Source organism: Oncorhynchus kisutch, linkage group LG10 (genome assembly GCF_002021735.2).
Source record: "Oncorhynchus kisutch isolate 150728-3 linkage group LG10, Okis_V2, whole genome shotgun sequence".
NCBI lineage: Eukaryota > Metazoa > Chordata > Actinopteri > Salmoniformes > Salmonidae > Oncorhynchus > Oncorhynchus kisutch.
The window spans coordinates 62490254-62634432 of NC_034183.2; the positions used below are offsets into that span (position 1 = coordinate 62490254).

At 44.1% G+C, this 144179-nt stretch overlaps 2 protein-coding genes across 7 annotated transcripts; both read left to right on the forward strand.

Moving 5' to 3' along the window:
* Positions 1 to 396: 396 nt before the first annotated feature.
* On the forward strand, positions 397 to 76562 carry LOC109897382 (alpha-1,6-mannosylglycoprotein 6-beta-N-acetylglucosaminyltransferase B). Of its 6 annotated transcripts, XM_031834615.1 has the most exons (21): positions 399 to 602; positions 853 to 949; positions 1070 to 1148; positions 1284 to 1411; positions 3064 to 3176; positions 21323 to 21470; positions 23960 to 24069; positions 27863 to 27936; positions 28255 to 28422; positions 29482 to 29646; positions 36160 to 36329; positions 49076 to 49207; positions 58841 to 58974; positions 64638 to 64768; positions 65579 to 65584; positions 66862 to 67017; positions 67122 to 67268; positions 67448 to 67564; positions 71096 to 71170; positions 75012 to 75283; positions 75617 to 75815. In XM_031834615.1, the coding sequence occupies exons 4-21, from the start codon at positions 1344 to 1346 to the stop codon at positions 75813 to 75815; spliced, it is 2385 nt and encodes a 794-aa protein (XP_031690475.1). In that variant the 5' UTR covers positions 399 to 602; positions 853 to 949; positions 1070 to 1148; positions 1284 to 1343. The 6 variants fall into 6 exon arrangements, with proteins under 6 accessions (XP_031690474.1, XP_031690475.1, XP_031690473.1 ...); XM_031834613.1 differs by lacking the exons at positions 1070 to 1148; positions 1284 to 1411 and having other exon boundaries at positions 759 to 949; positions 75617 to 76562; XM_031834617.1 differs by lacking the exons at positions 1070 to 1148; positions 1284 to 1411 and having other exon boundaries at positions 400 to 602; positions 75617 to 76562.
* A 30175-nt stretch (positions 76563 to 106737) lies between these two features.
* On the forward strand, positions 106738 to 126924 carry LOC109893538 (SEC14-like protein 1). Its single transcript, XM_020486786.2, has 16 exons — positions 106738 to 106926; positions 107797 to 107888; positions 118556 to 118705; positions 118923 to 119054; positions 120455 to 120583; positions 120965 to 121097; positions 121297 to 121406; positions 121574 to 121763; positions 123299 to 123387; positions 123506 to 123576; positions 123667 to 123838; positions 124029 to 124163; positions 124368 to 124502; positions 124694 to 124948; positions 125854 to 126032; positions 126295 to 126924. The coding sequence occupies exons 2-16, from the start codon at positions 107826 to 107828 to the stop codon at positions 126398 to 126400; spliced, it is 2049 nt and encodes a 682-aa protein (XP_020342375.2). The 5' UTR covers positions 106738 to 106926; positions 107797 to 107825; the 3' UTR covers positions 126401 to 126924.
* The last annotated feature ends 17255 nt before the right edge of the window (positions 126925 to 144179 follow it).

The following is a 144179-nucleotide window of genomic DNA, read 5'->3' on the forward strand; positions in this document are numbered from 1 at the left end:
CTGGTCACAGACATGTTGATTTTCATGGGTGTCTGAATGAAATCTAGGGATTGTGACAATCGATTTAATCTATCTCTCCTCCAGTTTTCAGGTCTCATATCATTAGTTATCATATTATATATAAAACATTTTCCCTAGGTTACAAAAAGCCAGAGGGAGGATAGAGGATACATTGTGGAAAGGTGAGATCATTCAACTTTGTGAGTAACTTCTGCCCATAGTTACCTAGCAAATCTATTAGAATAGTAGAATAGATTCTTAGCAATTGGATTCAGGCTAGTCTAACAGGTGCAAACTCTTCACTGATGCAAACTCGTCAGGTCCTAGTCCTACCAGTCACACTGCAGCTGTCATAAGACACTTGGTTTGAGTGTCCTCCCATTCAGACCATTGAGTGCTGCTGTTGATAAACTCACCAAAAAAAGAAATGTCCTCTCACTGTCAGCCGCGTTAATTACAATGAAGATCTGTGAAGTTATTTGGATTTTTACGAATTATCTTTGAAAGACAGGGTCTGCTCAGCTGCTGACGTCAAAGGGAACTGGCCATGGTGCTAAAAGTAAAAAAGTAGGCCAAAGCGTCAACGGATGTGAAAAAATCTGGTATGTAAGTTTAAAGTAAATTATACTGTCCAAAAACTAAACATGTATTTTTTTATTGAATAGCCTGTGTGCTTTTAAATGAAAACTGTAGGAACTAGGCTATCTATGATGTTGGCTTTCTATTCTAGAGACTAATTCACTGCTATTTTGATTTAGGCTTCTGTGCAGGGCTGACTGGGACATTTTTATGAAAACAGGAGTCATTTGTCCTGCAATACTGCAACTTTTGATTGTATGTATCACTCGTTAGATGGCGCTGCACTGAAGACAGTTCTAGGCTACTTGCACAATCTGAAAATACACCGCCAGAAAGCGAATGGAGTCAAGCACACATTGTGTGCTCACTGGTGAGCAATGGACTTTTACGCTCGATAACTCTGCTACCCTTTTCCCAACTTGAAACACATTCACGTTTACCATGTTAACAAGGAGAGGAGTGAACAATATTACTTGTGTTTTTCCAACAGAACGACTAGGACTCTGGAGTCAGGGTTAATTTACGGACTAATTTAAACTCAGCGGAAGCAAACTATTGTATGCAGCTGGGTAAGCGGAGTGTATTCCGTCCGAACTTTACTAAACCAAGCACGTGCAGTATTGGTTATCCGATTCCGAAGTCGATGTATCGATAATTTTAAAGCTCTATTAATTCACAATGACTATATTTATGTTTGCGCTTAGGACACTTTGTGAAATATACACAATGTTGGGGGCTCTTTGCGTTTTCTCCTTCTCCGGAAAATGAGTGCTGTGAACACAGACTATTCAACTATGGTGAGAAGATGTCTTTTGACGTTCAAACCATTCAGGTAAGCATTTACATGTAGGCTACTGTTCTAGTGGTCTCGATGTACAGGCAGTGTTCTCTCTGTGTGTAGCCTAAGTCTGAAATTGAGTTGGGGAAAAAAATGTGTTACCCTTATGAAAATGGGAACGTTAGGAGTAGACAATAACAAACTCACAGTGGTCAGGTTGCCTTGACAGGAGTACACACCTGTGATGTCATAGAGGTGTGAAAATGGATCTGTCATGTCAGAAACATGTTAGTAGGCTAATGGCATAACAGGTCAAGGTGCATCGCAGAAAGTGCACAACAAGACTGAATATGAACTACATATTTCTACAGTAGTTTGCCTGTATTTTCCCCTGTACACAGAATGACATGCATGTACCTATACAGTAGGCCTATGCACTTGAGTCAATATAGATCTGTGCATTGTTTCAGAGCTCTTGTGCATACTCTGATCACTATGGTAAACCTGAACTCTGCCAGTACTGTAAAGGCAGTTAGGCTTGTGTCTACTGTGAATGAATTCATGTGTGTAGAATGTGTTTATTGACATGCAAGCACACAAAGGTACAGATCAGCTGACAGTAGGTGATATCAACTAGTTATGTGTATTTCTGAACACACTGGTTTTAGCTTTCATGAGCACAAAACTCAGCTCTTCACCATTAGCCCAAATATTGGACAGTGATGAAGTGTGACATCGCTCTTAGGCAGTAAGAGTATAATAGTTCCTCTGAATTAAATGAAGCTATCTTATAAAGGGCTACCCTTAGGATGAGAAGAAAGAAAGCAATATCATAACCCGTGTTAAATGAGCAGCAAGTGATGTGAGTTGTGGTGTGTGATATGTAAATCTAGCTCTCCATCCAGCAGCTCTCCTCTGGAGGAATGGACCGGAATGGTTTCAAATATTTCAATATTTGCACGAGCATTTCTCAGTGGAACACATTTCTCACGCAAGGATGTCATCTACAGTTTGAAAGGCATCTGTTATGAGCATTCCTTTCAACCCACCATTCTGAACATTTGAAAATGTCTATAGGGATTGTGGTTGCAGTCACACATATGCAACTGTAATCCTTAATGTTATACTTTTTCAGTTGACTTTACGCGCATAATGTAGTACACAAGACCCATGTACTGTATGTAATATGCCATTATCCTTTGTCCACAACCAGATCCCCAGCATTGACGTAGGTAGATTAGTTAAGTATGATGATTGATAATTAATCCATCTCTAGTCTGGACAATTGGATTCTCTGCACTCTGTTAAATGGCAAGAAATGCAGTGATGGGATCAAAACACTTAGTGAAACCGAAGTGGACTTAAAAAAACGAAGTAAAATAATTTGTTTTCATGATGCCGTCAGCTCCTGTTTGCTGAGCTCTACGAGGTGCACCTGACGACCCCCATGAAAAGAATTGCAACTCATTAGACCAATGGCCATCGAATTCAAACTTGTCATCTTTAAGTTTCTTTGTTATTTCGCATCATCTTCTTGTGCCCCATTCCTTTTGTACTGTACAGCTCTTTTGCTTTCATTCTGACAGTTCACCCTCTTCTCTTCTCCCCTGCCTTAACTCCCTCATTTTTCTCTTATTGTTCCCCCTGAGTTCTAACCCTGAGTCTTGCTCTCTGTCTCCTGGTTGCCCTGGTCCCTGTCCCTGCAGGATCTTTGTGGCGGGGATCGGCTTCTTCAGCCTGTGCTTCCTAATGACCTCCCTGGGGGGACAGTTCTCGGCCAAGCGACCCGGAGACACTCCCTTCACCATGCGGGCCGAAGGTAAGCTCCAGAAAACAGACATTACAGCGTCTCTCTCTCGGTAAAGCCTGGCAGCCTCTGACTACATACGTTCTCTGTACACAATAAACACGGATGAACATGCCGAGTGCAGCAGAAGCCCTTGATTTCAGGCAGCCGGCTGACAGACCTCATCAGTCTGCTGCTCACCAGGTGGGGGTTAGAGGGGCTGGGGAGATGGTGATGTGGGTCTTGTTACCCTCCCCTCACCTCCCTGTAGTCTTGCTAAGATGTCACCCCCTCCAGGTCTTTAGTATTCACCCTAGTCAGTGTTCCGTGCTCTGGGAAAGCAGGCTCTTAATTTTCGGAGCACGTTATCTGTGTTTGTTCTATGTGCCCCTGCATTTATATCACAGTGCACAGATCATTTAGAAGAGTCAATGTTCGCTTGGGTGCAGTTGCCTCTTAGCTTTATTACAGCCTGACACTCTGCCCTATGAGGATGAGACAGTGTCAATGTGGGCATTATCAGGTGACACAACCACCCAACAGAACAATAGAAAGTTAAGAGAACTCAGAATTATTCCTGTGCCTTGTTGTTTTACAGATGATTTGCTTTATGGTTTGTTCAGCATGCTTGTAGACTAAAATGCTGCTGCAATGCAGTGATAATACACAGTACAGTAGGAATCTCTAGTGACAGCTTATTTGTCTGTGTGAAAGCCTGATCTAAAGCAGAATCCCTCTCTGTCCTCCAAACTGGATAAAATCCATAAGTGATGGATAATCTTCATATAATGTAATCTGCCGTGCTGCACGCCAAACCCAGCAGAGAGAGAGAGAGAGAGAGGGAGAGGGACGTGGGCACGCAGGCAGGCAGAGGAAGGCTGGAACGCAGCCTGATAAATTAACCACTCACAGGCTGCATTCTGGGGAAGGCATTTGGCCCTCAGCTCATTAAACACTGCCTGCTACCCAACCAGGGAAAGCCTTGCTAAGTAAACTCTGAGCTTCTGTGTGTGTCTGTGTGTGTATTGAATGGGAAGGATGGAGGTCAGTGTTCATTGGAGCAGCACCAGGATAGTAGACACCAAGTCAGCTACTTTTGGCCCCAGGGGTGACACAGAGAGCCTGTTGACTATGCGATCTGCTTTAGTGATGAGGATCTTTTAGTGCACCCGCGCGCACACACAATTTGTTTTGCAAGAGTGAGGAAAAAGGCTAGGGGCCAAGTAAATGGGGGATATTTTTACGTATTAGACCAACTGAGCATAGAAATATATCCCAGATTAACTGTGACTGTAATAAGCCTTTTAGTAGAGCTCATGAACGGACCCATAGTTGATAGAGGAGGAGTTTAGATGTAGATGGACAGGAGAGGAAGTATAGAAATGAGGAAACCCAACAGACTGGTTTCTAACGTAGGGAAAAGAGGGTTGCTTGATGAAAGGCATCACTCTCCCTCAGCAGTTTGTTTTTATAATGGAACACACTTGCAATGCAACCACAAGATAAAGCCTCAACAAAACTGTGTTAGGACAGTCTACTGTTTTCTGTTCATTATAGACAATACAGTCATTAGAGGCAGCCTGAGCCTATCATAACATGTTGTCCATAATGTTCTTTCAGAGAAGTCTAAATTAAATTTGAGTAGATACAGTATACTACTATACAATAAATGATGATGCTGTAGGCTAGTGGGAGGACTACAAATCAATGAATCGTTTGTAGATCCTTCCCAGATCCTGTCTGTATAGTATCCAACTATGCAAGCTTTGATGCTATTTACATTGGATGATCTGTTTGTCTAGGGCTTTATGGGCTTGTTGTGTGTACAGGGAGAGAATTAGCAGGCATACAGGCTCTGTTGTAGGATTCTCCCTGGTTGGATTAGTGACCACACTGGGGATATACACAATGAAATAGAAAAGATTCATACTGACAGTTTGAATTTGCATTTCAGTTACCTCCACTTATTGATATGTCTCAATTCAGACCTGTCTGAGTCAACATCAATACCACTCAATATATTGTAGCCTATTCTCAGTGACTGCTGTTGCTCAATTCTTATTGATAGTACAATATTGTACTATTTACTTCTTCTGTCCCGTTGCTTTACCTGGCTACACCCAGTAGACCACTGAAATAATGTCTGTACAAACGTTTACCCCATTATTGGTGCAGGTTAACATTTTTGGGGGATGAGTCTTGTCCGTGACGCAGAACTGAGTGATATCCACTAGATGTGCCAGCTGCAAAGTCAAAATGAGCTATATTGTAAAAATGAATGAAAACAAAATTTAGGTTAGTGTTAGGCATTAGGGTTATCAGTGTGGTTAAGGTTGGGGTTGTATGACTTTGTGGCTGGGCCAGCTAGTGACCACTGAGCAGAGCTGCCTCCAGCACATGAGTCATCCCAATAAATGCTAACCTGCATTATGCAGGTGGTCTTTCATAGAATGTGAAACTAATGATGTGGTGGGGGACTATTTCCTGGAAAGGACGAAGGCACGAAATTGGGAAACGTTTGATCCTCTCTATCTTAAAGGCTGCAGAGGTGTTCCAGGGGCTTCTAATAATGTCTTTGAAGCCCTCCCTCACGGAGACCCCTTTTTCAATAGGGGCTATTAATGTGGCCCTGCCTGGCTGTTGGGTAGATGGAGAAAGGGTAAAGTTAATGAGCTCCAAGATTTGCCCTTGGCAGGCTGATGCTGTTTAAATGGTTGATATACAGTAGTTTGGATGTAAACATATTTTCTCTGTCCCCCCTGTACGGCTGAGAGATGAGAGGCAGAAGTTCCATTGTGCTGTTCTACAGACTCAATCTGAGTAGCTATTCTATCAGACTAGCAATACACACTCAATCAGAGCTAGGTTACAGTACTGTAGCATCCTTTAAGGAACCACCCATTATGAAGCTTCTGTGTGTCTATTCACTCAGTCACTGTAACAGTGTGTTTGTGTACTAGGCCTAAGGTATTCTCTCAGCAAAATGCCACTGATGGATGTTGGTACACATCTAATTAACAGGAGGAGTCTGGCGCTAATATGGGGCCAGGGAAGTAGACTGGCTCACACGCGTATTAGGCCCGGAGGCCAAGTGAGGGGTAATAACTCATGAACTCTCACCCCATATGTTGTTTTCCCCTACATCTTGTAACCCATAGTAGGTCACGTATTGCGTCAGAAAACATAGTGGTTGGGCAGGAGCCACTAAGGTGAGGATGAAACCGAGAGAGCTGATGAACTATTTTGCAAGATGTACACGAGTGAAAATGACATCTAATTTGTCCTCAATTCAATGTCACGGCTATCTTGTCACAATGTGTTCACATGTTCATTGAAATGCTAATAATGCAGTTAAATCTATCCTCGTTTTAAGACTTTTACTGCAGCTGTGTTCAGTGACGCCTTCATGACAACGATAGACCATGTATTGTGTCGCTCAGCAGTCGTCACTACCTAAAATAGAGCAATTAACTGAATTCTCAAAGTGAAGACATGGCTTTTTACTGTACAGGTCTCTAAAAAAAACATAGATTGCCTTGGTGAAAGAAAAATGGCACGCTTGAAACAGAGGGCGGTCTTCTCAGAAGTGGTTTTGAAAAATAGGGAAGAATTGGCCTTTGTTACAGCATGCATGTGTAGTCCCCTCGGACAGAGAGCCACTGCAGGAGGTCCAGCAGGCTGTACTGAGGTGAGCTGCTGTGACTAAGAAGACATGAGCTTCCATCAGGGTGGCCAGACAAAGAGACAGATGCTTTTCTGTTGGATTTTGATAAGTTCACGACAGCCATGTTGTACATATCGTTCTCACTCTATTTTCCACGATAGGCAGTGACATTTTGCTGAAGGAAAACACCATGTTTCTACGGGTAGGGAGGCTGTACAAATGTTTTTGATACTTAGCAGATCTGATGGCATCCACCAGGGTGAGAGAGAGAGAGAGAGAGAGAGAGAGAGAGAGAGAGAGAGAGAGAGAGAGAGAGAGAGAGAGAGAGAGAGAGAGAGAGAGAGAGAGAGAGAGAGAGAGAGAGAGAGAGAGAGAGAGAGAGAGAGAGAGAGAGAGAGAGAGAGAGAGAGAGAGAGAGAGAGAGAGAGAGAGAGAGAGAGAGAGAGAGAGAGAGAGAGAGAGAGAGAGAGAGAGAGAGAGAGAGAGAGAGAGAGAGAGAGAGAGAGAGAGAGAGAGAGAGAGAGAGAGAGAGAGAGAGAGAGAGAGAGAGAGAGAGAGAGAGAGAGAGAGAGAGAGAGAGAGAGAGAGAGAGAGAGAGAGAGAGAGAGAGAGAGAGAGAGAGAGAGAGAGAGAGAGAGAGAGAGAGAGAGAGAGAGAGAGAGAGAGAGAGAGAATGAATTTCTCATCTTAATTCTGTGTTGATTGATCAAACCTTCATCAGTCATTAAGGGATTGTCCTTGCGTTCTCACAAACATTATTTCTAGAAGAGAAACTAATATGTAAAATTATAGTGCAAACTTTTTTGAAGTTATATAAATAACTGGAAGTCAATCTGCATAAGAGCACCTGCTAAATGACTAAAATGTCAAATTTAAATGTTATGATTAGTTCTCTGGAGTGTTCAAGTGTACAAAATATTAGGAAAACCTTCCTAATATTGAGTTGCATCCCTTTTGCCCTCTGAACAGCTTCACTTTGTTAGGGCATGGACTCTACAAGGTGTTGAAATCATTTCACAGGGATGCTGGCCAATGTTGACTCCAATGCTTCCCACAGTTGTGTCAAGTTGGCTGGATGTCCTTTGGGTGGTGGACCATTGTTGCTACACACAGGGAAAAGTGTGAAAACCCAGCAGCGTTGCAGTTCTTGGCCCACTCAAACCAGTGTGCTTGGCACCTACTACCATATCCCGTTCAAAGGCACTTAAATCTTTTGTTTTGCCCATTCACCCTCTGAATGGCAAACATGAATTTATTTGGATTTATTTTACATTTATTTAACTAGGCAAGTCAGTTAAGAACAAATTCTTATTTTCAATGACGGCCTAGGAACAGTGGGTTAACTGCCTGTTCAGGGGCAGAACGACAGATTGGTACCTTGTCAGCTCGGGGATTTGAACTTGCAACCTTCCAGTTATTAGCCCAACGCTCTAACCACTAGGCTACCCTGCCGCCTAATGCTGAACATAGTAGTCAGTATGTATTGTTTGAAGGAGTGTGTGTGTGAGAGAACTGACTCAGCGGTTCCCCTCTGTGTTATTGGTGGGGTCCGATTTCTTATTTACCCTGAAAATACTGGGCCACACGTTCAATCAGAACATAAGAATGGAGGTGGGAGGTCATAAGTGAACTGAATGCTGAATGTAAACATTGTTAGTATCTACATAAAAGCTCCCCATCTACGGTGGTTCCACCTTATGTCTGCCATTCATACCAATGAAGAAGACTGGCCTCCAACTTGCTTGTGGTTCTCCTAAAATGTGTTTCGGGTTTGTTTGTGTCTGTGTATATTGTCTGTAGAGGGAGGGAGGGTTAATAGGAGGAAGAGGCAGGTTTTTAATTGAAGCCGTGGAGAAGCATAGACAGATACATTAGTGCAGATAGTTTCCTCTTTCTGGGCTGTCAGGTGCAATGAGGAGAGAGAGGATAAGTGACAGAGGTTGTCGGCTCTAATAGGTTCTGGTTCTGTCAGCTCCCCCATGGCTGCCGGGTACACTAGAGCAACTCATTCTCAATCAGTCCTCCTGTTAATGAATATTCGTATGAGGAGAGAGAGCAGAAGGGCTAGGGGGAGTGTGAATCTACCAATCTAGCAGGTGAGAGGGGGGAGGGACTGACACCCCAAGGGTCCTCAACCAGGAAAACCGCACACACACACACACACACACACACACACACACACACACACAGTACTCTCGAGTTTTATGTACCAACATTTCTCAGTTGTACACAACCCTTTGAAAAACTGAAGGCTAATTGTCAATAGGGATATGCATAAATGTAATGTTTTATGCGGAAACCACCAACCATTCAATACAGGGTCAGGTATGTGTGTCTGTCTGCATGTTATAGATTTTATTGATAATAGTCACTTTTTTGCTACTTTAGGTAGCATTAGTCGGCTGTACCTGTGCTAAAACCTGTATTTTTCATCTTATACCTTGTTCTCCATCTTCTTTTAAAATAGTGAGCCAACAAGTCTTCAGCACTTTTATTTCCCTGACTGATCAAAACTAATTTTCTCATGATCTCTCTCTCTCTCTCTGCAGTAGACCAGAGGAGGCTGGTGGGAGGAGCTATAGGAGGACAGGCTCATTGTAAAGACTAGGATGGAATTATTGGAATGGTATCAAACATAAAACATCTGGAAACAACGTTGGACTCTGTACCCTTTGTTCCATTCCAGCCATTACAATGAGCCCGTCCTCCTAAAGCTACTCCCACCAGCCTCCTCTGCAGCAGACATATAATAGTCTACACGACAAAAGATGTGTGGAATGGGTCACAAGGTTAGGATTCGTATAAAATAAATGAATAATTCACAGCAGACAGTATCTGCAGTAAAGACTGTTCTCATTGTGTGGAAACCAGGATCTTGCCCCCAAAACAAGGTTCACCTCATCATTATCTATACCGGAGCCATCTCTCTCTCTCTCCAGTCAGACCAGAGCATTCTCCCTCACATGAGTGGAATGTGGCTTGTTTATCACCTAAGGCATCGTAAATCTACTGTCAGCACTAAGCCCCAGAGGCCCACTTTCAGTTCAGACACAATAGAGTTCTAAGAACTCTATTCTGTTGCATAAAACAACCATTTGATGCAATAACAGTATTATAACAATCTTGTAATTTTGCTCTCACACAGTACATATACTGTAGAATCGTGAGATTTACAATACATATCATGTCGGGACCTAAGTATGGTGATAATGAAGTCCCTGGCAGTGCCCAACCCTAAACTATCACTTTCTTTTTCTCATCCTACTCTCTCTCTCCTCAACAGCAGTCCTTTTCCCTCTACTCCCCCCTCACCTGGATCTCATCACACACACCAAACAGACACACACACACACCAGACAGACACACACCAGACAGACACACACCAGACACACACACACCAGACACACACACACCAGACACACACACACACCAGACACACACACACACCAGACACACACACACACCAGACACACACACACACCAGACACACACACACACACCAGACACACACACACACACACCAGACACACACACACACACCAGACACACACTCACACCAGACACACACACACCAGACAGACAAACACACCAGACAGACACACCAGACAGACAGACAGACAGACACACACCAGACAGACAGACACACACACACCAGACAGACACACACCAGACTCAGACAGACAGACAGACACACACACCAGACAGACACACACACACCAGACAGACACACACCAGACAGACACACACACACACACACCAGACAGACAGACACACACACACACACCAGACAGACAGACACACACCAGACAGACAGACACACACCAGACAGACACACACACCAGACAGACAGACACACACACACACCAGACAGACAGACACACACCAGACAGACAGACAGACACACACACACCAGACAGACACACACACCAGACAGACACACACCAGACACACACACACCAGACAGAGACACACCGGACAGACACCAGACATGTATACACACACACACACGCGCACACACTTAGCCATCTAGTACACATACTTGGCAGGTATTGATTTCGTCTCACGATTAAGTCATGAATTTACTTAATCAGTCCAAACAAATACCCGCGGTTTAAATAACAAATGAGTGATTTTCACAAGGCTAATAAATACATCATCCGGATGTTGGAGCGAGTGTGTCTGCAGGATTAGCGCAGTGTGACGAGACACAATACAGAGCCTTCCCTCTGTGATGCTGCTGGAGTGTCAGCCCAAGTCCACACCCACCACAGGAGGCTGAGGAAAGGATGCCCACAGACAGCCACAGTAGCAAAGGCAACACAGAGGTTGACATTAGGCAAAGCATGGCATGGCAAACACAAGCATTAAACTGTATCATGTTTGTGTGTCTGAAGCCTTACTGGATTACAGTGTACTGTATGCACACACAGGGCATGGATGATGCTTTACTGTTGTGTTTTCTATCTTTTGCCAATTGTCCGTTGATAGATTTGTTTAAATTGACTAGATTTCATGATCCACGCCACAAACATTTTGATGTGTATTACTACCCAAAAACTAGGAGGATGACTGCTCACGATTATGTTAGCTCGCAATGACGCATAGCATGTCTCGTGCTCTTGTAGTTTCCTGCAGTCAAATGATCAAATCGCCCTCTAGTGGCTTCATAAGTGGAATGTTATTAATATTAGTTCTATAATTAATAAACCAAAACTGTTGCTCTATTTCAGTCTTCTGTGATATCAAGTGTAATATTGGGATGCAAACTCAAAATGTTTGTCACGGCCGTCGTTGGACGTGGACCAAAGTGCAGCGTGGTGAGCGTACCTTTTCTTTTTATTAGAATGACGCCAACAAGAAACAAAATGAACAACCGTGAAGCTTACAGGGCTATAGTGCCACTAACAAAAGTCAACCACCCACACTGAAAGGAGGGTAAGAAGGGCTACCTAAGTATGATTCCCAATCAGAGACAACGATAGACAGCTGTCACTGATTGAGAACCATACCCGGCCAAAACATAAAAATAAAGAAAGAATGCCCACCCCACATCACACCCTGACCTAACCAAATAGAGAAATAAAACGTCTCTCTAAGGTCAGGGCGTGACAATGTTATACATTTCAACTCTATATCTGACATGGTACATACAGGTGTCTTCTTTTTTTAAGCCCATCTGTGTGAGGTGTATACTTTTTGTTTCAAAGTAGATTTGTTTTAAGACTACCAAGAAACACTCTGCGTGACCCTGATTTAGCCCACTGCAGTAAAAGGTTTATATTATTTTCAGAAAGAAGAAGTACACAGGCTCTTACAGTGCTTTGCAGAGAGGGACATGTTCTTTTCTGAAAAGGTCTGGATGAAACGCAAAATAATAACCTATGTGAGAGTGCCCTTCGGCAAGGCTTTCATCTATCTGAACACTTGTATTTCAATCTAAATTACATGCGGCTCAGATTCAGAACTAACAGTGTCCAGGCAGTAAGAGCTCTCAGCTAAATGAATCTTAGCTGGAGTGATCAATAAACCAATTTGGAATTTGATTAGTACTATGGCATTATATTGCCAACCAGGGCAATATTCACTTCACACCATTGACTCATACATGCCTTATTAACCCACTGGGAGCCCTTCTGGTTCCTGAACTTATTATCTGTCCTCACCTCAGAGGCTCTGATGACGGGCTGCAGGAAACCGTTGTAGTTCAGACGCCAGACTCTCAGGACCTATAACGTTAATATGTGTCCCTACTAAAAGTCAATGAGAGAGCAGACAATTAGTAACTGTTCATGCAAAACTGCTCGGAAAAGTACTACACTGATCGAATTAATTCTTCCTATGAACAGATGTTTCTCATCCTAGCTGGCAGGAAACACAACACAGTGTTATGAAGAAAGTGGTGAATGTAAGCAAATTATTTTTCCCATAGTACAGCGAGCCATAAAAAAATTGAGTGAAAGTCTGTTTGCTGCCCATCTATGTGACCAGTCCCATTTGGGACGAGCTATTTCAAACCAGTGGTGGAGGCACAGTGACTGTGAAATGAGACAAGCCGACCAGTGCTCCGCTCTCAGCTTGCTACGGTATGGCGATCTAATTTGAATTTGTTCATAAAATCGATTGTGTTGTGGCACTTACAAAATAGAGTTGTTAAAGGAGATTAGTTCTTGTTAAATGGGCCCTTTATTAACCAGTAGATGAGGAATGACATGGCAACGGCCCACATTAGCACACAGATACTATCGGCAAACCGGCTGCTGAAACCACTAACAGCGCAGGACTTGGTGAAAACACATTAGCCCGTTCACCTCCAGGGGAGGCTAGTCGCTGGAGCAATACATAGAGGTAGCTGATGAACAATAGATTGCGAACATATATCAAATAATTTTTCAAATGTACTGCGTGGGATGGGTGTTAGTTTCCATAATGACGATTTATGGGTGAGACGTGTGAGAAACATCGTTATTGTGAAGCTACGTTCCAGTTCCACCTAGACTCATAGCCCAGGGGCAGTGTTTAGCCTCAATGCGGCAGGGAGAGCCTCCCTGGAACGTGGCACCTACTTTATAGCCTCGACTCAGGTTGAGAGACCGTCTCTGTAAGCCTCATGCTCCCCTGTTGAACAAATGCATCAATAGAATTGCTCTTGATGTTGAAAATTATGAATGACTTCTACATATTTTTTTGCTATTGTTGAATTATTGAAATCCCTAGCATTACTGTAGGGCGAGCATATGCTGTATTTCAGCATTCTATAACAGTTATTACCAGGAAATTACGGGAGATGTTCTTTTGAAGTGTTTCTGTACATTACAGATCTCCCTCTCTCTCCGTTGAGTCATGATTTTGCCAAACTGGTCCAGTCTGGGGATTTCATTTAAATGGATGTACAGTTGAAGTTTACATACATTTAGGTTGGAGTCATTATAACTCGTTTTTCAACCACTCCACAAATTTCTTGTTAACAAACTATAGTTGTGGCAAGTCTGTTAGGACATCTACTTTGTGCGTGACACAAGTCATTTTTCCAACAATTGTTTACAGACAGATTATTTCACTTATAATTCACTGTATCACAATTCCAGTGGGTCAGAAGTTTACATACACTAAGTTGACTGTGCCTTTTAAACAGCTTGGAAAAGTCCAGACAATTATGTCATGGCTTTAGAAGCTTCTGATAGGCTAATTGATATAATTTGAGTCAATTGGAGGTGCACCTGTGGATGTATTTCAAGGCCTACCTTCAAACTCAGTGCCTCTTTGCTTGACATCAAGGGACAATCAAAAGAAATCAGCCAAGACCTCCACAATTTTGGTTCATCCTTGGGAGCAAATTCCACATGCTTGAAGGTACCACGTTCATCTGTACAAACAATAGTATGCAAGTATAAACACCGTGGGACAACGCAGCCATCATACCGCTCAGGAAAGACACGCGTTCTGTCTCCTAGAGATGAACGTACTTTGGTGCGAAAAGTGCAAATCAATCCCAGAAGAACAGCGAAGAACCTTGTGAAGATGCTGGTGGAAACCGGTACAAAGTATCTATATCTACACTAAAACGAGTCCTATATTTACATAACCTGAAAGGCCACTCAGCAAGGAAGAAGCCACTGCTCCAAAACCGCCATTAAAAAGCCAGACTACGGTTTGCAACTGCACATGGGGACAAAAATCATACTTTATGGAGAAATGTCCTCTGGTCGGATGAAACAAAAATAGAACTGTTTGGCCATAATGACCATCGTTATGTTTGGAGGGAAAAGGGGGAGGCTTGCAAAATGAAGAATATCATCCTAACCATGAAGCACGCGGGTGGCAGCATCATGTTGTGGGGGTGCTTTGCTGCAGGAGGGGCTGGTGCACTTCACAAAATAGATGGCATCATGAGGTAGTAAAATTATGTGGCTATATTGAAGCAACATCTCAAGACATCAGTCAGGAAGTTTAAAGCTTGGTCGCAAGTGGGTCTTCCAAATGGACAATGACCCCAAGCATACTTTCAAAGTTGTGGCAAAATGGCTTAAGGACAACAAAGTCAAGGTATTGGAGTGGCCATCACAAAGCCCTGACCTCAATCCTATAGAAAATGTGTGGGCAGAACTGAAAAAGCGTGTGCGAGCAAGGAGGCCTACAAACCTGACTCAGTCACATCAGCTCCGTCAGGAGGAATGGGCCAAAATTCACCCAACTTATTGCGGGAAGCTTGTGGAAGGCTACCCTAAACGTTTGACCCAAGTTAAACAATTTAAAGGCAATGTTACCAAATACTAATTGAATGTATGTAAACTTCTGACCCACTGGGAATGTGATGAAATAAATAAAAGCTGAAATAAATCACTATTATTCTGACATTTCACATTGTTAAAATAAAGTGGTGATCCTAACTGACCTAAGACAGGGAATTTTTACTAGGATTAAACGTCAGGAATTGTGAAAATGTTTAAATGCATTTGGCTAAGGTGTATGTGAACTTCTGAATTCAACTGTATGAACAGCCCCTGCTGTCAGCCTTCGTGAATGAAGAGAAGCCTATCTAGCCTGTTTTATTTGTTCACTCTAGACAGGTATGGAAGATGTAACCATGACAGGATGAAAGGAAAACATTTTAGATAAAAGCGTGTCTGTATATTTACACACATGTCACAGGGGCACACTTGTACACACACACACCACACACACCACACACCACACACACACACCGTGAATCTCCAGTGCAGGAAGATCAATTCCATTCTAATCAGTTTCTCCCCTGATTAAGTACTTACTCCTGAGTTTGTTTTGTTGTGTGGTTTAATTTAAAACTGTTTATTTTTTTTCTGACAAAGGTGACTTTCTCTTAGACGGTGACAAATGAAGTCTGACAGTGAAAGCAAGTGAGTCTGCACACAATGCATTTTTAAGAGCCTAATACGCTTGATGAATGACCACATAAAGGTTAAGCTCTATTTCATTCACACCACAGTCACAGCATTTTGGGGCTGTTGTCGATCAGTGTCAGTGTTCTTAACCACTCAGACTGTCAGACATAGGTAAGGATAAGGCTATTATTTATTTTGGCATCTAGACTTTTGGTACAATGACCTAAAAGGAACACTCCTCTTTCAACAGCTTGTTAACCAGAAGCTGTACTATTCTCTTTAACTGCAGAGCTGGTTATATTGATTCAACATTCTGTTTGACTTGGGTGTGCTCTTTAGTTAATAAATTCTCCATTGTGGAGTTGGAGCAGAGTAATTAGGTAAACATAAGGGAGAGCATGGCTGTAACATGTGAGTGTGGTGTGGTGGAGAACTGAGTTGACCCTGGTCTAATAGCTACGGGCTCTTTCATTGACCAGGTGAGTGCTAACAGCATCATTCTGGTTCCCTTGCTCTCTCTGGGTCATGGGTAATTGGAGCCGCAAGAGAAGGGGAAAACAAAAACGTCAGCCTAATTTGTTCCCTTCCTGTTTGTCCCTGTGTTCTCTGCCTCAGTAATGAAGGTCAAATGAAGGTGTTTTTGAATTTTTCTAATCCCAGCCCCCGTCCCCGCAGGAGGCCTTTTGCCTTTTAGTAGGCCGTCATCGTAAATACAAATTTGTTCTTAGTGACTTGCCTAGTTAAATAAAGGTTAAATAAATAAAATAGAGAAACTCCTGGATGTTGTTTTGTCAAGGTGCACCGAAAATACCACAGGGCCTGGCTGAGATATTCATGCAACATCTGTCTGCAATGCATTGCATTTCAAATGCAATCTTGAGTGAATCTGTATTGTGACGCAGCCTTTGAAAAGGCATTAAGCTTAATTTTTTAACGTTTTTATTTCACCTTTAGTTAACCAGGTAGGCTAGTTGAGAACAAGTTCTCATTTACAACTGCGACCTGGCCAAGATAAAGCACAGCAGTTCGACACATACAACAACACAGAGTTACACATGGAATAAACACACATACAGTAGAAAAAGTCTATATAAAGTGTGTGCAAATGAGGAAAGATAAGGGAGGTAAGGCAATAAATAGGCCATACTAGCAAAGTAATTACATTATAGCAATTTAACACTGGAGTGCTAGATTTGCAGAAGATGAATGTACAAGTAGAGATACTGGGGTACAAAGGAGCAAAATAAATAAATAACTACAGTATGGGGATGAGGTAATTTGATGGGCTATTTACAGATGGGTTATGTACAGGTGCTGTGTTCTGTGAGGTGCTCTGACAGCTGGTGCTTAAAGTTAGTGAGGGAGATATGAGTCTTCAGCTTCAGTGATTTTTGCAGTTCGTTCCAGTCATTGGCAGCAGAGAACTGGAAGGAAAGGCGGCCAAAGTAGGAATTGGTTTTGGGGGTGACCAGTGAAATATACCTGCTGGAGCGCGTGCAACGGGTGGGTGCTGCTATGGTGACCAGTGAGCTGAGATAAGGCGGGGCTTCACCTAGCAAAGACTTGTAGATGACCTGGAGCCAGTGGGTTTGGCGACGAGTTTGAGGCGAGGGCCAGCCAACGAGAGTGTACAGGTCGCAGCGGTGGGTTGTATATGGGGCTTTGGTGACAAAAAGGATGGCACTGTGATAGACTGCATCCAATTTGTTGAGTAGAGTGTTGAAGGCTATCTTGTAAATGACATTGCCGAAGTCAAGGATCAGTAGGATATTCAGTTTTACGAGGGTATGTTTGGCAGCATGAGTGAAGGATGCTTTGTTGAGAAATAGGAAGCCGATGCTAGATTTAATTTATTCTTCATATTGTAGAATGGATAGGCCGTGGGAGTGGGGAAGCAGGAGGATTGTCCCCTAGGTTCTGTGTTGTACTTAGCTCAGGGATTGATTGTTTAGTTAGATTAACTCATTTTGGATGATGCTGATATGTTGACAGTATGGATCAGAGGCAATGGTGCTTGTACTTCCAACATGTCTGATTTAATTGGCAGTTCTCTTTGTCAATATATCAGTTAACCACACAACAGATCTCTATCGCCTGCCCACCTGCCCGCCTGCCTGGCTGTCTGCCTGCCTGCCCGCTCGCGCATATAATTCACATCACTATCTCACTCATCAGCATAGCCCAGGGCAACTCCAGTCCTCGGGGCCTGATTGGTGTCACACTTTTGCCCCAGCTAACACACCTGACTCCAATAATCATCTAATCATGATCTTCAGTTAAAAATGCAATTAGTTTAAATCAGGTGTGTTTGCTAGGAATGGGGGAAAACTGTGACACCAATCAGGCCCCGAGGACTGGAGAACCGGTATTTATAGGGTAGTGCCTGTAACATTACCTCATCAGTATAGCCAGTATTTATAGGGTAGTGCCTGTAACATTACCTCATCAGTATAGCCGGTATTTATAGGGTAGTGCCTATAACATTACCTCATCAGTATAGCCGGTATTTATAGGGTAGTGCCTGTAACATTCTCATCAGTATAGCCGGTATTTATAGGGTAGTGCCTATAACATTACCTCATCAGTATAGCCGGCATTTATAGGGTAGTGCCTATAACATTACCTCATCAGTATAGACAGTATTTATATGGTAGTGCCTATAACATTACCTCATCAGTATAGCCAGTATTTATAGAGTAGTGCCTATAACATTACCTCATCAGTATAGCCGGTATTTATAGGTTAGTGTCATAATTTGACCTCATCAGCATAGCATCAGGTCTCTCCTCCTCCTTTACTATTAGCAAGCGTGTGGAATGTCATTCACCTATTACAGTGGGGCAAAAAAGTATTTAGTCAGCCACCAATTGTGCAAGTTCTCCCACTTAAAAAGATGAGGCCTGTAATTTTCATCATAGGTACACTTCAACTATGACAGACGAAATGAGAAAAGAAAATCCAGAAAATCACATTTGTAGGATTTTTAATGAATTTATTTGCAAATTATGATGGAAAATAAGTATTTGGTTAAAAACAAAAGTTTATATACCCTTTGTTGGCAATGACAGAGGTCAAACGTTTTCTGTAAGTCTTCAAGGTTTTCACACACTGTTGCTGGTATTTTGACCCATTCCTCCATGCAGATCTCCTCTAGAGCAGTGATGTTTTGGGGCTGTTACTGGGCAACACGGACTTTCAACTCCCTCCAAAGATTTTCTATGGGGTTGAGATCTGGAGACTGGCTAGGCTACTCCAGGACCTTGGAATGCTTCTTACGAAGCCACTCCTTCGTTGCCCGGGCGGTGTGTTTGGGATCATTGTCATGCTGAAAGACCCAGCCAAGTTTCATCTTCAATGCCCTTGCTGATGGAAGGAGGTTTTCACTCAAAAGCTCATGATACATGGCCCCATTCATTCTTTCCTTTACACGGATCAGTCGTCCTGTTCCCTTTCCAGAAAAACAGCCCCAAAGCATGATGTTTCTACCCCCATGCTTCACAGTAGGTATTGTGTTCTTTGGATGCAACTCAGCATTCTTTGTCCTCCAAACACGACGAGTTGTGAGTTATATTTTGTTTTCATCTGACCATATGACATTCTCCCAATCTTCTGGATCATCCAAATGCTCTCTAGCAAACTTCAGACGGGCCTGGACATGTACTGGCTTAAGCAGGGGGACACGTCTGGCACTGCAGGATTTGAGTCACTGGCGGCGTAGAGTGTTACTGATGGTAGGCTTTGTTACTTTGGTCCCAGCTCTCATCAGGTCATTCACTAGGTCCCCCCGTGTGGTTCTGGGATTCTTTCTCACCGTTCTTGTGATCATTTTGACCCCACGGGGTGAGATCTTGCGTGGAGCCCCAGATCGAGGGAGATTATCAGTGGTCTTGTATGTCTTCCATTTCCTAATAATTGCTCCCACAGTTGATTTCTTCAAACCAAGCTGCTTAGCTATTGCAGATTCAGTCTTCCCAGCCTGGCGGAGGTCTACAATTTTGTTTCTGGTGTCCTTTGACAGCTCTTTGGTCTTGGCCATAGTGGAGTTTGGAGTGTGACTGTTTGAGATTGTGGACAGGTGTCTTTTATACTGATAACAAGTTCAAACAGGTGCCATTAATACAGGTAATGAGTGGAGGACAGAGGAGCCTCTTAAAGAAGAAGTTACAGGTCTTTGAGAGCCAGAAATGTTGCTTGTTTGTAGGTGACCAAATACTTATTTTACACCATAATTTGCAAATAAATTCATTAAAAATCCTACAATTGAAGTGTACCTATTATGAAAATTACAGGCCTCTCATCTTTTTAAGTGGGAGAACTTGCACAATTGGTGGCTGACTAAATACTTATTTGCCCCAATGTAATTCCACCATATGATCATGGCACACTAAGGCAATTCCACCACGGTTGCGGATTAACCTATGGACTCACTTGTGTAATAATTACTTTAATCTCTTTCAACCAGTAGACCCATTTCTGTGTTTGCAAACGTTGCCGCACAAGGGCGATGTGCGCAAGTTGGTTGCAGAACACGGATTTCTTAGAGAAAGCCAGCAAAAAAAAGCCTCTATTTACATGTTGCTTATGAGTGCATTTCACACTACTTTTGGATTATAATTGGATTTTAAGGCTTGTATGAATGTCCTGTTTAACATAATGTTTGTGTCATCAACGCAAATCAACTGTATTATACTTAGAAAACACTTCAACCGTAACCAGTACAATTGGTTAGCTTTTGCTACAAGTGCTGCATCCAAAATAGTTATTTTGCAAAGATCACAACCAAATATAATCTTAGCGGCTGTTCAAGCAAGAATCAAAACATGATTGAAGGCGTATGAGAACCCCAAAATGTTTTTTGTTGTTGTTCAGAAGTAATAAAAACAAATCTAGGTTATGTTGAATAGGCGCAGATGGCGATGGCTTTCTTACTGCAGCCAAGCGTCTCGTGCATCTGTGCGTGAAGTCAGTGTGTCGTGTACTGGAAAAGGGTCTATGGGCATGAATCTCAAACCTTGAGTCTCCCACTTGCTGTTTTGCAGCAACAGTCTTCCAACGAACGCCCCCACCACCACCACCAACTGAAGGCCCGTCATCGGATCCCCGTTCTCCCAGTGGGTGGGGGGGGTTTGATGCCAGCTGCCCAGCATAGGGCAACCTGTCATCAGCATCTGGTTCTGAGGAACATTCCTCTGAGACGAGGCCTACCCCACACTATCCTACCCAAAAATATTCAATAAAATTCCATATTGTATTTGGTCTCTGTTGTCATTCAGTTATGCCTGTATTCTATTTAACAGTATTTTGCTCTTCATGGATGAATTTCAGAAAGTGGTTTTAATTAATAAATAAATAAAAAACATTTAAACATTTAAAAAAAAGTAGCTTCTAGTCCTCAGTTTTTAACTAGTCCTCAGTTTTTAACTAGTCCTCAGTTTTTAACTAGTCCTCAGTTTTTAACTAGTCCTCAGTTTTTAACTAGTCCTCAGTTTTTAACTAGTCCTCAGTTTGAGAAGTCATTAAAAATAGATGCAGTTTTTCCACATTTTGAATTGTTATTTAAGTTTACTTCCTGAATTGACAGCCTTCAAATTGAATTGACCCCAGCCCTTGTGCTCTTATAATCTGACCGACTGTATGTGTCTGTGTGTTGGCAGTGCTGGGAGGTCCAGAGTCTCGCGGGGTGCTGAGGAAGATCAGTGATATGCTGGAGGTCATCATGAAGAGGATGGACACTTTGTCCAAACTGGGCAACACCACCACAGACTCCCACAGACTGGATGAGCTCAGCTCAGCACTGGACAGGTAGGGTTCTGGGGTTTGGTAGTAGGCCTGCCATTACATAATGTATGGTGTCTGCATATAAACAAATAATTGGAGAATATTTAAACTAGAAGTTGTCTCGTTAGTCTCAACATTTTCCTATCTATTTGCCCTGTTATTGGGTGGACATGGACAGTCAGACAAGGATGCTGCGCTACCAGACATGCAGAGGCTAACAACCTGGAGTTTGCTCTTCTGTCTCCATGGCAACGGACCTCTCTCATACAGGGGGTTGAGAGGCTCCCTCCTGCCGGGGTTTGCCCATGTCTGACACTCTGACCATCCCTTCTGGACATCCCTGCTCCTACACTCACTGTCTCACACCAGGAAAATAATCCCTGTTCAAACTATGTCTGAGAGTTGAGCTAACTGCCAGGATGCAGAGTTGTGGATGTTTGATATGAATTCTAACCACCAGAGTAGACAGTATTATTAGAACATAAATAACTCCCACTATTCACATTCTATCATGTACAGTACAGGCATCTAATTGGCTTCTTTGGGAGGTACTATAGAAATGATGAGGATTTTCTTCCTAAATGTTGCCGGAAAGAGGCCATTAATTGTTGATTATGAAAAAGGGGGAGCATCTCTAGGCTTCAGTAGTTTGCCTCTGGTAATGAAGTCTAGTCTGCTTGGTGACCTGCTCAGAATTCAGCCAAGGTGCAGTTTAACAGATACAAACAAAGAACCCAGAGCCATTCAGAGTCCACTGTTAGGTCTTTAAAAAGGAATCAGCCGTCTCTCTCTCTTTAATGCTGTGTATGGTTCTCCAGGGCCAGACACCCATTGTAAATGTATTAGTGGTGTTCTATAGAGGGAGGACAGGATTCTCTCTGTCCACAGGAATGTTTCCTATACTGATCAGTCTGTGCTGCAGTCTGGTGCTGTGCAGAGGACCGCTCTGTCTGTGTCTGGCTCTCATCTGTTCTGATATGCTGCCTCAGGAGGGAATAGGAAGGGATGTCTAACACTTGCCCGTAGGGCAGTACATGGTCAAGTGATATTAGAGGGGGATTTTACGCAAAGTAATGCAGCATTTTAGACACACATACCACACCCATGCTCATACACTTATACCAAAAGCCCTGGTCTAAACCATTGCCCATTTCTTAAAATAAATAAAAAACTCCCAACCATTCATTTAAATGGATATGTTCGATAAAGCTGTACAGTTTGAACAAAAGCAAAAGGCCAGTGTTGACCAATGTGTACAGTCAGTGTCTCATTGATATGACAGGGCTGTTAGACCCCAGCTATTTATTTGGCTCTGTTAAACAGTGTCTTCAGCTCTGCAGAGTCCATCTGTAGTACAGTAGTACTCCTTAAGACCAGCATCCTTCCTATTGGAGGGTCCTCAGCTTCCATGACCAGGTCACAGCAGCCTTGGGAAGACCCAGTATAGAAGTAACAGATAGAGGCTGAATGGACTGGTGATGATTCTGTCTCGGAGGCCTTGCTTAACCATGGCTATGCCCGTGAGAACGTTTAGTCCTCAGTCCTCTACAGCACACACAGGAGCACTGTTCTTTTATACTGTGGGGCCCAGGCGGCTGACTGACTGCATTGAGATATACACAATCATCATGGCTACATAAAGACAGCTGGAAATCTCTGTGCCTCTTTGGACCTTTTATGCTACATCAGCGAGGGCTGAGATTTCTGTCTTTATCGGAAGGGAGCCAAAGCAAGTTCACAATGTTCACACTGCCATAATACTTCAGCTTGCAGTTCCTGGGCACCTTCCAGTTTTCACTGCTAGTACCTGAGATAGCTGTGAGTTCAGGGCTAACTCCCTCTTTTTATTGCTGTCTCCTTTTCTCTTTCTTTTTTTTTCTCACTTGCTCTTTTTTTCTGCTTGTTTTGCCAACACTAACATGGCAACAACAAGCCATGGCAGTCAGCTGCCATGAAAGGCATTTTCTAACAACCTAATTGCGCTCTGTTCTCAGTCTCCCAGGGACTGGCTTTAATGTGCTGAGTCACTTTTTCACCTCAACAAATAAATTGTGTCAGAGTTTAAAAGCTTTTTTATTTCACGCTCCAACCAAGTTCCACACAATTATCATTTCCTCTACTTGTTGAAGCTCTTCTCTTTTGGGAGGAAACAGTAAGCGTATATTGTAGGAGGGTGGACTTAGATGAAAGAAGTAGCCTTCTATGTTTCTTTTTCTAGATGTTTCCAGGGAGTTTAAGGATTGAGATAAAGGATAAAGATTGAATGTGCATTCCCACTGGGCACAGACATCAATTCAACATCTATTCCACGTTGGTTCAACATAATTTCATTGAAATGACTAGGAAAAAACCAATCCATTCAACCAGTGTGTGCCCGGTGGGTTGTCACGGGGAAAGAGATGGCACAAATGATCAGGTCAGTAAGAAAGAGAAGACATGCCTAACACTTAATTCACCTGTGCCTGCATGTGCCCGATTGATAGTCATTCCCGTGTGTGTGTGTGTGTTGGCAGGATCCAGCCGATTGGTCTGGTGGAGAGGATCCAGGCTATCGCCCAGAACATGTCTGACATGGCTGTGAGGGTGGAGCAGATCCTACAGCGCAGCATGGCCACCAACAGAGGTACAAGAGACACACACACACATCTGACCACTCTTCACATTTGAAAGGTAGTTGTGTATGTCTGCCACACTGTAAGACCCTATTGAACATGACAGGCAGCATTTATGACAGTACTTCAGATGATGAGTCTCTATTCCTGTCTTTGTGAAGAGAGCTACGCTGCAGGAGGGCTCTATCTCCCTGTCTCAGCATAATTATAAATAACGCTACATGATGTTCAGTGTATGCTGATGAATTCCCCTCTAGTTAAGAAGATCTGAGACTGTCAGCTTTCTTCAATTAGCTGTCCTCTGCTCAGTTCATTGTGCTCCTGTTCTGTTTGAGCAAGAGATACAGTAGGCTACTTACATGCAAAGCGAGACTAACTCCACTAGCCGACACATTAGAAAGCCAATTATAGACTTTGCATATTGTCATTATTTGCCTTGTCATTGAGTAAAGCAGACATGTCCTATTCTGTAGAGACTGTTTTTGCTACCAGAACCTAATCCCCTGGCTAATTTAGTGACATCGCGAGTGTTAGCGCTCCACACTGTGACTGCTGTAGTTATAATGGTAATCAAACAGAATGGCTGCTAATCCTTTGTCTGTGATTGCGCTCACCCAGGCTTGGTGGCACGCTGGTAGAGGAACAGCTTCCGCTCTCTTTAATTAGGCTAATTGGAGCTGGCTGCCGACGAGGGAGGGAGGCCGGGTAGACTAGGGAGAGAGGGAATGAAGGAGTGAGACTGGGGAGAGAGGGAATGAAAGGAGTGAGACTGGGGAGAGAGGGAATGAAAGGAGTGAGACTGGGGAGAGAGGGAATGAAAGGAGTGAGACTGGGGAGAGAGGGAATGAAAGGAGTGAGACTGGGGAGAGAGGGAATGAAAGGAGTGAGACTGGGGAGAGAGGGAATGAAAGGAGTGAGACTGGGGAGAGAGGGAATGAAAGGAGTGAGACTGGGGAGAGAGGGAATGAAAGGAGTGAGACTGGGGAGAGAGGGAATGAAAGGAGTGAGACTGGGGAGAGAGGGAATGAAAGGAGTGAGACTGGGGAGAGAGGGAATGAAAGGAGTGAGACTGGGGAGAGAGGGAATGAAAGGAGTGAGACTGGGAGAGAGGGAATGAAAGGAGTGAGACTGGGGAGAGAGGGAATGAAAGGAGTGAGACTGGGGAGAGAGGGAATGAAAGGAGTGAGACTGGGGAGAGAGGGAATGAAAGGAGTGAGACTGGGGAGAGAGGGAATGAAAGGAGTGAGACTGGGGAGAGAGGGAATGAAAGGAGTGAGACTGGGGAGAGAGGGAATGAAAGGAGTGAGACTGGGGAGAGAGGGAATGAAAGGAGTGAGACTGGGGAGAGAGGGAATGAAAGGAGTGAGACTGGGGAGAGAGGGAATGAAAGGAGTGAGACTGGGGAGAGAGGGAATGAAAGGAGTGAGACTGGGGAGAGAGGGAATGAAAGGAGTGAGACTGGGGAGAGAGGGAATGAAAGGAGTGAGACTGGGGAGAGAGGGAATGAAAGGAGTGAGACTGGGGAGAGAGGGAATGAAAGGAGTGAGACTGGGGAGAGAGGGAATGAAAGGAGTGAGACTGGGGAGAGAGGGAATGAAAGGAGTGAGACTGGGGAGAGAGGGAATGAAAGGAGTGAGACTGGGGAGAGAGGGAATGAAAGGAGTGAGACTGGGGAGAGAGGGAATGAAAGGAGTGAGACTGGGGAGAGAGGGAATGAAAGGAGTGAGACTGGGGAGAGAGGGAATGAAAGGAGTGAGACTGGGGAGAGAGGGAATGAAAGGAGTGAGACTGGGGAGAGAGGGAATGAAAGGAGTGAGACTGGGGAGAGAGGGAATGAAAGGAGTGAGACTGGGGAGAGAGGGAATGAAAGGAGTGAGACTGGGGAGAGAGGGAATGAAAGGAGTGAGACTGGGGAGAGAGGGAATGAAAGGAGTGAGACTGGGGAGAGAGGGAATGAAAGGAGTGAGACTGGGGAGAGAGGGAATGAAAGGAGTGAGACTGGGGAGAGAGGGAATGAAAGGAGTGAGACTGGGGAGAGAGGGAATGAAAGGAGTGAGACTGGGGAGAGAGGGAATGAAAGGAGTGAGACTGGGGAGAGAGGGAATGAAAGGAGTGAGACTGGGGAGAGAGGGAATGAAAGGAGTGAGACTGGGGAGAGAGGGAATGAAAGGAGTGAGACTGGGGAGAGAGGGAATGAAAGGAGTGAGACTGGGGAGAGAGGGAATGAAAGGAGTGAGACTGGGGAGAGAGGGAATGAAAGGAGTGAGACTGGGGAGAGAGGGAATGAAAGGAGTGAGACTGGGGAGAGAGGGAACGAAGGAGAGACTGGGGAGAGAGGGAACGAAGGAGTGAGACTGGGGAGAGAGGGAACGAAGGAGTGAGACTGGGGAGAGAGGGAATGAAAGGAGTGAGACTGGGGAGAGAGGGAATGAAAGGAGTGAGACTGGGGAGAGAGGGAATGAAAGGAGTGAGACTGGGGAGAGAGGGAACGAAGGAGAGACTGGGGAGAGAGGGAACGAAGGAGTGAGACTAGGGAGAGAGGGAACGAAGGAGTGAGACTAGGGAGAGAGGGGATTTTATTAATCAAGCCCACGCTTGATCAGCAAGGGAAGCCAGGCTTTCAGAAGAGGCTGATAATTAACACAACAGCCTGTCTAACGCTCTGTTCCATGGCCTGTCTAACGCTCTGTTCTATCTCCATGGCCAGTAGAGTTAATTAACCCAACAGCCTGTCTAACACTCTGTTCTATCCCCCATGGCCAGTAGAGTTAATTAACCCAACAGCCTGTCTAACACTCTGTTCTATCCCCATGGCCAGTAGAGTTAATTAACCCAACAGCCTGTCTAACACTCTGTTCTATCCCCATGGCCTGTCTAACACTCTGTTCTATCCCCATGGCCAGTAGAGTTAATTAACCCAACAGCCTGTCTAACACTCTGTTCTATCCCCATGGCCTGTCTAACACTCTGTTCTATCCCCATGGCCAGTAGAGTTAATTAACCCAACAGCCTGTCTGACACTCTGTTCTATCCCCATGGCCACTAGAGTTAACTAACCCAACAGCCTGTCTGACACTCTGTTCTATCCCCATGGCCACTAGAGTTAACTAACCCAACAGCCTGTCTGACACTCTGTTCTATCCCCATGGCCACTAGAGTTAACTAACCCAACAGCCTGTCTGACACTCTGTTCTATCCCCATGGCCACTAGAGTTAACTAACCCAACAGCCTGTCTAACACTGTTCTATCCCCATGGCCAGTAGCGTTAACTAACCCAACAGCTTGTCTAACACTCTGTTCTATCCCCATGGCCTGTCTAACGCTCTGTTCTATCCCCATGGCCTGTCTAACGCTCTGTTCTATCCCCATGGCCACTAGAGTTAACTAACCCAACAGTCTGGCTAACACTCTGTTCTATGCCCAAGGCTAGTAGAGTTAACTAACCCAACAGTCTGGCTAACACTCTGTTCTATGCCCAAGGCTAGTAGAGTTAACTAACCCAACAGCCTGTCTAACACGCTGTTCTATCCCCATGGCCAGTAGTGTTAACTAACCCAACAGGCAGTCTAACACTCTGTTCTATCCCCATGGCCAGGAGAGTTCTGCTCTAATACAAGAGACTAGTGCTAAAGCCAAGATATACTCCCTTTTAGGTATGACCTGTTGAAAAGCTTGTCTAGGTTCTGCCCCAACTGCTCCACACTATCCTAATAGGGCTGAATAGCAAAGTTATGAGCAGGTATTTTAAAGATTCTGCCCATAGGGAGGTGTTTGTTGTTAATACATATGTTTTTGTCCCACAGTTAAGGATGGCGCAACAGGACAGTGTGAGGTGCCCAAAAACCCTCACTACCCAGACTGCCCCAGCAAGGTGGATGTAAGTCTGCATGTCATGCAATTTCACAGTTGTTTTCCTGATCCCACAGTCCCTATGTCCTTTTGCTCTTGGACTGTTTATTACCCTGCAACTCCAGCTTTACGATCAGCTTCAATCAACCCTGCCTTGTTTCACAAGGATCAATGTCTAGTGCTGTGTTCAGATCAATGAAAGGACCTTGACCAAGTCCAAGTCAGATTTCATGGGTTCCTTAGCTATAATACATTAATTTCTACACTGACATTTGACCCCCTTTGACCTCCTTTGATACTGTATATATTTATCATTACTTGAGTCTGCCTTGACCTTTTCCCTCAGTGGATGCGTGCCCGCTGGACCTCAGACCCTTGCTATGCCTTCTATGGGGTGGACGGCTCCGACTGCTCCTTCCTCATCTACCTGAGTGAGGTGGAGTGGTTCTGCCCCCCTCTGACCTGGAGGAACCAGACCACCACACCCACACACATACCTTTCCCCAAGAGACAGGTGGGATAGCTGAGTTGGCATGGGCTGTTTACAGGGCTGCTATAGTGTGTGTGTATGTGTGTGTGTGTGTGTGTACAGAGTTTGTGTCTATGATACTAGTCTTTGTATTTCATCTCCACTCTAATTTCCCTGTATCCGACTGGCACACAGTCTCCTGGGAGGGGAGTGTGGATATACAGTCACTCACAGAGTCTTCTCCCTCTGCCTTGAATCATGGCTGTTGCTGTTTTTCTTGTGAGAGCAGCATTCCAGTTATTTCTGGGTCCACCAGGGCCAGGTGTTCTAGTTAGTTGCTGCTCCCCGGAGCGCTGTACACTACACACCAATGGGTCGGCTGCTCATTTCAATGATCTGTGCAGCTTAATCATGGATTCTAATTACCTGCCTGGATCCAGCTGGACTAATCCTGTGACTTCTCTCAGGTGTTCCTCTGCGTTCACAGAGGCACCTACAAGTTGCTTTCCAAACAATAATTAACTTGTAGTGCGAAAGTAATGCATCTCATATTGATTTTGTATGTGTGCATAAGCAAGAGAATGTGTGTGGAAGGAAAGAGGGATTGTGTGTCCCCACTGTGTGTGTGTGTGTGTGTGAGAGAGAGACGGAGAGGTTTGTGTGACTGTCTATGTGCCATTTATAAGTCCTCTGTGCTCCCTTATGCAGTTACAACATTGATTAGCACTTGGCTGCTCAGATTGCACTGTGATCCAGCGATTAAAAAGGGCTGGGAAACATGCGGAGTGAAAGGAAGGCAGCCTGTTTATGAGCATGAGGCAGGAGTCCCTCAGGCAACACTATCTGAGAGCCTTGCCTCCAGGGGGAATGGGTATGACAGGGAGAGCTGTACTCATATAACACCCATCTCCACTCAACTCCAAGTAGGGCTGCTGGATTTTGGTGGTTACCATGTGGCTGTTTTGTACAGGTTTGGGGAGGTGTTAAATGTATTAATTAAGTGTTTAATGTATTGGACTTATATATAGCTTTTTCTAGGTGCTCAAAGTGATTAACATAGTAAGGGGAGGAAAAAAATGTGATGTTCCTTTTCCTGTCCTCCAGGCGGCATTCCGGTCAGACATCGGGGCCCTCCTGGAGCAGGTGGGTACAGGGAAGGAGTCTCTGAGTTTCATGAAGAGAAGGATGCGCAGGCTGGCTGCACAGTGGTCCTCGGCTGCACGCAGGCTAGATGACCGTCTGAGGAGTCAATGGAGGGAGCAGAAGAGGGTGAGTGTGCGGTGACTGTGGAGGGAGCAGAAGAGGGTGAGTGTGCGGTGACTGTGGAGGGAGCAGAAGAGGGTGAGTGTGCGGTGACTGGAGGGAGCAGAAGAGGGTGAGTGTGCGGTGACTGTGGAGGGAGCAGAAGAGGGTGAGTGTGCGGTGACTGTGGAGGGAGCAGAAGAGGGTGAGTGTGTGGTGACTGTGGAGGGAGAGAGAGTTTCTGTGTGTCTGCTATGAGTCAAAAGGTTGACAGTTCACTCATATCTCTTCCCATGACAGTGCAGGCCAGTAATATGCTGTGCAGGTAGGTGCCCATTTTGGTTTGCTATATTTGATTCCCGAAAGAATAGGCCGAGACACTGACAAAAAGATGGAAGGTTGACAAAAGACGGATCAAGACGAGGTGGCCTTCATGAACATTACAGTGGTGACGTTTTTCTCCACTAGCGATTACGGACCCATTTGCTGTGAGTGGTGTTACTGTGAATGGCTGAGAGAAGTAGATTTGTAAGGAGGAGACTGACCAGCCGTTATCAGGAGAGCAGGACTGGGATTTATTGTCTTTAGTGCTCTTTAACCAGCCTGACATTTACAGGGACATTCTCAGAGTGGTGGAGGAGCCTGAATACAGGAACACTGCTTTACCATCACTGATGAAATGACAATGACTGTAGAATCTCCCCAAGCCTGCCCTTTGTGTCGAAAACCTTTTCGTAATGTCATAAACGGTTATAAACCAACCTCAGAATAATATTGGCATGTGTGTGTGCACATGCCTGTGCCTGTCTGCAGTGCACTAGATGGATTAAACAGTACCTGTGCTGATTTTCCTTTCACAGTGAAGTGAATAACATTAGATTGATGAGCTAACCACCTCCGTCACCGGCTTCATAAGGAAATGCATCGGGGACGTTGTCCCCACAGTGAAGGGTCGCTGCTTCCCCAAACAAAAGCCCTGGATTAACACGGAGGTTGGCGCTAAGAGAAAGGATGGGGGACAAAGGATACCGCACACAGGGCTATCGCAGAGGCTACGGCTACAACCCTGAGGCTACGGCTGAGGAAAGGAACAAGTACAAGAAGTCCCCCTACGCAAAATATCAAAAGGACGATAAGGTGGAATAATACTATACAGGCTCCGACCTACAGTCCATTACGGATTACAAAGGAAGACGCTCTTTGTCCAACGATGCCTCTCTTCCAGACGAACTCAATGCATTTTATGCACGCTTCGACCATAACAACACCGTTTCATGCGCGAGGGCCCCCACCAACACAGAGAGCTGGGTTTTTCTCGCTCTCCGAGGCCAACGTGAGTAAGATCTTTAATCAGGTCAACACTCTCAAGGACGCGGGGCCAGACAGTATTCAAGAGCATGTTCTCAGAGCATACGCAGATCAGCTGGCAGCATATTCACTATCCTTGTTCCTGTTCCCAAGAACTCTAAGGCTTCAAGCCATAATGACTACCGCCCTGAAGTGGTTTGAACGGCTAATTATGGCACACATCAACTCCATCATCCCAGACACCATAGATCCACCCCAATTTGCATACTGCCCCAACAGATCCAAAGACAACTTAATCTCAATTGCACTCCACACTGCCCTCACCCACCGAGATAAGAGGAATGCCTACGTGAGAATGCTGTTCACTGACTACAGTTCAGCGTTCAACATTGTCCACTAAAAGTTTGTCACCAAGCTAAGGACGCTGGGACTGAACACTTCCCTCTGCAACTGGATCCTGGACTTCCTGACGGGCCGCCCCCAGATGGTGAGGGTAGGTAACATCACCTCTGCCATGCTGACCGTCAACACGGGGCCCCACAGGGGTGTGTGCTTAGTCCCCTCCTGTACTACCTGTTCACCCACGACTGCATGGCCATGCACTACTCCAACACAATCCTCACGTTTGCTGACGACACAACGCTGGTAGGCCTGATCACTGGCGACGATGAGACAGCCTACAGGGAGGAGGTCAGTGACCTGGCAGTGTGGTGCCAGGGACAACAATCTCTCCCTCAACGACAGTAAGACCAAGGAGCTGATCAACACATCGATGGGGCTGCAGTGGAGCGGGTCGAGAGCTTCAGGTTCCTCTGTGTCCAACTCACTAAGGACTTTAAAATGGTCCATTCACACATGCACAGCCGTGAAGAAGGCGCAACATTGCCTCCAACTTTTATTTACATATTTTTATTGAATCTTTATTTAACTAGGCAAGTCAATTATGAACAAATTCTTATTTACAATGATGGATTACCAAGAGGCAAAAGGCCTCCTGCAGGGACAAAACACACATCACGACAAGAGAGACACCACAACACTACATAAAGAGAGACCTAAGACAACACAACATGGCAGCAACAGAACATGACAACACAACATGGTGACAACACATGGTAGCAACACAACATGACAACACAACATGGTAACACAACATGGTGACAACACAACATGGTAGCAACACAACATGACAACACTTTTATTTATTTATTTATTTTATTTCACCTTTATTTAACCAGGTAGGCTAGTTGAGAACAAGTTCTCATTTGCAACTGCGACCTGGCCAAGATAAAGCATAGCAGTGTGAGCATACAACAAAGAGTTACACATGGAGTAAACAATTAACAAGTCAATAACACAGTAGAAAACAAAGGGGGGGTCTATATACAATGTGTGCAAAAGGCATGAGGAGGTAGGCAAATAATTACAATTTTGCAGATTAACACTGGAGTGATAAATGATCAGATGGTCATGTACAGGTAGAGATATTGGTGTGCAGAAGAGCAGAAAAGTAAATAAATAAAAACAGTATGGGGATGAGGTAGGTGAAAAGGGTGGGCTATTTACCAATAGACTATGTACAGCTGCAGCGATCGGTTAGCTGCTCAGATAGCTGATGTTTGAAGTTGGTGAGGGAGATAAAAGTCTCCAACTTCAGCGATTTTTGCAATTCGTTCCAGTCACAGGCAGCAGAGTACTGGAACGAAAGGCGGCCAAATGAGGTGTTGGCTTTAGGGATGATCAGTGAGATACACCTGCTGGAGCGCGTGCTACGGATGGGTGTTGCCATCGTGACCAGTGAGCTGAGATAAGGCGGAGCTTTACCTAGCATAGACTTGTAGATGACCTGGAGCCAGTGGGTCTGGCGACGAATATGTAGCGAGGGCCAGCCGACTAGAGCATACAAGTCGCAGTGGTGGGTGGTATAAGGTGCTTTAGTGACAAAACGGATGGCACTGTGATAGACTGCATCCAGTTTGCTGAGTAGAGTGTTGGAAGCCACATGGTAACATGGTAACAACACAACATGACATGGTAAAAATGCAACATGACAACATGGTAGCAACACGACATGACAACACAACATGGTGACAACATGACAACACAACAACAACACAGCAGGGGTGGCAGGTAGCCTAGTGGTTAGAGCGTTGGGCAAGTACCCAAAAGGTTGCTGGATCGAATCCCAGAGCTGACAATGTAAAAAATGTTGTTCTGCTCCTGAACAAGGTAGTTAACCTACTGTTCCCTGGTAGACTGTCAGTGTAAATAATATTTTTTCTTAACTGACTTGCCTAGTTAAATAAAGGTAAAAAAAACATGACAACACAACATAGCAACAACATTGCAGCAGCACAACATCGTAGCAGCACAAACTTTGTTAGGCAAAGAAGACGATGCAGCCACAAGTGTCAGTAAGAGTATCCATGATTTACTCTTTGAATGTAGAGATTGAGATAAAACCTTCCAGTTTGAGTGCTTGTTGCAGCTCTTTCCAGTCACTAGCTGCAGCGACCTGAAAAGAGGAGCGACCCAGGGATCTGTGTGCTTTGGGGACCTTTAACAGAATGTGACTGGCAGAACGGTGTTGAACGGTGTTGTATGTGAAGGATGAGGGCTGCAGTAGGTATCTCAGATAGGGGGGGGGGGGGTGAGGCCGAACAGGGTTTTATAAATAAGCTTCAACCAGTGGGTCTTGTGACCGGTATACAGAGATGACCAGTTTACAGAGGAGTATAGAGTGCAGTGATGTGTCCTATAAGGAGCATTGGTGGCAAATCTGATGGCCGAAGAACATCTAGCTGCTCGAGAACACCCTTACCTGCCAATCTATAAATTACATCTCCGTAATCTATCATGGGTAGCATGGTCATCTGAATCAGGGTTAGTTTGGCAGCTGGGGTGAAAGAGGAGCGATAACGATAGAGGAAACCAAGTCTAGATTTAACCTTAGCCTGCAGCTGAAAGATCCTCAAAACGTTCTACAGCTGCACCATTGAGAGCATCTTGACTAGCTGCATCAGAGGTAAGGTGGTATGGAAACAGCACCGCCCTCTATGCCATGGCGCTACAGAGGGTGATTCGGATAGCGCAGTACATCACTGGGGCCGAGCTCCCTGCCATCCAGAACCTCTATCAGGCAGTATGAAAAGAAGGCTCGGAATATCATTAAAGACTCCAGCCAACCAAGCCATAGACTGTTCTCTCTGCTTCTGCACGGCAAGCGGTACCGGGGCATCAAGACTGACACCTATGCACACTCACAGGACTCAACACACTCACGCACACTGACACTCCAACACACACACACACACACACACACACACACACACAACAAGCACACACACTCACATACAATCATAATTTGCGCTGCTGCTACTCTGTCTATCATCCTGATGTCTAGTCACCTTACCTCTATATCTACCAGTATCCCTGCACATCGGAAATATGGAACTGACCCGTGTAAACTGTGTTCTTCCTATTTTTATTTATGATGGGTTTCTGTTCTACCTTGTTATTTTTAGTGCTACATTGATATTGATTACTACATTGTTGTATTTGGAGCTTGCAAGAAAGGCATTTCACTGTACTTGTGCACAGCGTTAAAAACTTGAAGCTTGAATTATTCACAAAACCAAGGCTGGGAAAGGTATAGATTGACTGCAGTATTCTTTGAGTTTACCACTCCGAGCATTCTCTTTGTGCAAACCCCACTCCTTTTAATCCTTCTCTAGTTAAAAAGAGGCTCATAACTTCAAACACCTGAGTGAACATGAGACGCAGTGATTGATAGGTCTTTGCTTTGGGAAAGCAGGCCAGTCTGGTCTTTGGCCAAGAGATGCTTTCAGAACGTATATAAATAGGATTCTTCTTTTCATCAGTCTCTCTTTAGAGAACTATTAGCTTGGATAAGCCAGCACCAGCGCTGTCAACACACAGCATCCTTCCCAAGCCTGTTCCTTGATCAGCCTCCAAAAAGAAGAGTCTCTTTGTTCATTTTTAACAGTGTGTTCAACAGTAATAGTTTCTGTCCATTAACTGGCCCCTCTGGGCTGCAGCGTCTCTGACAGAACAGTGTTCAGAAAACAGACGAGGAGGAACTGCTGCGCTGCTGTGAAAACGCAGATGAGAGAACGATAATCTGCCGATGGAAATACTCGTTGAAGGGAGACTTCACGGAGGAGTGGAACTAGACAGCAGCCGTCTACCCCACCTGTCTCTCTCCTCTCTGTCTGCAACCTTGATTTTTCTCTGTCTTTTTCTCTCTACACTGAACTGTGCTTTCACAAAGGCAAAATTGCTGTAGACAACTTTTTAAACTTCCAATTCCTTTTGTAGTCATTTGAAAATGAATTATTCCATGTAGTTATGGTGATGTGACAAGTATTGTGTGGCTGGCATGAGTACCCTGGCACTACAGTGACATGAGGATTCACTGGCATCATAGATGCAGGGGGCCTGTTGAGGTACTTCTGTCTGGTCATGGCGAGACATTTGTGTTGCGTCCACTCTTAACAAAAGCAGAGCAATACATCGCAATTGATTGTCATCGATTTCCCTCTTTGTATTGAGTATGCACTGTGCAGTCATCTTGTCCTCTAGCAATTTCCCTGCATTGTGCAATATTCAATGGGTCTGTGTTTGTCTGCCTTCACTGTGTCCTTCGTTTTCTCCCATCTTTAGTGAGAATGGTTAAACTAGTTTGGAGCACGAACCCCAGAGTGGTTAGCTACTTTACTCTTTAGAAGTAAGATGAGAGTCAAAAGTAACTGGGGAAGAATTGAAGGCTGCCATCTGTTGAGAAACCACACAGTCTGATTTCATTACACAGTTAACAGGCTGGAAGTCCCAGCCTCTCCCATCAGCAATTAAAACAGTCTTGTACCATTAGGCATATTAATTATCTTCAGCAGGTCAATCACTATTCAGATTCAAAAATTGTGTTTTCCAAGATTTGCTTGGGGACGACTGTTTCATGGCTTGCATTACTACTCTTCCTGTCTTTTAGCATAAATATTCAGTTTGCTGCAATTCATCTCTCTTATCTCAATTCATCTCTATTCCAAGACCAGTGGTTTGAGGGGGATCTGAGATGTACAGACATGAATAAAGCTAATAGAGATAGCTATGGATAAGAACCATGGATCAGTCCTATTAGTTCAGAGCTCATCAGAATGAGTGGAAACTCTTCAATCCAATGGTTGCAACCCCTCAAACGTCTTTTTTTCTCAGATCCTGGTGCACGTAGGCTTCCTGACAGAGGAGTCAGGGGACGTGTTCAGCCCCAAGGTCCTGAAGGGAGGTCCTCTGGGGGAGATGGTCCAGTGGGCCGACATCCTCACAGCCCTGCACGTCCTGGGACACAACCTCAAGATCTCTGTCTCGCTCAAGGAGCTGCAGGGGTGAGTCAGATGAAGTCATGTTCTATTTATGTCTATATCTATATGTAAGGATGGGACCTATCACAGTATTCAGACTAGTGAACCACTAGTCTGAAGTTATGAACCATAACTTCTTCCTCTGGCTCAAAGTATATAAAGTCATGCATGAGAGAGGACTTTTTCAGCACCATGGATAGCTCCAGGGAGAACCGTACTGTGGCCATTCGAACTGTTCTGTCAATTCTTAATCCCCTCACGAATGCTCTAGTCCTGTGACATATATTTATTGAGTCATGTGACTTGTTGTGACATGATATTTTTTTGCACACACATTTGGATGAACAAACGAGCTTAAATCTCTGGCACTCATGTCATACATATCTTATAAACCCGTCTCTATTTATACCGTCTTACCTTTTTAGGTGATGTGTAACCATGTATAAGGCAGTCCATCTCAGGGTTCATTCCCACACAGTGTGTTTGGTCTCACCCTGATAAGCCTCCTGTCTCCCTGTGGACTGGAGTTCCAGCCAGACAGACGGTGTTTATACTTTCCTCTCCCAGCTCACTGACCCCAGACAGACCGCGTTTGTGTTCCTCTCCCAGCTCACTGACCCCAGACAGACAGCGTTTGTGTTCCTCTCCCAGCTCACTGACCCCAGACAGACAGCGTTTGTGTTCCTCTCCCAGCTCACTGACCCCAGACAGACAGCGTTTGTGTTCCTCTCCCAGCTCACTGACCCCAGACAGACAGCGTATGTGTTCTTCTCCCAGCTCACTGACCCCAGACAGACAGCGTTTGTGTTCCTCTCCTAGCTCACTGACCCCAGACAGACAGCGTTTGTGTTCCTCTCCCAGCTCACTGACCCCAGACAGACGGCATTTGTGTTCCTCTCCCAGCTCACTGACCCCAGACAGACAGCAGTGGCTGGCTGGGCCACAGAGCAACATCCGGTCTAACCAAGGCTTTATTTATCCATCTGAAAAGATAACGCTATTGATTTTCAAGTCGGCCAGGTGTGACTGCTGGAGTTAAGAGAGCAGATGGTTCTATCTGGGAGTAAATGCCATAAACGTCTTGGAGGACCCAGTCCCTGCCTCTCCTTTTATCATTTACCCTTTCCCAGTTTCACCTGGCCTGGTCTAAACCGCAGTGTTTAAGTCGGACTGGAGATATTGGTTATTGTCGATTCCTGCCAGTGCAGACGTGAGGCTGAGAGAAATTGGACAGGCAGCAGCATATGGTGTGGCTTCTGTTATTGAACACATATTCCTCACTGTGGGGAAGCGTCCGAGTTAGAGCTGCACTGAAGACTTAGATCTTCCCTGTGATCTCAAATTGGAGTTTTGAAGAAAGCGGCTTTGATAAGGGTAGACTGGAGATCAGTGAGAGAGGATGGGATTCTGCCTCTTCTGCCCACGCTATTATTTACCTCACTAATTGGTGTCATGGAGTATTGAATTACTGCATTCAGTCACCACAGGGAATGTGTCTTGTGAATGTTGATGAAACCGCATGAGACTGACAGTAATTGTCAATCAGAAACAAATTGGAGCTGTGCTAAAGCCAAGTTAGGCTCTGTTTCCAAAGGTTGAAATGCTGTGTGTGTTCTAGTGTGTGTGTTTATTGGTATATGTGAATGTGATGGTCTACTGTAAGGCCCATGCAGCTCTCTATTTGTCAGGAAATGGAATGTGCAGCCTTAGAGAAAATATAATAGAAGGTTGAAATTGGAGCCTATTGGATTTATCAGACAGACCATTTCCCCCTTTTTCTCACAGAGAAAAGAGACGCAGTACATTTCCCACTCTTTTTATGATCCTATCTTCTCAAATTGGCCAATAAAAGAGATGCTGAATGTCCAATAAATTCCTTTCCAGGACCATTAATGAATAGAAAAATCTGACATTTCTCTCCATCTCTACCCCCCCCCCTCTCTCAAGTTGACAGATTGCTATATGGGGTGCATTCCCACAGATTCCCCCAGGGTTGTATCTATTTAGATTTAATCCTCCTATCATCCTCCGTGCTTCTACACCTGCATTGCTTGCTGTTTGGGGTTTTAGGCTGGGTTTCTGTACAGCACTTTGAGATATCAGCTGATGTACGAAGGGCTATATAAATAAATTTGATTTGATTTGATCTCTCCCACTCAGCCTGGGAAACATGTCATCCTAATATCCCATGGTCTGCATGGGCTGTTATGAGAGGACGATGGTTTGTATTGATGTTTTGCAGATCATGGGTTTCTTGGTTTCATCCAAACCACCAGATACTGTAGCTACTACTACTCTAAGTTAGATATAGATTAGTAGTAGCTACAGTACCTGGTGGTTTGGATGAAACCAAGCAGTTTGCTTGAGTGGTTGTAATCATTTCTCATTTGTCACTTCCCCTGCCAGCTTTATGGACTAGTCCTCTGGCTCTCTTTTTTTCATACAATCTTTTTTATTCAGACGTCTCCGTTCCACTCGCTACTTCAGCTGAGGGTCTTTTTTCTCGGTATAAGTTTCTGGCTCACGTCGCTTGCAGATGCTTAACTAAGCTGCTTTGGTATATTTTGAGTGATATTTTTGGACAGAGAGGAGGACGCTCCTCTGCATGCAGCCAGATTCATCAAGTCCGCCTTCGCACAGAAAAACTGCTGGAAAAGTCATTCTCCAAGGTCTGTTCCATCTGTACATTTTCATGATTAATGTAAGCACATTTTTCTGTTGCTGTTTGGTCAAGTTGTGGTAGTAGTTGGGGATGGTGCAGTGTGTTTTTCTATGTCACAGTATGAAAAAAAAGTCTGAAAATATACTGTATGCCCTCACCACTGTAAGTCACTCTGGATAACAGCGTCTGCTAAATGACTAACATTTAAAAAATGGAAACATCCCATTATTGGTCTTCCTCTGCTGTGTTGCCTTGACGGGCAGATGAGTCACTAGGCTGAGAGTGGGGATGGGAGGAAGTGATGACGCTCCAGTCTCTGTCAACGGAGGGGGGGTCAATTGAAGGGGGAGCCTCAGTGGTTGTGACATCATATTTGTCGGGAACAGCATCACATGTGCTAAAAGGTGCCTGGCGGCGGTTAGCCAAGCAGTGCAGACAGCTGTCACTTCCTCTAGGGGATCTCCCCCTGTTCCTCCCAGTGCGACGTGAGTAATTAGCCAGCACCAGAGCATGGTTTATCAACACCTGAGGAGGAGAGGGAGGGGATAACAGCCTGACAGAGCTGGATGGCTGGCTCTGCAGTGACGACAGGGCCAGGAGAATACTGAGAACCCCCCCTCATACAGCAGCTCTGTATGTCTCCACCCACACAGACTCTGTCCTCCACCCTCTGAGACCAGTAGGAGAGAGAGGGAAAGGGAGGGGGTGATTCCACAATATGAGGAACATTCATCATTTGAACCCTCAGCACGAGTCCAATCAGAAGCATCATAGAACCGTGCAATAAATTACGTGTGGGGTCAAACTGATCTGGGATCAGAGATGGCATCGATAAGAGCACAGCCACTATGTGTATGGGAAGGAGGCACTAAGAAACATAACTCTCCCTGTCGTTTTACCCCTATCAAATCACCCTTTGAGGTGCTTCTACACCTGCATTGCTTGCTGTTTGGGGTTTTAGGCTGGGTTTCTGTACAGCACTTTGAGATATCAGCTGATGTACGAAGGGCTATATAAATAAATTTGTTTGATTTAGGCCCCCATTAGGCTTCCAGAATGGGGGCTGCTGTGTGTGCCTGCAAGTGCTACTGCGCTCTCTCACCCTCCAGCCTTTCCAACGATGTGCTTTTGTTTCTCAGCTTTGAAAAGCCAAACTAAAGCAGCCCTGTTAAAAATAGACTGCTGTGTGTTTACAATATGTTGCAGTGCGCAGCACTTTTACAGAATCAGATTTTTATCGCTCGCAGTGATCAAAGCATTTGGGTCACGGCACGATAACATGATAGAATCATGTGACTTGATTTAGCTGCAGCGAGAGGGATTCGACTTCATCCAAGAGTCGTGATGCCTAAATGAGATTGAGACCAAAAGACTACATGGTGTGTTTTTGACAGTGTTGCATGTCAGTTTTCATCCAGTTTGAATCGCTACAGTAAACAACATATGGATGCAAGATATTGCAATCGCTGCTAGTTTCCTCTACTATATGCTGTATTGTAAACTCCGCAAAAAAAGAAACGTCCCTTTTTCAGGACCCTGTCTTTCAAAGAGAATTCGTATAAATCCAAATAACTTCACAGATATTAATTGTAAAGGGTTTAAACACTGTTTTCCATGCATGTTCAATGAACCATAAAGAATTAATCAACATGCACCTGTGGAACGGTCGTTAAGACACTGACAGCTTACTGACGGTAGGCAATTAAGGTCACAGTTATGAAAACATAGGACACTAAAGAGGCCTTTATACGGACTCTGAAAAACACCAAAAGAAATATGTCCTGGGTCCCTGCTCATCTGCGTGAATGTGCCTTAGGCATACTGCAAGGAGGCATTACACTGAGGCCTGTACTCTGGAGCGGGATTGATTTGGAGGTGGAGGGTCCGTCATGATCTGGGGTGGTGTGTCACAGCATCATCGGACTGAGCTTGTTGTCATTTCAGGCAATCTCAACGATGTGCATTATAGGGAAGATATCCTCCTCCCTCATGTGGTACCCTTCCTGCAGGCTCATCCTGACATGACCCTCCAGCATGACAATGCCACCAGCCATACTGCTCGTTCTTTGTGTGATTTCCTGCAAGACAGGAATGTCACTGTTCTGCCATGGCCAGAGAAGAGCCCGGATCTCAATCCCATTGAGCACGTCTGGGACAAGTTGGATCGGAGGGTGAGGGCTAAGGCCATTCCCCCCAGAAATGTCCGGGAACTTCCAGGTGCTTTGGTGGAAGAGTGGGGTAACATCTCACAGCAAGAACTGGCAAATCTGGCTCAGTCCATGAGGAGGACATGCACTGCAGTACTTAATGCAGCTGGTGGCCACACCAGATACTGACTGTTACTTTTGATTTTGACCCCCCTCCCTCTGTTCAGGGACACATTATTATATTTCTGTTAGTCACATGTCTGTGGAACTTGTTCAGTTTGTCTCGGTTGTTGAATCTTGTTATGTTCATACAAATATTTACATTGCTTACATTGTAACATTGCTCTTAGAAAATATTTACATTGTAACATTGCTCTTTGATTTGTTCCACTTGAACATTGTGACATTTAATTGGACACACCCTGTATTTTGAAAATAGGACCAAATATGAACAGCTGTTGTATACTGTATATATCCTGCAGTAGACATGGAGCAGGAGATCCCAAACACAGTTCACAGTAGCTGCAGTAGTGTCTGCTAGCTCCAGTCAATCTTCTCCACATTGAGATTTTGACTCACAGGGCTGACTGTACAGAGCCAAAAAGTGGGCGGTCGACATTCAACACTAACAATAAGCAATCAGTGAATAAAAGTGCGGAAATAGCATAACGAGTGGGTGTTCCACATTAAGAGGAAGCTGTGCTTTTGTTGTTGACGGAGGCAGCGTCTGTCTCTTATGCCCAACTCTCTCAACTGGCTCATTACTATGCCTGGCTCTGCTCTGCCAAGCAGGTCTCCACGCTGCCACTACCCTCTCTCTGCCTGTTTCTTTTCTTCCACACTGAGCCCTCTGCACCCCATGGCCCCACCCCGGCCTCCTTCCTGTGAATGTGGCACGGCATCTGCCACTGCCAATTCTCCTCACCGCCTGTCTTCCTCCTCTCTGTGAGATAGACTTCTGCTCAGCTACAGTATAAGGTTCTCGCTCTGATATCTGGCAGCACAGTGCAGGTGGCCAGTCCACTCAGTGGGATACACCAAGATGGCCTGGTGCATGTAGCTGGTTCTTTTCTCATGGGGTGCCAGTCCATCCTCCCCTCCTCTCTTCTTCCGCTCAATCTCTCTCTCCCTCCCTCCCCCTTTCTTCACCTACTCTCTCCCACTCCTGCTGAACTCTCAGCAGGACAGTCAGCCCCAGATGTCTTTCCTCTAGTGTGTGCGTCAGACTCTAGTGTGTGTATTTGTTTGTGCACATGCGTGCATGTGTTGCTTCTTATTCAACTGCTGCTCATTTTCAGCTCCATAACTGCAAATGTAATCCCCCTGTTCTCTCCAAGTTTGCAGGGTTTTGCATATATCCAAGTAAAGCCCTGAACACAGCAGATTTAGTGCATTTGTGTGCAATACTGCCTCATGGGGTCACATAAGGCACTTTGTAATCTTTTATCTGATCTATCCCTTAAATCATTTTTTATATGTTCTAATAAATACCGTAATTCAGTTCTCCAGCGATTGTACATTCGCCAATAGAACAAACTGGATGAGTTCTGTTTGAGACTATACTTTCAACGGGACCTGAAGAACTGTAATATTCTGTCTTTCTCTGAGTTGTGGCTGAACTAGGACATGGACAATATACATCTAGCTGTTTTAAATATGCATCGGCAGGACAGAAGGGCAGTGTCGGGTAAGCTCAAAGGGGGAGGTGCGTGTCTCTTCGTTAGTTGGCGCGCGATCTGTAATATTAAGGAATCTGCTCGCCTGAGTAAGAATACCTCATGATAAGCTATAAACTCTATTTATCAAGAGTTTTCACCTATATTTTTTGTAGCTGTCTATTTACCACATCAAACCAATGCTGGCATTAAGACCACACTTCACAAGCTGTGTACGGCTATAAGAAAACAAGAAAATGCTAATCCAGAAGCAGTTCTCCTAGTGGCCAGTGATTTTAATGCAGGAAAACTGAAATCCCTCTTACCTAATTTCTACCAGCATGTCACTTGTGCAACTAGAAGCAAAAAAACTCTAGATCACCTTTACTCCACACACAGAAACACATACAAAGCTCTCCCTCACCCTCCATTTGGCTAATCTGACCATAACTCAATCCTCCTGATTCATGCTTTAAATAAAAACTCAAACAGTAAGTACCAGTGATGCAGGACTGTTTTGCTAGCACAGACTGGAGTATGTTCCGGGATTTATCCGATGGCATTGAGAAGTTTACCACATCAGTCACTGACTTCATTAATAAGTGCACAACGACGTCCCCACAGTGACCGTATGTACGTAGACATATCCCAACCAGAAGAGGGACACTAATCCGGACGCAAGAAACCCCTCTACGCCCGCCGATGAACCATCAAACAGGAAATGCGTCAATACAACAGATCGAATAAGATCGAATAGGCTCTGATGCTTGTCGGATGTGGCAGGGCTTGCAAACTATAATTGAGTACAAAGGGAAACCCAGCCACGAGCTTCTCTGTGACACGAGTCTACCAGACGAGCTAAATGCCTTCTATGCTTGCTTCGAGGCAAGCAACACTGAACCATGCATGAGAGCACCAGCTGTTCCGGACGACAGTGTGATCACTCTCTCTGTAGCCAACGTGAGTAAGACCTTTTAAATAGGTTAACATTCACAAGGCCGCAGGGCCAAAGGGATTACCAGGATGCATACTCAGAGCATGTGCTGACCAGTTGGCAAGTGTCTTCACTGACATTTTCAGCCACTCTCTGACCCAGTCTGTAATACATACATGTTTCAATCAGACCACCATACCTGTGCCCAAGAACCCCAAGGTAACCTGTCTAAATGACTATCGCCCTTAGCACTCACATCTGTAGCCATGAAATGCTTGGCTGGCCATGGCTCACATCAACACCATCATCCCAGACACCTTGGATCTACTCTAATTTGGATAACGCACCAACAGATCCACAGATGACAGAATCTCTATTGCACTCCACACTGCCCTTTCCCACCTGTGCAAGAGGAACACCTATGTGAGAATGCTGTTCATTGACTACAGCTTAGCATTCAAGACCATAGTGCCCTCCAAGCTCATTGATAAGGACCCTGGAATTGAACACCTCTCTCTGCAACTGGATCCTGGACTTCCTGACAGGCCTCCCCAGGCGGTGAGGGTAAGCAACAACACATCCACCATGCTGACCCTCAACACGGGGGCCCCTCAGGGATGCATGCTTAGTCCACTCCTGTACTCCCTGTTCACCCACGACTGTGTGGCTGCACACGGCTCCAACACCATCATTATGTTTTTGGTGACACAACGGTGGTAGGCCTGATCACTGACAACGATGAGAACCTATAGGGAGGTCAGAGACTTGGCAGTGTAGTGCCAGGAGAACAACCTCTCCCTCAATGTCAGCAAGACAAAGGAGCTTATTGTGGACTACAGGAAATGGAGGGCCGTGCACGCCCCCATTCACATCAACGGGGCTTGTAGTGGAGAACTTCAAGTTCCTCGGTGTCCACATAGCTAAGGATGTATCCTGGTTCACACACACCAACCCAGTCGTGATGAGAGCACGACAATACCCCCCCCCCCCCTCCCCGGAGGCTGAAAAGATTTGGCATGGGTCCTCAGATCCTTAGAAAGTTCTAGAGCTGCACCATTGAGAGCATCTTGACTGGCTGTATCACCACTTGGTATTGCAACTGCTTGGCACCTGACTATAAGGAGCTACAGAGGGTAGTGCTTACAGGCCAGTACATCACTAGACCCGAGCTAGCTGCCATCCAGGACCACTATACCAGGCGGTGTCCTTGGAAAGCCCTAAAAATTGCCAAAGACTCAAGACATCCAAGTCATAGACTGTTCTCTCTGCTACCGCACTGCAAGCTGTGATGATGCACCAAGTTTGGAAACAACAGGATCCTGAATAGCTTCTACCCCCAAGCCATAAGATTGCTAAATAGTTAGTCTGGGTAGGAATCTGGTTAACTATTTAACTATCTACATTGAACTTTGACTTATCACATATGCTTCTGCTACTGTTTATCTGTTTTTTTTATTCCTAGTTCTATTAAATATCTACCTCAATTACTTCCCACCCCTGCACATCGACTCGGTACTGTGTATATAGCCAAGTTGTTACTCATGGTGTATTTATTGTTACTTTTATTATTACGTGTTTTACTTTTCTATTATTTCACTATTTTCTTTCTCTCTGCGTTGTTGGGAAGGTTGTCCACACCTGTTGTTTACGAAGCACTAATACAATTAAATGAAATGTGATATTCAAGGTTATAAATGCCTCTTTTCAGTGGGTTAGATGAGTTCCACCTGTCTGAACTACTGCAAGGTGTCATGGGTGTCTTCGAGAGACATCCGAACGAGCTCAGCTTTTTAATTCTTAAACTGGGAACATTTTCACGCTGTACGGAATTTTACAACATGATGTCCCAATCAGAACGATTGGGAAGTTTTTCACGCAGGGAAGATTTTTACATGACACAAGGCACAGGTGAAGCCACAGTATTTAGAACAGATACAGATGTCAGATACACTACATGTGTCATAATATAAAATCGAATAGAAAGCTGTATATTGTTAAATCTACTATTGTCCCCGGGGAAGGTAGGTATGTCACTGCTTGAGCCATGGTGAGGTTAAATGACTTCTCTAGCTTTTCAAGGTGAGAGAATGTCTCGCAGCTCCTTCACTTCCCTTGTGGGGGTGTATTAGATTGACCATTCTGACTTTGCTACAGTGTATCTGTCCTTAATAAAATACAGAGCAAATCCCTCCGCACACACACACACAAACACACACACACAGAAAGGTGAGGCATGCCAATGCCATTTTGGGAGTGAAAGTTTGCCACAGTAGGGGCAAATCACCCCATTTAGGAGCAGTCATGCTTGAAATTAAGCCTGGCGTGTTCATTTCCAATAGTAAAACATGACACTACCCGACAAAAATGCAAACTTTCCAAGTTGAGTTATTTGAATGCCAGACACAGGGTATGATTTTACTGTAGGTCTTCGGGTTACTATGCAGGCCCACACTGCAATCAGATTAATTCCAGTCAGATGAAGTGTACAAGGCTTGTGTTTGGATGCACACACAGGCATACCTCCATACAAGTGGCTTGACTAGTGCAATCTATTTTTGAGTGAGGTGCAGGCAAAGAGAATTGAATCCACTCTTGAGTGAAGACCCCTTTTTGTTTTTGTAAGCCTTTATACAATTGACTGACAAAGCTCTAGTCTAAAGCAGTGACGGCTGACACTCTCTGCTCATTATCAAATCTACTGCAGAGGAACATTCTACCGTGCCTGTTTCCACCCGTTTGCAATTCCAACTAAATCAGTTGAGCAAACAAAAGCAAAATCAATACTTTTATTTGCAGGTGTGTGTGTGTGACTGTCTGTTTATTCACACTATTTATACAGTAGCAGTCTAAGCCTTTCTGCTGTTATCGCAAAGCCCCGCTAGAACAGCTGTGAGCAGGAACACATTCAGAAGACCATAGGGCAAAGCATGTAAATCAACCACACAAACACTGTCATCCTTCATCTACATAGATCTATACAACTTAGCCTGGAAACTGTGCAATCAGGTTAATATGTTAACAAGATTTTGTCTACAGAATGCACATTATGGACAAACGTGTTGTGCTGTATGGACCAGATCTGGGTCAAATTCAACTATTCAACAAACTCAACTAGTTGGATAGTATAAAAATAAGTTACATTGAATTTTGAGGTGGATAACATCTCATCTTTTAGCTACCATTATCTCTACCTCTGCTTTACAGAACTGCTCTCCCTGTCTCCCCCTGCAATTACATTTCCTCTCCCACAGAGGCTGTCCATCTCCCTTTAAAAAGGCAATGTGTTGACAATATTCCCGTCTGCTGTGCAATCACAAAAAAATCGTATAATTTAGAGGCAGACATAATTCAGCTGAAAACCGTTTGATTGCAGGGGCCATTTTGTGTCTGACAGCCTCCTGAAACTTCGGCTCTAGCAAAGGGAAGCAATTACTCTGGCTGCTGACTAGGGCAATCTCACTGCATCTGAAGAACACTCCAACATTAGAAACCTAGCCACTCTGTAAAGTGGAATCCGGAGGAATTAATCAAGACCTGCAATTTACATGTTTACCTTGTATGCCTGACTAATGTCAGTGTGGGGTTTGATTTGTGTCTCCTTCGCTGAATAGCAAAACTTAGACTGTTTCACAGTCAGTCAGAGAACACCATCTATTTCTGGAAATTGTAACGAGTGGCCAATTTCCTGGACTCCAATTTTTGGTGTTACGGTCATTAGCATAAGTGGTAGCTGCAGAATTGTGTTAATTTCCGACAGCTCGAGAGATAAAAGTCTGGATAGGAGGCAGATAGCTGTCATTTTCATTCCAATGCCTCACTACCTCTTCCACAGGGTGTCATTTGGAAGCTTCTCCCTACTCAGCCATGCATTACAGACAGCAATGATATGGTAAATCAAGTGTTTAGATATCCCTGTACATACTGCCTGCCTATCCGTTATCTCTCTGAGGTGATTGTGGGTCACTGATATGGTAAATCAGGTGTTTAGATATCCCTGTACATACTGCCTGCCTATCCGTTATCTCTCTGGGGTGATTGTGGGTCACTGATATGGCTAAATAATCAACAACATCAATGGTTATTGAGAGTGAGTCACTCCTATGAGAGAGTCAGGTAATATTGTGTTGACAGACATCAGAATATGTGAATAACAGGCAGGGTCCACCCTCTGTTTTGAAACATTTATTTACAAACCCTTTGGCCATTTTACAAAGACTGCAGGTGTTTTTCAGAGCCAGGTGGCTGGTGTAGAGAATTGTTTACAAAGGGAAATAAATTCAAATGTGTTTGTTTGCATTTTGGCAAGCAAATTATTGTTTTCATGACAATACAGTTTTTGGTGCGGAAAGTCTGAAGAGCTTAGGCTTCTTGAGGTGAGCTGAGATGCATTGCTTGTTTTATTGCTCACGGCAACACATACACATTTTCTTTAATTTCCCTACTAATTGCACATAGCGTGAGTGGCAAACCAATGGCTGAATTAGGAACATTCTCTCACCCATTTCTGCACCTCCACCTATCAGACTTCTGATATCATTCCCCTTAAACCAGACACATCTAGTTGATGTGACTAGAGCTGGGAGCTCTGACGGCTGGGGCTCCCCATCGCTCTCTCACACACACCACATGGGAGATGGCACACAACATTTATGGAAGCGTCCTGGCCATTTCAGAGCATTAGAATTACCCCGTTAAGCATTTCAGCTTTTTACAGCAAAATAGTATGTCAGCTGCTTTTTACAGGAACAGAGTACGTCAGCTGCTTTTTACAGGAACAGAGTACGTCAGCTGCTTTTTACAGGAACACAGAGTACGTCAGCTGCTTTTTACAGGAACAGAGTACGTCAGCTGCTTTTTACAGGAACACAGAGTATTTCCGCTGCTTTTTACTGTGTCTTGTTCCCTTCATTGTGTGGATATACAGTTTTACGACACATTGTCCAGTTCCCTATAATGTATTTATTTTCCAAGTCTGTTATTCTCCGTGTCGATTGTTAATATACATTCCTCTCATATTGACATTGGACATACAGTACCAGTCAAATGTTTGGACACACCTACTCATTCAACTATTTTCTACATTGTAGAATAAATGTGAAGACATCAAACCTATGAAATAACACATGCCAAGAGTGTGCAAAGCTGTCATCAAGGCCAAGGGTGGCTACTTTGAAGAACCCCAAATATAACATATATTTTGATTTGTTAAAAAAAAAATGGTTACTACATGATTCCATATGTGCTATTTCATAGTTGTGATGTCTTTACTATTATACTACTTGTGACTGGTACTGTACATACAGTGATTAAGTTATGTTGTGACGTGTTTGCTGTATCTGAGCCGAGCTTCTGTGTGTGCCCTGTGTGTGCAGGTTTCTTGGGGTCCCCCCTGGAAGAGGAAGCTGCCCCCTGACAGGACCTCTGCCCTTTGACCTCATCTACACGGACTACCATGGCCTGCAGCAGATGAGGCAGCACATGGGTCTCTCTCTGAGGAAGCACAAGTCAGTGGGTTTTTTCTATGTTTTTCTATACAGTCACATATATTGGCACCCTTGCACTTTACAATGCAGTGCAATGGAGCAGAATGTTCTGATTTCTCTTTTTTTCTCTTTTCAAAACTGGTTGAATGGCAATGTTTACCCTGTAGGCACCTGCAACATACCACAGGTAGGTTAGATAGATAAAAACGAGAATCACTCGCCTCCAACAAAATTAATTAGAATATTTTATAATTTAGTTCAGGCCATTTCTTTTTTTACTCAGAGAAATTTTTTAATTTCAGTTTAGATTTTTTTCTTTCTTGGTCCTGTGCAGTTATAAATCAAAGAAATACATGTGTGAACACCAAAGGTTTTTTAAGTGTCTACTTATTTTAGACACTTTAGAAGACTGCAGCTGTATGTGTGTTTGTGGGTGTGTGCTTACTGTGAGTGTAGGCATGGAATGAACTATGCACCATATCACTGCCAAATATGAATTTATCTCTTCTGGAGGAGGAACAGACTTTTCCATGTGACGTGTAAGTTAAACTCTCTGTGTGTTTCTTTGTTGCTGGCATTTCTGTTGTGCTGGTTACTCATTGGCTTATTGGCCTGCTGCCCTTATTGGCTGGTATTTGGTCAGCTGGTTGGTCCCCTGTGAGTCACCATAGGCATCCAGGGGAATCTGCATGAGAGCAGCCCACACAGCGATCAATTGGGTAAATAATGAGTCCCAGATTGACTGAGAGAAATGCTAAGTCGCACAGTGGAGAAATGGCAGGTACAGGGGGCAGCATTTTCACTTTAGGATAAATAGTGTGCCCAATTTCAACTTCCTGCTACTCATGCCAAGAATATAAGATATGCATATTATTTGGATAGAAAACACTCTGAAGTTTCTAAAACAGTTTGAATCATGTCTGTGAGTATAACAGAACTTATGTAGCAGGCAAAACCCAGAGGACTAACCATTCAGAATGTCTTTTTTTGAGGTCTCTGTCTGTTCAGTGAGTTCTCATTGGGAAACGATATTTCTTAGGCACTTGTTTGCAGTTCCTACCGCTTCCACTGGATGTCACCAGTCCTTGGAATTTGGTTGAGGTTTGAGGTTATTCCTTTGTGCAATGAAGAAGTACGGCCATCTAGGAACTGGGTAACACTATTGAGAGTTGCGCAAGACTTGAAAAGTAGCGTTGGTTTGTTGTCTTCCTGTATTGAACACAGATAGATCCGTCTTCAATTTGATCGATTATTAACGTTTAAAAATACCTAAAGTTGTATTACAAAAGTAGTTTGTAGTTTTGGCAAAATTTACAGGTAACTTTTGAAATATTTTGTAGTGACATTGCGCAAATTGGAAGCTGTTTTTTTCTGGATCAAACGCGCCAAATAAATGGACATTTTGGATATATATAGATGGAATTAATCGAACAAAAGGACCAATTGTGATGTTTATGGGACATATTGGAGTGCCAACAAAAGAATCTCGTCAAAGGTAAGGCATGATTTATATTTTATTTCTGCGTTTTGTGTAGCGCCTGCAGGGTTGAAATATGCTACTCTCTTTGTTTACTGTTGTGCTATCATCAGATAATAGCTTCTTATGCTTTCGCCGAAAAGCCTTCTTTAAATCTGACATGTTGGCTGGATTCACAACGTGTGTAGCTTTAATGTAGTATCTTACATGTGTGATTTAATGAAAGTTAGATTTTTATATCATTTTATTTGAATTTGCCGCGCTGCATTTTCCCTGGCTTTTGGCCAAGTGGGACGCTTGCGTCCCCTATCCTAGAGAGGTTTTAAAGCCCCTGAGTTATCTGTATATATTTTGAACTTAATGTACAGGAAGTTGCCAGAGGCCCGCAAAGTGTCGACTAAGCAAATAAAACATGTAATTATTGGTCCTAGTTATTGCAGGACAATTTTAAGTGATAGGATTGTAAAAGTGAAAATGATAATGTTTCCATTTCTTGGTTGGAGAGAAACTAATATGTCTGGGGTGTGATAAATCGGTCCTGTTATATTACATTATACTGTGTAGTGTTCCAGTCTGTTTTGTCCCTAGCTGCATATTCAATTTCCTGTTCCACAATCTCCATTTAGCTCATTATACACATGCATGCACTCAAACATCAGCACACTTGCATGTGCACCCTAAAGTTTGGGGGGGGGGGGGGGCTACCCCACTGCTTATAACTATAAGTTAAAGGTAGACATTAATATGTCATAGATGCAGAAAGAATACAGGATAGTGGTCAATTTCCACGACAACTAAGAGCTTTGAAGCGTGAGTCTCAACTTCTCCTCTGTTTTTGTCCCGTGGCCACCACATGATAAAAGTGTGAGGCGAACCTGTGCACATGCACAGATGCTTTGTGTGACTGTGTGAAAGCGAAGTCGTGCATATCGCTCATCGCAATATCTGCGATGCTGCTCGTGGCAACATCATTTCACTCAGTCTACCTTTAACTATCTAAGATGAGCCAAATATATTTTCTATGCATTTGGTTGATTAACTAAGTGGCTAGCCTTCCAGATCAAACTTTGTGGTACAGAGCAAATCCCTCTGCACGCACACACACACACACACACACAACGCACACACACACTAATATTATTATAGAGACCACATGAGGTTGGTGGCACCTTAACTGTGGAGGACGGGCTCGTGGTAATGACTGGAGCGCAATGAGTGAATGGTATCAAATACATCAAACACATGGTTAGCAGGTGTATGATGCCATTCCATCTGCTCCTTTTCCCGACCATTATTATGAGCCGTTCTCCCCTCAGCAGCCTCCTGTGATAGACATGCAAACACAGCACAATATTTGTAGTGCACACACTATTGTTTGCGATCACACAATGAAGCTCCTAATGAAGATGACTGACCAAATGCCAATATGATTGTTTTCCTCATGGATCATTTGCATTACAGACAGATATCTATGCAGCAATGGAATTATGTTTGAATAGATGGCACAGGAGAAATCCGATTATTTTGAGGTCCTATAAGACTCTTTTACGAGGCCCTCAGTCTCGGCCCAGGCAGTATATGCTGCAGAAATAATTCACCATGGATTCCCATCGGTGTCAATCCAAGGTCACTTGATTAGCCGATGTGTATCAACTGTCCCAGTCTGGCAGGCTAATACTTTAATTTCCTCTGCAGGTCCCCAGACTGCTTAGAGATGCAGGACACTGATAAATCAACCAGTCTGGATATGCAGAGCTGATGAAGCTGGGAGATAAAACAATGCTCTGTGCTCGACTCACCCTTTCAGTATTCTCAAATGGCTTCCATTCCCTATCCGTCCTCTTCCTTTCCATATCCTTCCTCTTCTTCCCCTATCCTTCCCCTTCCTTTCCTTATCCTTCCCCTTCTTTTCCCTATCCTTCCTCTTCCTTTCCCTATCCCTATCCTTTCCATATCCTTCCCCTTCCTTTCCATATCCTTCCTCTTCTTCCCCTATCCTTCCCCTTCCTTTCCCTATCCTTCCTCTTCATTTCCCTATCATTTTCCTTTCCCTATCCTTCCTCTTCTTTTCCCTATCCTTCTTCAACCTTTCCCTATCCGTCCCCTTCCTTTCCCTATCCGTCCCCTTCCTTTCCCTATCCGTCCTCTTCCTTTCCCTATCTGTCCTCTTCCTTTCCCTATCCGTCCCCTTCCTTTCCCTATCCGTCCCCTTCCTTTCCCTATCCGTCCCCTTCCTTTCCCTATCCGTCCTCTTCCTTTCCCTATCCGTCCTCTTCCTTTCCCTATCCGTCCTCTTCCTTTCCCTATCCGTCCTCTTCCTTTCCCTATCCGTCCTCTTCCTTTCCCTGTCCGTCCTCTTCCTTTCCCTGTCCGTCCTTTCCCTGTCCGTCCTCTTCCTTTCCCTATCCTTCTTCAACCTTTCCCTATCCGTCCCCTTCCTTTCCCTATCCGTCCTCTTCCTTTCCCTATCCGTCCTCTTCCTTTCCCTATCCTTCTTCAACCTTTCCCTATCCGTCCTCTTCCTTTCCCTATCCTTCCTCTCCCTTTCCCTATCCGTCCCCTTCCTTTCCCTATCCTTCCTCTTCCTTTCCCTATCCGTCCCCTTCCTTTCCCTATCCTTCCTCTTCCTTTCCCTATCCGTCCTCTTCCTTTCCCTATCCTTCCTCTTCCTTTCCCTATCCGTCCTCTTCCTTTCCCTATCCGTCCTCTTCCTTTCCCTATCCGTCCTCTTCCTTTCCCTATCCGTCCTCTTCCTTTCCCTATCCGTCCTCTTCCTTTCCCTATCCGTCCTCTTCCTTTCCCTATCCGTCCTCTTCCTTTCCCTATCCTTCTTCAACCTTTCCCTATCCGTCCTCTTCCTTTCCCTATCCTTCCTCTTCCTTTCCCTATCCGTCCCCTTCCTTTCCCTATCCGTCCCCTTCCTTTCCCTATCCTTCCTCTTCCTTTCCCTATCCGTCCCCTTCCTTTCCCTATCCTTCCTCTTCCTTTCCCTATCCGTCCCCTTCCTTTCCCTATCCTTCCTCTTCCTTTCCCTATCCGTCCTCTTCCTTTCCCTATCCGTCCTCTTCCTTTCCCTATCCGTCCTCTTCCTTTCCCTATCCGTCCTCTTCCTTTCCCTATCCGTCCTCTTCCTTTCCCTATCCGTCCTCTTCAACCTTTCCCTATCCGTCCTCTTCAACCTTTCCCTATCCGTCGTCTTCCTTTCCCTATCCGTACTATTTTCTTCCTTTTCATCTAATCTAAAGTAGGGAAGTACATGCCCCACCCATCTGAGGATTTGTTTTTTTCAGCCATCTATTTCCTGTTTGATGGGTGCAAAATCCACTTTTCACTTAAATCTCCGTGGACTGATTGCTTTTTGTGACTCTTCATACTCTTGCCTGCACATGTCGTTTTTCCCCCGTTAACGTTACGACAACGGAAATGTTTGTAAAGACATGTCAAACACACCCCGGGTAATGGTTTAAATGGGCTCAATGGGATACATTGGCTGTTAGTTGAATCGAGAAGAACACTAAAGCTTTTTCTGGAATTGAACGTATCGTCTCGACACTTACATCACAAGAAAGAGGATAACTTTATTTTGATGGGTGTACATTTTTTTTTTGTGGCATTGAAAAAAGTTATAATTTAATACAGTTTAATGTTTACAAATGAGATGAAATTTAAGCAATTTCCGAAAATGAAATCTGATTATAGTGATTATGTTTGATCTCGCAAACAATGTAAAGTATGTTTAGATAGGTGTAATTGTGTTGATACCCTTTTATCCAAGGGTATCCTGCTATTTTGACACACTTGTTGAATTATGCAAGAGAATGTGACAACAACCGTTTTTAATGAGACAGTCTAGACAGAGCAGGTGAGTGCAGGTAAGGTAGACAGAGCAGGTAGGGTAGACAGAGCAGGTAAGGTAGACAGAGCAGATAGGGTAGACCGAGCAAGTGAGTGCAGGTAGGGTAGACAGAGCAGGTGAGTGCAGGTAAGGTAGACAGAGCAGGTAGGGTAGACAGAGCAGATGAGGGCAGGTAAGGTAGACAGAGCAGATAGGGTAGACAGAGCAGGTGAGTGCAGGTAAGGTAGACAGAGCAGGTAGGGTAGACAGAGCAGGTGAGTGTAGGTAAGGTAGACCGCAGGTAGGGTAGACAGAGCAGGTAGGGTAGACAGAGCAGGTAGGGTAGACAGAGCAGGTGAGTGCAGGTAGGGTAGACAGAGCAGGTAGGGTAGACAGAGCAGGTAAGGTAGACAGAGCAGATAGGGTAGACAGAGCAGGTGAGTGCAGGTAGGGTAGACAGAGCAGGTAGGGTAGACAGAGCAGATAGGGTAGACAGAGCAGATAGGGTAGACAGAGCAGGTAGGGTAGACAGAGCAGGTAAGATAGACAGAGCAGGTAAGATAGACAGAGCAGGTAAGGTAGACAGAGCAGATAGGGTAGACAGAGCAGGTAGGGTAGACAGAGCAGGTAGGGTAGACAGAGCAGGTAAGATAGACAGAGCAGGTGAGTGCAGGTAAGGTAGACAGCAGGTAGGGTAGACAGCAGGTAGGGTAGACAGCAGGTAGGGTAGACAGCAGGTAGGGTAGACAGAGCAGGTAGGGTAGACAGAGCAGGTGAGTGCAGGTAAGGTAGACAGAGCAGGTAGGGTAGACAGAGCAGGTAGGGTAGACAGAGCAGGTAGGGTAGACAGAGCAGATAGGGTAGACCGAGCAAGTGAGTGCAGGTAGGGTAGACAGAGCAGGTGAGTGCAGGTAAGGTAGACAGAGCAGGTAGGGTAGACAGAGCAGATGAGGGCAGGTAAGGTAGACAGAGCAGATAGGGTAGACAGAGCAGGTGAGTGCAGGTAAGGTAGACAGAGCAGGTAGGGTAGACAGAGCAGGTGAGTGTAGGTAAGGTAGACCGCAGGTAGGGTAGACAGAGCAGGTAGGGTGGACAGAGCAGGTAGGGTAGACAGAGCAGGTGAGTGCAGGTAGGGTAGACAGAGCAGGTAGGGTAGACAGAGCAGGTAAGGTAGACAGAGCAGATAGGGTAGACAGAGCAGGTGAGTGCAGGTAGGGTAGACAGAGCAGGTAGGGTAGACAGAGCAGATAGGGTAGACAGAGCAGATAGGGTAGACAGAGCAGGTAGGGTAGACAGAGCAGGTAAGATAGACAGAGCAGGTAAGGTAGACAGAGCAGATAGGGTAGACAGAGCAGGTAGGGTAGACAGAGCAGGTAAGATAGACAGAGCAGGTGAGTGCAGGTAAGGTAGACAGCAGGTAGGGTAGACAGCAGGTAGGGTAGACAGCAGGTAGGGTAGACAGAGCAGGTAGGGTAGACAGAGCAGGTGAGTGCAGGTAGGGTAGACAGAGCAGGTAGGGTAGACAGAGCAGGTAGGGTAGACAGAGCAGGTAGGGTAGACAGAGCAGGTAGGGTAGACAGAGCAGGTAGGGTAGACAGAGCAGGTGAGTGCAGGTAAGGTAGACAGCAGGTAGGGTAGACAGAGCAGGTAGGGTAGACAGAGCAGATAGGGTAGACAGAGCAGGTAGGGTAGACAGAGCAGGTAAGATAGACAGAGCAGGTGAGTGCAGGTAAGGTAGACAGCAGGTAGGGTAGACAGCAGGTAGGGTAGACAGAGCAGGTAGGGTAGACAGAGCAGGTAGGGTAGACAGAGCAGGTAGGGTAGACAGAGCAGGTGAGTGCAGGTAAGGTAGACAGAGCAGGTAGGGTAGACAGAGCAGGTAGGGTAGACAGAGCAGGTGAGTGCAGGTAAGGTAGACAGCAGGTAGGGTAGACAGAGCAGGTAGGGTAGACAGAGCAGATAGGGTAGACAGAGCAGGTGAGTGCAGGTAAGGTAGACAGCAGGTAGGGTAGACAGAGAAGGTAGGGTAGACAGAGCAGGTAAGGTAGACAGAGCAGATAGGGTAGACAGAGCAGGTGAGTGCAGGTAAGGTAGACAGCAGGTAGGGTAGACAGAGCAGGTAAGGTAGACAGAGCAGGTGAGTGCAGGTAAGGTAGACAGCAGGTAGGGTAGACAGAGCAGGTGTTTGGTGGTTGCAGCCCTGTTCCTCACCTTTATGTTAATGTATTCATACACTAAAGAAACATATAAACACGACATGTAAATTGTTGGTCCCATGTTTCATGAGCTGAAATAAAAGATCCCATACATTTTCCATATGCACAAAAAGCTTATTTCTCTGAAATGTTTTGCACAAATTTGTTTAAATCCCTGTTAGCATTTCTCCTTTGCAAATATACTCCATCCTGACAGGTATGGTATATCAAGAAGCTGATTAAATATCATGATCATTACACAGGCGCACCTTGTGCTAGGGACAATAAAAGGCCACTCTAAAATGTGCAGTTTTGTCACACAACACAATGCCATAGGTGTCTCAAGTTTTGAGGGACCGTGCAATTGGCATGCTGACTGCAGGACTATCCACCAGAGCTGTTGCCAGATAAATTAACATAAAAATGTATTTACCATAAGCCACCTCCAACGCCATTTTTGAGAATTTGGCAATACATCCAACTGGCCTCACAACCGCAGACCACGTGTATGGCGTTATGAGGGCGAGCAGTTTGCTGGTGTTAACATTGTGAACGGAGTGCCCCATGGTGGCGATAGGGTTATGGTACTGGCAGGCATAAGCTACGGACAAAGAACACAATTGCGTTTTATTGATAGCAATTTGAATGGACAGAGATACCGTGACGAGATCCTGAGGCCCATTGTCATGCCATTCATCCACCTCTCATGTTTCAGCATGATAATGCACAGCCTCATGTCATAAGGATCTTTACACATTTCCTGGAAAATTTCCCAGTCCTTCAATGGTCTGCATACTCACCAGACATGTCACCCATTGAGCATGTTTGGGATGCTCTGGATCAACATATACAACAGCGTGTTCCAGTTCCCGCCGATATCCAGCAACTTCCCCCAACCGTTGAAGAGGAGTGGGACAATATTCCACAGGCCACAATCAACAGCCTGATCAACTCTATGTGAAGTAGATGTGTCACGCTGCATGAGGCAAATGGTGGTTTTCTGATCCACACCCCTACCCTTTTTTAAAGGTATCTGTGACCAACAGATGCATATCTGTATTCCCAGTCATGTGAAATCCATAGATTAGGGCCTAATGAATGTATTCCTATTGCCTGATTTCCTTATATGAACTGGAACTCAGAAAAATCTTTGAAATTGCATTTATATTTTTGTTCAGTGTGTATATATACAAATAGGCACATATTTTTCTTTATTTAACTCAAAATATGAGTACATTGTAAAAAATGTATAGAAATAAATTGAAAACCTGAATTCCCACCAAAATCCCTGAACTCGATTCATTATTTGTCCGTAAAATGTTTTATGTGCTATAATTCAGTCGATATCTGATGGATTATAAAAATGTTAAAAGTTTGGAGTATCTTCATCCATTGTCCAACACAGGAAGTTGGTGGCACCTTAATAGGGGAGGATGACCACGTGGTAATGGCTGGAGCGGTTTCCAAAGTGTTTGATGCAATTCCATTTGCTCTGATCCAGCAATTATTATGAGCCCTCCTCTCCTCAGCGGCTTCCACTGTAAATGTCTAACTGTTGCATTTTATTAGAATTATTTTAAAAACCTTTTAACAATTTCGATGAACGTTGCTACTAAAAGGATACAATCAAAGTAGTATATGTTAGTAGTGCTCCTGTCAAAATGTCTCTCTTATTCAATCCTGTCAGGTACAGTAAGTGGTCATACACAAGGAAAGGAAGCCTTTTCCGACTATTAGGAAGCAGCCCCTCACACATTATGCCCCAGGAATGTCAGAGACCCATCAAAGAAGGGAGGTATCCTTGCGGTGTCTGGACATGGTTATATTGCTGTGAGTAAGAGCTCTCCATTTATCTCCCCTGTGGTGTGTAGTGGCCTAGCAGCGTGTGATTTAAAGTCAATTTCCCCCCACCTGGAGGGCAGGCTGAGCCCAGCACACTGAGGGAGAGGAGAGGCACGGTGACATCCATCACCTTTGACTGCTTTATGGTTCAAGTCTCCTGGGCTTGATTCCCATACCACTGCTTGTTAGACATGGGCTTTTACCAGATAAATATTCTATCATCACAACAGGAGGCAATGTCTATCTATGTTCTGCTATTTTGAGAGACAGAACCTATTCTCCGATCTCTTTCCTCTGTCTCTCAGGTGCCACATCCGTGTGATTGACACATTTGGCACAGAGCCGGCATACAACCATGAGGACTACGCCACCCTGCACGGCTACAGGACCAACTGGGGCTACTGGAACCTCAACTGCAGGCAGTACATGACCATGTTCCGTGAGTGAACTCTGAGCATAATCTCTCTTCTGACACTGGATGTGAGGGGAATGGGGTTGCGCTTGCTTATCAGGTATCAACCTCAGAAAGAGAGAAAGTGGGAAAGGGTAATATGGATTTTAGTGGAGGTTTGGCTTTTTGGAGTGTGTGTGTGGGCACAGATGTTGTGGGGCACTTGTGTGGGCCTCTGGCCTCTCATAGTGGAAGCTCAGGGTCAGAGAGACGAGAAGGAGCCTGGGAGGGCAACAGCAGTTGTGGCCAAACGGATGCCTCGAGCTAGACAATAGAACTTAGCACCATAGGCTCTCACTGGCACACACACAGAGCTCAAACATCCAGCTGGGATCAGTGGAAGGAGAAGAGACTTCAGCTGTGTTTGTGCTCTTCCAATTAACTCAGTGAGCATAGCTTCTGTGGAAGTACTGCTGTTTTGGATACACATTGTAATTGCAAGCCACACTCATATTGGGTTTGAAATAGGAACACGTTATGAATAAATATATACAGTATAGATATATACAGTGGGGCAAAAAAGTATTTAGTCAGCCACCAATTGTGCAAGTTCTCCCACTTAAAAAGATGAGGCCTGTAATTTTCATCATAGGTACACTTCAACTGTGACAGACAAAATGAGAAAAAAAAATCCAGAAAATCACATTGTAGGATTTTTAATGAATTTATTTGCAAATTATGGTGGAAAATAAGTATTTGGTCACGTACAAACAAGCAAGATTTCTGGCTCTCAGAGACCTGTAACTTCTTCTTTAAGAGGCTCCTCTGTCCTCCACTCGTTACCTGTATTAATGGCACCTGTTTGAACTTGTTATCAGTATAAAAGACACCTGTCCACAACCTCAAACAGTCACACTCCAAACTCTACTATGGCCAAGACCAAAGAGCTGTCAAAGGACACCAGAAACAAAATTGTAGACCTGCTGTACCAGGCTGGGAAGACTGAATCTGCAATAGGTAAGCAGCTTGGTTTGAAGAAATCAACTGTGGGAGCAATTATTAGGAAATGGAAGACATACAAGACCCTCGATCCCTCGATCTGGGGCTCCACGCAAGAACGGACATTACATCAAAGTTGGATCAGCCAACGGTGAGCAAAAATCCCAGAACCACACGGGGGGACCTAGTGAATGACCTGCAGAGAGCTAGGACCAAAGTAACAAAGCCTACCATCAGTAACACACTACGCCGCCAGGGACTCAAATCCTGCAGTGCCAGACGTGTCCTCCTGCTTAAGCCAGTACTTGTCCAGGCCCGTCTGAAGTTTGCTAGAGAGCATTTGGATGATCCAGAAGAAGATTGGGAGAATGTCATATGGTCAGATGAAACCAAAATATAACTTTTTGGTAAAAACTCAACTCGTCGTGTTTGGAGGACAAAGAATGATGAGTTGCATCCAAAGAACACCATACCTACTGTGAAGCATGGGGGTGGAAACATCATGCTTTGGGGCTATTTTTCTGCAAAGAGACCAGGACGACTGTTCCGTGTAAAGGAAAGAATGAATGGGGCCATGTATCGTGAGATTTTGAGTGAAAACCTCCTTCCATCAGCAAGGGCATTGAAGATGAAACGTGGCTGGGTCTTTCAGCATGACAACGATCCCAAACACACCGCCCGGGCAACGAAGGAGTGGCTTCGTAAGAAGCATTTCAAGGTCCTGGAGTGGCCTAGCCAGTCTCCATATCTCAACCCCATAAAAAATCTTTGGAGGGAGTTGAAAGTCCATGTTGCCCAGCAACAGCCCCAAAACATCACTGCTCTAGAGGAGATCTGCATGGAGGAATGGGCCAAAATACCAGCAACAGTGTGTGAAAACCTTGTGAAGACTTACAGAAAACATTTGACCTCTGTCATTGCCAACAAAGGGTATATAACAAAGTATTGAGAAACTTTTGTTATTGACCAAATACTTATTTTCCACCATAATTTGCTAATAAATTCATAAAAAATCCTACATTGCGATTTTCTGGATTTTTGTGTGTACCGTTTGTGTACCTATGATGAAAATTACAGGCCTCTCTCATCTTTTTAAGTGGGAGAACTTGCACAATTGGTGGCTGACTAAATAATTTTTTGCCCCACTGTATATACACTGCTCAAAAAAATAAAGGGAACACTAAAATAACACATCCTAGATCTGAATGAATGAAATATTCTTATTAAATACTTTTTTCTTTACATTGTTGAATGTGCTGACAACAAAATCACACAAAAATTATCAATGGAAATCAAATTTATCAACCCATGGAGGTCTGGATTTGGAGTCACACTCAAAATTAAAGTGGAAAACCACACTACAGGCTGATCCAACTTTGATGTAATGTCCTTAAAACAAGTCAAAATGAGGCTCAGTAGTGTGTGGCCTCCACGTGCCTGTATGACCTCCCTACAACGCCTGGGTATGCTCCTGATGAGGTGGCGGATGGTCTCCTGAGGGATCTCCTCCCAGACCTGGACTAAAGCATCCGCCAACTCCTGGCCTGTCTGTGGGCGTTGGTGGATGGAGCGAGACATGATGTCCCAGATGTGCTCAATTGGATTCAGGTCTGGGGAACGGGCAGGCCAGTCCATAGCATCAATGCCTTCCTCTTGCAGGAACTGCTGACACACTCCAGTACATGAGGTCTAGCATTGTCTTGCATTAGGAACCCAGGGTCAACCGCACCAGCATATGGTCTCACAAGGGGTCTAAGGATCTCATCTTGGTACCTAATGGCAGTCAGGCTACCTCTGGCGAGCACATGGAGGGCTGTGCGGCCCCCCAAAGAAATGCCACCCCACACCATGACTGACCCACCGCCAAACCGGTCATGCTGGAGGATGTTGCAGGCAGCAGAACGTTCTCCACGGCGTCTCCAGACTGTCACGTCTGTCACATGCTCAGTGTGAACCTGCTTTCATCTGTGAAGAGCACAGGGCGCCAGTGGCGAATTTGCCAATCTTGGCGTTCTCTGGCAAATGCCAAACGTCCTGCACGGTGTTGGGTTGTAAGCACAATCCCCACCTGTGGACGTCGGGCCCTCATACCACCCTCATGGAGTCTGTTTCTGACCGTTTGAGCAGACACATGCACATTTGTGGCCTGCTGGAGGTTATTTTGCAGGGCTCTGGCAGTGCTCCTCCTGCTCCTCCTTGCACAAAGGCGGAGGTAGCGGTCCTGCTGCTGGGTTGTTGCCCTCCTACGGCCTCCTCCACGTCTCCTGATGTACTGGCCTGTCTCCTGGTAGCGCCTCCATGCTCTGGACACTACGCTGACAGACACAGCAAACCTTCTTGCCACAGCTCGCATTGATGTGCCATCCCGGATGAGCTGCACTACCTGAGCCACTTGTGTGGGTTGTAGACTCCGTCTCATGCTACCACTAGAGTGAAAGCACCGCCAGCATTCAAAAGTGACCAAAACATCAGCCAGGAAGCATAGGAACTGAGAAGTGGTCTGTGGTCACCACCTGCAGAACCACTTCTTTTTTGGGGGTTTCTTGCTAATTGCCTATAATTTCCACCTGTTGTCTATTCCATTTGCACAACAGCATGTGAAATTTATTGTCAATCAGTGTTGCTTCCTAAGTGGACAGTTTGATTTCACAGAAGTGTGATTGACTTGGAGTTACATTGTGTTGTTTAAGTGTTACCTTTATTTTTTTGAGCAGTGTGTGTGTGTGTGTGTGTTTGATTCTCATGGCTTTTTTCTTTTTCATGTGTACTGGGAATACTCAGGTCTTGCTTTGTTTCCTGGTTTATGGAGTGATCACTGTCCTTCTCTAGGTCACCAGGCTGCTCGTTATGGCGCACACCTGTCACCATTGTTACGTGCAGGTCTTCAGACTCACCTGGACTCCATCACTTCCTTGATTACCTGCCCTATATACAGCTGAAGTCGGAAGTTTACATACACCTTAGCCAAATACATTTAAACTCAGTTTTTCACAATTCCTGACATTTAATCCTAGTAAAAATTCCCTGTTTTAGGTCAGTTAGGAACACCACTTTATTTTAAGAATGTGAAATGTCAGAATAATAGAGTGATTTATTTCAGCTTTTATTTATTTCATCACATTCCCAGTGGGTCAGAAGTTTACATACACTCAATTAGTATTTTGTAGCATTGCCTTAAACAATTTAAACTTGGATCAAACATTTCAGGTAGCCTTCCACAAGCTTCCCGCAATAAGTTGGGTGAATTTTGACTGAGTCAGGTTTGTAGGCCTCCTTGCTTTCACACGCTTTTTCAGTTCTGTCCACACATTTTCTATAGGATTGAGGTCAGGGCTTTGTGATGTCCACTCCAATACCTTGACTTTGTTGTCCTTAAGCCATTTTGCCACAACTTTGGAATTATGCTTAGGGTCTTTGTCCATTTGGAAGACACATTTGCGACCAAGCTTTAACTTCCTGACTGACGTCTGGAGATGTTGCTTCAATATATCCACATAATTTTACTACCTCATGATTCCATCTATTTTGTGAAGTGCACCAGTCCCTCCTGCAGAAAAACACCCCCACAACATTGATGCTGCCACCCCCGTGTTTCACGGTTGTGATGATGTTCTTCAGCTTGCAAGCATCACCCTTTTCCCTCCAAACATAACGATGGTCATTATGGCCAAACAGTTCTATTTTTGTTTCATCAGACCAGAGGACATTTCTCCAAAAAGTATGATGTTTGTCCCCATGTGCAGTTGCAAACTGTAGTCTGGCTTTTTAATGGCGGTTTTGGAGCAGTGGCTTCTTCCTTGCTGAGTGCCTTTCAGGTTATGTCGATATAGGACTCGTTTTAGTGTGGATATAGATACTTTTGTACCTGTTTCCTCCAGCATCTTCACAAGGTCCTTTTGTTGTTGTTCTGGGATTGATTTGCACTTTTCACACCAAAGTACGTTCATCTCTAGGAGACAGAACACGTCTCCTTCCTAAGTGGTGTGATGGCTGCGTGGTCCCATGGTGTTTATACTTGCGTATAATTGTTTGCACAGATGAACGTGGTACCTTCAGGCTTTTGGAAATTGCTCCCAAGGATGAACCAGAATTGTGGAGGTCTACAATTTTCTGGGGCTGATTTCTTTTGATTTTACCATGATGTCAAGCAAACAGGCACTGAGTTTGAAGGTAGGCCTTGAAATACATCCACAGATACACCTCCAATTGACTAAAATAATGTCAATTAGCCTATCAGTAGCTTCTAAAGGCATGACACCATTTTCTGGAATTTTCCAAGCTGTTTAAAGACACAGTCAACTCCTGACCCACTGGAATTGTGGTACAGTGAATTATTAGTGAAATAATCTGGCTGTAAACAATTGTTGGAAAAATGACTTGTGGTTATGTGCAAAGTAGATGTCCAAAACTATAGTTTGTTAACAAGAAATTTGTGGAGTGGTTGATTTTAATGACTCCAACCTAAGTTTATGTAGACTTCCGACTTCAACTGTATGTCACTCCCCTTGATTCCTTCCCCAGGCGTCATTGTTTCTGTTTCATGTCTGTGTGCTGTTAGTTTTTCTTGTTTTGTTTTATGTTCCGTTTATTTTATTAAAACACTCACTCCCTGAACTTGCTTCCCGACTCTCAGAGCACGTCGTTACATTGACTTTGACTTATTGAGCTTGAGCTTGACTTATTGAGCACTTTGCTATGTTTGTCCCTCACAGCACACACTCCAGACAACTCCTTCATGGGTTTTGTGGCTGAGGAGCTGAACGACACAGAGAGGCTGAGCATCCAGAGGAACAAGGTGGACAGCATGGCAGTGGTGTATGGCAAAGAGGCCAGCATGTGGAAGGTGATCATATGGATATTAATGTTAAATTTCTACACCACTAATGTCACAACTCAAGCAAAGAAAGCCATATTGTTGAGAGTGCATTTGACTGACACCCCAATGGGCGCATCACCTGCTCCTGTTTACAAGATATCAACAAACAAATGACTTTTTCCCTACTAAGATGCAGTCCAGTTGAGGTGGCGTCTCAACATATTTACACAAGTCAGCAGTCTGTTATACGCTGCAGTGTATTCTGTCATGATGTGATAAATGGAGTGCACCCCACTTCCAGAGACAAGCTGAAACGTGCCTAAGTTATTCTCTCCTATCTGCCAAGCATGACACTTCAATCTGCTAGGTATATGTATGTACGCCCAGAGAGGTGTGAGTGTTGTGGAAGTGGCAATTGTTTTTGTTTAGCGTAAATTCTCCCTCCAAGCTACAGGAAAAAGGCATCACTTATTGATGTCTGGCCGCCTCCCCGTGGTCGAATCAGCTGCATTTGTTCTCTCCCTCTCTACGCTTATTGAATTCCCCCTCACTCTGAACAGTTTGAGGTACGGCGTGCGAGGTATAATATTTATGAGTGTGAATGCCATCTGTGTCTGGCCCTCCCTCGACACTGACTACCCCTCACTGCTTCTGGCATCATCCTCAGCTCTCCGGTTCACATGCTTGTCAGCTATGTGTTGTACTACAGCTGTATGTCCACAAGGAGACAAAATGACAATCATTTTATCTCTCCCACTCACTCTCTCTTGTCTTTCCTCCTTCCCACATGGTTTCCTCCTATTCTGCTCTCATGCCATGTTGATGGATCATCTCCAGCTCCAAGTAAGGATACCTGCACTTCCTGTCAATGATTGATGTTTTGAACACCCTCGGAAACTGTGTTCTACATTGAGCCGTAGTACAGACTGTCCCTGGTGTTTGGTTTCTCTGCAGATTCCTATTATAGAGATTGATCCTGTTCATGCACAATGAATGTGTTAATGTTCCATTAAATGTGCCAGACAGTTAACTACAATTATTTTGGAATGAGTCAGCAGCTTTAGCTCTTCAGACACAGAAAGATGTTTCAGGTGAATCATCTTTATCTACCATAAAGATACTGGAGTTTTTATAAAAAGGCCTGAGGGTTGCGTTCGTCCTGGTCTATCTGCATCTTCTGTCACCCCCCTGTCAGATCAATAAACTGCTGCCCTATAACAGGTTTAGGAAAATACAAAAGGTGGAGTGTTAATCAATACTCAGAATGTCAGCTCTCCACTAATGATAGTTTTACTTTGTGTGCTCTTTTATATGGAGCATCTGCAATGACATCAGTGGTTCTATTTACAACTGGAAGGGTTCTTAGTCTACAGAGGGAAAGCTCATGCATATTTATTTCTATTGTGTTCAGTACAAATGTTCTATGTTAGGCTAAGTATGCCACTGAAGATTTGAAGCAATACAACATTCTCACCACTATATGTAAATCATGCTCACCCAATACATCTCTATGATCAGTGACCAGTGTGCTGCTGTAGCCAAGGTGAAACCCATGCTTTCTCTTCACACTCTATGGCCATTCTCGTGTCATTTGCCCCTGGTGCTGCTGTTGCTTGGTGTAGGAAATCAGATCACCCCTCTAATTGGCTATGCCAGTCTGTATGCACCAGAGGCCCCAGTAGCCACCCCACTAATCCTAGTAACAGTCAGTCATACAGGCTTCTGTCCACACTGCCCTGCACCAATCAGAAGCTCTCCAGGGTGAGAGGCCTATCAGTCAAGGGTTTTTAACTCTTCTGAGAGATGACCCTCATGCTACTGTAGTCTTCACAGGTTGAGCACATTCTCCCTTGCTCTTCAGTCCCAGGAGGGTGACACAGATAATGTGGAAGAATCTCTAAGCAGAAGAGGCTGACAGCCAATGTCATGAATAACATGTTTGCCCCTGTCTTGGTTATGCCTGCAACCAACACACTGAACATAACTTTATGTTTGAGAAGAACTTTGAACTCATACAGAATTGGTTCAAAAAAGGAGTTACATTCTGCATATTTGGGGGGGACAGGTAGATTATACTGTGTGGCCAGTCCATCCTAACCATTTGTTCCATTGACTCATAGGGTAAGGAAAGGTTCCTGGCCATTCTGCACCGCTACATGGATATCCATGGCACTGTCTATTATGAGACACAGCGCCCCCCAGAGGTGCCTGCTTTTGTCAAAAACCATGGTCTGCTGCCCCAACAAGAGCTGCAACAGCTGCTCAGAAAGGCCAAGGTATGGAGGGTTTCAATACCTTTTTATATAATATACTTCAAGTACAAGTTGCCAGTAAACAGCAGCAGTTTGGTTCATCTTTTTCTTTTCCTCTCTCAAACAAGCTCTTCATTGGGTTTGGCTTCCCATATGAAGGGCCAGCCCCTTTAGAGGCCATAGCCAACGGCTGCATCTTCCTGCAGCCCAAGTTTAAGCCGTCCCACAGTTCCCTCAACCATGAGTTCTTCAGAGGGAAGCCCACTTCCAGACAGGTGAGCGGGTTGTCTCTGGTGTCAGAGACAACTGTCGAGAAAATGAATGTTAGTCAGTGAATTAGTGCAAGGTAGGCCTCAACCTGACTCGTGTGCTTCTCTGCTCGTGGCTGTGTCCATGTGTTGTCTGGATGGAGACTGTATTGACTGATATAGTATTGTGTTAATTCCTCCATCAGGTCTCCTCACAGCATCCCTATGCTGAGCAGTATATAGGCAGGCCACATGTCATCACGGTGGATTTCAACAACTCCCAAGAGTTTGAGTCTGCCATACGGGACATCATGAAGACCAAGGTTAGTATGTTCACTTGAGATGATAATATAAGATATGCCATTTAGCAGATACTTTTATCCAAAGCGACGTACAGTCATGTGTGCATACAGTTTAAGTATGGATGGTCCCGGGAATCAAACCCACTATCCTGGCTACAGAGGACCACATGATTTCAAATTACCTTTCAGATGTATTATCTTCACTGCATCTCATGTTAAAGAAAGTCTTGAGTATTAACATTACCTACGCATATGATTAATGGTGCCGTGGAGGTATATAATCTCCTCTCCCACAGACTGTATTTCCAGTTGTGACCCACTTCTCTCTCACATTGCTAATTGAGCTGTTAGTCACAGGATCCAGTGTAACTGCAAACTGCATAGCTGGCTCTTTCCAAGGACTTAAGTCCTAATTGCCTCAGAGATGGAGTTGCTTAGTAGGTAAACTGGGCAGCAGACACCTGGGGTTAGTATGGCAGTCTTCCAGAGGACCCATACTGTCTTCTCCAGGCACTAACCATTGTCTACTGGAGATTATATTAATCTATCATGCTGTGCTCAATCTGTCGCCAGGCCAACATGCAAGGTACGGCCAATCGATCCCCCACCACACGGGGAATAATGGCAGGTTAAATATAGCCCAGACTTGCTGCTGAGGGAACCAAAAGGGAGCATCTACTTGACGTAATGCTGTGGTAGAACACGTGCATGTAATGGGTTAGGAGTGGAGGAGAGGGGCAGGGGGAAAACAAAACCACTAAATAATACAGGACACAAGCACTTCTCATTATGTTGATATACAGTGCATTCAGAAAGTATTTAGACCCCTTGACTTTGACATTTTTGTAATATTTATTTTTTTACCCCACTTTTTTCATCATATCCCATTACGATCTTGTCTCATCGCTGCAACTCCTCAACGAGCTCGGGAGAGGCGAATCATGACCCGCCAAACCACACTCCTTAACAACCGCCCACCTAACCCGGACGCCATCCACACCAATGTGTTGGAGGAAACACCGTTCAACTGATGACCGAAGTCTGGCTGTAGGCACCTGGCCCACCACAAGAAGTCACTAGAGTGCAATGAGCAAAGTAAAGCTCCCCCCGGCCAAACCCTCCCCTAACCTGGACGACGTTGGGCCAATTGTGCGCCGCCCTATGGGACTCCCGTTCACTGCTGGTTGTGATACAGCTTAGGATCGAACCCGGGTCTGTAGTGACGCCTCAAGCGCTGCGATGCAGTGCTTTAGACCTTTGCACCACTCGGGAGGCCCCAGACCCCTTGACGTTTTCCACTTTTTGTTACATTACAGCCTTATTCTAAAATCTATTAAATAAATTAGTTTCCTCATCAATCTACACACACTACCCCATAATGACAAAGTGAAAACAGGTTTTTATGTTAGCAAGTTAATTACAAATAAAAACATATCACATTTTACATAAGTATTCAGACCCTTTTGCTATGAGACTCGAAATTGAGCACAGGTGCATCCTGTTTCCATTGATCATACTTGAGATGTTTCTACAACTTGATTGGAGTCCACCTGTGGTAAATGCAATTGATTGGACATGATTTGGAAAGGCACAAACCTGTTTATATACAGTAAGGTCCCACAGTTAACAGTGCATGTCAGAGCAAAAATCAAGCCATGAGGTCGAAGGAATTGTCCGTAGAGCTCCGAGACAGGATTGTGTTGAGGCACAGATCTGGGGAAGGATACCCAAAAATTATGTAGCATTGAAGGGGCGGCAGGGTAGCCTAGTGGTTACAGCGTTGGACTAGTAACCAGAAGGTTGCAAGTTCAAACCCCCGATCTGTCGTTCTGCCCCTGAACAGGCAGTTAATCCACTGTTCCTAGGCCGTCATTGAAAATAAGAATTTGTTCTTAACTGACTTGCCTAGTTAAATAAAGGTAACAAAGGTCCCCAAGAACACAGTGGCCAACCATCTCTGGAGCGTTCCACCAATCAGGCCTTTGTGGTAGAGTGGCCAGACGGAAGCCACTCCTCAGTAAAAGGCACATGACAGCCCACTTAGAGTTTGCCAAAAGGCACCCAAAGGACTCTCAGACCATGAGAAACAAGATTCTCTGGTCTGATGAAACCAAGATAGAAATCTTTGGCCTGAATTCCAAGCGTCACATCTGGAGGAAACCTGGCACCATCCCTACGGTGAAGCATGGTGGTGGCAGCATCATGCTGTGGGGATGTTTTTCAGCAGCAGGGACTGGGAGACTAGTTAGGATCGAGGGAAAGATGAATGGAGCAAAGTACAGAGTGATCCTTGATGAAAATCTGCTCCAAAGCCCTCAGGACCTTCAGACTGGGGACGAAGGTTCACCATCCAACAGGACAATGACCCAAAGCACACAGCCAAGACAACGCAGGAGTGGCTTCGGGACACATCTCTGAATGTCCTTGAGTGGCCCAGCCAGAGCCTGGACATGAACCAAATCAAACATATCTGGAGAGACCTGAAAATAGCTGTGCAGCGACGCTCCCCATCCAACCTGACAGAGCTTGAGAGGATCTGCAGAGAAGAGTGGTAGGAAATCCCCAAATACTTGTGTGCCAAGCTTATACCATCATACCCAAGAAGACGTACATGTATTCTAAAGCTGAATTCAATTCCGACTCCATGGAGAGCAGTTTTTTTCCTATTCCTTTCTTTCCATTATATAAAGATGCCCAAAAGGCAAATTGCATTCTGGAATAGCTGATGACGTGCCAGATACATTTCATTAAACTCAGATGAAATAAACGAGTAAGTGAGCGCTAAAAGGAAGTGAATGCTAAAAGGAACCATTTATCAGTTTAAAAGCCCAAGTGCCTCTGAGAGGCCTGATGGTAAACAATGAGATCTCTTTTAAATGGCACAGACATCTTAGGTTAGGTGATGTGGAATGGGACTACAGTACCATCACACTGATTGAACATTTCCCACTCCAACATGTATCATTAATTATTTATGTAATCGAACCCAAATAGGCTTTGGATAACAGCAAAATAGAAAGCATTGACCTGCAGACTTCATCCTTTGACACTGATGACTAACATGTGTTTACTGCTGCATTGAAAAGAGATGCCTTCTCTGTGCTGTTTTCACTGCAGTGTCACAGCATCTGTCGTGTATGTAACATACGTTCTAACCTGTAACTCTATGAAATGTGCCAGCTCTGGAGAAAGTTTTCACATCATCTGGTAAAGGTCAAAAGTAGGATGATCATCACATCCTCCCAGTGAGTTGTTAAAAAGATTCAGACACTCGGTTTAGCAGCTCGTACATAACCTGTGGTCGATTGTCAGCTTAATCCATTGTTTGTCATATTGATGTAGTCGATGTTAATAGAGTAATGAAATCAAGTCAAAGGCTGTCACCTGTGATGTATGAGGTCATTGGTTCTAATATGAAGCAGCTCATAATGAAGCCGTTCACAGTGACCTTAATGAATACGTCAGCTTTGATTAACGGTAAACCGTTGCAGTACTATTATAGCTGTGGTGTTAGAGGTCTAAAGCCGATGGTGTGTGATTCCCCTTCTGCAGGTGGAGCCATATCTGCCCTATGAGTACACCTGTGAGGGGATGCTGGAGAGAGTGCATGCTTACATCCAGAACCAGGTGGGTTTGTGTTGCATACACCGGCCAACCTCATCCACATTTATTTATGCACAGGCAAGATGAAGTCACACTTTACTGTATACAAATAAAAGAGCTAATTTATACACACACACAGTCCTGTTTAACTAACCATGTGGGGACACACAATTCAGTCCATTCAAAATCTTATTTTCCCTAACCCTAGCTCCAAACCCTGAACCTAATTCTAACATTTGACCTTGTGGGGTTAAACAAAATGTCCCCAGTTGGTCAAATGTTTGTTTGTTTACTTTTCTTGTGGTTAAACACATCCACAACCACACACACACTATATTTCTTTGCACAATTATACACATTGTCATGCTCCAGAATGTTCATCATGCTGAGATGATTTGTGCGGTGCACCGAGGGGCCTGTCTGCCAGTCTGGTTAAGGCCGTGGGAGAAAAGGGGAAATAGGGTGGCCTATGCCCAGCTCTGATCCACTCCCCCATCTGCCCATCACACACAGAGTAGTGTGCTCAGTGGGCTGTGACTGACTGAGACTGCCCGCCTGGTATGTACGAGACCAGACTCCCAATCAGCGACAACCCTTCTATCCTCCTCCGTGGGCAGCACTGACCCCCATGATCCTCACGGATTCTTTATTTCCAATTTTTATACTGCTTTCTCATGACACACACACAGACTCCGGATGAGGTGGGTGACAGCTCGCCCTGTTTTCCTGTTGAGCAGTAGCCCAGGGCTGGGGGGCTGTGGAGTGGAGGAGGCCTGGTTATTGCAGCAGGGTGCTGGGAGCCTGTTTAATAAACCGGGCTGGGGGTCAGAGGAAGATGTCGCAGAAATATTATTACCTGTCCTTATGAATAGGACCGACTGGGGGAGGTGCTCTCCCATGTTGATTCCTGCCTGAAACTCATTTGATTATTGGTGGCATAACTGTATTATAGACATGACGATAGTTCAGTGTTAAATTCATATCTCCCTACCATCATATCTAAGCCAATATGACACCAATCTCAATGAAAATTCGCAAATCAACTTGATTGAAGGTACTCAACACACTCCCCGCCTCTTGTCATGAGCCATTACTGAGAACCACATAGCAGAGTATTTCTTGCGCCTACCTAGCTACAATTCTAGACGTCGAGTTAAACGAGACTATAGCGTCTATAAAGCGACCATCGGGATTTAAAAAATGCCAGATTGACTGAATGTGTAGATGTAACAGTTTTGTCCATTTATAATTTATCCTCTCACGTGCTCATTTCTGTCCGTTAAGTGCCAAAGATGCTACCTTTTTGTAGCATTTCTGAAAGAATATGTAAGCTTTGCAAATCCATGCTTGCTAGCATCAGAGAAACTCATCAGTTTAATATCCATAATACTTTCCAGGACACTCTTACACAGTGCCAAACTAACTACTCTGCCAAGTGTTGGATATTTTTCAACTCTGTCGTGCACACCTGTGTGAAGCTAGCCACAATAGTGGAATTTGCGGTTCACCTTCAAAATAAAAGCCCCCATTGAAAATGATTCAAACTGATACAAATAGTGGTTGAGATGTTGAACAGCCCTTAGCTGTGGTATATTGGCCATATACCCCCCCGGGCCTTATTACTTAATTATGTTGTATAATAATGTTGCATAATCACCTTCCAGTGTAAAAACCTTGGAATTTAAAAACAAGATTTTTATTGAAAATAGGCATTGGTCTGAAGCTGAAAAAATAAAGGAAATTCCCATGACCACCACATTGCCAATATCACCCATGCTCTACCTAGGGTTTCCAGCACACAGCTTCTACCTTCTACAGTAGCTATGTTGTTCTTCAAACTATGTGTAGGCAGGTTGCTTCGGATTCATACTCTTCAGATGGATAATGGACTTTACAGTGTCCTGCTATCAAAATTATGTATACCGGTATGTGTGTATATACAGTACCAGTCAAAAGTTCTGACACACCTACTCATTCATGGGGTTTTCTTCTTCTGGGGTTTTTACAATGTAGAAAATAATGAAATAACCAATGGGATCACGTTGTAAACTGAAGTGTTAATCAAATCAAAATATATTTTAGATTCTCGATGACAGCTTTGCATACTCTTGGCATTCTCTCAACCAGCTTCACCTGGAATGCTTTTCCAACATTCTTGGAGTTCTCACATATGCAGAGCACTTGTTGGCTACTTTTCTTTCACATTTTGGTCTAACTCATCCCAATTGGGTGGAGGTTGGGTCATTGTGGAAACCAGGTCATCTGATGCAGCACTCCATGACTCACGTTCTTAGTCAAACAGCCCTTACACAGCCTGGAGGTGTCTTGGGTCATTGTCCTGTTGAAAAACAAATGATAGTCCCCCTCAACACAAACCAGATGGGATGGCATATCGCTGCAGAATGCTATGGTAGCCATGCAGGTTAAGTGTGCCATGAATTCAAAATAAATCAGACAGTGTCACCAGCAAAGCACCATCACACCTCCTCTTCCATGCTTCACTGGGGGAACCACACATGCAGAGATCATCTGTTCACCTACTCTGTGTCTCACAAAGACATGGCGGCTGGAAACAAAAATCGCAAATTTAGACTCATCAGACCAAAGGCCAGATTTGCACCAGTCTAATGTCCATTGATCGTGTTTCTTGGCCAAAGCAAGCCGCTTCTTCTTATTGGTGTCCTTTAGTAGTGGTTTCTTTGCAGCAATTCAACCATGAAGGCCTGATTCACCTAGTCTCATCTGAACAGTTGATGTTGAGATGTGTCTGTTACTTGAACGCTGAAGCATTTATTTGGGCTGCAATCTGAGGTGCAGTTAACTCTGATGAACTTATCCTCTGCAGCAGAGGTAACTCTGGGTCTTCCTTTCCTGTGGCGGTCCTCATGAGAGCCAGTTTCCTCATAGCGCTTGATGTTTTTTGTGACTGCACTTGGAGAAACTTTAAAAGTAATTATTTTTACGTATTGACTGACCTTCATGTCTTGTAATGATGAACTGTCGTTTCTCTTTGCTTATTTGAGCTGTTCTTGCCATAATATGGACTTGGTCCTTTACCAAATAGGGCTATCTTCTGTATACCACTCCTTCCTTGTCACAACACAACTGATTGACTCAAACACATTAAGAAGGAAAGAAATTCCACAAATTAACAACGCACACCTGTTAATTGAAATGTATTCCAGGTGACTATCTCATGAGCTGGTTGAGAGAATGCCAATAGTGTTCAAAGCTGTCAAGGTAAAGGGTGGCTACTTTGAAGAATCTCAAATGTAAATATAAATAAATAAATAAAATATATTTAGATTTGTTTACTGCATGAGTTATTTCCTGGTTTTGATGTCTTCACTATTATTTTACTTGTGTAGAAAATAGTCAAAATAAAGAAACCCTTGAATGAGTAGGTGTGTCCAAACTTTGACTCGTACTGTATTATATTATTCCAGGAGGCTGGAAGGTAATGTGTATGTCATAAGAGCTATGGTGATGCTGCTTTTATTATTCTGTCTAGATCAGAACCCATCAGAATGTATAACTAATGAATGAATGTATAGTTCACAGCTGAATTAATAAAACAAAATATATATACTGTCACACACAGGTGCAGTGAAATGTGTTGTTTTACAGGGTCAGCCATATTAGTACAGCCCACCTGGAGCAAATTAGGGTTAAGCCTTGCTCAATGGCACCGACAGTTTTTTTTGTTGGCTCTGGCTCAACGCTCTAACCACGAGGCTACCTGCCACTTCAATGCTGGATGTAGGCTACAGTAGAATTGACCGATGAATGTAATGCTGAATAGCCAGATTAACTAACTACACAATAGCCAGATTGTGTAGTTATTCTGTTGTATTGTACTCGGCAGGAATTCTGTGCACCCGAAGCTCCATTTCCCTCAGCGAATACCTCCAGCAGTTGGCCAGGCAGCCCCCCCAGCCCCTTTGTCCTGCTGCCCAACTCTAGTGCTCTGGCCTGGGCCTCCAACATCAGCACTCCCCCCTCCTGGCCCCCGCTTAGCGCCCTGAGGCTGCTGGCCTCCCTGGAGGGCCAGTCATGTATAGATGCGTGCCAGAGCGCAGGCCTGATCTGTGAGCCCGCCTTCTACCGCTTCATCAATATCAAAGAGGCCTTCAGCGGGTGAGCTGCTGCTGCTGCCTCCCTCCTCCACCACCATGTGATGACGCCACCATCTGTTACACAACATTACATCTTGTAATTTAGCAGATTCTGTTATACAGCACGATCACTGAAGAAACAAACATCTTAAATTCTTCTGAATATCCTCCCTCATTCTAATGCACTACCCAATGTGCTTTGGTGTAATGATGTTGATAATGATATTGATAATGATATTGATAATGATATTGATAATGATAGCCATTTATGAAGCCTTTTTTAATATAATGTAAATCACATGACTTAATATGATAATGATATATAAAGAAATGTTTCTCTGGTGTCTCCACCCAGGCTGGAGGTGCAGTGTGATGGGGTGGAGGCTGAGATCAACCACATCTTCCCAGCCTTCTCAGTGGAGAGTAGTGAGTGTGGCCTCCAGAAAGACCCTCTGCTGTTCAGCTGTGCCGGGGCCAACAACAAGTACCACCGCCTCTGTCCCTGCAGGGACTACCGTAAAGGCCAGGTGGCGCTGTGCAGGGACTGCTTATGACTGTGACCAGCACCTGGGGGAAGATGACCTGCCACCCTTCCCTCAGCCTTGGCCATCCCAGGGGCCATTTCTATAGGTGGGAGGGACACTGAGGAGGATGGCCCTGCTGGAGGTCACTGTGGGTGACACAGAGGTACCAGTAGGGTCAGTCGCCATGGGGTAGAGGAGCAGCTGTACAAAAGATCACTGCTGGTATCATTATAGCACAGGGCGGAATGCTTCACGGAACTGGACAACCGGATAATGTTAAAGTGAGAAAAATGAGACTCCCTACCTGCTCCAGAGGCTCAGTGCATTGGCAATTCTGAAATTACTAGAATACCCGGTCGCCAAACCCACAAATGGCTGCCAAACAAGACGTGTGGCTGACATAATGCATCTCAGGGAAATGCATGATTGTACTGTTCCCTGCTAAAGTGATGACGCTGCTATAAGGTGAACGTTTTACAATAGTCTTTATGGACTACATTGGGTCCAACAACAGGAATGTTAGGGGGGTGGAGTTATGAGGAACACATAAATGAGGGGATTCTAAATGATATCCCTGATAATTGTACTGCAATGCTATAGTTGCTAATATCTGCATTGCTTCAAGTGACATGCAGATACTGTATGGAATGTAATGTTCTGTGAAATACTTTGATCATAATGCAGTTGGGAAATTTGTACAGTAGATGCACTACTAGATGTAATATTTAGTATATTTGTACATACAAATGTTGATTAATAAAAAAGACAATTGAAACATTCTGGTACAACTCTAAAACAAGTTTAAGAGTCAGGTTACGTCTTGAGACATGCATGAGTCTGTAGATTTAGAAAAGCAATTGAGTGTAAAGCTGTCATCTATCTTTTTTGGTCAATTTCACAAAGCCAAATGGAAGAGAATGTTCTAATGACTTCTTTCAGAGTTGGTGATTTCTCTGCAGGCACTGTTGGCTTGGACTCATTTAGTTCATGGAGTGGTGCCTAAATACCCACAGACAATTCGTGAGTAGGTTGCCAGAGTGGGTGTAAGGCTGCATTTAGATGGTGCAGATCTTAGTGAGTTCTGTTGGGACGGAGAGTAGTGTTGCCTTCTCCATGGCTCTAGGTGCAATAGATCCCACCTCTCACTCATCTCACCACAACCAGCAGCTCTACAGTTCTTTGCTATCTTGGTCTGTCCGGCTTCAGGATTTTGTTTTGTAGACACCAATGATTTACTGAAGTAACCATCGAACACAAACTTATACACTCCACAGTTGCCATACCCCAATACCATGATGAGACCCAGTAAAGTGAGTTTGCAGGGGAGCCGATCCATGAGGGAGATTGAGCTGGAGGTAGATGTTGAGAAAGCACATATACTGTAGACAATCATTCAATTATCCCTTTGCAACCAACAGGGTTGATAGCTCTCATCAACATTTCCCATTCCCTGACCTGGGTGTAAAATGACCGTCATCATTCACTTGTTGAGGCTACCAATAATGTACTCGTATTCATTTACATAGATTTTGATATAGAGGCACCAATATGGATTTAGTGAAGGAAACAGAGACATTTCTATAACATCTGATGTGAATTTTACAAATCTTTCACTGGTATAGACAAGTAGATCACTCTTTCATAAACACATGGAAGACACTCAAACACATGACTGAATCTATCATTTCAGAGAATGACATTAACCGACACATCAGACAATCTGCTCTGATGACTAAACAAAGTTTAGTTCCAAACTCCTGTTTGTCCTCCCACGGTCTTCTCCCTCCTGTGGTTGTCCTGATTAAGATGCCATTGCCAGGTTGTGTATCACTCCTCTCTGGAGGTAACAGAGCCTCGCAATCTCTGCAGGGGGAAAATAGAGATGGTATAAATGAGAAAGATGAACCTACCTTCAGGCCTGAAGAGAGAGAGAGGGAGGATGTCTACAGGCAAACCTGCAAGCTCCAACTTCAAACAGCCGTCTACCATACAGGGTTCCTATGGGAACCAGGCCATTCATAGTCCTGAGAGCTATATCAAACTTACCTCTAACGGTCTGTGCCAACGTCATGTCTGCACAAGTTTTTTGTGGTAGTCCATCCAGATATTAAAAAGGAAAATGTATCATTCTGTCCAACAGTGTAAATTGTATTAATGGAATGGTGAGACGTGCATTCTGAAGTGCATTTCAATCTGCAATGAGAAACTTTCCAATTAGGTCTTTCTTTCTTCCTTGAATGTTTTGTCCAGTAGATATCTACTACTGACTCACAACTACAGTACACTGCATTGTTGAGTATTGGTGTGGCATATTGTACATTGTTTTTGTTACATGATTTAGGCGAGGTGATTTGGGATTTAATGAAAACATTTTATAGTGCCAGAATTAATCTGCCAACTTTTTCTACCACACTAGCCTGACATGCACAAAATGGCTGAGATGACGTGAAAGACATTCTCATCATACCTGCTCCAGAAATGCTGAACACTTTTAGCCAAGATAAGATACGTTTTAATGAGATATGTTGAGAGAAGATGATTGGAATTTGCCAGCTTAATGAAGGTGCTTATACTCCATTGTCACCGGAGTTTAATGGAGAGACACATTTAAGACCATTCTAATGATAATTTTCCTGTCTGTGAACTCAAGTTGAACTTTAGCTTGAAAAAGCACAGGCACAGGAGTGAGAACTGAAGGATGGCGAGGAGGAGAGAGATGAGAACGGGGCGAGGGAGGTGATGAGCTTTTCCTGTTCCAACTAACTTTGAACCTAAATTCAATGACATGGTGATATTTCTTGTTTGAGTTCACATTGAATTCATGTTAGTTGACAATTCAACCAAATGTAAATCAAAACTAGACTGACTGACATCTGTGCCCAGTGGGGAGGCACTCCCTTCGCTCAACCATCCTTTTGATTGAGATGCTAATCTGAGGTCCTGAAAAACCCAATCCCCTCACACTACCATTGCCAATGACATAACTATTACAGACCATAGATGTTTCTCTAATGCTGCAGGTAATAGCCAGGTCACATTCCCCAGCTGGTGTAACTCCACCATGTGTTAAGCAGCGGTCTAACTGTGACTTTGCGAGGTGAAAGTGGACTGAAGAAGCAGAGAGGTCTATAATGTATTATCTCATAAGCTACAGTGTATCTCCGCTGGTCAGGAGATAAGAGGATTAGACTGTAGAGCGCCAACAGCACAGGTTGGAACATCTTGACTCTCAAGAGGCTGTCTTTGATTTTACAAGTGTGTTGTTTTCTGGAGAGTGTTCAACTGTCAAGGTTAAGAACCAAATGTAGAAAGGGTCATTTAAATGCCATGCAGTAGTTCTGGCTCACCTAACTCCCTCCTTCAGCTTACTGTACAGGTCTTACCAAATTGTATTTGTCACATGCGCTGAATACAACAGGTAGACCTCACAGTGAAATGCTTACAAGCTCTTCCTCAACAATACAGAAAATAAACACATGAGAAATTAAACACACAAGAATGAAGCTTCATACAGTGGCAAAAAAAAGTATGTGAGCCCTTTGGAAATACCTGGATTTCTGCATAAATTGGTCTTAAAAATGTATCTGATCTTCATTTAGGTCGCAACAATAGACAGTCTGCTTAAACTAATAACACACAAAAACATACCGTGTAAACATTCACAGTGCAGGGTAGAAAAAGTATGTGATCCCTTGGATTTAATAACTGGTTGACCCTCGTTTGGCAGCAATAATCTCAACCAAAGATTTTCTGTAGTTGCAGATCAGACCTGCACAACGGTCAGGAGGAATTGTGGATCATTCCTCTTCACAGAGAATAATTTTCTGGGCCTTCCTCAGACACTGCCTGGTATAAAGGTCCTGGATGGCACAGAGCTCAGCCCCAGTGATGAACTGGGCCGTCTGCGCCACTCTCTATAGAGCTTTGCGATGATGCAGCTCTAAATCCTCTTGGGGATCTGATGGCCGATGACAAATCTTTTCAGCCTCCAGAGGGAGAAAAGGTGCTATAGTGCCCTCTTCTCGACAGTGTGGGTGTGTATGGACCATGTTAACTAAGATATGTCTACAGCCCTGTCGATGTGGATGGAGGCGTGGATGCTCTGAGCACATGCCCTGGAATTGCGTCTGGTCCCTGGCCTTGCAAATGTTAACCCTTCTAAAAGTCTTACTCACCTGAGCCATAGAGCGCTAGATGGCATAGTCGCCAGGAACAGTGGGAACCATCATGCATGGCTCATGTTGTTCACCTCTAAACAAGCATAGAAGCCATTTAGTTAGTCTGGGAGGGAGGCATCACTGGGCAACTCACGGGTGGGTCTTCCTTTGTAATCTGTAAAAGTCTGCAAGCCTTGCTACATCTAACGACCGTCGGAGCCGTTGTAGTAGGATTCCATTTTGTTCCAGTATTGTCCTTTTGCTGTGTTTTTCAAGTTTCAATGTCACATGCTGTCAGAGTCGTGTGTATAGATGGCAGGGATGTCAGGCACAGGAGAATCAAACTGAGTGTAATGGAGTATTTAATAACAAATAAACTAAGCAAACCCCAAACGTAACAATAAATAAAGTGGGTACGAGAACCCGTCGCGCACCAACACAACACTGAAATAACAAACTCTGACAAAGACATGAGGGGAAACAGAGGTTTAAATACACAACAGGTAATGAATGGGATTGAAACCAGGTGTGTAGGAAGACAAGACAAAACCAATGGAAAATGAAAAATGGATCAATGATGGCTAGAAGACCGGTGATGTCGACCGCCGAGCACCGCCCGAACAAGGAGAGGCTTCGACTTCGGCAGAAGTCGTGACATATGCACAAGTCAAATGCCTTTCTTGCAAGCTCTAACCCCAACAATGCAGTAATCAATAACAATGTAATACTAAAAATAACAAGGTAGAACAAAAACGCAAGAAATAAAAATAAGAAATAAAAACACAATAAAGTATGTAAGCATACCATATACAGGGTCAGTTGCAGTACCATATTTACAATGTGCAGGGATACTGGAGTGATAGAGGTAGATACACTACGTGACCAAAATGATGTGGACACCTGCTCGTCGAATGTCTCATTCCAAAATAATGGACATTAATATGGAGTTGGTCCCACCTTTGCTGATACAACAGTCTCCACTCTTCTGGGAAGGTTTTCCACTAGATGTTGGAACATTGCAGTGGGGACTTGCTTCCATTCATCCACAAGAGTATTCGTGAAGTCGGGTACTGATGTTGGGCGATTAGGCCCGCAGTCGGCGTCCCAGTTCATCCCAAAGGTGTTCGATGGGATTGAGGTCAGGGCCCTGTGCAGGCCAGTCAAGTTCTTCCACACACCAATCTCGACAAACCATTTCTGTATGGTCCTCGCTTTGTGCATGGGGGCATTGTGATGCTGAAACAGGAAAGGGCCTTCACCAAACTGTTGCCACAAAGTTAAAAGTACAGAATCCTATAGAATGTCATTGTATGCTGTAGCGTTAAGATTTCCCTTCAATAGAAGTAAGGAGCCTAGCCCGAACCATGAAAAACAGCCCCAGACCATTATTCCGGACTAGAGTAGTCCGTTGGACTGCCAGATGGTGAAGCCTGATTCATCACTCCAGAGAATATGTTTCCACTGCTCCAGAGTCCAATTTTTTTTCTCACCTTTATTAAACCAGGCAAGTTGAGAACCAGTTCTGGCCAAGATAAAGCAAAGCAGTTCGACACATACAACAACACAGAGTTACACATGGAGTAAAACAAACATACAGTCAATAATACAGTAGAAAAATAAGTCTATATACAATGTGAGCAAGTGAGGTGAGATAAGGGAGGTAAAGGCAAAAAAAGGCCATGGTGGTGAAGTAAATACAATATAGCAAGTAAAACACTGGAATGGTTGATTTGCAGTGGAAGAATGTGCAAAGTAGAGAGAAATAATGGGGTGCAAAGGAGCAAAATAAATAAATAAATTCAATAGGGAAAGAGGTAGTTGTTTGGGCTAAATTATAGATGGGCTATGTACAGGTGCAGTAATCTGTGAGCTGCTCTGACAGCTGGTGCTTAAAGCTAGTGAGGGAGATAAGTGTTTCCAGTTTCAGAGATTTTTGTAGTTCGTTCCAGTCATTGGCAGCAGAGAACTGGAAGGAGAGGCTGCCAAAGGAAGAATTGGTTTTAGGGGTGACCAGAGAGATATACCTGCTGGAGCGTGTGCTTCAGGTGGGTGCTGCTATGGTGACCAGCGAGCTGAGATAAGGGGGGACTTTACCTAGCAGGGTATATCAGGGTCATCTTGTAGATGACCTGGAGCCAGTGGGTTTGGCAACAAGTATGAAGCGAGGGCCGGCCAACGAGAGCGTACAGGTCGCAGTGGTGGGTAGTATATGGGGCTTTGGTGACAAAACGGATGGCACTGTGATAGACTGCATCCAATCGATTGAGTAGGGTATTGGAGGCTATTTTGTAAATGACATCGCCGAAGTCTAGGATTGGTAGGATGGTCAGTTTTACAAGGGTATGTTTGGCAGCATGAGTGAAGGATGCTTTGTTGCGAAAAAGGAAGCTAATTCTAGATTTAACTTTGGATTGGATATGTTTGATGTGAGTCTGGAAGGAGAGTTTACAGTCTAACCAGTAGTTGTAGTTGTCCACATATTCTAAGTCCGAGCTGTCCAGAGTAGTGATGTTGGACAGGCGGGTAGGTGCAGGTAGCGATCGGTTGAAGAGCATTTAGTTTTACTTGTATTTAAGAGCAATTAGAGGCGACGGAAGGAGAGTTGTATGGCATTGAAGCTCGCCTGGAGGGTTGTTAACACAGTGGCCAAAGAAGGGCCAGAAGTATACAGAATGGTGTTGTCTGCGTAGAGGTGGATCAGAGACTCACCAGCAGCAAGAGCGACATCATTGATGTATACAGAGAAGAGAGTCGGTCCAAGAATTGAACCCTGTGGCATCCCCATAGAGACTGCCAGAGGCCCGGACAACAGACCCTCTGATTTGACACATTGAACTCTATCAGCGAAGTAGTTGGTGAACCAGGCGAGGCAATTATTTGAGAAACCAAGGCTGTCGAGTCTGCCAATGAGGATGTGATGATTGACAGAGTGGAAAGCCTTGGCCAGGTCAATGAATACGGCTGCACAGTATTGTTTCTTATCGATGGCGGTTAAGATATCGTTTAGGACCTTTAGCGTGGCTGAGGTGCACCCATGACCAGCTCTGAAACCAGATTGCATAGCGGAGAAGGTATGGTGGGATTCGAAATGGTCGGTAATCTGTTTGTTGACTTGTCTTTCGAAGACCTTAGAAAGGCAGGGTAGGATAGATATAGGTCTGTAGCAGTTTGGGTCAAGAGTGTCCCCCCCTTTGAAGATGGGGATGACCGCAGCTGCTTTCTAATCTTTGGGAATCTTAGAAGACACGAAAGAGAGGTTGAACAGGCTCGTAATAGGGGGGCAGCAATTTCTGCAGATAATTTTAGAAAGAAAGGGTCCAGATTGTCTAGCCCGGCTGATTTGTAGGGGTCCAGATTTTGCAGCTCTTTCAGAACATCAGCTGACTGGATTTGGGAGAAGAAGAAATGGGAAAGGCTTGGGCGAGTTGCTGTGGGGGGTACAGTGCTGTTGACCGGGGTAGGGGTAGCCAGGTTGAAAGCATGGCCAGCCGTAGAAAAATGCTTATTGAAATTCTCAATTATAGTGGATTTATCGGTGGTGACAGTGTTTCCTATCTTCAGTGCAGTGGGCAGCTGGTAGGAGGTGTTCTTATTCAATAACGGCTAGCTTTACGCCACTACAGCCGACGCTTGACATTGCGCATGGTGATTTCAGGCTTGTGTGCGGCTGCTCGGCCATGGAAACCCATTGGAGGAAGTTCCCAACGAACAGTTATTTTGCTGATGTTGAATCCAGAGGCAGTTTGGAAATCGGTAGTGAGTGTTGCAACCGAGGACAAACCATTTTTACTTGCTACTCGCTACAGCACTTGGCTGTCCCATTCTGTGAGCTTACAGTTGTCACCTAGCTCCACTAGGTGACTAGGCATCAGGATATATGATAAACAGAGTAGTTGCAGCGTATATGATGATTGTATGTGAGTGGGCGTGTGTAAAGTCGGTGTAAATGTATGTGCATATTATGTGTGTGAGAGCACAGAGCTCATTAAAAGGGGGCAGAGCTCATTAAAAGTCTGTGTGTAGAAAAATACCCAAAATGCAAATATTGCATATTCATGCACACCCACATATGTACATAAAGTATAAAGTAATGTGATTCTCACCAAAACATTCATAACATGTATAAAAGTGCAGGACCCAGAGCATGCAGATACAATCTCTGTCTACGTCTGTACTTCCTGACTCAAACCTTCCTGCACCTCCCTTAGACACACAGAGGGTGCTGTGCATGCATGATAAGCCTGCCCTGTCTCTCTGAGGGAAGCTAGTCCAATTTGAATTGGGCCAGAGGCAAGACACATGGCAGGCAGGTAGGTAGAGAGAGAGCAGTCTAAACAGGGGGGAACCAGCTCTAGACTATACCCAGCTAGCATATAATGTTCTGAGAACCATGTTTCTTAGAGCTTGGTAAGAGCATGCTTGTCCTATGGTTATTTTGTATACAACCTTCCCACAACTTTCTGGGAATGGTGCAGGATAGTTGCTTGGTTTAGGAACATTCTCAGCACATTTAAGGAACTTGACAAAATTATATTATTTTCTTGGTATTTCATTAATTTAACAGAACGCTTCCTAAAGGTTCAAACATGGTTACATTTAAATTCTGGTAATGTTCTAGAAACATTCTCCAACTGGTTTGACATTGGGAATGTTTTCAAATAGTTTAGAGAACGTTAAGGAACAACGGAATTTCAGTATATTATAACATTTCCTACCGGTTGCCTCGTGGTTCTACTTAAAGTCATGTTCTCAAATTGTTCCAAGAATGTTAAGAAGACTGTCCATAAAAACCACAAGACAATTTTAGTAACGTTCAGAGAACGTTCTATGATTGGAATGTATATATTTGTAAATAACATTTTCAGCATCAACAAAACTCTCTCTAGCCTCTTTTGTTGTGTGTTCAGGTTGTTTGGCCTCGCCCACTAATTGGCCACACCTGATCTTAATGAATGCTTGTTTCCCTTTGAAATGGGGTCTGTTTTAATGACTAAAAGGAACAGCTTTGTATGCAACAACAAAATTGCATTCTAGCTCCATCCTGGTGGTGCAGTGGACTAATTCCATGGATAGAGGACAGATGATTATCGGTTTGAATTTCACTGATGCCGTGTCACAAAAAATAAATGTTTCTATTATTAATGCCTAAGGAAATAAGTAGTCGGTTCATGAATAACTTTCTATAACACTTAAAATAATCTATAATTTCCGTTCTCAGAGCGTTAATAAACCTCCCAGAAAAAAATGTAAGAAACCAGAGTAAAACATTCTCAGAACCTCCCAGCAACTTAAAAATAAATGTTCCCAGAACAGCCGAAATGATCACTTCCGTTCTCAGAATATTAAAAAAACGTTCCGTTTTACTGGTCAGAAACGTATGGCTTTGTTCCCAGAACCAACAGGAAACCAACACATACTTTCCCACAACTCCCAAGGAACCAAATGTGCGAGCTGGGTAGTATCATCCAGATCTGGGCCACTGGTGCTGAGTCTGCCCAGAGGCATCCGAAATGAGGAAGGTTAGGTTTGGTACCGACCGTGTCTCTGCCTCTTCACCTCATTAGCAATCTGTCAGTCACCCCGCTGGACACTCGGGCAGTTCACCTCTACCGATGGGGGTTATTTTCATATGTAAGGTGGTAATCACATTGGCTAATGCAGTCTCAATCCTGGCTGACTTAATTGCTTCCCTGCTCAGGGTCATATCCAAGGCGTTTGACTCGGTAGCGAGTGCAGAGATTTTCAAATCACAACCACTGTTAAAGTTCATTTGGCCTGAAATGATGGGCTAAAACTAATCTGGAAGGGGATATTCACCAATCATTCTCATTTTGGATACCTCTCTCTGGGCTTTATGTATTATATTTACACATTCATATTTTCCAAAGTCAGAGAGGCAGCAAAGTCTTCCACAGAGCTGAGGAAATAAGCTCTCCAGGAAAATACTCTCATATCAGCCCACTCACTCAAAATGCCCTTTCACTCCGCTTCTGTTGTCATCTATGGTTGATGTCACTCAGCCTGGTCACTGACGCATACTATGGTACATGCTATCCGATCAAGCAAGCTCAGTGGTGCATGCCATCCTGCACGCATGCTACCCACTCAAAGTAGTTGTGTCTAGAGCTCAAGCCATGAAAGGTGTGTGGAATGACAGCTAGAGCTCAAGCCGTAAAGGTGTGTGAAATGATAGCTAGAGCTCAAGCCGTAAAGGTGTGTGCTAACCGACAGTGGAGAGGAGCTGTGGACAGAAGACATACCCATCAGCAGGTGAGTCTGTGCAGCTCAGGCCAGCTGGCAGATCCAGGACCAGTCTATTCACGCTGCATCTGTCACTGTTCTGACAGGCAAAGGTCACATAATTACAGAGTTTATAGACTGGGATCTAGCAACATGACACACAGACGGTATAGCCACTCTCAGTGGTAAATCAGGTGCTGCTGAAAGACTGAAGAGCATCTGTGGTCTGGCTTTTAGGAAAGGTGAGTGGCAGGGTGACTGTTGGCTGTCTGGAGAGGTGGGGCAGAGAGAGAGAAAGAGATCGAGAAGACACAGCTAGATAGAGAAGAGGTTTCTACTCCCCCAGACATTCCCTTCACATGACCCTGATGTCTGAGTGGCCTGCCAAACTGTCTGAGCCCACTTGTACTGATGAAGAAAGGAGATGAGAAGGAGAGCGCTAAGGGAAAACAAGCAGAGAAAGAATGAGGGAACACAGTAAGAGGGACACGTGAGGCTGAATGAAAATAATGGCATATAACGGGACAGAAAACCAGAGTGAGGGATTAAAATAGTCACTTAGATGGGGAAAATAAACTCAGAAAAAAGAAATGTCCCTTTTTCAGGACCCTGTCTTTCAAAGATCATTCGCAAAAATCCAAATAACTTCACAGATCTTCATTGTAAAGGGTTTAAACACTGTTTCCCATGCTTGTTCAATGAACCATAAACAATTAATGAACATGCACCTGTGGAACGGTCGTTAAGACACTAACAGCTTACAGATGGTAGACAATTAAGGTCACAGTTATGAAAACTTAGGACACTTAAGAGGCCTTTCTACTGACTCTAAAAAACAGCAGAAAGATGCCCAGGTCCCCTGCTCATCTGCGTGAACATGCCTTAGGCATGCTGCAAGGAGGCATGAGGACTGCAGATGTGGCCATGGGAATAAATTGCAATGTCCGTACTGTGAGACGCCTAAGACAGCGCTACAGGGAGACAGGACGGACAGCTGATCGTCCTCACAGTGGCAGACCACGTGTAACAACACCTGCACAGGATCAGTACATCCGAACATCACACCTGCGGGACAGGTACAATATGGCAACAACAACTGCCTGAGTTACACCAGGAATGCACAATCCCTCCATCAGTTCTCAGACTGTCCGCAATAGGCTGATAGAGGCTGGACTGAGGGCTTGTAGGCTTGTTGTAAGGCAGGTCCTCACCAGACATCACCGGCAACAATGTCGCCTATGGGCACAAACCCACCGTTGCTGGACCAGACAGGACTGGCAAAAAGTGCTCTTCACTGACCAGTTGCGGTTTTGTCTCACCGGGGGTGATGGTCGGATTTGAACGCAGTTAACAGTGAGAGGACGTTTCTTTTTTAGCTGAGTTTAGAATAGTGGAGGAAGAGAGGTAAATTGAATAAGTGAAGGAGAGAACAGGAGAGAGGTAAACTGAAGACACTCCTACCCACTGGGTACACACTGGTTGAATCAATGTTGTTTCCACATAATTTCAATTAAATTATGTTGAACCAACGTGGAATAGACATTGAATTGACATCTGTGCCCAGTGGGTATTTGTTATTGCTCTGGACTTATTCACAGTCTCAGCAACACTGATCCATTGGCAGCACACCAGGTTGTCTTGAACTGACCGTTCAGAAATACACTGTCAATACCCAACAATGATCTCATGAAACTCTTTTAAGCAATATAACTTTCACATTCAAAGGAAAACAGCACAGGGTGAGTGATCTTTTCTGATCCAAAATATAGATACAGAATATATGAAGGAAATAAGCCTCAAACAAGATTCACAGGATGGCATAATTCTGAAATCCGTCCAATTAGATCCTTGATGTAAAAGTCTTGGTAGAGATCAAAGCCTGTGTGAATTTCAGAGCCAGCTTGTTTCCAGCCCACTTGTTCTCATGAGTTATTTAGCATGCTGTGGATTGATGGAGTGAGAGGGGGAGTCAGTGTGTGTGTGAGAGAGAAAAGGGATATGCTGTACTACATACTGGCAGGCATATCCCCAGAGCCATCCTCAGACACAGCAACGCAGCAGAAGAGAACTCTAGTATCTCCCCCTTTACATGGTGCAGCCACAGGGAACAGGGCACAGCTGTGGGTCCAATTCAGAGAAAGGGAAGAGAGAGAGAGAGTGAAACAAAAAAGTCCCACTCAGTCTCCGTGCTGCCCCTGAACTATGAGAGTTAAAGGAAGCTAGCTAGGAGTGGGGGAAGGTTTTTTACTGCTCTTACCTTAATAAATTATTTATCCTTGATTTTCAGCATGTAGTGGATTGATCCAGAACTCGATAGAACCTCAGTACAATGATAGTGTTCCTGTAGACTGTGAAGCCGCAGCAAAGATGATCAGTAGTCACCAGTCGTCTGCTCTGTTGTGGAGATGCTTCCGCCAGCCTCTGATACTGTCTGATCCCCTTTGATCTCTCCAAATGAGATGGCCAAGCGTTAGAAGTGACTGCAGCAATCTCACTAAGGATGGATCTCCCGGGGAGACATAGTGAACCGTGTGATTATGGATTGTCTCTCTCCTCATTGCAACACACCTCTTTCTCTCTCTGTCTTTCTCTCTATTCAATTCACCTTTTCGCCCCAAGAAAATTAATATTGCCGCTTGGTATCACACAATTATTCCCAGTGGACGGTTTTTGATCTGCTATTGTCACTTAAGCAAGCCAAGCAAAGCCCCAGAAATAGCCAACAAATAAAATATATAAAAGCACACCACCAAGTTTGTAAATAAGGTTACTCTAAATAACTATTCCCAAAGGGAATAAGTGCACAATAACTTGAAAAACAAACAAAACGGTTAATGTTATGCTTCACCCGTTCCCTGTCTGCACTGACGTAGAGGGCCTGAATGATGGGCGTCTGTGCCTGGGTGGCAGAGCAGAGGCAGGCTGAATAATGAATCAGGATGGCATGACTCAGGCCCGTCTCACAAACAGCTGTAATCTCCTGCTTTGATCAGGCCTAATTGATCTCATTTGCGCTGGTTAAGGCTGCCTCAGCTGCAGCAGAAACAGCTGTCACCCAGCTTGTCAGGGCCTGCTAATTAGAGCCAGCACAGATAAACACTTGATACTTGATAAAACACTTATATCTGAAAGCCTATCTAGCTATGGTTAATGCCTGTTTCTTTGTGACTACCTGTGGTCCGGCATTTTACATCTGTTACTAAGCAGACTAAAATATTGAGTGGAACAATATGGTGAGTAAGGCTAAATCTTCTAGGCTCTCCATTACTGTAGATATCTAGGTGAGCAGACTAGAGTGGCCCATTATAAAAGTCACTGAGGTCTTTGAGCCGCTGTTTGAGAAAAGTTCACAATGCGTGACTCTTCTGACTCCTCTCAGGTGCCCAGTGTATTAATGTCCTGATGAGATAAAGCCCGAGCTGACAGACACGGAGTGAGCTCATCTCTCTCTCGCTGGTCTTTTGGAAGACTTACTATGGCCAGGCAGCCCTGTGAAGGCTACACCATTCTCGTTTCAATGTGGAAGGACTTGTGAATTCCTCATCATGATTGATCCGGAAGAGATTGAAGGAAGTTCCATTTTAATTTTGCGTTTAACAAATTCGAATCATCTCGATATTTGAACACCAACACATTATGGATTTACTATTAATATATTCTGAGGCTATCAATTCAATTTAAACAGGCCATAGGCCTCATTTTATCAATATTGTTAAACTATTCTAAAATACTACTTACGAATGGAATTTAGAATGGTCGTACGCATATGTAACGGATCTCGTCCTCCTCTTCTGAGGAGGAGTAGCGAAAAGGATCGGAGGACCAATGCGCAGCGTGGTAAGTGTCCATAATGTTTAATCAAAATGAACACTGAAATACAAAAGTGAACGAACGAAAACCGAAACAGTCCTGTCTGGCGACATACACAAAGACAGAAAATAAACACCCACGAAACACAGGTGGAAAAGGCTACCTAAGTATGATTCTCAATCAGAGACAACTAACGACACCTGCCTCTGATTAAGAACCATACCAGGCCGAACACAGAAACCAACATAAACACAAACATAGACTGCCCACCCCAACTCACGCCCTGACCATACTAAAACAAAGACAAAACAAAGGAACTAAGGTCAGAACGTGACAGCAAGGAAAGTTATTTATCAAACAATCCTACAATCGTCATACACACACTGGTAGGTCGATGACCATTGATAAATACCAATTGTTCTCAGCCTCAGTGGTCGTACATGACCTTGGCTGTTTGCATTTTGAAACTCCCCTAATTGAACATATGGTCAAATCATCCAGTTAAAGCCTGTGTGGAATATACAACACCGTACCATGAAATACAACGGCGCACCCAAAAGAAGCTAATATCTTTTTTACTTTTCTGAGACTGAAATGGAGGTGCTGGTGTCAGAGATTGAGTACAACCAAAATGTTTTAATTGGCTCCCTGCAGTTGTGGCATGACCAGTAAAAATTAAAACATGGCTACAAAGAGGACCATTTGACGATTCAAGTTGCTTTAGCAATGTTAAATACACTTTAAATGAGAAGGCAACACTCACCAATAAGCCATCCATCCCCAACAGCTCCCTCCTGTAGGCGTATAGGCCAACATTGCTGTTCTGCAGAACAAGCTGGGCCACTTTGCCACCACATTCAGCAGTGTAATTTACGCATCGCATCACCTCCACATAAAAAGTGGAAGCCTTTTCTGTTCACATAGTTGAAACCGTTTTGGGAGGGTGTTTTTGTTTTGGGTGTGGGTGCCATCTATCGCTCTGTTCATATTTGGGAACCCATGGCATCATGGCAAAGAAACTCCTCTTGACCAACCTGTTGTGCGATGGTGTATGGAAATTGTACGTGTTACTGTTCCCTTTGCTGATGTTTGCATCCAAAACATTGGCTCATCGTGAGCTGTGAGATGCCTGTCGGCAAGTTCCTACTGAAAAGGGCCGTTGCCAAAAAACAAAAACCTGGGGGTGGATAGCGCTTGGATGTGGCATGTGTTTGCCTTTTTGGTGTTTGTCTTAAATCTCTGCAAAGATCCTAAAGATTGGTTTTTGGAAACAATATTTGCTGAGACAATCTGTACTTTTTGCAGAAAAAGTCCCACCTCTCTCTAAAAATGCACTCTCTGCTAAATGTAGAGTGTGTAAAATCTTAAAACAGAGCAAGATCAGCTATCTCTCATTCAATTTCTTCTTTAGGATTTGGTTGGCGGATCGCATCCAACTTTTAGGTGCATATACGGCCACCTACTGTACTGGTGTGTGAGGCCATTCACAGCCTACCTACATTAAATTCTTGATTCGGTAATACAAAATTGGGGGAAAGGAAAATTGCCCTGCCAACTACCAGCCCTATCTAAAAAAAAAACACCGCCCTATTCCACTTTTGAACCCTATCTAATCCTACTTGAGACCAACGGTCTGAGAGGACAGAACACTACCATTCAAAACTCCCTGCAACTATTCTGCAGTAAATCCTCACAATTCCAAGTACTTCTCTTCCGCCACAACCTCTATTTTCTGTGACTTCTGATCCATTTCTGCATTACTATTGACCACCATGGCTATGAATGCTAAAAAGCCCACCTTACTGAAGCACATATTCTTCCCATCTCTCTTGCTTGGTCTCTGCCTACTCACAGGAATCCTCTCAGGATCCCTCACCCTGTCCCCATCTTCTTCTACCACTCTCTTCAGCATATGACATTTTCTGTATAACTCTAACTATGGCAAACTCAGCCTGCCTTTCTCTCACCAAGTACCTCCAATCTCCAGCCCCATGGGCACCCCCACAGCTAGCACACACAACTTTCTCCACCGAAACTACATATTCCTTCGTCTCATGACCTCATGCACACTTCTCACATCTAGGAATCTCCCTCCTACACACTGCTGCAACATGCCCATGAACTTGACACCTAAAACACTGTAGTATTTTTTTGAACAAGGCTCTCAAGAGATAATGTACATTACATTGTTGGGCAAGGACTCTACATCAAAACTCAGCAGGACAGACAATGTCTTCTTCGTACATTCTCCATCGGATCTGTGTCGCACCAAACGGCCGGTATCACAAGTACCAAGAATTTCTTACATTTCAACTGATCCTCCTCAACACTTAATGCCACCCCAATACCACTCCTTTCAATGGCGCTGTGCTCCAAAGAGCAAACCAAGACACATTTATTTTCCCTAATCACGTGATCCGGAGCGCCCGCTCCCTCTGGACTGAAGAAACACAATAAATCATCACTAGTCCACTCCCGAGTTACACTCACCACTCAACAGTCCCCAACCTCTTCACCACCCAATATGGATCAGCCAAAACGCAAGGACCCACAAATCTCACTCCCACTGGGCCAGAATCATCCTTTTCATCTTCGGGATGAGTCTCAAACTCGGCGGGCCTCAACGCATATACTACCTCCATACTCTCTTCAGGTTCCATCTCTGAGCTATTAGAGCTGGTATCCTACTTTTTTGCACTTGAAGCCAACCTTCCTCAGCAGCCTGCTTCCCTTCTCGGAGGTCATCACTGCACCTGCCACTACAATTAATTCACCCTCACTCGTCACGTTCACTTTCCTTCTCTAGCTTTTCTAAAAGTTCTGTGCGATCCTCCATTCCATATTCCCTCAAAACATATTCCACTTTTTTCCTTATGCACTATCTTCTCCTTTACCAGATCTTCCAGAAGGCTTGTGCAATCCCCACTCCATATTTATTCATAATATGTTCCACTTTCATCCTTTTTTCCTAGTCCGCCATATTCTCCACCAAGCAGGCCTCCCTTGAGTTCCCAACCTATTCGATTTTCCATTACCTTATTATTTTATTGTATTTCAACAACGGTTTCACTTTAACACATACTTGTCATTTAACAAATTACTGTACTTTATATTAATTTATCGTAAAAAATGCACTGATGTATTCAAATTACATACTGGAGCTTGTCAAGATATGTTGCATGAATTCACAATGGGAATACAATGAAATGGAAAAATGATTTAATTATTACTCCCACAATTTTTCACACATTTTCACCATATATTTGACCCATTCTACACTTGACAAGCAGTTCCATATTCCACCAATTTGTACACATGGTCATGGCGGTGCGTAAATTTACGCAAACTCTCAAGCAAACGTTCACATTGATAAATCTTACACATTACGTTGGAATGATCCCACACATGGTTTACGCATATATTTGTCCCTTTGAATGATAAATGAGGCTCCAGAAATCTACGCCCAATGTACCATTACTGTAAATATGTAGGGAAATTTCACATCACATCCATTATTTCCTAAACAGTGTACAGTGCCTTGCGAAAGCATTCGGCCCCCTTGAACTTTGCGACCTTTTGCCACATTTCAGGCATCAAACATAAAGATATAAAACTGTATTTTTTTTTGTGAAGAATCAACAACAAGTGGGACACAATCATGAAGTGGAACGACATTTATTGGATATTTCAAACTTTTTCAACAAATCAAAAACTGAAAAATTGGGCGTGCAAAAATATTCAGCCCCCTTAAGTTAATACTTTGTAGCGCCACCTTTTGCTGCGATTACAGCTGTAAGTCGCTTGGGGTATGTCTCTATCAGTTTTGCACATCGAGAGACTGACATTTTTTCCCATTCATCCTTGCAAAACAGCTCGAGCTCAGTGAGGTTGGATGGAGAGCATTTGTGAACAGCAGTTTTCAGTTCTTTCCACAGATTCTCGATTGGATTCAGGTCTGGACTTTGACTTGGCCATTCTAACAGACTTTTGCAGACTCCATCAGGTCTTCTTCCAGAATGGTCCTGTATTTGGCTCCATCCATCTTCCCATCAATTTTAACCATCTTCCCTGTCCATGCTGAAGAAAAGCAGGCCCAAACCATGATGCTGCCACCACCATGTTTGAAAGTGGGGATGATGTGTTCAGGGTGATGAGCTGTGTTGCTTTTACGCCAAACATAACGTTTTGCATTGTTGCCAAAAAGTTCAATTTTGGTTTAATCTGACCAGAGCACCTTCTTCCACATGTTTGGTGTGTCTCCCAGGTGGCTTGTGGCAAACTTTAAACAACACTTTTTATGGATATCTTTCTTCTTGCCACTCTTCCATAAAGGCCAGATTTGTGCAATATACGACTGATTGTTGTCCTATGGACAGAGTCTCCCACCTCAGCTGAGATCTCAGTAGATCTCTGCAGTTCATCCAGAGTGATCATGGGCCTCTTGGCTGCATCTCTGATCAGTCTTCTCCTTGTATGAGCTGAAAGTTTAGAGGGACGGCCAGGTCTTGGTAGATTTGCAGTGGTCTGATACTCCTTCCATTTCAATATTATCGCTTGCACAGTGCTCCTTGGGATGTTTAAAGCTTGGGAAATATTTTTGTATCCAAATCCGGCTTTAAACTTCTTCACAACAGTATCTCGGACCTGCCTGGTGTGTTCCTTGTTCTTCATGATGCTCTCTGCGCTTTTAACGGACCTCTGAGACTATCACAGTGCAGGTGCATTTATACGGAGACTTGATTACACACAGGTGGATTGTATTTATCATCATTAGTCATTTAGGTCAACATTGGATCATTCAGAGATCCTCACTGAACTTCTGGAGAGAGTTTGCTGCACTGAAAGTAAAGGGGCTGAATAATTTTGCACGCCCAATTTTTCTGTTTTTGATTTGTTAAAAAAGTTTGAAATATCCAATAAATGTCGTTCCACTTCATGATTGTGTCCCACTTGTTGTTGATTCTTCACAAAAAAATACAGTTTTATATCTTTATGTTTGATGCCTGAAATGTGGCAAAAGGTCACAAAGTTCAAGGGGGCCGAATACTTTCGCAAGGCACTGTAAATGTAAATCTTGTTTGGCTAATGTCACCCTAAGCCTCTTTCCTGTACCCACACACATACAGTAAATTCCCCCCCTCCCAGGCCACTTATCCACCCTGACCTTTTAAAAGTGGGTATCAGTCTTAATGTAGGCTTATACACATCAATAACTTAATTACATCTGTCAAGCAATTAGAATTTATGTAAGTGTTCATTCTTGGCCTCTTTCTCCTTGTGTAGAAATTACTTTCCCATCAGACATCACTTCAGATTAGACTCCTGACTGCTGTTGGAACATCATGGCACTGACTGAGGGAAGAAATAATCCCGCTTAAAAGCAGAGTATTCGTACGCCATAAATTAATAATATTAATGAATCATCCATGGAGGAATTATAATATATGATTATTTCTGTAAGTGCTTTCTGGCCTCTTCAATATACAAGTAATGATAATAGATCATTAAAACTATTCCTTGAGAGATTGAACCTCCTGCACCCAGTCAAGACAATTCTTAGGCTACAATCTGCCTCTGTTTTTGGCATCGTGCATTATTTTGAACACTGCTGCTGCGAGTCTGAAAGAATAATAGTTATGTTTACCAGCTTGCTGGGAGTGTGTGAGTGTGAGTTTGTGTGTGTGGCTGAGCAAATCTCCCAGATGGTAACTATGCATTTTTTTTTGTCATTGACAAAGTACCTGTCTGGGAGTCCTAAATTGACTATGGTGTGAGGACCTCTAGTGGACTGTAGATTAACTACAGTCACTGTACAGTAAACTAAACCTGAGTCATTCACCCAGTTGATCACCGATGGTGTGCTGTCTGTCTCACAGGTGACATGGAGGACAGACAGGGGGACAGCCATGCTATTGGTGTTTGGTCAGGCTGCTTTCACTGCCCCCCCCCATCAAACCAGTTGCTGAATGGAGAGATTAGCCCCTTCTCTCACTCCTCTCACTCATAGAAAAAGGCTGACCAGGTTTAAGGGACTGATAAATTGCTTCTGCTCATTCCTTCATATATCTTGACCTTTACTGCACACACACTGAAGTGTAATTTTCATGACGCGCTAGCGTCTGTATATTGTTCATTATTACAGCTGAAATTGCTTTCATTAGAATCTCTCTTCATCATGGGTATTTGCACTGGGTGTAACCTTTACCTACTATGATCAGATCATCCTTTCCTCAATTATGAGTTCATCAGTGCGCACTACTGTAAAAATATTATTCTAAATGCTCTTGGACATAGCTTTAACCTACAGTACTTTCTTCAATAAATCACTGCCTATTGGCACTAAATAGTAATTCCCTCATATTTGAACTCAAAAAGACCTCAGATAAGAAATCACATCTATGTAGAAGAAGCTGTTTCTGCAGAACAAAGAAGGGCAGGGCGGCACTAGTTAATTACCAGATTGTTGAAGACTGAACATAATTTAAAAGCAAGGCAAGCAAGGCAAGCAATCAAACCAGAACCCCCAATCTCTCTGAAGTAATTACTAGATCCGTGCCTTCTACACCGAGCTGTCAATCACTCCACACAAACAGGCTCCAGCTTCATACTGAGACAAAGCGCTCTCTACAATTAAAGGGATTGTATGAGACAAAAATATTTGAGACTTTGTGTTTGTGTGTCTGTCTATGAGGAATTGTTTTAATTAGCTATTGATACAGATCAACTGGCTATCATCCTGAGTCAGTTCAGCCTCGGGTACACTTCTCTCACTCTGATGCCAATAGTACTTTTCATCTTGGACACACACACACACACACACACACACACACTCACACACACACACACACACACACATTCTCTTTCTATGAGGGGATTTCCTGGGCTGTTTGTTGAGAGTGAGTGAGGGGGTATTTTAATTGGATTTTGAATGATCCATTCCACAGTGAGGCTTTTGGAACAAGTTTACTGTTGGTTCTGAAGTGAGTTAAATTCCTTCAAAGCCTTTTGTATTTTTCGTTTTCTGAGAGGGCTTTAGTTATAATTTAAACTGACTTCCCTTAGGGTATCTTCCCCAAAACTACTATAGGAGAAACAGAGAACTATACTGAGCTAAAAGAAAGCACAATGGTGACACTGAATCACCAGGGGAAAGCCTTATCTACCACACTGACTCACTGCTGCTAATTAAAAAGAGGGAACTTAATGACTAGAATAAGGAGATGAAACAGGATGGTGTCACCCAGGACATGAACATCATGAACATCATGAACATCATGAACATCATGAACATCACATTAAGGTTGCTATTGCCTAGATGTGCATGATCTCTCTGTTGACAATGGTAAAGATGAGGGAGAATTATAGAAACAGACAAAGATGGTGACAACAGAAAATACACAATCCCTGTGTTTGTGTGTGTCTGTGAGAGAGATGTGACGCTCTGGATGTGTGTGAGATCTGGAGGCGGCATACAGGGGAGGACAACATTCAATTAGAGCCAATTGCAGAATTACAGCTAATCAGACAGGAGAGATAATGTGTCTGTAATGAGGATGATAAGGTCAGGTTGGAGGGGAGAGAGGAGCTGAGTGTATTACTGCAGGTCTGGAACCTCCCTTTGGACATGACTGTCTACAGAGATGCTCACTGAAATGCTTTCAAAATGGGGATAGGAAACAGTAACCCCGACATGAAAGAGAACAAGGGATGGGGGCTATACCCATATGTGTGCAATGAAAGGGTTAATAGAGGAAGGCTGGAGAAAGAGAATAGATCTGTTGGTGCTGTGGCTACCTTAATGACATTTCTATAGATATAGAGCTTTATTGTTTACTCAGACTGTCGTCTTTTAGTGATCATTATCCATGTTGACAAGCAACAGCAGTTGTGGGAGTAATAGCAGAAAAATGCGGAAGCATACTTCAAATATTGGCATGGCCAGCCCATCACAGGCTCCAGCTGTGCACTTCAGTGGTGTTTAAAAATAACATTTATGCATTGGTGTTTTATTATACAGTCTGACATTTACCTGGAATTTTCTTTGAAATGATTAGGTCAAAATTATGATTATTATAAGGACCTTTTCGGTTTCTTTGGGATTCATGGAGGAAATAGCCCTCTGTATCGTTTGGTAAATAACTGAATGTACAAACTGTTACTGTACCACGTGATTTTATGACTAAGTACCAGGTCAATAGAGTCTAAAACAGGACTGTGAAATACAATGTTGCATTTTCCTCTGCTGTCCCAGCTGTTAAGTAACCTCCACTAATTTATTTTGTGCAGTATGTTGAAGGGAGATCTGTTAACACACAAACCCAACCAGGATCCTCCTGAAAACCATGGCATATTGCTCCGGCTAGAATATTTGGTTTCTTGGAAGTTGTGTGAACGTACGTTTGAGTTTTTCCATTAGTTCTGGAACGAAGCCATATGGTTCCTGACCAGTAAAACGTAATGTTTTTTTTAAAACGTTCTGAGAACGGAATGGAACATTTGACCTGTTCTGGGAATGTACATTTTTAGGTTGCAGGGAGTGTGTGAGAATGTTTTACTGTGGTTCCCTGAAAGTTTTTTGAGATGTTTTATTTGTGCTGAGAACAGAAATGATAGGTTACTTGAAGGTAATTAAATCAAATCAAATCAAATCAAATAGATTTATATAGCCCTTCGTACATCAGCTGATATCTCAAAGTGCTGTACAGAAACCCAGCCTAAAACCCCAAACAGCAAGCAATGCAGGTGTAGAAGCACGGTGGCTAGGAAAAACTCCCTAGAAAGGCCAAAACCTAGGAAGAAATCTAGAGAGGAACCAGGCTATGTGGGGTGGCCAGTCCTCTTCTGGCTGTGCCGGGTGGAGATTATAACAGAACATGGCCAAGATGTTCAAATGTTCATAAATGACCAGCATGGTCGTATAATAATAAGGCAGAACAGTTGAAACTGGAGCAGCAGCACGGTCAGATGGACTGGGGACAGCAAGGAGTCATCATGTCAGGTAGTCCTGGGGCATGGTCCTAGGGCTCAGGTCCTCCGAGAGAGAGAAAGAAAGAGAGAAGGAGAGAATTAGAGAACGCACACTTAGATTCACACAGGACACCGAATAGGACAGGAGAAGTACTCCAGATATAACAAACTGACCCCAGCCCCCCGACACATAAACTACTGCAGCATAAATACTGGAGGCTGAGACATTCAATGACTTTCTGAGAACATGTTTCAATAAGACTTTTAATAAAACTCCTAGCTTAGTTTGGATTAACCTCCAAGCACAGATAGGACACGTGGAAATGAATTTGCTTAGGCATTAATCATGCAAACAAATGTTTATTTTTTGTTTTAGATTCGAACCTATAATATTCTGTTCTCTGTTTTTTATGGAAAGTTTTCTTAACGTTCTAGGAACAATTTGAGAATATGACTTTAAATAGAACCATGAGGAAACGTTATTCCTTAATGTTCTCTGAACTATTTTAGAACATTCCAGTTGGACAAACTTCCTAGACCATTACCAAATTGAAATGAAATGTAACCATCTTTGAACTATTAGGAAACGTTCTGTTAAAGTAATGAAATACCAAGAAAATAACATTTTTTTTGTCATGTTCCTTAAATGTGCTGAGAATGTTCCAAAGCCACACAACTTTCCTTCACCATTCCCAGAAAGTTGTGGGATGATTGTATGCAAAAGAACCATAGGACAAACACGCTCTCACCAAGCTCTAAGAAACATATGGTTCTCAGAACGTTATGTGCTAGCTGGGCGAGAAGTAATATTCTGCCTTTGTTTTGGCCATTTGTATTTTAAAGCATTCTTAACTGATGCCAAAGATGGCACAATTTCACTCAATTGATCTAAGACCAGGGGCTGTGTTATCAGATAAAAGCCCCACAATGCCAAAACAGTGTTATGTTATGATGCAGTCTCTTTTTGTCTAGAAGATCTTTGGGAGGGCTTAGTAGCACAAGATGGCATTATACACTTAGACTTGAGCTGACTGGAAGAGAGATTCTAACTGTTTTAACACCATTCCCTCTTCCTGCACCTGCTCTATGCAAATGATGTTTTTGCTTCTGCCAGAACATCTTTGATCCAGCAGCTTTGAAACCCTCTGCAGATGCTGCCTTAGGGGTCATTCTACTATCCAGAACCAGGGCCAGAGCCAGAGCCAGAACCAAGGCCACAGCCAAGCTGAGGCAAAGGATGTCCAGACACACAGTTAAGACAGCTGCCACCATAGCCATAAAAAAACTATATACATTTTTGGTGAGCTCTGATTTTACAACTGAGTGCAATGTGATGATGAGGACTATTTTAAACAATGGGTTATATAATTCAAGACATTATTGTGACAAACAACACAAACAACACAACACAGTTTGACTGAGTATCCTCCAGTACTGTGACCATCTAGTTGAGTCGCTTGGCACAGACAAAGGCCAACAGGTTGGAACAGGTGAGATCATTCCATTGCATTCCACCGGGCCAATTAATGAGAACACAGTCTTCAGTGTCTTGGTCAATATCCGGCTGCTCTCTGTTCCAGTGGATGAATTCCACCTGGGAGCCGTCAGACCACATCCACCTGCCCTCCTTGTGGATGTCACTCAGTCCGATCCAGGTGAGACTCTCAGCAGGGTCGTAGCTCTTGATCAGGTTGTTTATAATGTAGTGTTTATCCAGGTAGTGAACAGAGGCCAGGTTATCTTTCTGAGACACTCAGTGTGACTCTGAATTGGCCCAGTCAACACGCATGGCAATGTACTTGAAGCAACTGCCATTAGAGCTGTACCAGCCCATGGAGCAGGAGCCCTGGAAAAGCTTTCCATCCTGGCCAGACCACTGGCATGGTGAAAAGGTGCTGGGATTTGCAGCTCTGCTCTTGTGTACGGGTCTGGTAGGCAGAGAGGTTCACTGTGCCAGGCTTTTATTTCATTTACAAAGGATTGGACAAGGTTGGTTGCTCGGCGGGATTTCATTGGTAGATCATTTCTGGACGTGGAACCCTCATTACCTCAAAATGAATAGTATGCAATGAACTATTGACCTGTGTCATCTTTGAGGCTGTTTAGTCAGTGTATTTGGCAAAGAAAAGACACAGAAATCAGAGGTTTTAAGTGTATTTCTCTCTACCCTCACTAAGAGATATAAACAAGCTGTAAAAGGCAGCACTACAAGATAAGTGCTATTGCCACATAAACCCGTTCTTATATCAGCAGCTGTGTTTTTCCCATAATCTATACCAAGTTAAGAAGGAAAGAAAATAAAGAAAATAAACCTAACAAAATACAAAATATAACTTTAGGGTCAATCGTTAGTGATATCAACAAAAACTATTGTTACTCTTTAGAGAAGACAGTAGAGAGGTCTTCATAGTCTAGGTACATTAACTAAGCATACAGATACAGTAATGGTGCCTCTAGCAGTTCTCAATGAAAGAGGTTCTCAATGGACATAGCCAGTAAGTGAATGTATTGTCTTGAAACAATTGAATTAATAACTGAAGAAAATATGAAATAATAATATAGGTTACATGTTTTGTGACTGGTCGAAAGGTAGGTACTAGGGTTTAATATTTTGTGTACTGAAGGCAGTCCAACAGGTTTCCATTGACCCAGCAACAAAAAAACATTGCGATATAGGATAATTTTTCTAAAGATTGACAACATTTTAATTCGCCACTGGCGCCCTGTGCTCTTCACAGATGAAAGCAGGTTCACACTGAGCACATGTGACAGACGTGACAGTCTGGAGACGCCGTGGAGAACGTTCTGCTGCCTGCAACATCCTCCAGCATGACCGGTTTGGCGGTGGGTCAGTCATGGTGTGGGGTGGCATTTCTTTGGGGGGCCGCACAGCCCTCCATGTGCTCGCCAGAGGTAGCCTGACTGCCATTAGGTACCGAGATGAGATCCTCAGACCCCTTGTGAGACCATATGCTGGTGCGGTTGGCCCTGGGTTCCTCCTAATGCAAGACAATGCTAGACCTCATGTGGCTGGAGTGTGTCAGCAGTTCCTGCAAGAGGAAGGCATTGATGCTATGGACTGGCCCGCCCGTTCCCCAGACCTGAATCCAATTGAGCACATCTTGGACATCATGTCTTGCTCCATCCACCAACGCCACGTTGCACCACAGACTGTCCAGGAGTTGGCGGATGCTTTAGTCCAGGTCTGGGAGGAGATCCCACATGAGACCATCCGCCACCTCATCAGGAGCATGCCCAGGCATTGTAGGGAGGTCATACAGGCACGTGGAGGCCACACACACTACTGAGCCTCATTTTGACTTGTTTTAAGGACATTACATCAAAGTTGGATCAGCCTGTAGTGTCACTCTGAGTGTCACTCCAAATCCAGACTTCCATAGGTTGATCAATTTGATTTCCATTGATCATTTTTGTGTGATTTTGTTGTCAGCACATTCAACTATGAAAAGAAAAAAGTATTTAATAAGAATATTTCATTCAGATCTAGGATGTGTTATTTTAGTGTTCCCTTTATTTTTTTGAGCAGTGTATTAATTGCACTATAATGGTGACAAGCGGTACCCACAAAGTGTTAGGGCCTACATAAGTTCCAACAGCAGTCCCAACACATTACCACTTCTACACCTGGCTATCAGTGGAGCCATGTCTGGCAGCAAAACAGTTCATTCAGCCTCATTTACTGCCTTTTTAAAAAACATACAGTGGCAAGAAAAAGTATGTGAACCCTTTGGAATTAAATGGATTTCTGGAGAAATTGGTCATCAAATTTGATCTGATCTTCATCTAAGTCAAAACAATAGACAAACATAGACATAAACTAATAAATTATTGTATTTTATTTTTCTTGTCTATATTGAAAACATCATTTAAACATTCACAGTGTAGGTTGGAAAAGGTATGTGAACCCCTAGGCTAATGACTTCTCCAAAAGCTAATTGGAGTCAGCTAACCTGGAGTCCAATCTATGAGACGAGATTGGAGAGGTTGGTTAGAGCTGCCTTGCCCTATAAAAACACTCACAAAATTTGAGTTTGCTATTCACAAGAAGCATTGCCTGATGTGAACCATGCCTGAACAAAATAGATTTCAGAAGACCTAAGATTAAGAATGGTTGACTTGCATAAAGCTGGAAAGGGTTACAAAAGTATCTCTAAGAGCCTTGATGTTCATCAGTCCACGGTAAGACAAATTCTCTATAAATGGAGAAAGTTCAGCATGGTTGCTACTTTCCCTAGGAGTGGCAGTCCTGCACAGATGACTGACTGCAAGAGCACAGCCCAGAATGCTCAATGAGGTTAAGAAGAAGTCAGTTAAAGACTTACAGAAACCTGGAACATGCTAACATCTCTGTCGATGAGTCTATGACACGTAAAACACTAAACAAGAATGGTGTTCATTGGAGGATACCACGGAAGAAGCCACTGCTGTCCAAAAAAAAACATTGCTGCACGTCTGAAGATTGAAAAATGCACCCGGATGTTCAACAGTGCTACTGGCACTGTGGATAGATGAAACTACAGTTGAGTTGTTTGGAAGGAACACACAACACTATGTGTGGAGAAAAAAAGGCACAGCACATCAACCTCATCCCAACATCATGGTTTGGGGCTGCTTTGCTGCCCCAGGGCCTGGACAGCTTGCCTTTTTTGATGGAAAAATGATTTCCCAAGTTAATCAAGACATTTTGCAGGAGAATGTTAGGCAATCTGTCCACAAATTGAAGCTCAACAGAAGTTGGGTGATGCAACAAGACAACGACCCAAAACAAAGAGGTAAATCAACAACAGATTGGCTTCAACAGAAGAAAATATGCCTTCTGGAGTGGTCCAGTCAGAGTCCTGACCTCAACCCGATTTGAGATGCTGTGGCATGACCTCAAGAGAGCAGTTCACACCAGACATCCCAAGAATTTTGCTGAACTAAAACATTTTTGTAAAGATGAATGATCCAAAATTCCTCCTGACCATTGTGACGGTCTAATCTGCAACTACAGAAAATGTTTGGTTGAGATTATTGCTGCCAAACGATAGTCAACCAGTTATTAAATCCAAGGTTTCACATACTTTTCCCACCTTGCACTGTGAATGTTTACACAGTGTGTTCAATAAATAATGGCAGATTGTAAGATCGAATCCCTGAACTGACAAGGTAAACAATCTGTCATTCTGCCGCTGAACAAGGCAGTTAACCCACTGTTCCTAGGCTGGCATTGAAAATAAGAATATGTTCTTAACTGACTTGCCTAGTAAAATAAATAATACATATAGTTGTTTGTTTAAGCAGACTGTGTTTGTCTATTGTTGTGACCTAGATGAAGATCAGATCAAATTTTAGGACCAATTTATGCAGAAATCAAGGTATTTCCAAAGGGTTCACATACTTTTTCTTGCCACTGTAACTGATATGGCTGACTTGCTTAAACAAATGTGGTTTCTACTGACAATTGAGATGTACAAACTATGGCATGAGTGGTTAAGAGACATTCCGTAATTTCGATTAAGACATGAGCGAGCTAGGACGGACGTAGTCAATAACTATTTGTTCAGCACTTTTGAAATGTACAGCGACAGAATTCAGAACATGGGTCGTTCTTACAGTAATCTCCCTGTACACCAAGTCAGAACCGTGGGATAAATAAAGGGGGCATATAAGCAGACAATGAAAGTTCTTACAATGTTCAATGATTACATTTCTCTAAAACAGGCTACATGTGCAACATCAAGTCAGAACAGCAGGGTAGGTTATGAGGGAGGGAAGGGATCAAATTATTAGGGTGGGGCACATGGGCTACTAACAGCTTACTACACAACATACACTTAGCATTACTTTCTCCTTGGCATATTATTCCTTAATTTATGCAGCAGCATACAATATATTTTGGACTCACTTTGTTGTGCTGTGCTCACCTGAACAGGAAGATGGCGTGGCGGTCCTTCTTGTGGGCTCTAGAAAGAGGCCAGAAATTCCGACTTGGAATTCTGAGTTGGATAACCATTCAAAATGAATTGTGTTTAGTGAGTCCGCCAGATCAGAGGCAGTAGGGATGAACAGGGATGTTCTCTTGTTAAGTGTGTGAATTGAACCATTTTCTGTCCTTCTAAGCATTCAAAATGTTATGAGTACCTTCGGATGTCAGGAAAATGTATGGAGTAAAAAGTACATTATTTTCTTTAGTAAAGTAAAAGTTGTCAAAAATATAAATAGTAAAGTACAGACACGCCAAAAAATGACTTACGTAGTACTTTATCATATTTTTACTTAAGTACTTTACACCACTGCCAGTAGATTGCCAACATGATGCACGATGATGCCTGCTTGTCTAGCTTGCTAGCTTTTGAAAGTATGACATGATCAACCCAATCAAAGCTACGTTAGATGTAACTTGATTTGATGTAATTTCATCTATGGCCAAACCTTGAGCCTTCTTGGATGGGCACTTCTAATGTAAGTATATGGCAGCACCCAATGGGCTTGAATTTTCAAGCTCTACCTGTAGATTTTGTGGTGACGTAGTGTCTCCATGAGTGCCAGAACACGGAGCCATTCACGGCGCAACTAGAGAACATTACCAACCGTACCCTCCATATATTCTGCTGGCTGCCCCTCCATCACAGAAAGCACTGAGCTAGGCTGAAACACCTGCATTTTGGAGCTGCCTTACTCAAGAAAGCAAAAAAATATATATATTTTTGGAAACTCAATTTGTTTAGTTTTTTACATTGTTTGCAAACTGATATGTGACGTGTATTAATGCCAAAATAACTGCCCCATCTGCACTGAATTACGCAACGTCACTGTACCTCCTGTACCGCCTCAGGATCTTGTCAGGGTATCTCTGTGCATTGAAATTGCCATCGATAAAGTGCAATTGTGTTTGTTGTCCGTAGCTTATTCCTGCCAATACCATAGCCCCACCGTCACCATGTGGCACTGTGTTCACAACGTTGACATCAGCAAACCGCTCGCCCACACAACGCCATACACGTGGTCTGCGGTTGTGAGGCTGGTTGGATGTACAGTACTGCCAAATTCTCTAAAACGTCATTGGAGGTGGATTATGGTATAGAGATGAACATTCAATCCTCTGGCATGGCAACAGCTCTGGTGGACATTTCTGAAGTCAGCATGCAAATTACACGGTTCCTCAACTTGAGACATCTGTGGCATTGTGTTGTGTGCCAAAACTGCACATTTTAGAGTGGCCTTTTATTTTCCCCAGCACAAGGTGCCCCTGTATAATGATCATGCTGTTTAATCAGCTTCTTGATATGCCACACGTAAGGTGGATGGATTATGGCAAATGAGAAATGCTCACTAACAGGGATGTAAACACATTTGTGCACAAAATTGGAGAGAAATCATATTTTTGTTTGTATGGAACATTTCTGGGAACTTTTATATCAGCTCATGAAAAATGGAAAAAACACTTTACACGTTGCTGTTCATATTTTTGTTCAGTGTATTTTCTATGCAAACTTTTTAAATGTTGACAAAAAAAATCACTGGACAGTTATACTGTCTTGATGCAGTGTTAATAGTGAATCTCTAGCGCCATCTACAGACCATTTTCTTAAAATGTAACCAGTTCACACAGTATATTTCCTTCGGCTACTATGATGGTTTCATTCATTCATGACATCATATACAATGTTGCAACCTTTTATTTTTCTGTCAATGGTTTCAACAATGTTACCTTAGCTTATTCCCAGTAATGCCTATCCTCACTTGAAAAACACACTGCTCCATGACAATATGTTACACAAGTATGTGACGTAGTCAACAGAGGCGGCGTTAGCCACGCCGGACGCTTGCCTTGGATTCAACGTCAAACCCGTCTCAGAAAGTCGCTTTATTTACGTATTTGTTGGAGCGTACCATGGATTTAATATAAGTAGATTGTCTACTGACAAACTTCACTTGACTTACCTCCGAAAGTCATCGATCTGGTAAGTTTTAGGTACATTTTTTCGCCGTGTAAGGCCTAGTCATTTCGCAAATGTCTGAGGGAGTAGAATTCGTTCTGAAAATGTCGACCACTCTAAATATTTTTTGTTGCCGATTTGACTGTCATCAAAATGAAGTTGTCAAGAGACATACATAACTTACGCTTACGTATCGAGAAACAGGCAAGCTAGTGTTGTGGATTGTAATAGTTATGATCTATAATACAATTATTCATATACTCAATTAGTGGAAATAACGTGTCATTGCACAAGCGAATTTCCTGAAAGTGTGATAATGTAGCTAATGTACTCTTGTGCATTTTTTGTTTTTATAACTAGAAATCTATGCCATCAAAACCACTCTTTATTTTTAAGTCCAAGTTACAGCTAGTCTACTGTATCTGTGTCAGCTGTTCACTGTATAAAATGGACTAAGAAAATAACACAATGCCACTGAGTTTGTAGGCTTAGCCTAGATGATGATAGTTGCCACTTTTCTCAAATCCCAGCTAGGTAAATGATTTTGGTCTGGCTCAGTAGCGGATTGTACCATTATGGTCATCATCCTGTGATTACCGTTGATCTCAGCATGTTAACCAATCAAATCAGCTACTACAGTTTATGACCTAAAGAATAGTGCCTTTGCAATTGAGGACAATCAAGCGTTTTGCATCAAGCCAGCTGTCTAGTTGGTTTTAGAGCTGATGATCCAGCATTTCTCTTTGTTGTCTTTACAAATCCCATTCCTCTGACCTTTGCTTCATGATGATGTGAACCTATGATGTGCAGAGGATGTTTTGTTAGTTCCTGTTCTTCAGTGCTGTGTCAAGTGATCTCTAACTAACACTAGGGTTTGTCTATTGTACATTTCAGGGCAGAGCTCCAGAGGTTGAGCTACAGCCATGGTGCAACAATACCAGTCACCTGTAAGGGTCTACAAACACCCCTTTGAGCTGATAATGGCGGTAAGTTATGTACATTTGTGTGTTTAGGCTGCTGCTTTGTCTATGCATATATGTGTAAGTGGGTAGTGTGGGATGCTTGTGAGAGGTTGCAGTGCTCATGTGCAAATTGGACCCAGGCAGTCAGACTGCCAGTGTTTTGTGCTGCAGGAACAAAGTGTGGTTTGGCTGCATAGAAACCTATCACATCTCATACTGTATATATCTCTATACACTTTTACAGTGTCCCTGGGCACTGTATGTCATATTCTAGTGTTTTGTTGGTGAGATCATTGTTTATCCACCTTTTTGCTTTGAGAACACAGTCTGCAGTATTTCTGTTCACCCAACCTAATTAGTCGTGGCAGCAGATAACACACTATCATATTTATTATTGAGTATGAAACTGTAAGAGTACGATTTAATTCGTAACTTTTTGCCTTTAGTATTTTTGCAGGCACCTTGACTAAAGCGATGCTCTCTGTTAAATGCAATACCATATATTAGCTTTTCCACTTGCCCTTCTGTAATATACATCATTCTTGATTTCAGTCACCGATCACCACTGCATAGATGTACTGGTACAGTAGTAGTTCTGCAGATGGTTGCAAAAGTCATAGAAGATATACCAATCCACAATGTCATATACATACATACATACATACATACATACATACATACAGTGGGGCAAAAAAGTATTTAGTCAGCCACCAATTGTGCAAGTTCTCCCACTTAAAAAGATGAGGCCTGTAATTCTCATCATAGGTACACTTCAACTATGACAGACAAAATGAGGGAAAAAAATCCAGAAAATCACATTGTAGGATTTTTTAATGAATTTATTTGCAAATTATGGTAGAAAATAAGTATTTCGTCACCTACAAACAAGCAAGATTTCTGGCTCTCACAGACCTGTAACTTCTTCTTTAAGAGGCTCCTCTGCCTCCACTCGTTACCTGTATTAATTACAACAACACTGAATGACTACTTTTAACTTAATATTATACATCAATAAAATTAATTTAGCCTCAAATAAATAATGAAACATGTTAAATTTGGATTAAATAATGCAAAAACAGCGTTGGAGAAGAAAGTAAAAGTGCAATATTTGCCATGTAAGAAAGCTAACGTTTAAGTTCCTTGCTCAGAAAATGAGATCATATGAAAGCTGGTGGTTCCTTTTTAACATGAGTCTTCAATATTCCCAGGTAAGAAGTTTTAGGTTGTAGTTATTATAGGAATTGTAGGACTATTTCTCTCTATACCATTTGTATTTCATTAACCTTTGACTATTGGAATGTTCTTATAGGCACTTTAGTATTGCCAGTGTAACAGTATAGCTTCCGCCCCTCTCCTCGCTCCTACCTGGGCTCAAACCAGGAACACATCGACAACAGCCACCCTCGAAACAGCGTTACCCATGCAGAGCAAGGGGAACAACTACTCCAAGTCTCAGAGCGAGTGACGTTTGAAAAGCTATTAGCGCACACCCGGCTAACTAGCTAGTTATTTCACATCAGTTACACCAGCCTAATCTCGGGAGTTGATAGCCTTGAAGTCATAAACAGTGCAATGCTTGAAGCAGAGTGAAGAGCTGCTGGCAAAATGCATGAAAGTGCTGTTTGAATGAATGCTTACGAGCCTGCTGGTGCCTACCACCACTCAGACTGCTCTATCAAATATCATATCATAGACTTAATTATAACATAATAACACACAGAAATACGAGCCTTAGGTCGTTAATATGGTTGAATACGGAAACTATCATCTCGAAAACAAAACGTTTATTCTTTCAGTGAAATACGGAACCGTTCCAAGTCTAAATATTCCTGTTACATCGCACAACCTTCAATGTTATGTCATAATTACATAAAATTCTGGCAAATTAGTTCGCAACGAGCCAGGCGGCCCAAACTGTTGCATATACCCTGACTCTGCGTGCAATGAACGCAAGAGAACTGACACAATTTCACCTGGTTAATATTGCCTGCTAACCTGGATTTCTTTTAGCTAAATATGCAGGTTTAAAAATATATACTTATGTGTATTGATTTTAAGAAAGGCATTGATGTTTATGGTTAGGTACATGTTGAAGCAACGACTCCTTTTTCGCGAATGCGCACTGCATCGATCATATGCAACGCAGGACACGCTAGATAAACTAGTAATATCATCAACCATGTGTAGTTAACTAGTGATTATGATTGATTGATTGTTTTTTATAAGATAAGTTTTTAATGCTAGCTAGCAACTTACCTTGGCTTCTTACTGCATTCGAGTAAAAGGCAGGCTCCTCGTGAGGCAGGTGGTTAGATCGTTGGACTAGGTAACTTTAAGGTTGCAAGATTGAATCCCCGAGCTGACAAGGTAAAAATCTGTCGTTCTTCCCCTGAAAAAGGCAGTTAACCCACTGTTCCTAGGCCGTCATTGAAAATAAGAATGTGTTCTTAACTGACTTGCCTAGTTAAATAATCGGCCAAATCGGCGTCCAAAATTACCAATTGTTATGAAAACTTGAAATCGGCCCTAATTAATCGGCCATTCCGATTAATCGTTCGACCACTACCCTAGACCACTGCGCCACCCAGATGGCCTATATGGGGTGCATTCTGGCTTGTGACACAGAACAAGCAGTACTCCAGTCGCCGCTCCTCCTCCATATAATTTCTTCTCTCATTTCTATCTTCTCTCGTCCCTCCCCTGGGCCTAGTTGTATAGTACTGTCTGTGTCTGCTGCTCCCACTGTGACTTCCTGCTTAGCTGTGGTTGACTGGCTGCTCTCTGAACTAGGCCCTGGGTGTCATTAGGCCTCTCCTCGCTGTGCTTGGTCCCGTCTGCTGCCTGGCCTACCGCCACAGCTGGTCTGCCCTGTTAGGGCTGATAAGACTAATCCATCCGGGGGGAAGTTGTGGCTTAGTACATTTTCACTCAGACAAAACACACTGTATGAAGGATTGTTTATATCATATCAACCCCCACATCTGTTCAGTGCACGGCCTAACTGTGTTTTAAGGTGAATAGCTTGGCTCAAAATCCATTAAAATGCAATCATTTTATCTTAATTTATATCCACTTTTATTTTCTAAACTCTTGAATTTAAGCTCTTGGCTCTGTCTTGGCATCTGTTTACCTTGTTTCTGCTCTGTTTGAGACATTGGGCCACTTCCTGTTCTTTGGGGTTATCTATTAAGTCAGAAGCAAGTTACATTGTATAATAAGAAGGCCAGCGCTGGAAAAGGTAATTACTGAACAAAAGCTTAGTTCGTTAAAAACACAGAAATTGTTTATTTTGTAAGTGTCCTGTGTTACACAACCTGATCACAGTGGAAGTCAGGTGCTCTGTTCTTTCTCTTTCTCTAACTGCAGCCGTGGCTCTGCTTCACCAAATACCAAAAAACCCAACCTTTGACCCCCAGGAGTTCTTATCTCAGTTCTAGTCTCGGCAACATCTGTTAAATGTCTGGGAATGTTTTGTTCTACTTCCATTCACACACTGTCAGCGTGATTCAAAGGCACTTCAAAGATTGTCAGTTGATTTAAAGGTTGCTTGTCTGTAAAAAGGCTGTTCTAATGACAGCAGTTCACACTAGATAGAGGGCCTAGCCAGACTAGAGGCTTCTTCTGTCCTCTAACTGACCGTCCCACTGACTGATCCTTGGTTTGGCCCACTGACAGCCATTACAGTATCACTCCTGTCCTGACACCATCATCACACCAAACCTGGCATGTTGGTTTACCGCTTATCACTGATGACAACATTCCTCCGTTCTCGGGAACGTTTATGTAAACAGATTTGTTTTTCATATTCAAATCAAAATCAAATAACATTTTATTGGTCACCTTCACATGGTTAGTAGATGTTAATGCGCGTGTAGCGAAATGCTTGTGCTTCTAGTTCCGACCATGCAATAATATCTAACAAGCAATCTAACAATTTCACAACTACCTTTTACACACAAAGTGTAAAGGAATGAATAAGAATAAAACCCCAAAGATCAAGCAATGCAGATGTAGCACAGTGGCTAGGAAAAACTCTCAGGAAAGGCTGGAACCTAGGAAGAAACCTAGAGAGGAACCAGGCTCTGAGGGGTGGCCGGTGCTGGAGAGAGAGGATGGAAACAGCAGGTCCGGTTCAAGGTAGCATGACAAGTGAATAAGTCAGGGTTCCATAGCCGCAGGCAGAGCAGCAGAAACTGGATCAGCAGCACGACAAGATAGCACATCTGGTGAACAGGTCAGGGTTCCATACGTCACGAAAACGATGTGCGCGCTTCCCTGGGGCAGAAGTCAGCGTGTTGTTGTGATTCTGGATGGACAGATTTGTTAGCAAGAATGACAAGCTGCCATGTGGGGAATCGTGAATGGCTCATTTCAGCTTGCTGTTGATACCATATCTTGTTTTGAGGTGTGGCTGATTTTGGGGAGGGGGTGGGGGGGGGGGGTCTTTAGAGGGATCATAGCTAAGATCACACAGTACACCAGTTAGGACAGACTGACCCTAGCTTCCTGGCATATACAGTGCCTTGCGAAAGTATTCGGCCCCCTTGAACTTTGCGACCTTTTGCCACATTTCAGGCTTCAAACATAAAGATATAAAACTATTTTTTTGTGAAGAATCAACAACAAGTGGGACACAATCATGAAGTGGAACGACATTTATTGGATATTTCAAACTTTTTTTAACAAATCAAAAACGGAAAAATTGGGCGTGCAAAATTATTCAGCCCCCTTTAAGTTAATACTTTGTAGCGCCACCTTTTGCTGCGATTACAGCTGTAAGTCGCTTGGGGTATGTCTCTATCAGTTTTGCACATCGAGAGACTGACATTTTTTCCCATTCCTCCTTGCAAAACAGCTCGAGCTCAGTGAGGTTGGATGGAGAGCATTTGTGAACAGCAGTTTTCAGTTCTTTCCACAGATTCTCGATTGGTCTGGACTTTGACTTGGCCATTCTAACACCTGGATATGTTTATTTTTGAACCATTCCATTGTAGATTTTGCTTTATGTTTTGGATCATTGTCTTGTTGGAAGACAAATCTCCGTCCCAGTCTCAGGTCTTTTGCAGACTCCATCAGGTTTTCTTCCAGAATGGTCCTGTATTTGTATTTGTAAATAGTTTTATATCTTTGTTTGAAGCCTGAAATGTGGCAAAAGGTTGCAAAGTTCAAGGGGGCCGAATACTTTCGCAAGGCACTGTAGACTATTACAGCATAGATACTGGAGACTGAGACAGGGGGGCTCAGGGGACACTGGCCCCATCCAAAGGTATTTATTTATTTTTGTGGTTGTTGAATTTTACAAAAGTTGAAAGTCATGCGTCCTCCGATACACAACCCAAGAAGCCGCACTGCTTTTTAACACAGCGCGCATCCAACCCGGAAGCCAGCCGCACCAATGTGTCGGAGGAAACACTGTGCACCTGGCAACCTTGGTTCGCGCGCACTGCGCCCGGCCTACCACAGGAGTCGCTGGTGCGAGATGAGACAAGGATATCCCTACCAGCCAAACCCTCCCTAACCCGGACGACGCTAGGCCAATTATGCGTCACCCCACGGACCTCCTGGAAGCAGGCCGGTTACGACAGAGCCTGGGCGCGAACCCAGAACCTCTGGTGGCACAGCTGGCACTGCAGTACAGCGCCCTTAACCACTGCGCCACCCGGGAGGCCTCCAAAGTTACACCCGGACAGGTCCAACCAGGCAGGATCTAACCCCACCCACTTTGTCAAAGCACAACCCCCACACCACCAAAGGTATATCAACAGACCACTAACTTATTACCCTGAGACAAGGCAGAGTATAGCCCACAAAGATCTCCCACACCGCCCGAGCCTGAGGGGGCGCAAAACAGGAAGATCCGGACAGGAAGATCACTTTAGTAACTCAACCCACTCAAGTAGGGTAGAGTGTAAAAAAAGCCTGGCACAATGCACCCTACCTAGGGACGGCATGGGAGACGAGCAAGCCAGTGACTCAGCCCCCGCAATATAAGCAGAGAATCCCATTGGAGAGAGGGGAGACAGCAAGGGTGGTTCACCACGCCAGTGCCTTGCAGTTCACCTTCTCACCCCTGGGCCAGACTACACTCAATCATAGGGACCTACTGAAGAGATGAGTGTTCAGTAAAGGCTTAAAGGTTGAAACCGAGTCTGTGTCTCTCACATGGATCGGTAGACCATTCCATAAAAATGGAGCTCTATAGGAGAAAGCCCTGCCTCCAGCTGTTTGCTTAGAACTTCTATGAACAATAAGGATGCCTGTGTCTTGTAAATGTCACGTACATCTAGGTATGTACAACAGGACCAAATGGGTAGGAGCAAGTCCATGTAATGCATTGTAGGTTACCAGTAAAACCTTGAAATCAGCCCTAGCCTTAACAAGAAGCCAGTATCGTTGGCTAATAACAAAAAATCCAGACACAAAATAATGGATATGTTTTATCTATCCTAAAGCAAGATTTAGGCCTCAACATTTGGAATATCCATGTAGGCTCAGAACGTCTGAGGCAGTTTGGTTTTCTGAATGCAGGCACGATGGACAATGCACCCAACTATCTAACTGTAAGCTTCTTTGTTTATGCACTGAAGCCTATATACTACTTTAGTGTTTTGGCTTGGTAATGGGGAAGAAGGAAATGGACTCCGTATCTTATGTTCCCAAGCATTGGAAGATAGTAGTTACATGTCTTGGTTGTGTAACTGTAGTCAAATGTATATCCTTCTGTCATGTTATTCAATCAATATTCACGGATGATGTCTTCGTGCCTCGGCATTTTATCGATCAGACTGCACACCAGCTTTGTTTGATCCATAAAGACTAAAGTCATTAACCATGTTGTGATGGAAACAGGAAGTACCGGTCCAATTTTATAAATACCTCCAGATCTTTTTGTATCGGTGAAATTAATTATGCGAGAAATGGCAATCCCTTTATGCGTAAATATTTATAAAATTACCATCAAATTGGAGTCACGCCATGTTATGGTATGTGGTCCTCCCACTACGACTCGGGAAACCATGCAGTTTATTAGGCTACAAATGAAATAAGTTATGATGGGTGGTGAAAGTGCACAGTGAATAACTTGATGCTCCTCGCCAATAAATATTGAGGGTCTTATTCTGGTGACATGATCGATGCTTGACTGCCATTTGACAAATATACATATTCTCGGTCTTATCCATAGTAAACTCATCCTGTAGACTAGACGACCCTCACTGTGTCTGTGAGCTGTTGGCTAGACTGGTGTTTATCCATAGTAAACTCATCCTGTAGACTAGACGACCCTCACTGTGTCTGTGAGCTGTTGGCTAGACTGGTGTTTATCCATAGTAAACTCATCCTGTAGACTAGATGACCCTCACTGTATCTGTGAGCTGTTGGCTAAAGCGCACGTGTCATGACCAGAGTTGGCACATTTTCTATTTAATAAATTGCCCCCATCCCTCCTGCTAATTGGACAGTTTATGTGACAAAACTATAGCCAGAGTAGAAAATGCCATGGAAACCCATTGAACTTTAGTTTTTTATTTGGTACATTAAAACTTAAGCAAAAATACATGTTTTGTGCACTATGTGATCACAAACTGATTTTTATCCGCAACAAGTCAGTTTGTTGGAAACACCACTGGTGGGAAATGTTCTATTCTAATAATTGCATGAAAATCTGTCGCCAATTGGACGGAAACCTAGATAGTGACTCTGAACAGGGTGGGTGTTTTATGTGTGTGTCAGCAGATTGACCTCCGTGTACTCTGCACCATTGTGCTAATTTGGGTTTCACCTTATCAGATTCCAGCAAAAATCAGCTTTTTGTTTATCTGACTTTCATTGATCTGCATGTCCAGCCCTTATATTTAACCTCGCAGTCAAGTGTTTTACCATTTTCTTTTCAGGACAACCAGGGATACAAGTAGAACACTAAACCATTTTAAATAAACATTTGCATTCATGAGTTTTATTGACAAATGTCAAATCAAATCAAATCAAATTTTATTTGTCACATACACATGGTTAGCAGATGTTAATGCGAGTGTAGCGAAATGCTTGTGCTTCTAGTTCCGACAATGCAGTAATAACGAACAAGTAATCTAACTAACAATTCCAAAAACTACTGTCTTATACACAGTGTAAGGGGATAAAGAATATGTACATAAGGATATATGAATGAGTGATGGTACAGAGCAGCATAGGCAAGATACAGTAGATGATATCGAGTACAGTATATACATATGAGATGAGTATGTAAACCAAGTGGCATAGTTAAAGTGGCTAGTGATACATGTATTACATAAGGATGCAGTCGATGATATAGAGTATAGTATCTACGTATGCATATGAGATGAATAATGTAGGGTAAGTAACATTATATAAGGTAGCATTGTTTAAAGTGGCTAGTGATATATTTACATCATTTCCCATCAATTCCCATTATTAAAGTGGCTGGAGTAGAGTCAGTGTCATTGACAGTGTGTTGGCAGTAGCCACTCAATGTTAGTGGTGGCTGTTTAACAGTCTGATGGCCTTGAGATAGAAGCTGTTTTTCAGTGTCTCGGTCCCAGCTTTGATGCACCTGTACTGACCTCGCCTTCTGGATGACAGCGGGGTGAACAGGCAGTGGCTCGGGTGGTTGATGTCCTTGATGATCTTTATGGCCTTCCTGTAGCATCGGGTGGTGTAGGTGTCCTGGAGGGCAGGTAGTTTGCCCCCGGTGATGCGTTGTGCAGACCTCACTACCCTCTGGAGAGCCTTACGGTTGAGGGCGGTGCAGTTGCCATACCAGGCGGTGATACAGCCCACCAGGATGCTCTCGATTGTGCATCTGTAGAAGTTTGTGAGTGCTTTTGGTGACAAGCCAAATTTCTTCAGCCTCCTGAGGTTGAAGAGGCGCTGCTGCGCCTTCCTCACGATGCTGTCTGTGTGAGTGGACCAATTCAGTTTGTCTGTGATGTGTATGCCGAGGAACTTAAAACTTGCTACCCTCTCCACTACTGTTCCATCGATGTGGATGGGGGGGTGTTCCCTCTGCTGTTTCCTGAAGTCCACAATCATCTCCTTAGTTTTGTTGACGTTGAGTGTGAGGTTATTTTCCTGACACCACACTCCGAGGGCCCTCACCTCCTCCCTGTAGGCCGTCTCGTCGTTGTTGGTAATCAAGCCTACCACTGTTGTGTCGTCCGCAAACTTGATGATTGAGTTGGAGGCGTGCGTGGCCACGCAGTCGTGGGTGAACAGGGAGTACAGGAGAGGGCTCAGAACGCACCCTTGTGGGGCCCCAGTGTTGAGGATCAGCGGGGAGGAGATGTTGTTGCCTACCCTCACCACCTGGGGGCGGCCCGTCAGGAAGTCCAGCACCCAGTTGCACAGGGCGGGGTCGAGACCCAGGGTCTCGAGCTTGATGACGAGCTTGGAGGGTACTATGGTGTTGAATGCCGAGCTGTAGTCGATGAACAGCATTCTCACATAGGTATTCCTCTTGTCCAGATGGGTTAGGGCAGTGTGCAGTGTGGTTGAGATTGCATCGTCTGTGGACCTATTTGGGCGGTAAGCAAATTGGAGTGGGTCTAGGGTGTCACAAGCTGCACAAGCTTGCACAAATGTCAATAACAAAGCAACAGTAAACATGTTGTCCTCCACGAAAGATGCATTGTAAATGCCTCATCATTCACCCAAGTTTAGTCAACATCGGGCCAATGCTGTCGAGATCGTGTGTGTCTAACGTAGGTACAGACGGCTGGACAGTGACCGATCCAAAGTCCCCAATTTCACCGTTGGGGACGATAAGGTCCTCCAAAACAAACACCTGATCAAATGAATTTGATGTACGTACAGAATTGTTTTGCGCACTTAAATTATTATCCAACAAGTCACTGACAACTGTGTGGAGTCTGGAGTTGGACAACAACACTGTGAACTTATTACAGTTTTTTTAGACACTATGTAGACACTGGGCTGCCGGGTGGCGCAGCAGTCTAAGGCACTGCTGGAGTGCTGGAGGCGTCACTACAGACCCTGGTTCGATTCCAGGCTGTATCACATCTGGCCGTGATTGGGAGTCCCATAGGGCGGCGCACAATTGGCCCAGCGTTGGCCGGGTTAGGCCGGTGGAGGCCATCATTGTAAATAAGAATTTGTTCTTAACTGACTTGCCAAGTTAAATAAAGGTTAAATAAAATAAATGTACTGGGATCTGCTATGTAGAAGAACCCTTTACCTTCTAATGCCTCTTGTGCAGCTTGTGAGAGTCATAGGGAAAAACATGTTTGGGAGAGTCTCAGCTTTTCATATATAGCTTTTAATAGTTTGTAACTCAAACCATTCAGACTCTACAGTCATTCTTGTATAAAAGACCCTGTCCTTGCCAGATGACTGCTTAACGGTGAAACTGCCACGTCCGTTTGCAATATCACAACAACGAAGACGTTTCTGCAAACAACGCAGGCTGTTTTTCTGTCGGACATCATTGCAGGCGTGATAGAACAGCAGCTTGTAATGCAAGTTATTTTACCTTGATGCGCAACTCCCCCCACCTCTGCTGCTTCGCCATGGAAACAAAAACAGTAACGGTGGCCTTTTTCTTTATCAAAGTGATTATAACACAGAAAATACTTTCACTGTATGTCATGGATTGCGTTTTGTATTCATCATGTGAGTAATATTGCATATTTTCTTCCTCCTTCCCTCTCTTCCATTAGGCCTATGTGCGGAGGTTTCCAAACTGCCCCCTGATCCCCATCTTTGTGGACAGTGAGGTGGTGAAGGAGGAGCACAGTGATGACGGAGCCACTGTGTTCATTGAGAGGCGCTGTAAGGTGGAGGCAGACGCCCCCCGGCTGTTCAAAAGGGTATCTTACCTTTAACCTTTCACCTTTAACTTTTCTCTTGAGCAGTGAAGCTACTCCAGTTAGCAATGTATAATAGTGTCTGTTTGATTCTCTTATTTTCTAATGTGAAGGCTATTAGTGATTATTTCCCCTCAGACCTGAATATCCCGGTAGCGGTGTTGTTGTTGTGGTAGTGTTGTCCAGAGTTGATTGACCGTGGTCTACTGTGTGTGTCTAGATGGCTGGTGTGGACTACCTGTACTTCATCCATAAGAACACTCTGGACCGCAGGGAGAGGGCGCTGCACATCGAGGTCGTCAACGAGACCTTCTCCAACAGAGTCATCGTCCATGAGATCTGCAACTACACGGTGTGCCCCACAACTATAATAATCATCGGTTACATGCTGCGTTTTACACAGGCAGCCTAATTCTGATCTTTTGTACACTCATTGGTCTTTTGACCAATCACATCAGGTCTTTGCACATGAGACCTTTTCAGAGCTGATCTGATTGGTCAAAAGACTAGCAAAATATAGTAGTTGTGTGTGTTTGACACTCTTTATTTTCTTAAATGTGTGAAGGCTATTAGTGATTATAATATATTAGATTTGAGCTGGCTGTGTAAATGCAGCCATACTCTCTTATCACTGCAACAGGGTTTGTAGGCCTTTCCACTTGGACCCATATATAGGTTGAAAAAGTCCGTTTTTGGGACTGATAAGTGCCTATTAATGACAGAGCTCAGGCTCTGAACTTCACAGCTCAGAATGGGTTTTGAACTTGAGCACAGCACGCGACAGGAAGTTGCCCCCATCCCTCCTGATAATTGGACGACTTGTGCAAATTTTTAGTTGCCTGAGTGAGGAAAATGCTGTAAATTAAGAGGACTCAATGTATTTTTAAGGATGAGACGTTGAAGCTGGTAATAAATACAAGCCAAACACATGTGAGTCCGAATGTGCACATCACATTTCCAAATCGTAAAACTCATGTCATATACAGTGTCAGTGTTTATGATCACTATGTTTGATGTACAGTTACCAGATGACATGGCATCATACCCTGTTTGTTCTGAACAGAATGAGACGGTGTTTGTCTCAGTGGAACGTGTACGTTAATGCACTCCTTTCTATGCGCACCAAAATTACCATCTGTTTCTATGAGTTACCCTGTGAAAGCCTAACACTGTAAAATCCTATTTTATAACTTAGCTTGTCATGGTGGCAATAGAACAAGCTTTCAATCGATGCCCATCTGACCCAGATTGCGATTTATAATGGGTCATTTTTGGATTGTATAAGCAACAACAGTCATTGTGATTGTAGGAATGCAGGGTTGTGTTCCTTACATAACAACTACAAGAGAGCCAAAGTAAAGCGCCTCATAGTTGAGGACTGTTATTTGAGTCTTAAGTGCATGGAAGTTACGTAGGGACTGCACACTGTGGAGAGGTGTGTGGCTGCTTGGAGACGTCAGTTAGCCCTCTCACTCAAACCCTTGTCACTTTTTTCCTCTTATGATGCACCTACCCACATTTTCCAGGAATTATAGTAAATATAGTAAATGTGTAATGTTTGTGGCCTAACAATTTTCCCATATTCTCCAAACTGTTCCCTTTCCATTGCTACCATGCTTACGCGTATGCTGTTCATGTTTCTTCTGTAAGAAACATTTCAATTTAGCCCTATCCATATAGGCCAATTCCCACCAGTGTAAAAGGTTCATCCATTTGGCGTCTGATTTGTGATGAGTTGTGCTTCCTCCACAGGTTCACCCAGAGAATGAGGAGTGGACGTGTTTCGAGCAGACAGCCAGTCTGGACATCAAGTCCTTCTTTGGCTTTGAGAACGCAGCCGAGAAGCTAGCCATGAAGCAATATGCCAACAGTATTAAAAAGGTGTGTTCATGTGTCAGTCTGTGAGCATGTGAGTACAGTATACATGGGTGGGGGATGGATGAGGCTATAGGATATACCATCATCATCCAGCATGCTGCTCCCCCATATAGACCCAGTGTTACATGAGCATGCTTGTGCAGTCTATTTCCAGGCCTTCTGTGATCCCGTCTGGCAGGTCTGTGTAAACTGAGTGTGTTAACCAGGATCTTCTGACATTTGCTTGTTGGGCCATATATTCTGCTCAGCTTTGTCACACAATGGGGTGTGCTCGTATACGGCCAGGCGCATGTCTAAACAAACCTGCAGTATTTGCTCACAGTGTTTGCTCATTACACTCGCTACCTGTACTGTCCTTATGCAGTCATGTGCTCTGTCCTCCAGGGCAAAGAGATCATAGAGTATTACCTGAAGGAGTTGGAGGATGAGGGGGTGACCCACGTCCCCCGCTGGAGCCCCCCTCAGGCCCCCCCACCCACTGCCAGCCCCACAGATCTACCGGCTGGCTCCCCAGATGGTCAGTGTTCCGAGTCAGAATCAACACAATAATAAACACACACAATCTGAGGGATCTGTCACGGCTGAAGTCCCAATCCCATTCCACTGGCTCTGAAAGCAAACATTCTGGCCTTGCCTTGGGCTGCATTGGGCTGGTAGACTGTGAATATGCATTTGGGTATGTGTGTGGATTGACTGTGTCTGTGTTTCGATTGCAGACAAGTTGGATGCAGACTACATCAGGCGTTACCTAGGAGACCTGACGCCGCTGCAGGAGAGCTGTCTTATAAGACTACGCCAGTGGCTGCAGGAGACCCACAAGGGCAAGGTTGGACACGTGTATGAACACACCTAACACTCAAACTCTGACTCAAATAGCTGCAAACAAGAGCAAAACTTGAATCCAAAGAACATAGATGTAAGTAAAACTCACATCCGACTCACACACACACACCTCAACATCTGAATAAACACAATCTCCTCTCCCTCCCTTAGATCCCTAAGGACCAGCACGTGCTGCGTTTCCTGCGGGCCCGGGACTTTAACCTGGAGAAGGCCCGGGAGATCCTGTGTCAGTCGCTCTCCTGGAGGAAGCAGCACCAGGTGGACTTCCTGCTGGACTCCTGGGAGAGACCTCAGCTGCTACACGACTACTACACCGGGGGCTGGCACCACCACGACAGAGGTAGGTTCCTCTCGGAGCAGGATAGGGTTTTAACGGCAGGGTTGTGTTCAACGGGCACAGACAGAAGTAGTGTTCTTATTGCACAAATTCAGGAAGTACTGCACCACCAGTTTCACAGTGTTTTCTTCCACTTGGTTTCTAGTGAATGTAACCCAGCTCTTATATGTATTGGTAATGACTAACTGTAATGTCTGGTTGCTTCTCTGGAAGTGACATCACTAGCTATGTTTCCATGAACTTGTCCAGTGATTATCTGTAGTTAATTTTTTAAAACATTTTGCATAAAAAATAGTTGGAACAATTGCCTGCTATGGTGCATTTCTGTTGAACTGTTTTGTGTTGATAAAAACAGCTGGATGTAATGTCACACCTAAAAAATAAAAAGATTTTTTTGCAAAAACCAAGTGTTGAACACAAAGTTAAGTGATTGAAGTGTTTTCATGATCCATTTTGGCAAATTGTGCATTAATAAGCCTGTATGCCCACTGCCACCGATCTGTTTCATGTCTCGGGTAGCTTGCAAAAGTCAGCATGGATAGAATGCAAGAAATGACAAACATTTCTCATGTGCCGATGTATGCCACGGACTGTGCCATGGTGAAACTTGCACTCATCTAGCTCAGAAGTAGTTGCATGGTGAAACAACCAGAAAAGCAAGGCAAAGCAATTCAGGCATTCTTGAAAGTCAGGGCAATCCTTGTCCTGCAAAGAAAGATTATTTGTATAGTTGAACATTTTGATTTAGCAAGCAGTAGGCATTTAGAATTAAATGTGGAGTGGAGCTTTATAGTTACATGATGATGTCACATGACCTGCAAACTGTCAAAATGATTGGGCAATAATTTATTTATTTGAAAGCACCGTTTCCATCAATTGTCGCAATAAAGAATGTTGGACAAAATAAAAATCCACCCCTGTCCAACAGATGATACAATGTTGCTGATCTTTAGAACGTTTCTCCTACAGCTGCTGTTTCCATTACACTGCCACAAGGTTTTTATATTTATATAAACCTGGGTCAATGGAAACCTGCCTACTATGTGTCAAGGGAAATCTCCAAGTCTGTGGGCATGAGTCAGACGGGCAGCTGTTGGTCGCTTTCTCCTGCTGTGTCAGCAACTGACAGATTGCTACAGCATATGATGTGGTTAGCAGAGATGTAAAATACCTGTCCAGGCATTGTAAGATCTGGCATGTGTCAGAAACGTCTGGGCAGAGGAAATGACCCATTATCTCCATTTAGCTGATAGCCAATCGGACATCTAGGACCAGGAAGTGGCCCATAGTCACCATAATAACAATAACCCCCAACTAAAAGCAAATACAGCTGGTTGTAAAACGCCTATATTTACATGAATGACTTTTGAGTTGTAAATGTATATACTGTTGATGTGATTATGGTCAACACAATCTGACTCGGTTTCTCTATTGATTTAACTGAATACTGTCTGCGTCTGTTTAATGTCATGATCATTACTGATCCTCTTGTAGCTTTAACAGTGAGGTCACGTGTTTGTGTCCATGTCTGTCTATAGATGGACGCCCTCTGTATATTCTGCGACTCGGTCAAATGGATACCAAGGGTTTAGTACGCGCCTTGGGCGAGGAGTCCCTTCTGAGACAAGTATGACACACACACACACACACACATCCAGATGCTGGGTATAAACACACACATAAACACATACTATACGCAAATGGTCTCCCTTCCCCTAACCTCTCACCTCTTCACTCTCCCCCAGGTCCTGTCCATCAACGAGGAAGGTCTGAGGCGTTGTGAAGAGAACACCAGAGTCTTTGGCCGACCCATCAGGTAGCTACCATTTCACACTCACTCCTCTTATGTCTCTCATCCCCTGAATGCAGTATTTATTCAGTATGTCCTATAACCCTCCTGTCTCAGCTGCTGGACGTGCCTGGTGGACCTGGAGGGGTTAAACATGCGTCACCTGTGGCGTCCGGGGGTTAAAGCCCTGCTGAGGATCATAGAGGTGGTGGAGGCCAACTACCCAGAGACCCTGGGATGTCTGCTCATACTGAGGGCTCCACGGGTCTTCCCTGTGCTCTGGACCCTGGTGAGAGCCTTTAACATCACACATTGTAGTGTACATTACATTGTACAGTGCTTTCGCGCTCTCACTCACTCACTCACTCACTCACTCACTCACTCACTCACTCACTCACTTGATCATGTTCAGTTGTATTCAATTGCATGTGCAGAGAAAACATATGGGACTACCTTTGACCCTGAGTGTCTGTTCTCAGGTCAGTCCATTCATTGATGAGAACACCAGGAAGAAGTTCCTGGTGTATGCTGCGAATGACTACCAGGGACCTGGAGGTCTGGTGGACTACATCGATAGAGAGGTCATCCCTGACTTCCTGGGAGGAGACTGCCTGGTGAGTCTGTCTGTCAGACCGGAGTCTCATCTGGCTATTGTAGACGGTACCCTTCTACATGCATATGAATTCATATGGACTAATGCTGCTAGTACATAATATAGTTAACTGTGGGTCATCTTGTTAGACATTTTCCTAGCTGTGTGTGCTGATAGAACTGGGGGCTGATTGTGTCTCTTGTGTCCTCTGTCATGTCATATCCAGTGTGAGATCCCTGAAGGAGGTATGGTCCCCAAATCTCTGTACAGGACAGCAGAGGCGCTGGAAAGTGAGGAGCTGCGGCTGTGGACAGACACCATCTACAAGACTGCCAGTGTCTTCAAGGGGGCCCCACATGAGGTAACCTGATCTAGACAGTAACTACAGTATGTGTTTTCCAGCTTCTCAGTTGACTGTACTTAAACAGTGGGTTAGGTTGCTCCCTCTAGTGGAGAAATACAACGTTACAGCAAAAAGCTGTAAAAACCCATAATGATCATTTGTCTGTAGTTTTGTCCTACTGTGTTCACTCACTACCGATCCTGTTCCAGCTGCTGATCGAAATCTCCGAGTCCTCTTCTGTGATCACCTGGGACTTTGACGTGTGTAAAGGGGATGTCATCTTCAACATCTACCACTCCAGGAGGGCGCCCCAGCCCCCCAAGAGGGACGTCCAGGGGGCCCACGGCAGCATCGTGTCGCCAGCCACCAACAACATGCAGCTGATTGACAGATCCTGGATTCTGGGGCAAGACTACAGTATGGTGGAGACAGCACTCACCTGCAAGGAGGGAGAGAGTGTTCAGGTAAAAAAAAAAATAATATTTCCACCCGGTTTCGAATCGGGGACCTTTTGTGTGTGAGGCGAATGTGATAACCACTACACTACGGAGACTAACCACCAACCTTAGTGCTGAATCCTAAGATGTGAGTGTAACTGAAACATCCACTGATGTCAATGGGAGTTCTGTGCAGTGCTCATATCTGGTCTCTTCATCCCTATGCAGTGTCTCTGACCAGTGTTTCTGTTAGCTGGTAATTACTGGCTTTTGGATGTTTTTTATTTATTTATATAGACATATAGATATCTCTCTCTAAAAGCTGACAAATAAAAACATTGCAACACATGGAAGTTGGTTCAGGTTGTCTTTCAATCCCATCATCTGTCTACTCCAGCTGTCTGTCTTCAGTTCACACTCTCACTAGCAAACTTGCAACATTTTATCAACTGGTACCGTCCCACAAAGTTTCCCGTGCCAGTGAGTCTAACAGACAAAGCTGTGTGAATACAGAGGATAAATATTCAAGTGTTTTATTACATTTTGTTAGATGATTCTCTCTAAAAGACAATTTACAGAGATGTCCAGCAAGGAGGAGAATTTAGATGAAGTCATTTAGCTTCCCTCTTCTAATCTAATGCCTGGTCCAGTAGCCAGAGGGAGACATGCAAGGAGCTGACTTTCAATTTGTAGGCTATCCTTCCTCCTCCTTGCGTAGCTCAATAATCATTGCAGTCACTTCCATGGGGTGTCATTCGGCAGTGGGCAACACCTTCAAAAGTATTTGCCTACATGTGAGGGAATTCTAATGGGTTTCTATTACATAAAGTCTGTCATTTAGATATTGAATGTGCTATTAGCTATAGCCTGCGTTTGAATGGAAACGCTGCCTCTGACCCTTGACCTCACCTGTCCCCTCCTCCTCTCCCCAGGGCTCCCATGTGACGCGGTGGCCCGGGTTCTACATCCTCCAATGGCGGTTCCACTGCTCCCCGGCCTGCTCTACCTCCAGCCTGCCCCGGGTGGACGACGTGCTGGCCTCCCTGCAGGTCTCCTCCCACAAGTGTAAGGTCATGTTTTACACTGAGGTGCTGGGCTCCGAAGACTTCAGGTCAGTCACCATTCACTATACTATACTGTATAACACAGTGTATTGTTATGGTGGTGCTTAGTGTGTAGGGCTGCTGCATGTCAGTGAGTAAATGTTTTAGGCCAGCTTGTTTTTTAGGCAGTGTGTAGTTGTGTGGGGAAAATGTATTTGTGATAATTTCTAAGGGTGTTTATAAAGATTCTTAGGGAAGCAGTGCTCTAAGAAAAGGTGTTTGATGAATATTTAATCTATTGTCTTCCTGCCTGCCTGTCTGTCTGTCTAGGGGCTCTATGACCAGTCTGGAGTCCAGTCACAGTGGCTTCTCCCAGCTGAGTGCCGCCACCACCACCTCTAGCCAATCACAGTCCAGCTCCACCGTATCAAGGTAGCATCCAGCCAATAGGAGGTGAAGGAGTTTGAGTTTTGCTACATGGAGATCCCATTTAGGATCTAACTGACTTCTGATACTGTTGACTTCTGCCCTGTTGCCTTAAAGAAAAACCAGTGCTGTACCAACACCTGCCAATGAGGACTTAACCTTACCCAATGGGATGAGAGAAGTGTTATGAACTGTATGGAACAAGGATCGCCTATCCTTAATGCCATGTGGTGGAACACTGGATGTCCTACCTGTGAGCACCTTCTAATACTGCATTTAAAGCACTGGAATATATTATTAAAATATACATGTACGTTTTTTTATCTGTATCTATAATTAGTGACATTAAGATTGCTCTGGAAGTGGAACATCTGCTATATGAGCATCTGCTGAATGAATACATGCATATGGAGATGTCTTGCAAACCATCATCATCCTCTTTCTTTCAATACCATTATTCTTTCTTTTTTAAGGGAAGTGAAATGTTTCCCATTTTTTTGAAACTGAACAATAAAGCACTGCCTATTTTCAGCATTTGTGTAATACAATGATGCCTACTGTTTCAGATGGTACTGTTGAAGTTACCCTTATTCACCATAGGATGTCAGTGTGTTCATGAGGAACGGTGCTACACACAACCATACTACAGTAGCCCTTCTCCAGCCAGTGATTGTCTTACCAGCCACTCTGTCACTCCTTCCGTTCTACTCAACCTTTTAAAGTTGTGTTGCTGAAATGGAGAAAGGCATAAGTTATAACTGATATGGCCGATCAGCAATTTTACTGTGAGAGGTTCCTAAACCTCCGCCATGTCTTTTCTAAAACACTATTTGACCTTGCGTCAACGAGGTGGTACAGGCTACTGGGTTGTTACATGTTTATTATTCCCTGCTCATTTAAATGCAGTATTGCGTTCCTTCGCCCACCTTGTGGTTGTGCGCGAGGCCTTGCAGTTGGCTGTGATTTACATAACTTTTCATTTCCATAAAGCCGTCTAATTTATTTTTCCTTTTGTCGTTCCGTTGCCCTTGACTGTATTGTGTTATACAGTAGTGGCGGCCACAGTGCTTGGTTGAGAGGCGGCCTGCTTGGCAGTGCTTGGTTGTTGGGCTCCCTGCTGTGTTGTCAGTGTTGGTAAAACAGGAAGTGTGCTGTCTGTTGTTACCAGGAGGATGTTTGCTGAATATTTCATTCCGCTCTAATGACCTCCTGGGACACATGTTGTCCACAAACTCTGACTCGGGCCACACTTCCTCAAGTCTCATTGGCCAGTTAATTATTGAACTTTGTGCCCTTTACAGTCTAATCCCATTCTCTTGATCGGGTAACCATCCGTATTGAGTTGGGGTCGACTAAATCTCTCATATCCAAGCTATGTTGATAAACATTTATTTATTTTATTTTCCAAACACATTTACAGGAATTTAACCTGGTGAAACGGTGCTGCCAAAATAAACAATATACAGGCTGACAAACTAGCTCCGCCTCAATGTAGGAGCACAGAGTAAACTATATAGTATTTAGTCAGCCACCAATTGTGCAAGTTCTCCCACTTAAAAAGATGAGGCCTGTAATTTTCATCATAGGTACACTTCAACTATGACAGACAAAATGAGAGAGAAAATCACATTGTAGGACTTTTAATGAATTTATTTGCAAATTATGGTGGAAAATAAGTATTTGGTCACCTACAAACAAGCAAGATTTCTGGCTCTCACAAACCTGTAACTTCTTCTTTAAGAGGCTCCTCTGTCCTCCACTCGTTACCTGTATTAATGGCACCTGTTTGAACTTATCAGTATAAAAGACACCTGTCCACAACCTCAAACAGTCACACTCCAAACTCCACTATGGCCAAGACCAAAGAGCTGTCAAAGGACACCAGAAACAAAATTGTAGACCTGCACCAGGCTGGGAAGACTGAATCTGCAATAGCTAAGCAGCTTGGTTTGAAGAAATCAACTGTGGGAGCAATTATTAGGAAATGGAAGACATACAAGACCACTGATAATCTCCCTCGATCTGGGGCTCCACAGAAGATCTCACCCCGTGGGGTCAAAATGATCACAAGAACGGTGAGCAAAAATCCCAGAACCACACGGGGGGACCTAGTGAATGACCTGCAGAGAGCTGGGACAAAAGTAACAAAGCCTACCATCAGTAACACACTATGCCGCCAGGGACTCAAATCCTGCAGTGCCAGACATGTCCCCCTGCTTAAGCCAGTACATGTCCAGGCCTGTCTGAAGTTTGCTAGAGAGAATTTGGATGATCCAGAAGAAGATTGGGAGAATGTCATATGGTCAGATGAAACCAAAATATAACTTTTTGGTAAAAACTCAACTCGTTGTGTTTGGAGGACAAAGAATGCTGAGTTGCATCCAAAGAACACCAAATCAAATCATATCAAATTTATTTATATAGCCCTTCGTACATCAGCTGATATCTCAAAGTGCTGTACAGAAACCCAGCCTAAAACCCCAAACAGCAAGCAATGCAGGTGTAGAAGCACGGTGGCTAGGAAAAACTCCCTAGAAAGGCCAATACCTAGGAAGAAACCTAGAGAGGAACCAGGCTATGTGGGGTGGCCAGTCCTCTTCTGGCTGTGCCGGGTGGAGATTATAACAGAACATGGCCAAGAGTTTCAAATGTTCATAAATGACCAGCATGGTCGAATAATAATAAGGCAGAACAGTTGAAACTGGAGCAGCAGCACAGTCAGGTGGAAGTTGAAACTGGAGCAGCAGCATGGCCAGGTGGACTGGGGACAGCAAGGAGTCATCATGTCAGGTAGTCCTGGGGCATGGTCCTAGGGCTCAGGTCAGTTGAAACTGGAACAGCAGCATGGCCAGGTGGACTGGGGACAGCAAGGAGTCATCATGTCAGGTAGTCCTGGGGCATGGTCCTAGGGCTCAGGTCCTCCGAGAGAGAGAAAGAAAGAGAGAAGGAGAGAATTAGAGAACGCACACTTAGATTCACACAGGACACCGAATAGGACAGGAGAAGTACTCCAGATATAACAAACTGACCCCAGCCCCCCGACACATAAACTACTGCAGCATAAATACTGGAGGCTGAGACAGGAGGGGTCAGGAGACACTGTGGCCCCATCCGAGGACACCCCCGGACAGGGCCAAACAGGAAGGATATAACCCCACCCACTTTGCCAAAGCACAGCCCCCACACCACTAGAGGGATATCTTCAACCACCAACTTACCATCCTGAGACAAGGCTGAGTATAGCCCACAAAGATCTCCGCCACGGCACAACCCAAAGGGGGGGGGCGCCAACCCAGACAGGATGACCACAACAGTGAATCAACCCACTCAGGTGACGCACCCCCTCCAGGGACGGCATGAGAGAGCCCCAGCAAGCCAGTGACTCAGCCCCTGTAATAGGGTTAGAGGCAGAGAATCCCAGTGGAAAGAGGGGAACCGGCCAGGCAGAGACAGCAAGGGCGGTTCGTTGCTCCAGAGCCTTTCCGTTCACCTTCCCACTCCTGGGCCAGACTACACTAAATCATATGACCCACTGAAGAGATGAGTCTTCAGTAAAGACTTAAAGGTTGAGACCGAGTTTGCGTCTCTGACATGGGTAGGCAGACCGTTCCATAAAAATGGAGCTCTATAGGAGAAAGCCCTGCCTCCAGCTGTTTGCTTAGAAATTCTAGGGACAATTAGGAGGCCTGCGTCTTGTGACCGTAGCGTACGTGTAGGTATGTACGGCAGGACCAAATCAGAGAGATAGGTAGGAGCAAGCCCATGTAATGCTTTGTAGGTTAGCAGTAAAACCTTGAAATCAGCCCTTGCTTTGACAGGAAGCCAGTGTAGAGAGGCTAGCACTGGAGTAATATGATCAAATTTTTTGGTTCTAGTCAGGATTCTAGCAGCCGTATTTAGCACTAACTGAAGTTTATTTAGTGCTTTATCCGGGTAGCCGGAAAATAGAGCATTGCAGTAGTCTAACCTAGAAGTGACAAAAGCATGGATTAATTTTTCTGCATCATTTTTGGACAGAAAGTTTCAGATTTTTGCAATGTTACATAGATGGAAAAAAGCTGTCCTCGAAATGGTCTTGATATGTTCTTCAAAAGCGAGATCAGGGTCCAGAGTAACGCCGAGGTCCTTCACAGTTTTATTTGAGACGACTGTACAACCATTAAGATTAATTGTCAGATTCAACAGAAGATCTCTTTGTTTCTTGGGACCTAGAACAAGCATCTCTGTTTTGTCCGAGTTTAATAGTAGAAAGTTTGCAGCCATCCACTTCCTTATGTCTGAAACACATGCTTCTAGCGAGGGCAATTTTGGGGCTTCACCATGTTTCATTGAAATGTACAGCTGTGTGTCATCCGCATAGCAGTGAAAGTTTACATTATGTTTTCGAACAACATCCCCAAGAGGTAAAATATATAGTGAAAACAATAGTGGTCCTAAAACGGAACCTTGAGGAACACCGAAATTTACAGTTGATTTGTCAGAGGACAAACCATTCACAGAGACAAACTGATATCTTTCCGACAGATAAGATCTAAACCAGGCCAGAACATGTCCGTGTAGACCAATTTGGGTTTCCAATCTCTCCAAAAGAATGTGGTGATCGATGGTATCAAAAGCAGCACTAAGGTCTAGGAGCACGAGGACAGATGCAGAGCCTCGGTCCGATGCCATTAAAATGTCATTTACCACCTTCACAAGTGCCGTCTCAGTGCTATGATGGGGTCTAAAACCAGACTGAAGCATTTCGTATACATTGTTTGTCTACTCGATGCCGACACATCTTTCTAGCTGATATGCACGCAGAAGCTATGTTGCGCTTAGTGATTTCTGACTGTTTCATCCTAACATCGTTGGTGCCGATGTGGATAACAATATCTCTATACTCTCTACACTCGCCAGTTTTAGCTTTAGCCAGCACCATCTTCAGATTAGCCTTAACGTCGGTAGCCCTGCCCCCGGGTAAACAGTGTATGATCGCTGGATGATTCGCTTTAAGTCTAATACTTCGGGTAATGGAGTCGCCAATGACTAGAGTTTTCAATCTGTCAGAGCTAATGGTGGGAAGCTTCGGCGTCTCAGACCCCGTAACGGGAGGAGTAGAGACCAGAGAAGAATCAGCCTCTGACTCCGACCCGCTGCTTAATGGGGAAAACCGGTTGAAAGTTTCTGTCGGCTGAATGAGCGACACCGGTCCTACAGCATTTCCTTCCAGAAACCGTGAGAAAGTTGTCCGGCTGCTTTGGGGCTGTTTTTCTACAAAGGGACCAGGACGATTGATCCGTGTAAAGGAAAGAATGAATGGGGCCATTTATCGTGAGATTTTGAGTGAAAACCTCCTTCCATCAGCAAGGGCCTTGAAGATGAAACGTGGCTGGGTCTTTCAGCATGACAACGATCCCAAACACACCGCCCGGGCAACGAAGGAGTGGCTTCGTAAGAAGCATTTCAAGGTCCTGGAGTGGCCTAGCCAGTTTCCAGATCTCAACCCCATAGGAAATCTTTGGAGGTAGTTGAAAGTCCGTGTTGCCCAGCAACAGCCCCAAAACATCACTGCTCTAGAGGAGATCTGCATGGAGGAATGGGCCAAAATACCAGCAACCGTGTGTGAAAACCTTGTGAAGACTTACAGAAAACGTTTGACCTCTGTCATTGCCAACAAAGGGTATGTAACAAAGTATTGAGATAAACTTTTGTTATTGACCAAATACTTATTTTCCACCATCATTTGCAAATAAATTCATTAAAAATCCTACAATGTGATTTTCTGGATTTTTTTTCCCTTCTCATTTTGTCTGTCATAGTTGAAGTGTACCTATGATGAAAATTACAGGCCTCTCTCGTCTATTTAAGTGGGAGAACATGCACAATTGATGGCTAAATACTTTTTTCCCCCACTGTACGAGATATACAGACAACCTGTAGAAGCAGAGGTTACACAAGTCAACATGCGGTATGTACAATCTTATGTAAGCTAAGAACTACAAGCTTCACTAAGCTACATTTTAAATTGTGTATGCAGAGATGTTAACTTTTTTAAATTTTTATGTACTGGATATGATGTGCAGTGGGAAATATCTATGAGTTTGATGCATATGAGCATGGTAGTGCTAGGATGGTAGTGCAGGGTGCTAGGATGGTAGTGCAGGGTGCTAGGATGGTAGTGCGGGTGCTAGGATGGTAGTGCAGGGTGCTAGGATGGTAGTGCAGGGTGCTAGGATGGTAGTGCAGGGTGCTAGGATGGTAGTGCAGGGTGCTAGGATGGTAGTGCAGGGTGCTAGGATGGTAGTGCAGAGTGCTAGGATGGTAGTGCAGGGTGCTAGGATGGTAGTGCAGGGTGCTAGGATGGTAGTGCAGGGTGCTAGGATGGTAGTGCAGGGTGCTAGGATGGTAGTGCAGGGTGCTAGGATGGTAGTGCAGGGTGCTAGGATGGTAGTGCAGGGTGCTAGGATGGTAGTGCAGGGTGCTAGGATGGTAGTGCAGGGTGCTAGGATGGTAGTGCAGAGTGCTAGGATGGTAGTGCAGGGTGCTAGGATGGTAGTGCAGGGTGCTAGGATGGTAATGCAGGGCGCTAGGATGGTAGTGCAGGGCGCTAGGATGGTAGTGCAGGGCGCTAGGATGGTAGTGCAGGGCGCTAGGATGGTAGTGCAGGGCGCTAGGATGGTAGTGCAGGGCGCTAGGATGGTAGTGCAGGGCGCTAGGATGGTAGTGCAGGGCGCTAGGATGGTAGTGCAGGGCGCTAGGATGGTAGTGCAGGGCGCTAGGATGGTAGTGCAGGGCGCTAGGATGGTAGTGCAGGGCGCTAGGATGGTAGTGCAGGGCGCTAGGATGGTAGTGCAGGGTGCTAGGATGATAGTGCAGGGTGCTAGGATGATAGTGCAGGGTGCTAGGATGGTAGTGCAGAGTGCTAGAATGGTAGTGCAGGGTGCTAGGATGGTGGTGCTAGGATGGTAGTGCAGGGTGCTAGGATGGTAGTGCAGGGTGCTAGGATGATGGTGCTAGGATGGGTGCTAGGATGATGGTGCTAGGATGATAGTGCTAGGATGGTAGTGCAGGGTGCTAGGATGATGGTGCTAGGATGATGGTGCAGGGTGCTAGCATGATGGTAGTGCAGGGTGCTAGGATGGTAGTGCAGGGTGCTAGGATGGTAGTGCAGGGTGCTAGGATGGTAGTGCAGGGTGCTAGGATGGTAGTGCAGAGTGCTAGGATGGTAGTGCAGGGTGCTAGGATGGTAGTGCAGGGTGCTAGGATGGTAGTGCAGGGTGCTAGGATGGTAGTGCAGGGTGCTAGGATGGTAGTGCAGGGTGCTAGGATGGTAGTGCAGGGTGCTAGGATGGTAGTGCAGGGTGCTAGGATGGTAGTGCAGGGTGCTAGGATGGTAGTGCAGAGTGCTAGGATGGTAGTGCAGGGTGCTAGGATGGTAGTGCAGGGTGCTAGGATGGTAGTGCAGGGCGCTAGGATGGTAGTGCAGGGCGCTAGGATGGTAGTGCAGGGCGCTAGGATGGTAGTGCAGGGCGCTAGGATGGTAGTGCAGGGCGCTAGGATGGTAGTGCAGGGCGCTAGGATGGTAGTGCAGGGCGCTAGGATGGTAGTGCAGGGCGCTAGGATGGTAGTGCAGGGCGCTAGGATGGTAGTGCAGGGCGCTAGGATGGTAGTGCAGGGCGCTAGGATGGTAGTGCAGAGCGCTAGGATGGTAGTGCAGAGTGCTAGGATGGTAGTGCAGGGTGCTAGGATGATAGTGCAGGGTGCTAGGATGGTAGTGCAGAGTGCTAGAATGGTAGTGCAGGGTGCTAGGATGGTGGTGCTAGGATGGTAGTGCAGGGTGCTAGGATGGTAGTGCAGGGTGCTAGGATGATGGTGCTAGGATGGGTGCTAGGATGATGGTGCTAGGATGATAGTGCTAGGATGGTAGTGCAGGGTGCTAGGATGATGGTGCTAGGATGATGGTGCAGGGTGCTAGCATGATGGTGCAGGGTGCTAGCATGATGGTGCAGGGTGCTAGGATGATGGTGCAGGGTGCTAGGATGATGGTGCTGGGATGATGGTGCTAGGATGATAGTGCAGGGTGCTAGGATGGTGGTGCTAGGATGATAGTGCAGGGTACATCATCATGAACCAGGTGGTGGGAGGTTTGGGTCATGATTGACCTGAACCATCATCTGGTGTGCCTTCTTGGCGATTGCTGTGGAGTTGTCCTCCCACTTGAGGTTGTGGGAGATGATGGACCCCAGGAATTTGAATGTATCAGCCATGCTTACAGCTGAGCCATTGATTTCAAATGGGAGAGATGGTGAAGGTTATTTCCTTGAAGTCAACCACCATCTCCACGGTTGCGTATGCATTGGTCATGTTGCAGTGGCACCTCAACCATAGACATGCTGCAGCGGTTAGAGAGGACCTCTGTAGACCGTATGCTGAGGATGCACACACAGTTCAGACTGGGGAGGAGTGCTGCCATCTTGCCAAGATGAGTCACTGATGCTGATTTGTTGATCTATTAGGAGCATAGTGCTGGGGGGATGATTCCATACCATGTGCCACTTTCCAGAGTTGGCTGAAATGTACATCTCTTAGGAAGCCATTGATATAGAGTAGAGTGATGCCGTCATGTCACTGCTGCCACTCTGCACTTTGTTTCCTGTATGCTGTGTGTTATTCATGTTGAATAACTAGCTATACCTGATTTACTGTGCCTCATTCTGTTTTATGTCAATAGGGCGTCTCATTGTATGTGTTTGCTTTTCTATGTCCCTCTCTGTCTCTTTCTCTCTTCTCTTTCGGCACCCCAGGCTACATTCTCTCCATCTCTCAGTCCTGTGCTCCATGTGACCATATGAAGACAGTGTAACCAGACAGACGGCCAGAAAGTCATGCTCCAGAGTGGCTTCTCATTAAAACCCAGGGATGTGTTTCCTTCGCTTCCATCTGAAAAGCCTGACCTTCCTGTTAATTGAAAAGGAGAATTCCGGATGAGTCTGGTAAATAATTTTTAGGGAAGAAGAAGTTGAACAGAAACGTTTGAGGTAATGCATGTGCCATGTTTTAGTATTCGGTGTCTAAAGTTTCTACAACTCTGACTCAGTGCCTCAGCGCTTTGATTGAGGTTAGTCTAAAAAGAGATCTGATCACAGTTTTTAGCCATGTGAACACATATTCTCAGAGAACATTGAGTATCTCAGTTGTATTAAAAGCTGTCTAATAACCAAACTCATATTCTGTAAGACACTATGATGGCCTGATTAATTTGTCCACAACAAGATAGATATAGTCACATCTATTTCTGTGATTCCTCATCCTTTCTCTCATATCTTACTGCATTGCATTCCCTGGAACAATAGTGCCATCAATCTATCCTCAATTTAGGACAATTTTACAAGCATTGCCCTTGTTTGCAGCTATCTTTCTCTCTTATGTTTAAGTAAATTTTTTATTGGTTCCTGAAGATCAATCCTGGTGTTATTTCTATGGTGTGTTTTCTTGGCCGACCGCCGTCCAGACTTCACATTTCCGTTCCATAACCCCTTAAACCGAGGGCAGGACTGGCGCGTCAGGTATAGGCTGGCCCTTCCTAAATGTTTAGAGAACATCAAGCCATCCATTTTCCCTGACGTGGGGCACCCATCAATTTCAGCCTGAATGCCAGGCTCAGCTCATTAATATATTTTGTTTCTTCAATTACTAATGGCTCAGGTTGGTATGTTGTGAAATAGCAATAGAGAATGCACACTCTTTGATTTACAGTAGGTACTGACTAACTGAAAGTCAGTATAGCTAGAATATTATTTTGCAGATGATTTTCTGTAAACAGATTAGTGATTTTCGAAAGCACAATTTGAAGCAGTAACAAAACAGTGGCTGAACAGCTAGCTATTGGCTACCTGTGTATGAGGACAGTCAGCACGTGGACTGCATGGGTAGACTGAGAGCCCAGCTGTGTAGCTCAGAGCTCTCAGTCTGTGTTCCCTGACCCATTAGAATGAGCCCAGTCTAGATGGAACCATGGTTGGTGCAGAGGAAGGAAAAGGCTGATTGTATCGGCAGGCTGAGGGCCGCATGGCAGCCTTCAATACTCTGGGACAAGGTGGATGACTGAAATAGAGAAAAAGAAATGGTTGGAGGTCGGATGATAAAGAGAGAGAGAGATTCAGGACAGCTAGCTTCTGGGCATCCTTGGGGATTGGCAGGTTGACTGTTGGCCCTTTTCTCTCCCGTCTCATGCTGTGGTGAGATGTCATTTTGGAGGGTGTATTGCAGGACTCCTGTCAGGGGCTTCTGTTTTGGAGCCTGTGGCTACGTCTGTTTTAGTAGCTGGGTGTCTCAACAGTACCACTGTTCTGTCCCACTCTCCTTAGCCCTCTGTCTGTTCATCCAGTGAACTCTTCCTCTTCTCAGTCTATGGGTAAAAAGTACTCTTCCCCTCCTCAGTCTCTATGGGTAAAAAGTACTCTTCTCCTTCCTTCTCAGTCTCTATGGGTAAAAAGTACTCTTCCCCTCCTCAGTCTCTATGGGTAAAAAGTACTCTTCCCCTCCTCAGTCTCTATGGGTAAAAAGTACTCTTCCTCTTCTCAGTCTCTATGGGTAAAAAGTACTCTTCCCCCCTTCTCAGTCTCTATGGGTAAAAAGTACTCTTCCCCTTCTCAGTCTCTATGGGTAAAAAGTACTCTTCCCCTCCTCAGTCTCTATGGGTAAAAAGTACTCTTCCCCTCCTCAGTCTCTATGGGTAAAAAGTACTCTTCCCCCCTCAGTCTCTATGGGTAAAAAGTACTCTTCCCCTTCTCAGTCTCTATGAGTAAAAAGTACTCTTCCCCTTCTCAGTCTCTATGGGTAAAAAGTACTCTTCCCCTTCTCAGTCTCTATGGGTAAAAAGTATTCAACTGTGTTCTGCAACCTCTGGAAGTGTTCTGTACAGGTAACTGCTAAAATAACGAAAATTCTGAGCAATTGAGGGATACTAAGTATATTGAAGCAGGTGCTTCCACACAGGTGTGGTTCCTGAGTTAATTAGGCAATCACCATCCCATCATGCTTAGGGTCATGTATAAAAATGTTGGGCAGGCCATTATTTTGGCTACCATGGCTATGACCCCATCCACAGGGCACGAGTGGTCACTGAAAAGTTTGATGAGGATGAAAACGATGTAAACCATATGCTATGGCCGTCTCAGTCACCAGATCTCAACCCAATGTAACACTTACGGAAGATTCTAGAGCAGCGCCTGAGGCAGCGGTTTGCACCACCATCAACAAAACACCAAATGTTTGAATTTCTCGTTGAAGATTGGTGTCACATCCCTCCAATAGAGTTTCAGACACTTATAGAATCTATGTCAAGGTGCATTTAAACTGTTCTGGCGCGTGGTGCCCAACGCCCTATTAAAACACTTTATGTTGGTGTTTCCTTTATTTTGGCAGTTACCTATACCTGTACTGAGCCCTTAGATGCACTTTCCATGCAGCTGTAATGAAGCAGAGACCCGGGAGGGAGAAGTGAGAGAAGGTAGAAGCAGCACAGCTCTGTGAGGTAAACGCTTTTTGGCAGCGTCGATGTCCGCACCCTCTCACTATACTGATGAGGTCGTTACTGTAAGCCAGGCCGTAACCGCTCCCATGATGCACGCTGGCAACCAACTCAATCTGTCTGTGTTTGTGGCCCGTGTGTCTTCCTGGCTCGTATGAACAAACTGCTTCATCATAACTGTTGATTAAGATCATTCATTTCAGGCCGTGGAGGGATGCCTTTCCTCTCTGGTGTTTATGTGGCCCACTGACAGTAAGTACACCATCAGTCTATGCCTGATTACACATCTTTAAGGCCAGTGGAGGAGACTGATAGGCCCGTTGGCCCAATTTGCTATCCACTGTGACACTAATTGTCCATCTGGTTGAGGGGCTGTAGCCCAGGGTAGTGGTATGGGTAGACTCTGGTCAGGAAGGGTTATTGGGCTGTACATTCATAGACGGGGGACATCTTCATTGTCTAAAGTGGCTTCCTCGTCTCCTCTCCTTCATCTGAACTAATCTTATAACACAGGTTAGGTGAAAGCAACCTGGTAGGTGTCGGTTGGGAATTTGCTTCACCTGCCTGCTCATTCTAATCAGTGCAAAGCAAGGAACGGAGATGGACAGAGGAAGCCATTGTAGACAATTGAGATGCACCCAACGTTTCCTCTGCTGTCCAAAAGAGGAACAGTCGTTCTTCCCAGAGATGCAGATGGGGCTGTTATTGTCTGTCCGTGGGGACTGTGAGAAGAGTGGTTCTGACAGCAGACTGACAGTAGATGGAGTCTGACAGGCCCTGCAGTGCTTGAAGGGAAAATGTCATCAGAATTACATTACATTAGATTTGTGCCACCATGTTCTTGCCAGTAATGGCCTGTTTAGGAAATGAACAAGCCCCACACTCAATAACTACCCATATTGACTGGCTGGGAATTCTTGACAGGGATGAAGGCTTGAGCCCCATCACCACGCAGCCTGAATGGACTGCTGTAAATAGCCTGTCAAGATAGGATAAGACTGTACATCCAGAGTCTTTGTGCAGTGTTGATCGGCTAAACCTATTATGCACTTATTGTGGAAAGGACAATCCTGTCTGATTGATGATCTGGCGGAGGAGACAGAGAATTACTACACATGCCTATTCAACATGTTTAATCACTGTTTAGCTGGGCTCAATCTTTTTAATCTATATTAGATGTTATTTGTCAACACAATCTGCATTCAATGGAGAGCTCTTTTCACTAGAGAGGGGCTTACCGCTAGATATACATCTCAGACAATTACCCATGAGACTTGATCTTGCTGCCAGGCTCTCTTTAAAGCTGATATTAGCGTTAGTCTGGATACTCCATGTTTTCATGCATCCCATCTAAAGAAGTCGTCTAAGTCTGATGGATCATGGGAAATGGCCTTTTGTCAGCGTGTGTACGTAGTATTTACTATTCCCCCAGTCACTCTCAGCAGGCGGGCTAGGAGGAGTGGCTCACCACAGCAGACAGGATGAATGCTGTGTGGTTTAGTGGTGAGCATATAGTGGTACTCATGTTGCAGGTGTCATAGGAGACATGGAGCATCTGTCCGATGGCTCTGGCTGTATGGTTAACCTGATGGTTAACATGCCTGTGTGTCTAGCAGACGAGCACTGAGAGACAGCCAGGGGACTGTTATGGATGGTATGTCCTCATGACCAATCTTCAATGTATGAAGTTCCCTTGTCATCTTCAATTTGCTCTCTGGATCAGGTGAAATAACTCAACTACCTCTTGACTGAATTGATCTGAGTGAACACATTGCTACTTCTATTTCGTTGACACCCTGTGTGTGTCCTCACTGGACATCACTAGGCTCTGTGGCTGGGCGTATTGAGTGATGAACCTCTGCACCGTCAGCATCTCAAGGCAAGTGCTTTCAAGCCTGTTCCATTAAATTGCCATTACACCCTGATGCACTGATAAAACTAAGCAGATCCAAATGGGCTCTCTCAGTTTTCCTCTCTCAGACCCCTCTCCCAGTCCTCCTCCCTCAGGCCAGCACAACAACGTGGTGAACTGCACTAAACAGGGAGTACATTAATATACCCCAGTATTGCCTCGCTCAACCACATTTTCTGTCTTTTAATTGGAAGCAATTCGCTATGAAATGTGCAGGTCCCGTCCAGGTTATAGAGAGCAAACGTCTGACTTGACAATTGATTTCTATGATGTCCTGTAAATCCAGGAGTGCTGAGGAATTACAGTAAACGGAGTTAAAAGGCTCGTTAACGTCCGGTGTTGAGGAGGACTAGGTGACCTTGTAAATAGCATAATAAGATCATGCTCTCACCTGTCAATTTCCATGTGAATCCCCCTGTTATCAAAGTGGGAAACTGTAGTGATGGAGTGCTCGACAGAGTGATATCTATTGGTAGGATGTAGGACATAGCCTAACTGAGGAAATAATTGATCATCATTAATCAACGCTTTAATCCAAAACATTTTAAGCCACAGTTAGATATACTGGATAGTACAGGAATATAATTCAGATGTGCCAAATATTGATATGCCATCGTTGTGTTAGGGTTTGGGAGCAACTACAGCTCTGTGGTTGAGCAAGCTGCTAAGCTGTTTTTCAGCCACCTGGTTGCGCTGTTTCCCTTATCAGCAGCTCTGTACTCTGCACTGCAGCAATGTCTGGACGGATGTCACCTCTCTGCTTTTCTGCACCAGACAGGAGCCCCGTGTACATCACAGCCAACCATACCCCACGTTTGTGTCTGTACAATACTGTATGTCCTCATGATCTCTCTCTCTCTCTCTCTCTCTCATCTATCTTTTTCTGTCGTCTCTAAGCCCTCAGTCTTTTCGTAAGAAATGTCTTGAGCAGTGAGCCCAACAACCTCATGCATATCCTATGGGTTTCTTATTCCATGTAGTCAAACAAAGCGTTTTATCTCCACTTTATTATCCACATCTTACAGACGCAAACGTTTCTGTCTGGCTGTCAGACCCTGTTCTCTCACTCCTGTCATGTCATCCACTGCATTAATATATTGTTTTGGATCACAAACTGACTGAGTGCCATTGGTGGGCATTTTAATCATTCTGAGCATGACTCAACAAGTTCATGGTTAGAACCATAGAATTAGGATTTAGATAATAATAGCATTTGAAAAGGATCTCTATGGTTAGATCAGTCTGTTGGATCTTCAACTGAGACAATTAGACCATGCCTGGTTAATCACAACAGAGAAAGAGAGAGGGGTGAGGGGGGTCAGTCCTTGAGTAGAGTCCCATCACTTTAAATTGATGGAAGTTTGTAACCTATACTTAAGCAGCAGTTTACATTATTCTTAGCAGTACTGTCAGAATTGTATCCCATAACTTGTACTTGTAAAGTGAATAGTATGACAACATGCCTTGGCATTCCTCTCCTTTGTTCCAGCATGCTTCAGTGTAATCTGATTGATCCTAGCGTCAGTTAGAATCAAGGGCAGCCGGGTCCGGATTAAAAGCATCTCACACTCTCAGTAGATGAAAGGGTCCAGACTGGCCCTCTGTGGCAGGGACCGACGTACGGTGTGCTCATGCCAAGGCTGGGGATTTTCCTTACTCAACGTGATTAGAGCTAGAGAGGAAGTCTTCGAAGTGGCGCATGCACAGTGACTTATGGAGTACACTACTGATCTGCAATGCAGATGTACGCCTGATATATGAGATGATTTTGATAAAGAGTTTGGATATTTGGGACATCTTGGTACTCCTGGTTGACTTGAACTGTGCTGAGCTTAGTGTATTCGTGTGATAACGGAGATGATTCAAAATGGACCCCCACTGTCCTTTTCCCTCTCTCTGACTGCAGTAATGGAAATTATCCATTGCGGCTTTAAATGCTCACAGTCCTCACTCAATTCTGTACTGATTGCCTGCACAGAACAATAAAAATTAATTATGGTCTTTGCCTCAGGTGAGTGTTGGAAATTTGCAGAATTTCATTGTAATGTTCCCAAGGGCTGCAGTGCTAAAATGTCATTTCAGTTTGAATAGTTTCCTCAGACCTATGAGGTTTGCCTTGTGCAGAGCAATAGAAAGGAGCAGTTACCAGTGTTATTATCTAGCCCAGCCCCATTACCCTAAGGGTGTGTCCTGATCTGGGTGCTTCCACTTCAGCCCTTTGTGTTCAAGCCATTCAATACATGTTGCTGTGTAACTGTCTTGTTTAACCATTTGATTTGAAGATTCAGCTCACTGAAAATCAATGGTAACACTTTGTTTTAAAGGTCCATAATAAACCATTTATAAGGCATTTACCAACAGTTTGCTCACTATTAATTATTCATTACTCCTGCATTTGTAAAAGTTAGTAAGGCGTCTAGGTGTAGCAGGTAAGGTGCAGTCAGGCGCAGGACACAGAGATGAGTAATTCACGTAACTTTACTCAAAACAACAAATATTCCAAGAAGGAAAATAGTCAAGCTCACAAATACAGACCAACTTACAATGAACAAACACCCACAAAACCATGGGGGAACCAGAGGGTTAAATAAGGAACATATAAGTATGGGAATGGAAACTAGGTGTGTACAATGAAGACAAAACAAATGGAAAATTAAAAGTGGATCGTTGGCGGCTAGAAAACCAGTGACGTCGACCGCCGAATGCCGCCTGAACAAGGAGAGGGACCAACTTCGGCAGAAGTCGTGACAGTACTTCACAAATGTGTATATATATTTCCTTAAATATCCTATGTTGTGTGCTTATTCGTTGACCAGGTACTGCTGGAATGTCTACCAATAGCATGCCCATCTTTTTGTGAGAAATTACACTGGTCACTCAATACATTTATAAAGTATTAATAAAGCATAAACAGAGCTCACTTTAGATTAGGGGCTGCAAAAATACTTTACTAATGATTAGGTAATTGTTTATAAATATGCGAGTAATGATTAATAAATGGTTAACACACACTTTATACATGCCATATAAATGGTTTATTACGGAGCCTTAAAATAAAGTGTCACTAAATCAATGATGTTATTGAGGTGTCTGTTCCGATCTGAACCCTCCAAGCTGAAGCCCCATCTCTCCCCCTGCTGTCATCGCAGTTGTCCGAATCCAAGTGCTTGGATTGCCATGCACTGTCATCTGTTTGAATTAATTAAGTATGTTTTTTTTAGCCATTATATTTTGCCATTATACCACAGGATCTCATAGCAGCATGTGTGAGTCTAGGTTGTGGTTCCTGTGGTATATTTGATCTGTACATTTTCCAGCACCGGTAACACAAGCTTCCCTCTTATGGGCGAGTGAAGTGAGTTCGGAAAAGCTGAAAGTTTTTCTCTCTCTCTCTCTTATAAATAGTTTTCACATATAAAGTTTGTATGTCCAAAGTCAGAATCAAATAGTATTCCCAAAAATATCATGGTCACTGTGGTAGAACATTTATTTTGATTGTCGATTTTTTTTCTGCATTTATTAAGAGTCCCATCAGTAGCCTGATTTCAGATGTGTCCATGTAAACAGTAATATTAAGGAAAGTGTTATTCTTCCAAGCATGCAAACATTGTATACAAGCTAATATAGGAATGTGACTATCCACAATAATTGTATTATTGTGTGCATCTAACCGTGCTCAGTGTGTCCAAGGGGAGTGTAGGCACGAGTGTCCAAGGGGAGTGTAGGCACGAGTGTCCAAGGGGAGTGTAGGCACGAGTGTCCAAGGGGAGTGTAGGCACGAGTGTCCAAGGGGAGTGTAGGCACGAGTGTCCAAGGGGAGTGTAGGCACGAGTGTCCAAGGGGAGTGTAGGCACGAGTGTCCAAGGGGAGTGTAGGCACGAGTGTCCAAGGGAGTGTAGGCACGAGTGTCCAAGGGGAGTGTAGGCACGAGTGTCCAAGGGGAGTGTAGGCACGAGTGTCCAAGGGGAGTGTAGGCACGAGTGTCCAAGGGGAGTGTAGGCACGAGTGTCCAAGGGGAGTGTAGGTGTGAGTGTGCACATATGAATCATACTTAGTTGAGCATGAGCCATAATTTGCGCCTTATGTGGGAATCATAGGTGCAATCTACTGATAAGATGTGACTGATGTTAGAATTGATCAGGCAAGGGACTGTATTCTCTATACTTACATTGGGCTTCCTATCTATGTTAGCCCTATATTGTTTATTTGTGGCTCCCACCTCACACCTATAGACTGAAGACCATGTGCCAAATGTACAGATGTTTAACAGATACTTTACCAAGGTTTGGATAACAAACAATAGGCATATTGTTTGTGTTGAGGATAGTGAACTGCCTTTTTAATACCTGAATCAATCAAAGC

Coding starts and splice junctions, on each gene's coding strand:
- LOC109893538 (XM_020486786.2), top strand. CDS start 107,826: ATGGTGCAACAATACCAGTCACCTGTAAGGGTCTACAAACACCCCTTT. Junction 121,407..121,573: donor AGGAGACCCACAAGGGCAAG/GTTGGACACGTG, acceptor TCCCTCCCTTAG/ATCCCTAAGGACCAGCACGT. Junction 123,839..124,028: donor TCCCTGTGCTCTGGACCCTG/GTGAGAGCCTTT, acceptor GTCTGTTCTCAG/GTCAGTCCATTCATTGATGA.
- LOC109897382 (XM_031834613.1), top strand. CDS start 837: ATGTATCACTCGTTAGATGGCGCTGCACTGAAGACAGTTCTAGGCTAC. Junction 24,070..27,862: donor CAGCATGGCCACCAACAGAG/GTACAAGAGACA, acceptor TTTGTCCCACAG/TTAAGGATGGCGCAACAGGA. Junction 75,284..75,616: donor ATCAAAGAGGCCTTCAGCGG/GTGAGCTGCTGC, acceptor GTCTCCACCCAG/GCTGGAGGTGCAGTGTGATG.